The 135,525-nt window shown below is 48.3% G+C and overlaps 2 protein-coding genes and 5 long non-coding RNA genes across 14 annotated transcripts; 3 read left to right on the forward strand and 4 right to left on the reverse strand.

The window, feature by feature from the left end:
- Positions 1-1,554: 1,554 nt before the first annotated feature.
- LOC122374043 lies at positions 1,555-41,310 on the reverse strand. The gene is made up of 3 exons (XR_006255145.1): positions 41,024-41,310; positions 26,014-26,426; positions 1,555-1,639 (listed from the first exon to the last, which is right to left on the reverse strand). It is a non-coding gene; the product is annotated as an uncharacterized LOC122374043 (long non-coding RNA).
- A 3,485-nt stretch (positions 41,311-44,795) lies between these two features.
- On the forward strand, positions 44,796-51,952 carry LOC122374038. Its single transcript, XR_006255142.1, has 3 exons — positions 44,796-44,856; positions 45,912-46,438; positions 51,680-51,952. It is a non-coding gene; the product is annotated as an uncharacterized LOC122374038 (long non-coding RNA).
- A 13,874-nt stretch (positions 51,953-65,826) lies between these two features.
- Positions 65,827-105,360, reverse strand: LOC122374039 (actin-related protein 2/3 complex subunit 1A-like). 8 transcript variants are annotated; one of them, XM_043352549.1, is made up of 9 exons: positions 105,323-105,360; positions 87,144-87,219; positions 86,677-86,833; positions 85,328-85,431; positions 81,743-81,915; positions 77,817-78,043; positions 74,493-74,669; positions 70,992-71,172; positions 65,827-66,157 (listed from the first exon to the last, which is right to left on the reverse strand). In XM_043352549.1, exons 2-9 carry the CDS (start codon positions 87,214-87,216, stop codon positions 66,119-66,121), a joined length of 1,131 nt encoding a protein of 376 aa, XP_043208484.1. In that variant the 5' UTR covers positions 87,217-87,219; positions 105,323-105,360; the 3' UTR covers positions 65,827-66,118. The 8 variants fall into 8 exon arrangements, with proteins under 8 accessions (XP_043208484.1, XP_043208481.1, XP_043208483.1 ...); XM_043352546.1 differs by lacking the exon at positions 105,323-105,360 and adding an exon at positions 88,583-88,695; XM_043352548.1 differs by lacking the exon at positions 105,323-105,360 and adding an exon at positions 88,550-88,650.
- On the forward strand, positions 90,569-96,352 carry LOC122374041. Its single transcript, XR_006255143.1, has 2 exons — positions 90,569-90,779; positions 95,568-96,352. It is a non-coding gene; the product is annotated as an uncharacterized LOC122374041 (long non-coding RNA).
- LOC122374040 lies at positions 97,051-105,074 on the reverse strand. Its single transcript, XM_043352550.1, has 4 exons — positions 105,000-105,074; positions 98,875-99,584; positions 97,552-97,699; positions 97,051-97,374 (listed from the first exon to the last, which is right to left on the reverse strand). Exons 2-4 carry the CDS (start codon positions 99,391-99,393, stop codon positions 97,271-97,273), a joined length of 771 nt encoding a protein of 256 aa, XP_043208485.1. The 5' UTR covers positions 99,394-99,584; positions 105,000-105,074; the 3' UTR covers positions 97,051-97,270.
- On the forward strand, positions 105,172-114,450 carry LOC122374042. The gene is made up of 3 exons (XR_006255144.1): positions 105,172-106,818; positions 108,853-109,234; positions 114,042-114,450. It is a non-coding gene; the product is annotated as an uncharacterized LOC122374042 (long non-coding RNA).
- A 5,384-nt stretch (positions 114,451-119,834) lies between these two features.
- LOC122374044 lies at positions 119,835-126,566 on the reverse strand. Its single transcript, XR_006255146.1, has 2 exons — positions 126,247-126,566; positions 119,835-120,916 (listed from the first exon to the last, which is right to left on the reverse strand). It is a non-coding gene; the product is annotated as an uncharacterized LOC122374044 (long non-coding RNA).
- Between the last annotated feature and the right edge of the window lie 8,959 nt (positions 126,567-135,525).

The raw sequence follows: 135,525 nt of genomic DNA on the forward strand, positions 1-135,525 counted from the left end.
CTCACCGCACCGTGTCCTCGCTCGGTGGGAGGGGGGGGGGTGCTACGCGTCATCGACCCAGTGTTAGCGAGTCTGGCACAGCGGTCTCGTTGTGTACTCGTGCGGCGACGTTACATATACACGGTTACATACACGGCGCTATTTTACAAACGGTGGAGGAAATCCGGTCATGGCCGACAGAGGCTGGAGCTTTGGAGATGCAGCCTCGAATGCTTGTGCCATGATTTGGGCGTGTCCATTGTTTAATGCTATGGTTAAATTACATCGCAGTTCTTCGCAAATATATCTAAGCTGAACAACAATTATCCACGGCAAGTTGCAACTATCCTTTGTTCATCCAAGTCCATACATCTCTTACTGAAAATAAATTTAAGAAACCAGCATCGCACTATTGAATAAAAAACATGAAGGCCAAACACTCCGATGAACGAAATACGAATCAAATTTTTAGGCTTTTGAACAAAGATTTTACAAGGTATTGCATTCGGGACCTACTGTTGGAATTAAGTCGACATCATTGGGACAAACCAATTTCAATTCGGCATTTCTCGGAAAGGCAAACAAAGGCATTCCATTTCAGGCGTATGACTGCTGTGAAGGTTGGATGTCACCATAAGAAACACACATGTCACATTTCATACGTGCCCCGAGCCGATTATTGCAGTAACCCATTTGCGAGTGACGCATGAGACGTCAGCGGCTCGTAAACTTAATTCTAGAAATCACAGTTGGCGCCATTAAAAAAAAATGAATTTAGTCCGAACCTTTTGAATGGGATGATTCACAAGGACAGAACCCCCGCTAAGCGTAGCTTGTTGCGGTGACCCTGCATTCTATACCCTCCGATCGCGCAATACCGGTTCCAAAGTTTAACGTGCGCACATAGCCGCGCACGGCCGGTCCCCTCACTGACTTCACCTGGCTATTGCCTGCCACCAACCACAACCATACCTGTCAGGAGGCCCATAAATGTCAAGCGCCCGTCGCGGTTCGAACCCGGACTATAACAACCGGGAACGCGTGCTCTCAGTTCTCACCACGCAGAGTCCAACGCTGAGCTACGGGACCGGCAACATGATGAACCTATTTAATGAACCTATTGATGAACCAGCATGTTTCCTGAAAACATGGAGTATTTGTAAAAGTATTTTTGCCAGTCTACGGCATTCCCACCATCCTTTGTACGATGCAAGGCGTTGAGGAGGCCAACCAGGTAAGATAACCGGGTAAGACTCGTCATATTAAAGGATATCCTTCTTTTAAACGCCATTCTAAACGGTAAGTAGATGGGATGGGGCGCTTGGGGATAGCTTACTCATGAAACAGGTGGGCATGCAACCAAAAGACAGTTCTCAGGAGCCATCGTATCGAGCCACGATAAACAGATGCATAAACATCTACTTGCCCTGGATACGTTAACAGACCGACAAACGAGCCCCAGGGGCATACAGCCCGTATCACCCAAGGCTCACAACGCCCATCGTTCATATCATCCAGCACAGAAAACAGACTAGATTGCCGGAAACACCTCCCAACGGCCCGGATGCAGATGGTGTACTCACCTAGTCGCTGGTTGAATATCTTGTCGAAAGTGACTTCGCCCATCTTCTCCATGTATTTGTGCATTACGCTCCGCACGCTGCAAATGGAAAAGAGATGTCAGCGACGACAACGGACGCCTACGCGATAGCAAATAGCTTTATAAATCTTGCTTAACTTGAATTCGGGGTATATGCTAATGGAATGAGACTGCATATCGTTTCCTGTATATGCTGGAAGAGGGTCAAAGGATAGCATGGATAAAAAAAACGATCCTGCTGGCAAAAATAAAAACGATTTTTTTCATTTTCGGGTCCAGTTTCGTCCGAACTCCCCCATAATCAGGTAATCTGCAAGTATCTTTTTCTAATAGGATGACAGCTAATCATGAACACATTGTATTCAAATAGCCTGCGTGGATAATCGTCTTAACCCATCAGCTCCCTCAGACACCCATCCAAGGCAGACCGCGGCTCCTCAATTTCAGTCCGAGTCTCGGTAGTGTGCGGAGCAGCCCCGTCCGTGATCCCATCAAGCCGCTTCCATCTGGCCGTTCATTTAGCGCATGTGCCGGCGAAATCCGGTACCGATGGTCGACTGAGCTGGTGAGGGGCGTGGCGCGAGCCCGCTGCCATGGGCCGACCGTGTGGCCGGGATGGCCGGCGAAATTGAGCTGCCACCAGCAATCAGTGGCCGCCATCGAGCATAAAGTCGTGCCTTTCAACACCCTCCGAGCCAAGTGCGGGTGAGCTAGTTGGTGCAACAGCCCGTCACTTTCGGAAACGCAGGGGAAGTTGTGGAATATGAGTAATATGTATCAGCTTCATGTTTGTCATCGAATTATTTTTTATCCGTCTTCTATGTTTTTAACTGATAATGTTCCGTCTGTGAATATTTCATTAGTGTATACCAAGCTAGTCTCAAAAATGTATCTTATCCGTGCCATTCACAACTTATAACGCAAGGTGATCATAACTTAGCATGTGTATCTTTGATCATCGCTTCTCGTGCTGATGGTAGAAACAGATACAACTGTTTCTCACATCAGCGCAAGTGGTTATGATGACCGTGACGAGGCTAAGCGAAGAACGTAGGTAGTTGATCAGGCAGTCATATGCCATCGTTATAAACTTAGTTCCGACAACGATGTCCTTACTGTTAAGACCACGGGCCGAGGAACACGAGACGACAGAACGATAGGACTAGGTACTAACGGTGCCCGACTGTTGTATCTGTTTGTTGACTGACAGATATGCTGGATATCAATGTATGTAACGTAACTAGCACGACACGTTTCTGAAAACGGCGAATGCCTGGGTGATGACAGATTCTAGACTGATAGCCAGACATGATGTAATGTGATTTCAGCTCGTCCCGGTACTCCGTGATTTAAACATCCTGGGTCCTTTTCGTCTAGACAGATGGTATCAGAACATAGCGAAACTGGACGAGCTTACTAGAAAAGGGCGAAATGCCTTCACCAGCGAAGGTAATAGTGAAACGCCTACACTTGTGAACATTGCTTGCCATTCGCCCGCAATATAAGGCAAATAAATCGCGATGTGCAATGTTCGTGCCGATGACTGTCTAACTATGACGAAATTGATTTACGAGTCCGTTGCTGTGTTTGACTGCGTGTGCTTCAAACTCACGCAGAGATAAAGATCTGCACGCCAAAGCGGATCTGGGCGTAATCCGGTCGGCCCGACGGCTCTAGGCGGCGATTAGAGAGATAACACTAGTTCGCACTGTCGATAGTTCAAACAGTAGACGGTCCTCAGACACCCGTGTGAAAAAACACTTCACACAAGACATGTTAGCGCGGTCGTGGATATCAGGTTTCTTACGCGACATTCCCGAGCCGCAGAGCGCGAGACAGATGTATTGATATGTAGATGAATGCTAAGCTAGTACGGGTCAAGTGTTTCATTGAAGCTAGCGCCTAGCTGGCACCGAATGTGTAATAGCATAGCATCAGGTACGGCTTAGCGACAGACAGGTACAGTTACAGACGCTGCAAAAACAATTACAAACGCCAGCCAGGAGCTCTAGCTTTTATTGCCACTGGCGGACACGCAACTGTATTTGATTACTCTGGCTTCTTGTTTACTGTATTTGATTACTCTGACTTCTTGTTTACTGCGTACGCCTACCAAACTTCTTTTTTCATCAGCTAAAAGGCAGCATCAATCGCCAAACTTCGCCCCTAATTCAGCTAATACTCCGTTGTTGTCTCAGAAGCGGTGTGTATCAGTGGCCGGTAGGGGAGCAGAAGCATCTCCGGGATGCGCCGCCCGCCGGGGAAGTAGGCGGCCGTCCACGCAACAATCTCATCCGCGAGTCGCGTGATGGCAGTGCATCGGACAGCGATCTTGGCACCCACTTCCCCCGAAATGGATGGCCTCCCCGCGGCTTCCCACAAACACAAGCGCAGCTGCACGGCTCCGGCTCCGTGCGCAGACGGCTCCGGTATGGCCTCTGTTTCAAGGCACGACGCTACAGTGTGCTACGCTACGTTATGGTATTGGTGCGGAGTTTGAGACGGATTCGCCTCAACAAACTCGGACGCTCCCGCGTTGCGACTTGCGAGCGTCCGAGTTTGTTGATGTTTCCATTGAACCCCAATACACCGATACGCGTAGCGCGCTGTAGCGTCGTGCCGCGAAACAGGACCATGAAGGGCTGTACTCGGTCAAACACCGTGCCCAGCTCACACCTCAGACGAGCTCCAGCCCCGCAGAATTAGCGATCTGTCGAAACATTAATGGCGTCTGGCAGACAGCGGCCGCGGCTCGTATCTGACTCGCTGCCCGTGGTGACATAAACAAATTATACTCGTGGACCGTTACCGACGAAACAAGCACAGCCAGCCCACAGCTCAGGAGCGAGCAACCGCGGGAAAATGACGAAATCCTCTCAGTCCGGCGGGAGTTTTCAGAAATTTTCGACCCAGGGGCGTGAAAAGCAAACCATATAGGGTATAAATCTGGTTTAGGTTTCCGAGTAGTACCGTTCATTCAAGAGCCCCTGTTTGATTGAAACATCGATGAGACATAGTCACGTGTATACCGAGTGATGCAAGTTAAGTAAACATCTAGTTACCACGAGCCATCAATCAACTGCCTTTACTAGACTTGACCATTGAAGAAACTTCTAACATATACCTACCCCATGTCATTAACAGTTCCAACCAGCACACAAAATAGCCAACGTCACTAGAAATTCAACAAGCCCCATCCACCGTGCTGTCTCCCACAGTCCCAGGGCGTCTCTCCCTCCCTCTCCATAGCCACAGAGCCCCCATATCACGGACAAGGGGGGACAGTACCAGCAGCGGCAACATCAGCGGTAGCAGTGACGACATATATGATCAATATCTCCCCGCACCATCATTATGGGCAGCAAGTGGTCGCCTACGAGCACTCACCGGTGGCTCGTTACATAGGCCGACACGGGAAATTAAAGACGATCGCCGAGCGCACAACGGAGAGACGGTCGATAGTCATAGCGCGTGGGACGGAGGGCAGAGGGGAGGGGTGTGGTGCGTGGGATGCAAGAGAGCTTCAAAGGTCCGCGGCGAAACGCCAGGCACAGTGGTGATGGGGAGACAAGGGAGAAGTGTGAGCCACGCGAGCAAAAGGCCAAAGGCGACACAAAAGGGGAGAGACGAGAACGAAAAAAAACAGCGGTGGAACGAGCTGTGAAACAGAGAAAAGGACGATAAAAAATAGACGTCGAAGTAAAAAGTTGCCACCGTGGATAAATTATCTATTGGACATGAACATAAATCGGCGATGAGCAGCACGAGCTCCAAGACCTGCTGTCAGGAGCTGGGAAAGTAGAAACGTCAGACCGAGAACTTAGCCGCCAATCTCAATTAGGCCAAAACACTTCATCAGCTCTCCCAGCTACAATAAGCAAGCCAACAATGCCACATCACAGGCTCACCGAAACCGTGATGATCATATCATCTTCAGCATCCTCCTCGATAAGACAGTATCTCGACGACCATAGCACACGTGAATTCAGAAATGTGACCGTTAATTTGGAGTCCTTGGCGTGTTGGCATCATCGCGTATCACGTGCAGCGAAACATTGTATAACCCAGCCTACAGAAAAACATGCACGTCTGATGCCACTACCAGGAAAGCTCAGCTCGGCGAAGCAGCTAATGAAAGACAAGGAGGGAAAGGTCACGGGACTGCCTTGTCTGCTTTGTGGTCACAGGCGGGTCATTTGGGTTCGTGGAGCTCAGAGCAGCTTCCGTCATATGATGCCTCTGAAATTGCAAAAGCATCTCATCTGCAAGCGGTTAATGGCTAAGTGATGGGATAAACATAGTCTCTAATGAAAATTGACCGGGGGTTCAGCGTCAACAGACAGAGGAAATGATACGGCTGGTATAATCGAAATGCCACCGGAAGTATAATCGTTATGAAAGTACCGGACCAACCGGGTCTGAAGAGAAAACTCCAAAGGTAATGATCAAATGTTTAATTATTCCTGTTACTGACATAGCAATAAATTCGACGCTTGACAATTGGGTCCTCAGAAAGCGTCATAGCCTTCCCTCCCCCTCCTGCCGACAGCAGTGTAACCCTGCACACAACAGGTACTCAAGCTAATTATCAGTTGTATCTATGCGATCACTCACAATGCGTGGCATGAAGACACGTAGGTTACTATTTCTTCGGGCGTTTAAGTAATCATGCATGTATGTATGTTACCCCATGCCCTTGATGCATTATGCATTCATAATTTGAGTAGGTGTATGTAGTTTGTTTTCGATGTGTTGCGCCTTTGAACAGCATTGACTGACAGCGCGCTGCTGCATGGGCCTTGCTTTGTTGCGGTAGCCGTGCATTGTTCCGTGCAGTAGCCCAATGGCGGACGTGAGCACAAACCGGATCAGACGGGAATCGCGGGGATTTCTGACGATGACGTCATATCAAACAGCTGAGCGAGTCTGCACTTTAAATCACTCACACAAACAAACATTGTGCTGGCGCCAATCAGCGCAGTTCATCGTTGCATGAAAATACATGAGTTTTCGCTTCGATAGTAGCTCCCTAATGGGATTCCGTCGTAATCAGTGTAAAATTCGGCACGCTTTGCATTTTGCCGGGAAGAGACGGAGCACATCACAGACAAGGAGACGCCATATCAGCTCCTCCTACGGAAGGCGAGGGCTGAGGCTGAAGACAAGACGCGCGGGAGATACCTACAACTAGCGCAAAAACAAAACACCCACGGAGGTGGCAAAAGGCGTCAGAGGGTCATAAACAAACAAAAAGGCATCTACTGTCTGTCTGGTGAAGATAAACCAGAAGCCAGATAGAGAAGGCAGCCAGCCGCACGGCCAGAGGTGGAAGGGACCCGTGCAACTGTTCAAACACGGGAGCGGCACGAGCGCACGCGGCGCACAAATACCGGCTGGCCTTTGTTGACCTGACCATTACCGGCGTTTGCTGACAGCGGTCTGGCGTGCCACGGACAGTGGTTTGCCGTGTCGTGTCAGCCGAGACGGCCGACGAACCCGACGCCCCCTGAAGCTGCACCCGTCAGCGCACGACCATCTACCGCCCCGAGCCCCCCGAGCTACCTCAACAGCCGCGCCAGCACGCCGTGAGTAAACGCGCAGAGCACCGTCAGTAAACGCAGAGCGCACCGGAGCACGTCCCCAGTACACCGCGCAGACGGCGTGAGACAACACGCATTCCTGAATGATGCGAGCGTCTGCGGGTTGATGTAACATGCTCCACTCAGGGCGCGTCTGTCTCCGTTCACGTCAGGCGATGAAGGAACGCGGAACTGGCTCATGCCCAAACACACATGGATCTGTGAATTTTCCAGGTTGGGTGAGTCAGCTCTGGAAAACACCGGCGTCTGGAGCTGATCGTCTGATACGGGCAGCAGCTCGAGCCGTCCGATCGGAGCACGCCGCAGGCGGTGCGCCGCCACCGGCACGCCCCTCGCCCCGTAACATGTAGGAGGTAGGAGGAAGGCCGTCGCGGCCACAACCAGCGGGAGGGCGCTCCCAGGCCCAGCAGACCCGGCTGGCAGCGTGAGCGGCGCGTTAAACATTTACGTTTGTCCGCGCCCGTGTTGACGGGGGTTCGGCGGCGCCCAGCGTGGCGACGGCGGGCCACGCGTAGCGAACGCCCGACCAGGTCGACAGCAGGGTACTGCTAGGATGGATAAGAAGACCGAACATTGACATTTGACAACTACTTCATTAACAAGCTGCTAAATACAAAACCGTCCAGCCACTGATTCCTGAGGTTGTGAGGTACAGACTCTCCAGACTTTTCGAAAATCATAAAAAACGAAGGCAGCCAACGACATTATCCATAGTTTTTCTTTGTGCTAAAAGCCAGCCTTTTAAGCTCTCGTGTTTTGCAGACACGAGCTAAGATGCACGTCAGACAGTATCGATTTTCGCTATTGACAGCCCACTGAAGCAAAAAACTGCATAAAACAATAAAGTACCGAGATGCAAAACGACGTAAAGTGAAAGACCGTGCTTCTCAGAAGACTAGTCTGAGCCGGATATCACGAACGTGCCCTGGGTTCCCCCGCGGCCGAAGTGCTACAACAATCGGCCTTCATCCTATCTCGGTATCTGGGATCGGTATCTCGAAGCCGTTTCTGTGCTCGTGACCATCTCGGCACCGGCGGCCGGTGAGCGGCGTCCGACACTCGGTCGTGAGCACATCTCCCACCTCGGACGCTCACCGTCCGCCGTATCGCGGCGATCGCCACTCTCCGTAATTACGAGTTGCAGATCGTTCAGTGCCCGTGCAGGCAGGCAAAATGTTCCGTAAATTAGTGCCGACCAGCTGCTAACAGCGTGGCGAGCCAACAGCTCAGCGCTTATGTCAATTCACGTTGCGGCGTGGCGCTCTTTATCACGTGGGACTGAGATACGATCTGACACCAGGATGCCCCGACACGGGACGGCTCCGCAGCACGAGATACAACCAGCGGCGCGCCGCAGAAATTATCAACATCCTTGCAGTGCTGGCCACCTTGACATATATGTCGCACATATCTCATGAAAATGGCCTATTTGTGTTGCCAGCTGTGCTGATGGCCAGCGCAATCGGCGAGTTATTGGCCATTCTGGCCCCCATCTCCCAACGGACGGAGATCGCCGCTGATCTTCCAATGGGAGGTGATTCAGCACCGCTGATCATGAGGTCAGACAGGTCTCTAAAAATGTTGGAACACAGGCATCTTCCGTCTAGCCTCGAGATGCTGGTTACTGTCGTTATGACTACCACCTAGAGGGTATATAACAGCACGAGAGGCCAGTATGCAGTCGGATGCACCGTAAAAACAGACATGCAGCGACAATCAAGAATACTAGTTATACGGCTTCCGTGCTGAGCAGGTTTTCAGCACGATTTGAAACCAGTTACCGCCGTACCGAATAAGGTATCGTCCACATGATACCACGTCGGTGGGCAGTTTTCTTACGTAACGACGCATCATGCAAATCGGGCTTTCAGCACATTGACTCTGGATGCCATATCATGTAATGCAGGCAGCGAATCACTGGGCTACGAAACAGGATAGGTATTCCCAGGGACCGAAAAGGACAGTGGAAATCGCATCCGGTACAAATGAAGTGATATGGTTTGGCAGCAACCATCTTTCTCTTCTAACGTAGCTACCATTTGATACAAGTCCTAGCTCATCTCCGCTTCACTCCCATTCTTCCCATTTCCTTTCTTCTTTCTGCTCTGCATATCTCCTCACTTTACTTCATCTATCCACCAACCTCTTTCCTTATCCTCCCTCTCCTCTCCAAACTCCTCTGCTCTGCTCTCCTCTCCTCTCCTCTCCTCTCCTCCCCTCCCCTCCCCTCCCCTCTCCTCTCCTCTCCTCTCCTCTCCTCTCCTCTCCTCCCCTCCCCTCCCCTCCCCTCCCCTCCCCTCTCCTCCCCTCCACTCCCACCCGGCAGCAGCCGCGCGGCGCGCGATAAGCTCCGACGCGATGAGCCGATGTCTCCGGTCTGTACCGCAGTCCTGCCGAGCGGCGCGCACCGCAGATCCGGCCTCACCAGATAGCGGCCGTGACGGCGGCTGTGGAGCCCCTCGCGGCCCAGCTGACCGTGACGGTAGCCGTGGGGAGGCAGGCGACCGCGCCAGAGGACGACCGAGGCTGGGAGAGATAGATGCGGTGTGTGCATGGCGCATGCAATATGCGTATTGCGTATGTGGTGCGATGTGAGACCGTGAAGGTTTTTAAATGTAGAGGGAATGAAACAGCACGAATGCCGGTATTTAGTGATGGAAATAGCATCGACACATTTGGTCGGGATGTGTCATGTGCGTTGAGCGATGAAGGTCAGGTGGCGAGTCGTTTCGCGTGCGGCTTTATGACAGTCACAACTATAGGCATACGCAGACACAGATACAGCACGGACGAAGGAAGTAACAGATACGGACGCACACGCTCTGATAAGAGCCGGATGTACTCAGACTTGAACATATCAGCCTGAGGACAGTCAGTCAGTCATATGCTCACATTCACACCCATACCCATACAGAGCGACGACAAACAGCTGTGGTAGCACCTGGGGAACGCGGATGCACCGGTCACGCCGCGGTATGAACAGGTGACGGCGCAGCCACTCATCCTAGAGGAATGTCGGCACAACCCACAAACCTTCCACGAAGAGCAGCGGGCCGCTCTATACAGTTACCTCACGTCTTTACTGAGGTCGAGAAACCACTCAGGAGAAGTTTCATCTTACTCAGAAACGCAGCAAGCAGGCGAGTCAAGCAACTTCCCGTACCCTTAAGCAGACTGCGACGACTATAGAATGTCGTCCTCATCCTGCCGCCTGACTCGGCGCGGCGGCGTCGCCTTTCGTGCCGACCATCTACCGGTGAATATTCCCCTCCCACTGACGTCACTAGACAGGCTGCTACCGTGAACACTGCCGTCCGAGCCGGCGACCGCACGCAGCGCACGGAGGGATGTACCACTACCTGGAACGGCCGACCGGCCCGACCACTGCCCGGCGCACCGCTGTTGTCCATTTGGGCAGCTCTGACGTCACACCTACAGACACTCTGACGTCACACCCACAGATACCGGCGTCTGAGACGATAGCAGCACCAGTGGCGTGGAAAAATGGACGATTCTTATGGCGTCATTACCGCACCGCTGGGTTGGTGATATCGGCAGCGGCTCGTGAGGGTTTGCGACAGGTCTGACGACGGATTTACGGACAAGCTGACTGAATCTTTCGATAATGTCTCCGTCATGCGACCGCTATGGTTTATGGTAGCTGGAAAATGCCGTTGACACCTAAAATCAGCCATGACCTTTTGAAGAAAAAAAAAACGTGGGGAGATAAGACAATGATTGTGATAAATTTGAATAAAAACTTGCCCATCACTTAGGGAAACCAAAAAGAGGTAAGATAATAGCCAAAAAGATTGTAAAGTACCTAATTTGAACACAACGTCGAGTCGAGTTACAAATTGTCCACGGCTACATAATTCGAGACGCCACGAAAATCCGCGCCCGCAAGGGCAGACCGAAATCCGGTCGTCAGGTAACTGAGCTGGAGTGACAATCAGGCGGGTACCAGCGAGATTGGATCGCAACTGACTGAAGTAGATGCCGTGAGACATCCTTAGGGGTCATTGGGTGAAAGGGCGCACCAACACGCTGGATGCCTAGCTAGCCGACACTGAGTTCCGTAGAGACGACCCTTCCTCACATAATCTTACGAGGATCAAATTAGTACAAAGATAGATATGGATGCATATTGGCATGTTTATGCACTACCGATAAGATTGCAACAAAAGTGACGCAGTAACCGTATTTGCAAAGTTTCGCCTAACGTGTTGAATGATACCGACACATTTCCCATCCCATCGAGATGCAATGCAACGTCCCGTCATCCCACGAGCGTCAGACAGTCCCAGCCCCACATACAAACGTCATTGTTCTGAGCAGCCCGGGACAGGGTAATGAGCACCCCTCAAACCGAGTCACATAGGACAACGCCGTACTGCAGCAACAAAGTGCACGCGATGTCTGAATGACATTTGTATGGTAGCTGAAATCAGCTGCACGGCACATTGATTGGTGTTCTAGCGGATGCAGGGGTGGGGGGGGGGGGATTCAGGGTCATGTCTCCTAAACTTCAGCATTTGCGACCCTCCCGAGACATTTGCTTAGATTCAGGGTAGATCTCTCTTTAACATCCTTTCTAGCATGGGCGGCGCCACCGGGGGGGACGGGGGGGACAGGTCCCCCGCTATCGAAAGTTAGGGGGGTACAGTACCCCCCTATCGGCGAGGCCCGTGCAATAGTTGATAATAATGCATTGTAGAGTTATCCGTCGCATTCAATGCATCGTTGGTTAATCAAGGCAGGTTCTGAATAAAGATTGCTGAATAAAGATTGCTGCTCGCAGGGGGTCATGGCCATCTGCAAAAGGTGTGGAGCTGTGATGCCTGTAGTTATAAGGTGATCGGCAGGGCCTCGGGGATCGTGCCCCCCCCCTTTTTGGGGCGCCAGGCAGGGCTATTACCTCCCCACCCCACTGCCAGACCCCATTGCCGACAAAACCAAGTTTACTGAAATTCCATAGATTTCCGTTACTATATGGATATTTTCCATTCCTAATTAGTCAAATTCAAGCATGGCACTTCTACCACAGGAACCATTTGAAATCTATGCCATTTAACCCCAGCACTTGTGGGGAGAAGTGTTCGGATAGATCACAGGCAGGGCCAAAAAAGCACGCAGTAGCCCAAGACCTTATAATTGGGTAGCATCGGCTCCCTCTCGTCAAGGGGTTCGATAGCACTCGTTTTTTTCTGCAAAACTAAGTTCGATCGGCGGCCGAACGGCTGGGGGTCTAATCGAGCCCCCCTCCCCTTCTTACGTCAGCGGCTGTGAAAATGCCATTACCAGCTGTTGAAACATGGCAGTTGCTTTTGCATGGGTGCACGAAAGGGTTTTAGGTACGTGATACGTGAAAGGTTCTACATGAAAATTGAGATACACCAGCTTATCAAATTGTGCTCACTGTGGTGCGCTCCGTTTTACCTTGACTAGTCTTTGAATTCTGGGGTGAAACAGACCAGTCAGGAAGCCTGTTCCATAAGGAGAGCCACTAATGCTAAAGAGATGAGGGATGAGGTTTCCAGATACCTTCATTACCTCCCAAAGGGTTGCCCCGCCATTTGCCAATCCCTGCTGTAAGTTGTTACGATTGGAGGGTGAATATGAGAACGACTGCAGGTCGTGCCAGCTCGATCATGATGAACACAATGGTGCCGACATCACAGCTCTACTGCCATTTTTGACGAAGTTAATCAACAAGGACCGGAATCCTACCCTGGGCATTTCACCTGCAGAGGTCGCCGGACCTGAGACCCTTTCACTCATATTTTTCAACGGTGCATGCGCTCGTTTTTCCCGTGAAGCTCTTGGTAAGTAAAATCCATTAGAAAGTGTGATCAAATAACGGCTGGTGACCTTCCATGACCTAGCATGACATTTTGAGTGACCACTGACCACCGATGACATGACCGCTGACGGCTAGCCATTAGCTGCACCCTGCCCGTTGCATATGGATCAGATGATGATGTCATGATTCTGAAATTATATTGCAGTTTTGGCGCACTTTTCAGAGCAGAAGACATTCCCACTTTTCCTCCATGACTATATGATGGTGAAGCCATGAAGCTGACCAGACGTAAGATCGAAAATTTGAAAGTACGAAACGCAAGAATAGTTGGCACTGCTACTCATACCTAAGCAGTTCGCAGCTTGTAGGAAACCAGCTTTGAGTTGGCAAGACTGCAAATTTTGATTTATAGGCAAGGATGCTTGAAAAAGTGATCGATCTTAGGTGTCCTAGGATAAGTTTGGAAACGGGATGCACCATTCGATGTGTTTTGGGTTTTGCCAAGTTTTGCGGCGTTACGTGCCTCGTTTTTTTTTTTTTTTTTTTTTGCATACACGATCAGTATCTACTTTTGGGATTTTCGCTCAGGCAAGCCCCCGTCCCCGTCCCCCCCTATCGAAAACCCGTGGCGCCGCCCCTGCAGTTTCTAGTTAGCTGGTTGACCACTGTCGGCCAACTCACTGACCACTGACCAGTAACCACTCTCCTAAAAAACCATGCCTACAAAATAAAACAGCATGTCTGCATCCGCCAGCGGACTGCGGATGATCGCACAGAGCCTTCGTCAAACCAACAAAATGACATTCTGTTGGTTTGACAAAGGCTTGTAGCCGAAAGCTCACCGCATGAAAAATAACTTTTGGCATTGTTTTTACTTCTTCGAGGAAAAGTTCAATGATTCTTCACGCATTTATTAAGACGAAATAAAGTTTCAGTTTCAAGTTTCAGCGAACTAAACACGAATCCTTTCCAAACGATCTTCGCATAGCATACCTTAGCCATCCGCATATAGTCTGAAAACGGTCTTTCTAACCATATACGCCCCAACAATATTAATGAAACAGCACTATCTGTCAGATATAATAGAAATAAAATACACAAGACAATCATAAAAAGCAATCACGCAGATTGCAGCCGAAGTTGGACAACGCAGATGTTATCTAGTTTTATTGCGCCATTTGTGCCTCGTGATTTCAGTAACGATAGAATGAATGAGTATGAGGCAGTAAAATGTCCATAAAGTCGGCTTTCGGTCTCAATTTCAAACCATCAGGATCGCCACGATGCCCCGTCCGTCCCGGAATCACCGGCGACTAGCGCTAGTTCCACGGTCAGCCAGAAGATGTCTCTGCTAGCAGCAACAACAGCACGGATTTTGTGGTCTTCTATCCCTAAACAAATTTTCTTGCAATCTATCGTGCGTGTCTGCACTGCAGTCTAGATATTTGTCTTCATTGATAACTAGGGATAACTAGGAGGAAGGCAGGTAATTAGGCATTAGCATTGATTCGAGGTCAACGTCATGCAAGGTCACGTCTACATGGTTATTTCAGGGATTACTCAGTTCAATTTAGTCGATGATAATCATTTCAATTTAGTTAAATTTTCCGTGCAGCTGAGCCAACGTTTAGGTTAAAAAAAAGACAGAAAAGCCAAGGATGTCCCTAGCCTTTACTCATGCTAGGGCCAACCTATCGCACACTGCTTCAATGTCGTCAATCACTCAGCGAGCACCCAGGTGACCTGGTGCTCAGCTGCCATGGCAATAAGGGTAAGGTGCTGAATGATGTGCGTCAGACCAGACTTCCTCTTTTAAACGTCATCTTTTATCCAAACCCAGCAGCCCTGGCCCTCCCGGAGTGGCAACCAGTGGACAACCGGCCGCCTTTCAGTGTGCGCATTGCACACTGCACAGGTATTTGATTATTGGATCAAGAAGCCCCTGTCTAGTATGGTCATGAATGTGATCCAGTCAGAACCAGATATACGGCTCTATGAGGAACTGAAGCGGAGTTAATACGATATCCAAGGAAGGTAATACTTGCGTACGTGTTTATAGCTGGGAATAGCGGCACAGTCATGGGACAAAAGGCGACAGGAGTAAACTACATCAAGCAATGGAGAAGCAGAGAATGAGAAGGGGGATAAAAACGGAGAACAGGAGCGAAGTAATAGAGGTGGGAAAGTGGAGACACATAGTTAACATTCATGCGTAAAAATATGGGCCAATCGCACAGCGTTGTCGATAAATAAGGATGAAATACACGAGGTAACATACAATCGGGACGCAGCGACGGGCAGCTATGGTAATACCTTATATTAGCGACAAATGGGTGGCGTTTCAAATATTCAAGACCACCAGCGCCGCCCACCTACCGCGTAACTTCAAAGAACACTCTCCAGAACGCTTTGGTCGACTCGGAAATCCCGGTGTATTGGATCCGTTTATGCACAGTCGCGTTCCGAATATCCACGTCATTTGCATGTGGCTAATGGTTTGCCAGCCCAAGCAGCTGCCCACACGGCGTCACGACGGTGCCACCAATGCGGTCAGTGTAAATCGACACATGATCCGGGTCGATTTACCCATGATCCGGGTTATTTACCCATGATCCGGGTTACCCTACACATAACCAAGGGCCATGAGAGATGATCGCGCCAAGTCCGGTATGTGCAAATTTGAAATACAAAGGGCAGCGGTAATCCCAGGACCAACAAACATCCTTCTGTATTGAACATGAGTGCGCTGCAGAGAAGCGTTTAATCCTCCATTGCAGCTACCAAACACATACATAGTGACGTCAGAGTGGTTAAGTATCGTAAGCCGACGACAAATCGACCACACTTTTCCAAAGAGACTGTCAACATGATTGATCGATACGGCTCCAAATCGCTAACCAGCTGGCAGTCCGAAAAAAAACGACCGTTCATAATCCGCACCAAGAAACGCGGTAGCCGAGCGCTAAAAGCCCTTCAGCGGCGCCGGCCATTGGTCGGGTCTGATGTATCGCGGCGCCGTTCCGCCAGCCGCCGCCACTCTCTGCGGAGCACGGCCGCCGGGTGGCTCGTGGTCCGCGGACGGCGCCTTCTCTCCCCGTCTCGGGAGCGGAACAAAGGCGGGCTGTGGCGAGCTGGCACGGCCGGGCCGCGCTCAGAGCCGGTCGACTGGAGACGATGCATCAGTCCGCGACAGTCGGACGCGCCCACCGCCGGACCGGCGGCCGATAGACGAGTGCCCGGCGGTCCTCTCGTCTCCGCGGCTCCCCCGTCGGCCGCCGCGGCCGACGGAGACAAGGTTGTGACAAAGGTGGCGGTGAAGGGAAGAGTGTCCGTCCCGGTATGGTACTCGCGGTGGAACTGACTGTTAGGGAGACAGCGGTGGATATTAGAGGTGGCAAAAGATGAAAATTTTGGGAACCAGACTCGAACCAGACCCGGCTGGACATTTCTGGAACCAGTCGGACACGGTCGTAGTTGGAACCGGAACCAGTTAGACCCGTTCCCCAAAAGTCAATTAATACCAACTACTTGTAGGTATCGTTAGTTGTATCATGTAAAACAGCCTATTTCCCACTGGGAATACTCATGCGCTACTGTGTGCAAAGAAACATTCACTTAATTCACTTCATATTTTGCAATAATGTCTAGTGTGCAAGATGTATAGTTTATGGTAGGACCCGGTTGGACCCGTCAGAAAATTTCCAGGAACCGGTCTGGACCCATATGGGTCCAGACTGGTTCTTTGGACCGGGTCCTCGGGTTCACATTTTGCCACCTCTAGTGGATATGATGGTCCGTTATCGGTGCAATGGTGGCCGCAGTCGTGGTGACATGGTGGTCGATACCGACGCCGACCTCGATGCAAGCGTTGATTACGTAGTTCCACTGCCGCTACCGGGACCGCTCGACATGCCGGTTCCGACAACGGCCATGCTAATAGTTCACGGTACCATGAATATATCCCAGTTATCACTTCCGAGAACTGAGCAGCACATACACTTCCGCAACACAGTCATGAAAACTCATGGGCGCGAGTCAAGCGCAACATCAAAGGGGTGGATTCCTGAGCGTCTTGACAGGTCGAAAAGAAGACTAATGGTCCCCGTCAGTTCAACACAACCACAAACCCCACAGTATAGCGTGGCCCCGTGGCGTTCCAGCCCCGAACCCAGCCACTGATCCGAGCTGGAAGCGATCGTCGATCCGAGCTGAAAGCGAACTCTGGCATGCGACCTACAGCATCTGACATTACGGCGACGATCCGAGGCGATCCGGAGTCGGAGCCAGCGCCATTCGGTTGGTGGTGACGAGCATCGCCATGCCTGACATGTAGCAGCCCACAAATCGACACAATTATTGCTCTGAAGAGCGGGCCAATCACGCTGAGACGGGGATTGGTTAGCGCAGCCATTGTTCGCCTACAGCGGATCACTCTCGCTCATGGGAACACCAATCAGTTAGAGCGTTTATCTCACACTTCCGCCGCTGACGAGGCGTTACCAGAGCTAACAACCATGGGCCTCTGCTGAAGACAAAGGGTCAACTACTCGCTATTAGCGTCTGGCGGCCGCAAATATTTCCGGCGCGGTGGGGATCGAACCCGCATCACAGTGAGTTTCCCGTTCTTCTGTTCGACACAGCCCGCAGGCGCCGACCGGCAGCCTCCACGGCGAGGCTATTTTGGTCTCAGCTCTGATCGGCTTCCACTAGATGCGACGGTGGCTGCGGCGGAGCCACAGAGGGCAGGACCGGTTTCGACCGATCACGGCGCGCTCCTCACGACCGGGAGTCGGCACTGTTCACGGCCCAGCCGTCGAACACGACCAATTACAACGGCTGCCACTCGCGGCAGGCGAAACGATCGAACACCCGCTGAGTGATGAAAAACGCCCCGTCAGCGGGAGACTCCCGACTCATGGGAAAGTTACCAGTGCCCGTGAAAAAAAAAAAACGTTTGCAATTGCGATCGAAAAAAAAAAAAACAATTGCAATTGCAGAGCATCCATTAGGCATGAAAAGCAAGACTTAAAAGTTTTTTTTTCTTGAAACGTTGCCACAGCGGTTCTCAGTCTCAAAACCAACCGAGATGTTTACTTTTCAAAAACATTTCCTCTTTCCAGCCGTTCATTTTATATTCATGTGCTGACCAGAGGAGCATTCCTCAGCCAATATTAACGACTAAGCCTTTGTTGACATAACGCTTGAGATGCCATACCTAATAAGAGCATGAATTCTTATCTTTGTGAGCATTTATGATGTTCGGTTGCCTCTCACGTGAACGGTTGGAAGGGCGAGGAAAAGAAATACTGTATGGAACCGCCTCAAAGCTAAGGGTTTGGCGCCAGCCAGCAGCGCGTCATGGGATAAATAAATTTTATGGTAAATCCGAGCATGAACAAACCTCAAAGGAGCGCCTGAACCCCAAACCACCCGTAACCCCACCAGCACACACGGCAGTGCATTCATCCCCAGCACTGAAGGAGCCCTGTTTGATCAATGAATGTCGCCTGGGGCCACCAGCACGGCCCACCATAATTGCACCGTTCATCAGCCATTCACTAGCGGTAAACGGACTGGGTAATGCCGCCCGTCCACAATACCGAAGCTCCAGCACATCACTACGTTCGGCGGCCCCCCAATGGCCACCGCGAGTGGCGAGTGCGGTAACTACCCCGACAATACAACGCCCAATGGCGCCCGTGCATGCATAATATAACAGGCGGACACTGAATATACATCAAAGCTGGCCAACTGGCGGGGCAACTTCAAATAATCGGCACAAGTGACACAATCGTAGCTATTGGCTCGGTGTATAGCAAACTATTCGATCACCATACTTGTCATGTGACGAGAACAGAGCCCGAAGTGTAGTGGTTTGACCAGCATCTTCCCTTATCAAGAATGACAGTCCACATGCCAGCAAGCTGGCTGAACAGGCGAACTAATGGCGAAGTGAGACAAACGACGGCACAGGAAAATAGACACAGATACTGCGCTGAGTCATTCGTATGTCCCCTCATAGTTGTCTCCATAAAGACATTCACTGGCGTATGGAGTGCAAGTGAATTACTTCGCCACCAAAAGAAGTCAAGGACGTCTACGTTCATGCTTGACAATGTATGAAACATAGGCGGCGGAACGGGGGGGGGGGGGGCACCGTGCCCCCTGATTTTGCCATTTTAACATTAGCCCTATGGGCGTTGCATGGAAAGAATGGGACCAAAAGTCGGCAGTGCCCCCCCCCCCCTTAATTGAAGGTGTTCGGCCGCTACTGATATGATATAAAACAGCCAGCAGTTTATCCATGCATTCTCTTTTGAAAATCATCCGAGATGTGATTTTGAAAGTCTCATGTCCGAGCGACGATCTAGAGACAACATGCCACGAAATATACTTGATTAATTTCTTCCCCTGCACTTAGCTTTTATTTTCACAGAAAATCGCTACAATCAGCTTCCCAACACATCAAACCAAGCAGCACCACATTCCGTAACTGCACAGCTGATCGAATAGACACAAAAGCCAGCCGCCCTTCACGGCTTTCCTGAGTTCCGTTCCGTTCGAAGAAACCACCGGTGGTCCGTCCTCGTCACCACTCGACCTCAACACCTGGCAACGAAGGCAATGGAGCTCCTGAGGCGCCGCCTCGCCCGGACTAATTGATATTCAAACTGGGCCGCCGGTAATGAGTGCGATCGAACGCCACCGGCGCAGCTGGCCGCGGGCAGCATCATACACCAGCGCCGCCGGGACTGTTTCGATTACCGCGCCGGTTGGTCGGTGGGCCCGTCCGGCTGCGAGTCCGTGTTGCGGCGCTGCGCACTCAGCCGCCGAGGTCACCAGCCGGACCACACAAAGGTCAGGATCCGGGTCCGAGCTGCGCCGCGCGCACACCGCCAGCCCCGAGGGCCGGCTCTAAAACGCAGCACAGACAGGATGTGAACACATCACATAAATGTGGATGAAATGGATCACTTCCAATGAAGAGTCTGAGCGGCCGATAATGCCACTATTCTTCATTGCAAGCCAGAGCTCGCGATAGTTCAGTCAGGCTGCAGGCGCCCTTGTCGCCTCCTTCAGACCTACCCACCCCGCGCCTGCGCCCTCTCAGCCCCTGTACCCCTTCCCGGGTGCACCGCAGTGCCGGCAGCACCGGAAAGACAGGCAGCACTCAGGCCAAGGTCAGGCGGCCCCGGGACCGGCCGGGGACAAACCTGCCCCGGCCGGGACGGGCCCACCGCCACCGCCGCCGCCGCCGCTGCACGTGCCACAACCATTCAGCGCGGCTCAGACAGCCGCCGTGACGTCATCGCACAGCGCGTGACGTCACGCAGCCGTCGGTCAACACCGGTTTGGGGAGAGTTGGTGACGTCATCCAGCGGGTGCAATGACGTCATCTCCACAAGGCCGCCCGGTGCAAGACGGGAGAGGAAGGATGCAGCCGCCGCCGCTGCCGCCGCCCATCGCGCCGGGCCGGGCGGCGGGCGGTCCCGTCGGCACTGACCGTCCTCTAGGGCGTCTCCCTGAGAACCAGGTGATGACACGGCGGAATGGCCGCATAACCAGGCAGGACAGCAAGTCATGCTGAGCCATGGCGCTCAGCATAGGAACGACCCTAGCGCTGCAGGATGTCTCCATAATCTAAAACACGACACTAATATCATTACAGCCTGCTCTCCACCACCGGAAATCCAAGTCACCGTGCAGTAAAACATGCACCTATCATCCTCACACGTACTACAAACCGCCACCATGGATGAAGGAATACTTTTCTCTCTTTCATCCATGTTCTTTCATCCATGCTGCCACGATCGCTCACCAAACTACGCCCAACCTTCGCGCCCTCCCCCATGTCCCTTCCGTCGCCCCCGGCCGTTGGCGCGGTGGGCGATCCGCGGCGGCGCGCCCGAGCCCGTGACGACCTACTTCTCACCGTAATGGACCTGACCGTGACCTGACGGACGCGACGGCGGCACCGCGCCATCGACCACAGCCGCCGGTGGTCTTCGGGCTTCCCGCCCCGTCATCCGGCCTTCTAATTGACTGTGAGAATGGCCAGTCCGGCGCCTCGGGCAGTGAGACGGGTTGGTCCCGGCCTCCCCCGCCGAGCGGTGCAAAGGTAGGTGGAACTGAGGGATGAAGACACGCATCCGCGTTCCGAGAGCAGAGACAAAATCAGATGGTGATTTCCAAGACGAATCATCTGTGATCGAATTCCGCCTCGCTGAGGTGAAGCCCCTGGCCGTCCATTTCGGGGAGCTCATCAACCAACCAGGATACATCATGCCTGGTCGGAGCTACCCCGGACACGGCGCCACGACGGCAGTGAGCGCTTCTTGACGATGCATCATCAGGGAAACACCGTACGCATCGTCCAATGCTGTTGCTCGCTCGAAGAAATGGTTCAACAATCAGCGAATCGATCGGTCGCGGTCAGTATAGACGGACTACAAACAAGACAAACAAGACAACTGAAGACAAACAAGCAAACCGCCAGTGGGCAGTCGCCACCGTACGCTATCGGTAGCCGCTTGACAGCTCGCCTCGTAACCAATGATCCGGGCGGTCAATGATGTAAGAACGAGGTAAAAGGGGTCACTCGAAGTCAAGTAGCTACCAGACATCCTTAGAGGTAGGTGTTGTCAATGAATAATTTGATCACGCCACGTTATGTGATGTCGTTACAAACAGCAAACAGTGAACAGCTCGGTCCCGCCGATCTCTACCTTCCGGGTCTTTCCCGACAATGCACATTGCATTTACACCTGCACCGACCCATGTTATGCCGAAATACCTGTACCAAGTACCTGCAGAGCCCCGACAATCCACCCGATAACCCCGAGGGCACTGCGCCCGCCAGGGGAACCACCGCACTCAGCCCAGCCACTCGAGTCCGCACCAGGTACAGTCCCGGTCAACTCGTGTGCCCCCACCGGCACGAAGGACCCGCAGCAGCACGCACTGCGCTTTACCCACCTACTCAGCCGACGGGAGCTAATTAAAAGCCCTAACGAAGGCCTGTCGAGGCTCTACTCTGAGCTATTCCCCGTCTCAGAAATGGTTCGATCCGTCGCTCGCACACAGACGCACAGACAAGCGCCGGTGCAAACAGCGGCCGCGCAGGTCGGCAGGGGGACATCACGGAAATTGGACCGTATTGACCGGCGGGCAGATCGAGCGCCTCTAGCCTCGGGCCGAGCCGGTGCGAAATGGCTCCAATCGGAGCCGGGCGGACGTCGTGATCCGGCGGACGCCAATAGATCGACTGATCCCGGGCCGTGGGTAGCAGTCGAGGGCACCTCCGCAGAGCTGTGTCTGAGGATGGATAAGATGAGACTACAGCGGCGTCTTGTAGCGCTCGAGTTTCAGAGTGATCCCCTAATAACCTCAGCTGGTAAGGATAGTGCCATCATGCATTAGTTGTGGCTTTCCGAGCGACAGTTCAACCATTCGCTCATTTTCTTCTCGTTTGGCAATTGAGCAACTCACTTCCATAATTCATAATTTCCGACGAAATTCTTCCACAATGAATCAGTTCAGTTAAGACCAATCAAAAATCTTATTTAATGAACAATAATCCAGGCGACGGCCTTATTTGAGTTCAATCAAATCAGCCAATTCCAGGCCCAGGGTATTGATTGAATTGAGTTCACTAACCGCCAGTCACATTTCTTGCACGGGCTGGGCTGGAATACCGCTGGAGGATAAATGAAAAAGCACACAAATAACAAAAACACAGCATATATAGGATGTTATGACAGGTCTCACCATTCACAAGCGGCAAAGTCAATGAAGAAGTAACACAAAGGCACTGATTGAAATCAGACGTTTGAAAGCAGAGCAAGTTGCTTCAAGCAGCAATGCATTAATTACTTCATTCAAGCGAAACGATTCAATCAGTGCATCGATAAGACTGAGCAGCTTTTCGTGATTTGCACTTTAAAAAGTTGATCGACAAACGCCATTTAATTCTGCTCTTTGTTCAACTGTCAAGCAGTCAAAGCTGTAGCTGTAACATCACACACCCATCTCCAAAGCTCTTCCATCAGATTCCACCAATGTTCGCTATCAATGTCTGCCCAGCAACGTTCCAAGTCGGAATGCTCCGGCAAGCAGTGACCGTTCCTTGCGTCCACTTCCTTCTAGCAGCAGACATTCCTTGCTGCTTTCGGTCCGGGCAATCCCGGCAGTTCCTTGTCGCTCTTGTTCCAGGCAATTCCGGCTACTCCTTGCGCTCTATGTAGTTCCGGATCGGGTCATCCCAGCTGTTCGCTGCTCCCTTAGCTTCCGGTGATCCCGAGTATTCCTCGCTGGTTTGTTCCGGGCAATTTCGGTTGTTCAGTATCGCCTGCGTTGAGTTCTGACCAGCAGCGGTTTTAGCTTTGTTGTGAGCTGCAGTGTTTTCTCGGGGTCCCACCGGGCCGGGCCCCTACCACCCCAGAAGCCGCCGGGCTCGGGGTCAGCCGTCCCACAGTGTGACGTGACACTGTGTTCAATAAGTTCTGGGGAGTGAAACGAGCGACGTCGGCCAGCGTCGCAGCGTCTGACGCGCGCGCGGCCGGCGGCCGACGGAGCGGCGCGATCGGCCATCGGTCCCAATCGGAGCCGCCGTCACCGCTGTGACGGCTGCCCGACGGGTCAGCGGCGCGTGTCGCTGGCGACGCGGCCACCCTCCCCCTCCCCCTCCCACCAAGGCCGCCGCCACCGCCAGCCGGCGACGGTATAAATAGACGACAAGCTGACAAGTACCGAAACGTTCCACTTATTTCGCTCATGGACAGATGCCGACCGCGCGCCGCCGGTTTCCCGCGCGCCACGGGAAAAATGCACCGCTATCCGCAATGGAAAGGAAGGTCCGGCCGTAATTCGTGATTTGCGGCCATGGCTGGGGTGGCGGAGACACCCCTCCCCTCCCGCGGACCGCCGCCACCGGGCCAGCAGCCCAATCGCCTCTCACCAGCCTCCACAGCAGCTGTGATGGCCGCCCCTGCTGGCTCCCTGCATACCCGCATAGGCGACATGACCGAGCTCATTACGCCAGGAAACCTACCTCATAACGCGGCCCGCGTGACCTTTAATACAGCGCAGGAAGAAAATAGCTGCTAGTTAAATAATAACGATCCCTATCAGCCGCACAAAGGAAGTATGCTGCAGGCAAACGGAACGTAGCGCTAACACATTCAGTGTTGTGTCCACAGTCCGTACACAATCATCCGACAACAAGACCATCCCGGTATCTGGGCATTCATTCTGTATGACGGGCCCGCCGCCCGCCGATAGCCGCCGGTGCCGCCATTACCGACCAGCGGCCAGCCACGATAACACGCCGTCTAAAACCAGACAAAGATCAATAAACTATCTCGACGGACGACGCAGCGCCAGCAAACGAGCCACGACGACGCCCGTCCAGCGCGGACGCACTGTCGGGGAAAAACGCGCACAAGCAAATAGCGAGCCCCGGCCAAACAGCTGATGCGGGCTGGCGCTGCGCGTCGCGAGAGGTTCGTCCTGGTGGGCTGGCATGGCTAGTAGCGTCGGGCGCCCAGTAGTGCCACGGATTCGGGGTGTGAAGAGCTTGTGGTGGTTTGAAGTCAACACCAGTGACTAGCATTGACGATAGGGAGATACGAAGGCGGAGGGTATACACATTTGGGTCCGAGAGACGCGCTAGCCTAGCGTACAGCGCTGAAGCGCCGCTGTATGGCAAAGCCGACTCGTACCGACAAACCGTGACTGGAAATGAATCACAGCTGTACCACGCTACCTTCTGAATGACGCTCGGGTATTAGACCACCAGGAAAACGGACCACTTAAGGCAAAACAGCGTCTACGTTACCGCAAGGAGCGTCCGATTATATTCCAACAATCGCGAAACAGCTGGTTATCCCACAACCTGGTGACGCTCATGACACAGCAAGGCTTCATTTTACGTGATTGAAGACACATACATATGCGAGGTCAACGCAGCCAATTTCCAATGCAACCTTGAAGCTTACTGAAGTACATTTCGCTGGCATCGGACATCATGCTACTGAATCAAGAAGCATTCTCAGGAAGCGGGTTTGTTGCGGATGCAATGCGCCGAACAGCAGGTCGATATCAGTTCAGGTCGCCGCGGGGCGGACCGTGCAGGCGCGAGCCAAAGTTCATTTTGTCGCCAGTAACCTTAATCTGGCCGGACAAGGCGGCGATAGCGCAAATCCTTGGGCCAATATAGCGACACGCACGACACCGGGCCGCCACCAGAAACCCGCGTCACTCGCGCAGATAAGGAAAGGCACGTCAAGTGCCCGGATATTAAGCTGCCGTAAGTCGGCAGACGTGGCCTCATGGCGGACACATAACGGTAAGTTGAGGGTTCCTTGTTGCGTAGCCAGTTAACTTGTTAAATTTGGTCATTACAAATGTAGCTTCCTTATCCTCAGTTTGCGGCATAGTATGTGGTGCATTTTTATTTGCGGGTAAGGGGGAAGAAAGAGTTATTGGTTAATTCCAAAGGAGTCACGAAGAAGTAGTGACTAAACAAATATACATATGTGTCAAGTGGGTTGATAGATGCCCTCAACAGTCGCACCAAAAGAGGGCAGGTAACGTGCACCAAAACCCACGCCAAGTCCTCAAGTACTGTGCGCGGCTTATCAAATATGCGTCATAAATCTTCCGCTCGACGCGAGATAACGAACCGTCGCACATAAATAATGTTCGTCCGATGGGCGCAGCCTGGCCAGTCCTAGTCACACCTCATGGCTGACGTCCCACGGGCATAATTCACAGAGCATGACCAACTAAAGCCGAGCACACGACGCGGGGATATATGCCAGCTGACCGTTCCAGATAATCGATCTATCCGAGCGGTACATGACTACCGACTTCATAGCGGGGTCTATGTAAGTACAACTCAAGCACGACCCCAATGACTTCACAGACCGACGGAACCAGTGTGGGCTTAGGATGACCCTGATATTACCTCACCATGACCTTGTGAACTCAGCGTGACCCAGTGCGACTACCCAGACCCCCTCCGAACTGACCTGGGGTCGGGCAGGACGATCTTCTTGCTGGCCCGCGCTGCCGGCGTCGACTTGGACTTCTCCATGGCCATGAGGTAGCTGACGTCCGCCAGCACCGCCTCGAGGTCCGCCATGGTGCTGACTGGGGTGCAGGTGGCTGCTGCTGCGGTCGGTCAGGTCACTCACTCCCCAGCCCGTCCCGACGGGCCCGCAGCGTCCCGACGGCCGCGGTTCGGCGCCGCGCAGGCAGGACACTCGGAGAAGTTCCCGTGGATCGCCAGCTATCTCAGGTGTGCGGAAGGCCACTCCACGGTCGGTGTCACGGGTCGATCGAAGGACGCCAGCTGGTGCGGCAGGTCACCAGTAGGGCAGCCGCAGGTCAGCCGTACGACCACGATCAGAGAGGACCCGGTCCGGCCCCGGCGCTAGCGCTTCTGTGGAAGAAGAGACGATACATCAGCCACTCGAGTGGTAAAAGCCGAACGCAAAAACTCGGCAAATCAAGACAGATGACTGGACATAAGCCAGACAGAAATGGAGGCGATCAAACTACCGGCCTCAGTATCCGCTGCAGTATGGACCGGAAATCTCACCAATACGAAGCGAGCTGCTTCCTGAACACTGAAAGCTTGCGTGATACATATAGCTTCCGTCTGAAAGCAACGACGCATAATAAAGCCACGGTCTGTATGCACTGTTATCCGTTGCCACGCAACTCAGCAAACACAGCGAATAGGAAGAAGCCTCAGACCGTGCGTAACTAGCGTGCGCGTGAGGAAACAATGTTCACTCTAACGCGTGAACAATACAGACATAAATCAATACCCTAAACGCTGTGCTGGGGCCGCGTTGCGCTCCGTTTCACTAATTAACTCCATAATTCACTCAGAGCTAACGAACTTGCCACCAGTTGCCCCGATACGAAAACGAGCAACTTCTGTTATGGCGTCATAAACTGAGTCTGGCCGCTGTCTTCGCTGGGCGCCAGAGCGGAAGTCTGTGCCTTTAGAGGCTGGCCACGTTTCGTGATGGCAAATAGACAGGTCGGGCTGCGGAACTATTTGTGAGGCGCACAGAAACAGCTCAGGGAGAAAAACTGGGGTACAATCTCAATGGTCAAAGTAAGAACTTTGTTTAGTAAAGAGAGGCTACACATCTGTCCAAAAGAGTCAAACTTACCAAATGTTGAAAATCGCACGCATTATAAATAGCGCGTAGGTACTGCTTTTGCTAAGAGCATTATAACCCTAGAACGCCTAGGGGGGGGGGGGTTGTATCAACCCCCCCCCTCCCCTGAGGTTTTTTCGAAGTGCACGCTAAACGGCTTGTCGTAGCGGGCTGAAATTTTCAAAACCCTCTGGGGCAACCTTTGCGCATCTTTTGCCGAAAAAAAAAATTGATCGGGTCATGTCAGGTCACGGAGTTATGACGTCATAAGAGGTACAGCCTCCGGCCGACAGTTACCAAACGTGTGCGCCGAATCCCTAGGTTTTCTGCCGGTGATACCCACATTGTTTGATGGATCATGATGAAACTTCCCATGCATGTTGGGGCAAGCATTGGCTATCGTGTGGTGCAAGAAAATTGACCGGGTCAGGTCAGGTCACGGAGCTATGACGTCACAAGAGGAACAGCGTCCGGTACTATTTTTGAAAAGCGCCCGAACCACTATTTTGCTAATTCTTGTCACCTCAATGGGAATATGCAGCAATATTAGCTTCTATAGGGAGCAAATGGACCTCCCAAATCCAAAAATACAATCAGATTTCAAAAATTTAAATTTTGATTTTTCGAATTTCTGCCGCCGACTGTGACCTTGCCGACTTCCGGCGCTCCCAACGCGCCATTTTTAGAGCTAGGGAAACGAAATACATACCAAACGATAGAGAATTGATCAAGGAACACGATAGTGAAGGTTTCAAGTCGATATCTTCCACCGTTTTGCCGCAATCGCCGCGGAAAGTTGAAAAAGTTTGATTTTTTCGGAAAATTTGACCTTTGACCGGTCATAAGTAGGTCAAATGTTGACCTAGGACCAAAAAATATACCACCAATCGCGAGATCTCGTTGAGAGCAATCCGTTGGTTTTTTCCGCTAAGCTCTACGACCTTCCGTTTCGAAACGCCAGGGGGGGTCGTAACAACCCCCCCCCCCCTGGTCGTTCGTGTTATGAGAAATGGCCTGGTCGTGCGAGGGATAAATACCTACTTTTAATCGTACCTAATGCCGGTACATAAGGAATCCCAAAACGCGCAATTAGGTATCACAAATAGACCATAAAAGTGTTTTAATTACCTACACTTTTTACTTTCGAAAAAGTTCACTGGCAGTCAGACGCGGTAAGTTGTTAACTGGTAGCAAACTACCTTTGACCGCCTCACCGCAGTCTGAGAGTAAGCGACGCACAGAAGAGTTGAATTCTCCACCCAAAGAGGTAGTCCCCGTAGTGGAACTCGGCGGATTCAGCACAACTGTGTAACCAACTTTCACAGCTGTCAATTTCAGGCCGAGTCCTGCCATTCACAGCCAGGTTCAAAATTAGCTGCAAAATGTTTCCAGTTTTTGGGAATCACCGTAAGCTTACACAGCACTCTGTCTGAGAGCTTACACAGTTCCTTCTCCACTCTGTCGCACAAGTACTACTCACTCTACCTCTCGAACGATAAGGGTTCTGCCAGTTTGAGATGCGAGTGCAAGATTAGATGAAGTGCAGAGCTTCCCAAGCCACCAACATCTGCTTTGTTGGTAAATTGCGAGCTCCCACAGCTCCCAAGAAGCCATACCTATCTCACAAACACAAACCTATCATGACTGTTCCCACCGCAGCCTATTTCGCAGCTGTTCTCACCCGAAAGTTACATTCCACTGCTCCCGTTCACCCCGAATAATCCCGCGGCTCTCCCCGCCATGAACTGCCCAGGAGCTCTCCCGTACCTTCCCGTGCTGTCAGAGCTCTCACGTGTCTGTACCAGCCACCGGATGAGCTCTCGCTGCTCTCTGACCGCAGAGTTTCGACTCCCAGCCCACAACTCCTCATGAAAAATCTGCCCGTCACTAAGGCGAATGCACCGCCACCCTGTGGGGAATAGATGCAACCCAACAGCTTGCAAATACCAATCGTAACGCCCAATAAGTTTGATGTGTGATCCCAGCATCATATGTAGGACCGTTTGTTACATTGAGTTCTTTGAGGGTTCAAATGAAGGAAGGGGTCAGTCGACCACAGCACAGGTTTACCAAAGAATTTGACACCACATAAAGGGTCCCTAACGAACAAGGCAAGCATCCTGACTCTACGTCGAAGTATCAGTTCTGGGTATGTAGCCGACCAAAGCAGCAGAATAGCGAGATGGGATCGCCCCCGGAGGAGTCCGCCCGGCCCGCTCGCAGCTTCTCCAGGGGACCCGGGGTCACGGAGCTACCCGTCGGGGTCACAGGGGTCATACGAATGGTCATCGGGATCGACCAAATTCAGCGCTGACTGAGTTCATCCAGAACCTCAGAACGAAAAGCTTTGTGTGGAATTGGGGGATCAGCAGACGGCAGGGATAAGAAATCGGACGATATGAGCCGGAACAGCGACCAGATGATATGAGCCGGAACAGAGATCAGCGCCTGAACGACAGCCAACGACGTAAAACCTTCCAACGACCGACATAAGAACTGATGACAAAACACGTAAATGTGGGTATTAGAGGGACATCTAAATGTTTCTTATAAATATATTACGTAAGAATTATTGATGAAGTCAATCCTTAGCCCCAAAAACATCCTTAATGCATCAATCACGCCCTTAGCAGACCCCCAACAATACACCCAGTCCTCACATGCGCACACAGGACGAAGTGCCGTTATTTCTGCCCCCTGCCCCAATCTACGCTCCGGTCAAAAAGTAAACACCCACAGCGGACCGAGCGCTGACGAGTCATTTGGCAGGGCCCGCAGTGCGCATACGGGAGTGCGTGTAATTGATTTATGCATCAGTCAATCAAGGAAGCAATCAGTGGGCATCGATGGAGCGAAACGGCTGAGGGCGTCTCGCTTCATTGCGATGACCGGCCGTGGCCCCTTCAGCGTCTAAAAAGGAATGGATCTGCAACGGTAATCACACTGATGAGAGGTTGGCGAGGGGAAGGGAGGTAAGGCGAAGCAAATGCTGATAGCTAAAAGCAAGTTGTAACGCAACAGCATTGCATTGCCGATAATCACCAGTTGCAGAGATATTTTCAACAGCTTCGAGACCAGGGATTGCCCATCAACGCCTTGATAAAATGCATTCCATCTATCATGCATATAAGAAGTTACAACTTCCATTTTTTTAGCATATATCTAAGCCTCAAAGTCCCTCAGCAGACCGCTCGACCGATATATCAAAATGTATAATCTCTTATTCGTTAGTCGTTCGGCTAGGAACCCGATACGTAACATCCAATCAGACTTCGAGCCGGCGCCGGCAGCACATCCCGCACTTCCCATCCTTGCTTTGTTGCTCACCGCTCAACTTTTCTACAAGGGGACAATCTATACCTCACCGCCTGGTAATAACACACAGCTTGTCACAGAGAAAGAATGTCGGAAAGACAGGATGGGATGTCGCACGACACGATTTTGCCGACGAGACAGCTCACTATGCCAGCTCTCGTTCAGGGCAGTTCGCAGTCCATTAGCAGCTAAATCACTGTCGGTTCGCCCAGCGCCGTCAATATTTATCCGCGGCTGGCCATCCGCCGTCCCTGCGGTTTCCCGTGGAAGCCACTCCTTCGATGGTCGTCCAGTCGTCAGCCAGTCGGTCCATCTGATAACCGGATTTACCAGCAACGTTAGCAACTAATGAAGGAGCAAACGAGTCGAAGGAAAATGCGACTGACAGATATACTACTACCAATTTGTCAGGGACGTCGGCGTGACCAACCTTCCACGTCGTACGAAACGTCGCCTTTAGTCCATCTTCATTTTTCGTCCTGCGTTTTCATTCACGCAAGACCGATTCCATCGCCGGTTACCGGCTGTCAGTGATTCGATGCTCTGGTGACCAATAGCCCAGTTATTCGATGAACGACGACCTGGTGATCCAGTGAAGCGGCTCGGTGACGGAGCGGTGCACCTGTTACAACAGTCGGCGTCACTGACCCGATGAGCAATGCTCAGGTGATCAGTGACGGGCCATCCGTTCTAGCGGCGGCGCGGTCGGTTATGACAGCTCACAGAAGCAAATGGGATGGCCGCCAGCCAATACTCAAACCCGGAAAGGTCGCCGAGAACGCCCCTCCCTCCGAGCCCGCCGGCGGGCGATACGGAACCGACGGCAGCGGCCGACGCGACTGTACAGACAGTCTGCGAGCTCAGCGAGTCTGACGCGCATTACACTTCTCAGAGCCGCGGCCCGAGCTACGTTGACGAGGCGGCGTCATCGCCGTCGGCTGCAGGTGGCGGCGTCGGTCTGCCTCTCTCCGCGGCACCGTCTCTGCCCGCGGCGGAGCGATCGATGGGAGCCGCCGCCCTAGCCGCCCGGTCTCGGCCGCTCTCCCCCAGTCGAGAACTCCGGAGAGGCGACTCACTCAGCCTGCCACACTGTGGAGGGCCAGGTAGTGCCGCTGTCAGGCTCTGAAGAGCCAGCGGGAGACGAGATCAGCTCATGTAAGACAGACAACCAAAGTGCGCTCGGACAGCCAGACGAGAGTCTATCCCTCTTGTCCACAGTGGATGTCATCCACGACGCCACGACTGTCGCGAGCGCGCCGAGCCAGACCGCCGCGTCGGTCAGCTTAACCCAGCCGCGAATAGCGCAGTTATCCTTGGTTGAGGTTAGTAATCGGTCGTCGCGGATCAGTCGCTGACGTCATAGGTCCCATCGATGACGTCATCGGTGGACGGGGCCGGCACGCCTGCGGAGTGCGCTCGCCGGTCTGGGGCGGTAAATGTCCCCCGGGACAGGCTTAGTTCACCTGTTGATGCAGGATGCATTCAAGGCCTATAGTGTGTCTCGTTCGTTCACATCCGACCGCTATTGGTGGCAGTCAATCTAACAGGGACTGGGACATTGAAACATGTCTGGTAGCTAGACGTCCGAGGACAGAATCAGATAAATGTCCTTTTGAAGTAAAACTCTAGAAGTATTGAATGGTCGGTTTTGCCATGATCAAATAATTAAATATGGTGATGAAATTGACCAATAACATGGCAGTGAGATGTATTTTTATATAACAAAATAAGGCCGAAAATATAGAACGAGCTTTCGTCTTACGACATCATCGGGTTCTGGTCTAGCCGAGGCAATCACATTTGAAAAATTGAAACGGAACCAAATATTCATACGTGCACATTGGCCCAGATGGCTTTTGGAGGTCCTGTAGCAACGCGCATTGCGCAATTGAGGCGTACACTTAACAAAACTAATACAAATATAGGTACAAATAGATACAATATTTAAACAAGAGCAGACCGCAGCACGCTCGCCGTCACCAGAACCGGCTAGACCAGAACCCGATGATGTCGTAAGACGAAAGCTCGTTCTATATTTTCGGCCTTATTTTGTTAAATAAAAATACATCTCACTGCCATGTTATTGGTCAATTTCATCACCATATTTAAAACTCTAGAAGATGGAGACAGGATAATAGTTTAAATAAAATACCTAACAGAGATCTTTCACAAACAGTAGCAACAGCAAGGTGGGTGGGGGACGGGCGGAGACTTTCACGAAAATGGAGTGAATTTGAAAAGATAACATAGTTATTGCGAAGGCATATTTGCTAACAGTCGTAAAAACAAAGCTTTCAAAGCTAGGGACAGCACCTAAATATATCTCTTTTGAGCATGCTCTGGCTTTGACTCTGAGAATAGAAACTGTGGGGTGTTCTTTCAGTCGTGGTTTCATAGGTTTGTCGGTTTCGAGAAAATTGGCGTTAATCGTAAGATTTACGAGTTTTCTTTAATTATTCCTGAGTATTTTAGTGATCATATAGCCGCAAAGAACCGGTCACTGTCAGAGATGCATTCAAATCGCAAACCAGTGCTGAAAAGTTGCTATTTCGGCTCACCGCCCACCGTTCCTTGGGCCGGCACCTACATCAATTCAGCATTAGCAGCCATGTTGAGCCTCACAGGGCCGTCCATCTTTCATCTGGGGACGGTGCGGGATCGGACACACTAAGTCGCGGTTTTTGTTATGGCTGTTGACTGTCATCCCGTTAGGCGAGGCCACCAATTAATGACATCAGCGTGGCTGGAAATGACACCGGTGATCCCTGCTCACTCGTAAAGGGTCCCGCGGGTGAGAGACGGCACTGCCGTCGAGGGAGAACTCAAGCACTCAGAATTACTCCCACAAACAGCAAAATGGTTGGTCTGTTGCAACTTGCAACCATAAAGGGAATGCATAAACTTCCAGGCGTAGAAGACAGACATTCAGAATTCGCGATAGCCCCCCAATTGAGTATTTCAAGATAGGTAGAAGTACCAGGTACTCACGCAGGAAGTCAGGTTTCCCCGTAGGACCCAAAGAGGAAGGGAACAAACACACACTTCGGCTCCACCATTATTACCGACCTCTCCTCACTGCAACAAAAGAAACGACTGGAACTTTGGGCAGTTCTGGAAGATTAAGACTGGACTTTGTCTCGCAAAACACAGCCAGGCTGCAACGAAAAACAACACAATTACCAGTGAAAGTTGGTAAAGCAGGTGCTTATAAGAAATCCCAGCTCCAAAAAACGCACTCCTCCAGACATTTCTCACCGCTCAATCCTGAGCTTTCGACATAAGAAAATATGTGCAATAATGTCCTGACAAAAGCGAAGGTCAAGAATCACAATGTGTGAATGTGGGTAAGAAACATGAGAAAAAATTCTTCTCCAAATTTAACAGAACATAGTTTAAGCGCTTCCCAACTCCCTTCCCAATCAATCCAACAGACCCTTTTGATTAAAAAAACAACGGTTGCTTGGTCGATGGCTTCCAAAAGCACGACGAAGAAAGCAAGCCATTCGAATTCGGCTGCTGTCACCCATTTACCATTGGAAGGCAGGGCTGTATGCCGGGACAGAAGAGATCAGGGTCACACTGGTCGTTGGTTCGTAGAAGATATTGAACTGACAGAATGCTAGATCGAAAGTTAAATGTATGGCGACACTCAGCACAAAAAAAAAATCAGCCAGTTAGCCATGACCATCGGGATAGTCGTTAAAATGATTAAAAAAAAAAAAAATCAGAGAGTGATGGAACAAAACATCGACGAACCTTGCTTTACAAAAGAGCAAGAGCATCTGCGACTTGACTACAAAGTACAATCCCATCCGGCGACAGGTGTATTCCGAGGGAAGGAATGCATGCCGTGACATTGAAGGCAGCAAGACATTCCGCTCCACCGGGCGACGGATACCAATCAGCCCATTTGCATCCAGTAGTTCCACCTTGTACCGCGTGCCTCTAGCCCGCGCCACCAGCGCCGTTCCAGCGAAAATGGGGGCTCGCCTGACGCGCTCTCGTGCAGTCGATTCGTGACGGACGAACCACGACCGGTCGGGGGAGCTGAGGAGTCTTCGCCACGGCGCCGAGAGGGCCGTTCGTCTCTCCGAGCGATCGTGGGCGGGACAGACCGGCTGCCGGACCGGACCGGACCCGCCGCGCCGACCGCAGCTATTCGGACAGGGGTAAGGTGCGGCCGCCGGTGACAGGTGTCAGCCTCTCCGGCGGTACTGGAATTGGAGAATAACGACACCGGCGTCGGCTGGCGACCACAGGCACTGCGACACGGAGCCCCGGAGACGGGTCTCCTCGCTGCGGCGGAGGGACTCCCGCTCAGAAAGCCTTTCTTCCTACCTCCAGGTTCCTGGAAAACGCATACCAGAACGCCGGCGATCGATGATAGCCGTTGCCTGGAGAGTATCTAGACAGCATACCAGACACGCAGTGGACACTCGATAGTCCAAAACTTGATGGCAGGTGGGTCATCACTCATCTTCCCAAGGAAGACTGACCAGTTGTTATCCCCTACTGCTATCTCCATAGATCGACTATTGTTTGCATATTCGATCGCTGGCTGAAAAACACGCTTCGAAACTCAATCCGAGTGTAGCATCAGGCTAAAAAATACACATATGCGTACTTCTCAATTTTAGAAATGTGCAATGGAAGAAATCGTAAGTTCCCCCATTAGATTTGCTCACACACACTAAGGATAGGCTCCCACGTTGCTATTGCTTCCGGGTTCACATAAACCGGCTTAACGTAAAACTTTGTTCCTGGCCAAAATTGCCAGATGTAATGACCCCCGGCTCCAGACTGGCTTTAGGCTGGCGGAGCAAAAAAAAAAAAATCGCAAAAGGCTACGACACAGAATGGCCAACTCTCTTGCATATAAACCCACAAATGCCAGCAGAACAGGACGCCGGCCGCCGTGCGGGTAAGGCCCGCCACCAGCGGCTCTCAGAGGCGCGAGACGCGTCCGTATATCGCGCCCCGGCAGGATGTTCCGTCCGATTCCAGACCGGCACCGGATGGGACGGCGATGCTGCCGCGTTCTCACACGTCCAGTGCAGTGTTTCGACTTGGCACAGATATTGCGGAATTCAAACTGATCAAAGAGCGATTCGTTTGCCTGATGGTTACAGCTACAAAAGAAGCTGAAGTTGGGGAATGAATTTAGTCTCGATATGCGAAGATAAAAATTATCTTGTGGCCTCTAATAATTTAATCCAATCACAGCTTTGTGTTTTTTTTTTAGAAATTAACACCTTTTTGAAGAAGCTGTCATCATCTGTATCATCATCGTCCTTAATCCCATCAATAAACAACTAAGGAAATACAAAATTATACAAAATCCAACAAAACACAAAAAGGGCTTCACAGTTCTTCACATTTTTGACCAAAATAACCACAAGGTGAAGGATAATGAGATTAGAATATATGAGGACCTGAAAAAAGGACCTGAAAATATTTTAAAACCAGGGATGCGGAGCCGGAGCCGGAGTCGGAGCCGGAGCCGCCGGAGCCGGCATATTTTGCCCGGAGCCGGAGCCGGAGCCGGAGCCGTGAAACAATATAGCCCGGAGCCGGAGCCGGAGCCGGAGCCGCCAAAAAAGGGGGCGACTCCGGCTCCTTTTTATTTTTTGAAGAGGAAAAAAAATAATTGACCTAGTTCGGTTTGACAGTACAAGGCAAAACATATGGTACTTACGTCATGGGCCATCAAATGAATGAAAAAATCCGAATATCCCCAGTATCCCACAGTACGCAAACAACTTCCTGTTTGCTCTCCCCCCCCCACGTCTACTGCATCCCCAGAACATGAGGACCAGTCATCAGGTGACGGCCATTGTTTTCAAACCAGTGCAGTGGACTGCGACTCCCAGCACTAGAGGTGGCAAAAGATGAAAATTTTGGGAACCAGACTCGAACCAGACCCGACTGGACATTTCTGGAACCAGTCGGACCCGGTCTTAGTTGGAATCGGAACCAGTTGGACCCGTTCCCCATGCAAACTACTTGTAGGTATCATCAGTTGGATCATATAAAACAGCCTATTTCCCACTGGGAATATTCGTGAGCTACTGTGTGCAAAGAAACATTCACTTAATTCACTTCATATTTTGCAATAATGTGTAGTGTGCATTGTGCAAGATGTAGTATAGTTTATGGTAGGACCCGGTTGGACCCGTCATAAAATTTCCAGGAACCGGTCTGGACCCATATGGGTCCAGACTGGTTCTTTGGACCGGGTCCTCGGGTCCACATTTTGCCACCTCTACCCAGCACCGTCTCATCCCACACACCCCCCACCCCTCACCCCCCAATGCAGCCGAGACGGGTGTCAGCTTACGATGGTTCACTGAACTCCGATTCGCGGCGACTGCGTTTCCAATGCCATCGCTTCCTAGCCCTTTGTTCTGCCAGTTCTCTCCGAGGTGCGTTTGCGCGGGGACGCGGTGAGCCGGTCATGGCAAAGAGTAACGCGTATAACCAATCCAATTTTTCTTCCACCCGTATTTAATTGATTGCGTAGGGGATGTACTGAGTCGGAGCCGGAGCCGCCGGAGCCGGAGCCGCCGGAGCCGGACCATTTTACTCGGAGCCGGAGCCGGAGCCGGAGCCGCCATAACATTTCACCCGGAGCCGGAGCCGGAGCCGGAGCCGATTTTTTTCTCCGGAGCCGGAGCCGGAGCCGGAGCCGTCTGAAATTTCCACGGCTCCGCATCCCTGTTTAAAACACATAATAAAATAATTAAACACACAGGCAAGAAATATCACATAGCTACATGAAAGATATATAATGATACATTACAAAAAACATCTCAAATAAGGCAGGGTCTTGGTATGAAGTTACAGATATATTATGCTAAGTATTGTGTGTAAATACACGTATTTCCCAATAAACACATATACTGGACTGTTAAGCTATTACACACTGGGTGAGCACTGAGCTTTGTCATCAAATAATGAGTTGAAGCCTTGAATCAGCAGTAAATTAATCCATGTCAATAAGATGACGCTCTGTTATTTGGTGATTCAGGATATGACCATGAGTGATTACCAAAGTGTTGGCATCAGAAATCATGGCCCACTTCATAATCAGACTAGCAAGTGCTGAGGCCCCTACAAGCCACTATGTGCTTATCCTGATTCCTTAGGTATTTTAATATGAACTTCTCATCAATTAACTAGGTAGCCCAAATTCTACTTAAGATATGCTTTGAAAAAGACCAAGTAGCTTCATTAAGCTCACTTTTCTTCAAGCTTCAGACTCATAAGCATCATATAATAATACCTGACGCTATTCATGTTACATAGGTAGGTCCGGTAGCCACTTACCACCACTGATGCCAGCTTATGCACCAGTACAGGTATTAGTAGAGCAGACGTCACACGAAGGTTTTCCAAGAAGGTTTTCCAACCAAAGAGAGGCGCCATAACCGTACGTATTTCTTTCTAGGAAAACCTTAACAAACCTAACCTAACCTAACCTGACCTGACCTAACCTAACCTACAACCTACAAACCTACAAACCCACCCTACAACCTACAAACCTACAGCACCTCTCCTCGGTTGGAAAAACTTCATGTGATGTCTGCTCTACTAATGCCCCAGTACCTTCAATGGTATTGAAATCTCCTATTGATTAATGTTTTAACCGCAGGCTGTTTGAAAAGACAAACACTATTCGTTAGAATTGTGCTTTTCTGTTATGATTCAAACATTAAAAAAGCCAAAATCATCTTATCTCATGTCTTATATTGCCTTTACTTGCAAATAACTACTCATATGCTAGATTCTACATGATTCTATTCAAAGTTCCGAATCCACCTCCCGAAATTCTCCCTTTTTTACTTGCTTCGACAAAAATACACAAATCACGAGAATGCAAATCCTCGCGCTTATTCCGGCAGGGAGCTGTCGTTCGCAACGACATTTTCTATTGAAAAACAACTGGAGCAGTTTGTGGTTCAGTAATGATAATAGCAGTGTGATAATGAGGACTGAGGATATTGACATGAAGTCCCCCAAAAAAGTTCACATGACACCAACAAACACTATTCGCACCTTCACCTATCAGTCTTCCTGCAACAGCTGCAAGGTGTCATTCATAGCACATCAAGATGGGTACTGTTGCCCAAGTAAAGTGCATGTTTCTGGACAATTTCTGGGTATCTACCTATTTGGTTTTCCATTATAATTGCCAGTAACTTTCAAGGCAAACCCTGAAGTAATTCTGTAACCAGCGGCGTATTTAGAAAATCGCGAAGGGGGGGGCCAAGGGTTTGGAGGGCGCCACCTCACCCAAGGAGGGCGCCATACGGTCGCGAGATAAAAAATCACTCAACGGGGGGGGGGGGGGGGGGGTTGGGAGGCGTTTTTTACCATGCCACCAGTTTTTTTTTTTGCGTAACCTCGTATAGGTCGTGCTGCATTGATTTTGCATCGTGTGTATTCTTTATACTCCAGGTCACAAAAGGTCAAGTGGTCTTGAAATGCTGCGCCGAAGGCGCGCGAAATTTTTGAAAACAACCTTTTCCTCCGCTTTTTAGGCACGCCTTTTATACGATCAGTGTTCAAAGCTCCTCTCGCTCTTTTACCAAATTTGAAGGTATAAAAAATACCTAAGGTTTGGTCGGGCCGCTGCCACACAAACTGTATAGAAAGCTTGGCTCATGGGTGTCGATGTATAAAAGTTTATTGGCGGTGGCATATCTACGCACCAGATCACCGTATCGGATTGATACCGGAGCGCGAGATGCGTAAACATCATCCAAATTACCTCAGACCAGCCTTCATAGCCTTCTCACAGGTGCATACAGTGTACCCACATAACCAGTTTCAATCACCGAAACTTCAGATGCCTGCTGTTGCGGCCGAACCTGTTGACAATACTTAATCGTAATACATATAGATGCCATGATGCACGTAAAGTAGGATCAATCCGTTAAGACCAAAGACGTGTTTTATGCATCGTAGAGCGTAGATAGTTTTGGTAGGTATAGGTACTTCATTCATTGTGCTGAATGCACGTTCATTTGTGGCAGTTTTCACAGGCAAGACATCAACTATGTGCAATAGAACGACTAAGTTGAAGAACATGCCAAAGGAGTAAATAAATGATAGGAGGGCAGCGATCAACGGATGTTGCCAATAGGTAGAAGGGCTGCGATCCACAGGAGGGCGCTAATAGGTAGAAGAGCCCCGATCAACATCCCGAGTTTCGACAGTAGGGCACCGATAGGTAGGAAGTTGGCGAGCAGCAGGAGGGCGCCAATGGATAGAAGGGCAGCGATCAACAGGAGGGCACCAATAGGTAGGAGGGCCCCGATCAACAATCAACAGGAGGGCGCCACCAGGTAAGAGGGTGGCGAGGAACAGGAGAGCACCAATAGGAGGGTGGCGATCAACAAGAGGTCGCCAATAGGTGGGAGGGCGGTCATCAACTGCAAGTCGCCAATGAGCGGAAGGGTGACGATTAAAATGGGGGTGGCAATGGTGAGGAGGGCGCCTTTGCTCAAGAGGATGACACGAACAGGACGGCGTCTGTGCGGAGGGCGCTGGTCAACAGGAAGGTGCCAGTAGATAGGAGGGCGGTGATCAACAGGAGGGTGCCAGTGGTTAGGAGGGCGGCGATCAACACGAGGGCGCCAATAGGAGAAGGGCCCCGATTAGCATTCAACAGGAAGGACTAGGGAACCAATAGGTAGGAGGGCGGCACTGAACAAGAGGGTGCCAAAAGGGAGAAAGGCGGCCTTCAAAATTTCACATGAGGGCGCAATAGGTAGAAGAGCGCCAATAATTATGAGGACGCCGATCAGCAGAAGGGCGGCAATGTGTAGCAGGGTGGCGACCTACAGGAGGGCGCCTTCGGGTGAGAGGGCGCTTATTTACAGGACAGCGGCTTACATAGGCGACCACCGTTACGCTTAGAGAGCTACAGCCTACAAATGTGGTTGGAGGGCGCCCGAGGGAGCCCTCCAACCGTATTTGGAGGGCGTATTTAGAATGGGCGTCCTCCGAGGGCGCCCTCCATCCGTATTTTCCCTGTAAACACATTCGCGATTGGAGGGCGCCCTCCAGTCGCGATTGTTTTTCGATTCGATTATATCACAATTGCATTTGCGATTGGAGGGCGCCTTCGGCGCCCTCCAATCGCAAAGGGCGCCTTCGGCGCCCAAGGGGGGGGGCCATGGCCCAGTGGCCCCCCCCCTGCCTACGCCCCTGTCTGTAACGTGTGCCTACCTACGTAACTGAGGAATATGGCCTCCAAGACAACTGATGGATGCCAAATTGCCAACTATTTGATGTCCTAAGATAATCTGTTCCAAGAAAGGTACCTATATGTTTAAAAAGTATAAAAAAGATGCTATTATTCATTTATTTAACTACCAAACATCCTACAGAAAAATTGCGTAACTCCAGTGAAAAATTGCGTCGGTTTCGAAACACATGCGCCATGGTTGTAACAAAAAAAGAAGACTATCCAAATTACAAGAAAATCGACAATCAAACAAAAATTATCGGACAGCATGTTAAAATCCATTCGTGATTGACTTACCAAATCTGCTTTAAATCAATGGTTAATGCCGGGCGAAAGGAATAAATGTGTGTCAAGCACCCCACCCTCACGCACAGCACTTCACTCGCTCACTTCTCAACCACTTTATCAGTCCCGCTGCTATGAAAAATGATCATAGCTTCATCGCACCACATATGACATAGTCACTCACATAACTAGGATGCTTCACTGCCCCCTTCCCGATAAATTTGTATCGAGCCCTAGCCGATCCCCAAGCCAAGCGGCGGCCCCAGACACCTCACACCGCGACAGCCAATCGCAGACTGAAGAGGCCGACCGACGGGCATGTGCAGAACGGCGGGCCGGGGTGCGCCGACGGTACTGACTGGGACTCATAATATCAAGTAGGTAAGTGCACTTTTCCAAAAACCATTTGAATGTACATTCTCAGCAACTATATAATAGTCATCATGCTTAGTGAACTAATCCTATCGAGATCATTTCGTTGACAGCATTTGATAATTGATTAGCTCGTATTCAACTCGCACCGGCTGTCCGGAGCCTTTATGCAGACAATCTGCCTTGCTTAACAACTGCTTTCAGCTTGAATCTTTCTCCTCCGCAGATGTTTCAATGAATAATGTGAAGATTATATGATAAATCGATCAGGTTCACACATAAAAGGGTGTCTTGCTGCAGAGGGCAGGGCCGTCTAGGAAAGAATTCGATGACGGCGACATCTATTCAACGTTTTTACTGCCCTCTATTGCCCTTGCATGTGTGCGACGACGGAAGGGCTTGTTTGTTCGCTTGTTTGCCTGTTTGTTCGTTAGGACTCGGGAGTAGGCTCTTAAACAAGAATATTGAAGATTTAGGAAACGATAGGGTAGGATAAAAACATTGGATTGAGTGGACCGCCGAAGGCTATCATGCAGTGTGCAGCCGGCAGCGACATCCTGTAGATATCTCGGTGGGATGGGAGTGTCCCGTTGGATTAGCCCGCCCTGCCACTCAAACGGTCACCATCATCCGTCCTCGCCATTCTTGGGATAACCCCATCCGCATCCCCCTCACGCTCCCTTTACGGGCTGGCGGTCACCCCACCTGGCAATCGGTGGATGAGGTCGGGTCCACACCAGGATCCGTTAAAATTCTCTCCGGGGTTACCGTTTGCGGGAGGCAGGCGGACTGTCCCAACGAGGCAATCCCATCCCACCGAGACTGCCTCGCCTCCGCGGCTCGCTGTCGGTGTCCCGCACAGCTCAATGTCTACGACCTACCCTGTCATCCCATAGCTCTGCAATGGTCTTCTTAGGCCGAAAGAGCTTGCTCACCCCCCCCCCCCCCCCTTCCCCCCCAAGAAAAAGACAGTGACGCCAGAGATGGTATAGAATTACATTAATACTCAAATTAATGAGAAGCCTTCATAATCCGTCCTTACTTTTCAGTCAAGACCAGCCTAGATCTGCATTCTCTCACAGCACGAAATCCGGGCAGACGGTGACCCCCCACCAGACAACCGATGGTGAGGGCAAATCCGTCATTGGGAGACATCCTCTCCGGGGTGACCATTTTAGCAGCACTGATGGGCTGTTCTGTTCTTACCGGACCTTTCCATCTCAACAGAGCGGTATTCTGCTACTGCGCCGCACCGTCGGCGGCCCGCTCAGTCCAAACTCCAAAGTTTCCAGTCCATTCTAGCCTCTCAATCCTTGGCTCTGAGATAGCCTTTCCAGACCGAAAGAGCAAAACAAAAACAAAAACGCAGATATTGGTTGGTGAAAAGGTAAACTTACTGTTGAAATTGCCAACGGCAAACCGCGTTTTCAAAACCGCGTTTTCGTTTTCAAACCGCGTGGGCCTCGCCCTCTTCGAACAAATTATTTTTAAAAAGTTCATGTGCTATTTCTTCGGTGTAAGGTAAGAATGAGGGTCGAAATCCCATTTCTTGATCAGATGATCCGACTCCTTGTGACTAGACAGACTTTCGCATATCCAGAAACAGCCCTGTAATGTTCCTTCATCCGTCGCTAGATGGCAGCATAATCGAACGCCTGTACTTAGGCTGACCCGCATGGCTTTACCCTGGCCGGCCGAGGGGGACGGTTGCTGCCCCGGGCCTCCCATAGGGGTTTTCGTGATAGCTCCGAACACGCCGGTGATAGAGAGCTAAAACTTGGCAAACCTGACCTTTGATCCAAGCCACATCTTGTGACGCCAACTGATTTTTTAGGTCAGGTCAGGTCACTGACCTATGACGTCATAAGTGAACCTCTGCACGGTCCTCAGATGTCGCAACTTCGCAGCGCCCTCAGTGCCAGAGGAACTTTCGCAGGGAGTTGAAACTTACAGGATGTAGTATACTCCAGAGGTGTCACAACTTGTATATCTCGGATTTTCCTAAAGGTCACATGAGGTTAGGTCGGTCACGTGACTTCACCATTATATCAGTCAATGGGGAAAAAAATGAAAACTCCTATTTTGGCGCCGGGGACGATCTCAAACTATCTCAACCACACGGAATCGTAATTTGTTGCACTCCTTGCACGTTCCGACGCTTCACTTTTGCATTGTTGACCTTGCGTGACGTCATTTATGACGTCACTTGGACCATAAGAGTTTTTCGTCAATAACTCCCGATCAAATTAAGCTAGCGAGTCGGGAAAGCCACCATAGGACCCAGAAAGACCTGCCGAATCGAATGCTATGCGACATGACCTCCTTTGACCAACTTCGTAACCTGGTGGGGCGCTCACCTGACCTTGACCCGAGGTCAATTCTCAAGTTGACCTGACCCGAACAAAAAGTATACCATTTGACGCGCCTGAGCAAGGCGAACATGATGATGCCAATTGCCAAAATCGCGGCTCTGTGACCGTTTTAATGAAAAACTGAACCTGTGCCTTGGGTCACTTGGCCTGACCTCATGGGTCATCGGTTGACCTGAGACCTTCAAATCGGGCACCAGTCGGCAGTCTCTGCGTCTCGTAACGGCGCACACGCTCTTTTTTTCCACGACGCTCTAGCTTCATCAAAAGCGAAACGGCGAGGGGGTCGTACCCCCCCCCCCCCTGTCGGCCGGCGCGTATGTAGAAAACCAATAGGTCCGGCGACGGCGAGAGTTAAGGTCATTCCTCACTTCTCTAACTAGCCGAGAATCATCGCAGTCTGATCTTAGACGATTTTGGGCTCGAGCTGTAAGTAATACATGACCTTCAGACTTCAATCGTAACTATCAAGACTACAGGAAAAAGACATCCCTGCTCTCTGCAGCTGTATTGGTGTATTGCCCAATGCCCAAGTATGCCAGCCGAGAACGTAGGTAGGTATATGGGCAGGGGTCCTTTGGATTCCCTCGTCGTTCGGCCCTGATTGAGCTAGAGCTTTGCGGAAAAAGCGAACGTGTTGCCCGTGACGAGAGGAAGCTGTTGATACCCGATTTTAATTTCCTGGGTCACTGGATGACCTTCCAGATTAGGTTAATGACCCAAAAGTCGAGAACATCGGGACCTGCTAAAACTTCGCTAAGTGTGGTTGTTGGGGCTTTCGGGGTGCTGATCACGAGTTTCATGTCACTTTTGATCACAGATGATGTCTTCATGCATTCAGGCCAGGTTGGGTCAGGTCAGGTCAAGTCAACCAGTAGGCGGTCTGCCGGCTATCCATATAAGTTCGTGTCAACAACCACTGACAGCTTCGTAAAATGTTACGAAGGCACCAAAACTACTTCTAAATGTGCAAATGGGTGCTTAATTCGAAATAACCTCCAAAAATTACCCGAGTTGCCGGGTTCACACCGGATTCCGGACCGGCAAAATTCCGTCTGCCGGGCCGGAAAAATGGCCAATTCCGTGCCGGAAAATTGAAAACTGGTGTGAACCGGCAAATCTGGCAACTTCTTTTGACCGGTCCGGCAGGCCGGAGAGCCTGATTTTCCGGTCCGGCAAAAAGTTGAAATCATCTCAACTTTTGCCGGGCCGGATAGCCACCGTTTGTGATATGAAATTAAGGCACGAGGGAAATAATGTTATGTTTCAGCGCTACATGACCAATTTACGCCGGGTTCACACCGGATTCCGGACCGGCAAAATTCCGTCTGCCGGGCCGGAAAAATGGCCAATTCCGTGCCGGAAAATTGAAAACTGAGGCCTGTTTCACTAAAAACTTGTATTTACAAGTGTTTGTAGTTTACAATTCATAAGTATTTTTACCAAATACGTAAAAACCGATTTCACTAAGCTTCATCGCCAGTGGCACCTCCGATAAGAAAATGTTTGCAAATAAACTTGTAAACAATAAAAATGTTTTTAATCAAGAACTATAGCATGTTAAAGATATTGCTTCTTTGTATCAAATATTGTATAGTATTTATGTCAAAAGCTGCCTAATTAAATTAAAATAATGATGCTGTTGGAAAAAGATATAAATGATAATTCACATTGTCCTATTATTGAAAGAAAATAACACGCAAAACATTTGACAGCAGAAGACTGTTGAATGCAATTATGGCGCGCGAATGACAAAACATGACGATATTTTAATACCGATTATTTTGCTTGTTAGGGTGTGTGATAAGTAAAAATATAGCATGAAACGACTCAGCAAAGCATAGTTGTTCTAAATTTATGACTGTTTTGCACTATTGCACAAAAAGTATCAAAATTCCGAACGTCAGGACCACTGGAATTTCAGGTTTGTAATTACGATGTTTTCTTTCAAGTTTCTGGTCTTCGTGAAACAGAAAGTTTGCGATTCCCATGTTTTCTAGCAAACTTTTTCTTGTAAAAAAGTTTGCAAATTTTAAACTCAAAATTCATGTTCAAAGGTTTCGTGAAATCCAAATCTCAAATGTTGGTAATTATTTCTTGTAAACTCAAGCTTTTTCTTTGTAAATACAAGTTTTATTTGTTAGTGAAACAGGCCTCAGGTGTGAACCGGCAAATCTGGCAACTTCTTTTGACCGGTCCGGCAGGCCGGAGAGCCAGATTTTCCGGTCCGGCAAAAAGTTGAAATCATCTCAACTTTTGCCTTGCCGGATAGCCACCGTTTGTGATATGAAATTAAGGCAGGAGGGAAATAATGTTATGTTTCAGCGCTACAGGACCAATTTAACCAACGGTGCCCTAATAGTCTCGCGATTTTTCACGAGAATATAAAATTCAAGCGTAAATTTGACGGCGTTTCATTTTTATTTCAAAACATTTGCATCTCAAACGGAGTGATAGCTACATTTCTGTTTTTGTATTTCACATGACTCATGGCCTTTTCAAATTATAAATTAATTTCATTGGTTGGAAAATATTCATGACTTTATAATAAAAAAGATAAATATTATAAGGAAGCGGTGAAAAGGGCGAATTTGTGGAACAACATTGCGGACGCGCTGGTTGTAGAAGGAGCGGAGCCAGTATCTGCAGAAGAGATTATCAAGCGCTGGAGCCGGCCGCAGGACAGGTAGCACAATGTACAGTGTGTCTAAAAAGAATGTACCGTCGCCACTACGTGGCGCTGGTGTCGCGAGCCGGTAGTTGGCTGAATCCGCACCAGACCACACATTCCCAGGCGCTAGGTGACAGCTGCGCAGCGGCCGGTAGTAGCGTAAGCCCGAACCTTCGTGACACGACCCCGGGGGGGGGGGGGGGGAGGGAGGGGAGCGGGCGGGGCAGCGCGTGTAGGGAGGGGTGCTCCAGCAAGCTGGCAGTTGTCGCGACCAAAGGTCAAGGGGTCACACACCAAGCGAACGGACGCTGATGTGGGTTCGTGGGGATCATGAACTTGTGTGTGGTAGGTGCGTCTTGCGATGCACGGATGATACGCCAGGTCTAAACCAAAGGATTCAGGGGAGAGCTGAAGAAAACACCTGGTCAACTACGGCGAATAATAGTGCTGAAAAATGGAAAGTATGGGTCAATGCAAGCCTTCATGACTATAAACAACTTTCTGAGGACGCAAAGGCCAGCATTGAATAACGATATCCGGATCGAAATTAGCAATGATTTATAATGAAATGCCGAACTAATAGCGCTGCAAAACCCTCCTAGTAAATTGTCAAGGCGGATTATACCCACTTGAATTAAACTATCCTAAATAAAATTGTTAATTAACTTTCTAACACTGACGTTCTTTATCATACGATAAGTATGGGGTTAACCAAGATTCAGCATCTTCCGCGTTCAAACAATCACCTGTAAGGCTGGAACATTAATGGCCAGGTAAAAACATGGTCGGGATTTGATTAACCGGATTATAAGTCGATTTTTTTAGCCGGGATTTGATAAGTCAGATTTTTTTACGCCAACCGCATTTTTAAGTCAAGTCAGGTCACTGATCTATGACGTCATAAATGAGCAGTCCTAAAATCAACTGTGTGAAACTGTCCTAAACTGTTCTCAACATTTTAGGACTGTGTGCACACTCCTAAAATGTTCAACTTCGCTACACCCTCAGTGCAGAGCTTTCATAGGGAGATGAAACTTACAGGATCTTATAGTACGATCGAGGGTCTCGCAACTTGTATAAATGTATATCTCGGATTTTCTGAAGGGTCGCCTGAGATCAGGTCAGTCTCTGACCATTAAAAGTCAGGGGAATATGGAAATTGCTAGTTTGGTCCGGAAATGATATACAACTATCTCAAATTCTGAAGCATACGGAATCGTGATTTCATGCGCTCCTTGCAAGGTCTGATGCTTTAATTTTGCTTTGTTGATCTTGCGTGACGTCATTTATCACGTAACCAAGGGTATCAGTTTTTCGTCAATAACTCCCGATCAACTAAAGCTACCGAGTCGATAAAGCCACTAATGGACATGAAAAGACCTGCCGAATCGATTGATATGCAATATGACCTCCTTTGACCAGCTTCGTGACCTGACGGGCTGTGACCTGACCTTGACCCGAGGTTAACACCTTAACTCTCGCCCATATTGGTGTTTTTCCAGCCGCAAACGTATTAGGGGGGGGGGGGTCCGTTGGACCCTCCCTTGCCGTTTCGCCCCTGATCGAGCTAGAGCTTCGCGGAAAAAACGAGCGTGTTGGCCGTGACGAGAGGAAGTCGATGATACCCAATTTTAAGGTCCTAGGTCATCGGTTGACTTTCCAGGTAAGGTCAATGACCCAAAAGTCGGGAAAATCGGGCCTGTTAGAAAGTCGTAAAGCGTGGCTGCTATGGGGTTTTCGGGGTGCTGATCACGAATATCATGTTAGTTTTGATCACAGATGATGTCTTCATGCATCTTCATGCATTTAGGCCAGGTCGGGTCAGGTCAGGTCAGGTCAACCAGTAAGGGTATTCGTAGTAGGTGGCAACCGCCTCTGACAGCTTCGCAACATGTTACGATGGCACCAAAACTACTTCGTAAATGTTCATATGGCTGCTAAATTCGAATTCAGCTCCTAAAACTGGCCTAGAAACATGTAAAGCTCGAAAAAGTGAGCCGAGGTCATCAAAGGTCAATGACCTGACCTGACTTTCCGGTGACCTTGACACCCACCCTAATGCATGGAAGCAACATCATATCCCATGTTTGAACGCTTAAAACCACGAAAAGACTGCAAACGCGCCGCTAATGCGAGCCGACATACGCCGAATCGCGATTCCGGCCAAACATGGTCTCGAAAAGTAGGTCGCAGGTCAAAGGTCATTAAGGTCAGGGTCATGACAATTTCAGGGTGGGTGTAAAATTGATTAACGCGAGGGTAACGAAAGTTTCGTCGCGATCGGCCGCTTTTTACGCGAGTTATTAGCGAAAAACAGAGGGAGGGGGTCCGTTCGACCCCCCCCCCCCCTCTATACGGGCGAGGGTTAAGTTGATCTCACCCGAAGAAAAAGCATACCATTCGACACGCCTGAGCTAGACAAACACGATGCTGCTAAAATCGCGGATCTGCGATCATTTTTAGCTAAGTTATTTACCAAAAACCGAACCTGTGCCTTGGGCCACTTGACCTGACCTCCGAAGTCATCGGCTGACTCTGGTGCTTAAATCGGAGACCAATCGCTGCATTTCGTAACGACGCACACGATCGTTTCTTTCGTGAGGCTCTAGCTCAATTAGGGGCGAATCGGCGAAGGGGGTTGTTTCCTCACTTCCAACCCCCAACGTCCCTCGGTATTCAGAAAACCTGAAGGTCCGGTGAAGGTTAAAACGTTTCTCCTGAACGAGGAAGAAATGTAAAAGTCAAAGCTCTATAGACGTCCTGTAAAAGTGGCCATAATAATAAATTCGTTAGAAAGATGCTTTTTAAACGACTTCCTCATATAAAATCGGGTGCTGGGACCAATCTTATAAACGCTTTAGAATGGACAGGGCGTCACTGGCTAAAGTTTGGGTGCAGAAAACGGCTATTACCTAAATGCAAAATGGTTTTCATGCATTTCAGTCAATTGTATATTGTCGGTCCCAGTGGCCCAGCTAAAAAAAAATCGGTAGTGTTTTGCATCTTTACGCCCTGAGAAACTACACCATCTATCGAAGTGGGCGGGCTTATTTGAATGGGAGGGCGCATTATGCACGAATCGAGTGCTTTCGTTTATTTTGGACTGTATTTTACCACATCCACTGCTGGTATCACTATTAATATTATCTAATGCCGTGAATACGACAGCATTCCATTTATAAGATTGGGCCAATGGAGTCGCGCCCCGCGAGCTCGGTTTTCCGCTGGGCCGCTACACGCCAGGAAGTCGGTCTTCGCCTGAGGGCAGGACAAAGGTCAGCGAGGGAGCGCGGGGTCAGCCAGGTATCGCCAAGTGCCGAGCGGATGCCGCTCCCTCCCCTCTCTTCCCCTCTTCTCCCCTCCCCACCTCGGTATAGATGGGGAGGGACCGAACTGCCAATGACATGCGAGCGGTCAAGGCCGCTCGCGCGGCAGCGACCCTGGCGGCCGGATGCCGCAACTGGGATTCAGCCAAGTTACCGATTCGCCTCCTGTGGGAGAGCCAAACCAGGGGACATACTTTTTAGATATACTGTACGTACCTATTGCTAACTTCCGTCGTCTACGAAGTGGAGCCAGCCGAGCAGATTCTGAAATCTACATTCTACAAGACGCGCTGACAACACTTCTCTGCCCTCGATGCCCTCCTACACAAGCACATAGCAGCTCGGGAGGGTGGAGGCAGTTTTGCCATTCAATCGCAAGTAGAAGATTCAGGAAATACGATGGTACTGAATGCCAAGGATATTATCCCGCGCCCTGCTGGGGGTGGGGGTGGGGGGATATTTGAACCCTCCCTGTGGTTTTTCGCGAACATCTAAAAAACGGCGGCTGTTTTTGGCACACCTTATCATGCATCTTTTCTGCACATGTAAAAATTGTAGACCAAGGTCACTTAAGGTCAGGTCACCAGGTCACTTCAAGTGACCTCACCTCATACAAAGTTTCAACGTCTTCCATATGCTACATCGAGCGACCGACCTCTTTGAAACTCTCAGCGATTGATAAGGGCAACAATATGTACACAATTTAAATAAATAACTATCTCGGAATTTTGATATCGGTGACCTAAGGTCAGGTCAATTTTGTGACCGCCCCCCTATTATAAGTCAATGGGAGAAAATTGATGCCAAGTTATGCGTTGGCTTGTTGTAAATCGTCGACATTCGACCTGAAAATCGGTGAAATTCGGCTTTCCATTACCTCTGGTGACCTGACCTTTGATTTGACCAAAAAAAGTGACCGAATTAATTTCGTCATTAATTTTGACACTCTTTCGAACGCCGCCTTCCCCGTATCGCTACGTGGCCCAGGAGCCGAGTTAAAAGGGGGGGATGTTAAACACCTCCACCAGCAAGGCGTGGAAATTTAGGACCCCCAGCGGGGCGCGGGTTATGGCAGTAGAGTTCAGTGACAGTCAGATGACCGATTTTGAGACCCAGCCATCTACATCAGCAAGCGTAATATCAAGCTCGCCGTCTCTAATGCGCCCTGCCCAGCCCTCAATTCCTCTTTGTTCGCAAGTGTTTTTAAACCAACAACAGCCAAAGCGCGATTGAAATTTATTAGTGTCTTTTTGTCGATACCCAGCCCGCATGCTGTAAATGTTAAATTGTATTAATCTTGCTAATATACCTACCAGTGAAGTATGGATGATTTTCGGTTGGGTGGAACTGCATCAGGGACTTGTAAAGCCGTCACACAAGTATGTTCGATTTCAAAATAATTCGCGAGATTGCTTGGTACCTACTCATCGTACTTGATGGTTGATGATTATGATATTTCCGGCTCGACTTTCCGGTTTTCCGGTTCTAGCGACTTTTTTTGACATCTAGCGACAATTTCAACATTTTGGTGCCGGCCCGGCAGACGGAATTTTTCCGGACCGGAAAACCGGTGTGAACCCGGCTTTAACCAACGGTGCCCTAATAGTCTCGCGATTTTTCACGAGAATATAAAATTCAAGCGTTAATTTGACGGCATTTCATTTTTATTTCAAAACATTTGCATCTCAAACAGAGTGATAGCTACATTTCTGTTTTTGTATTTCACATGACTCATGGCCTTTTCAAATTATAAATTAATTTCATTGGTTGGAAAATAGCCATGACTTTATAATAAAAAAGATAAATATTATAAGGAAGCGGTGAAAAGGGCGAATTTGTGGAACAACATTGCGGACGCGCTGGTTGTAGAAGGAGCGGAGCCAGTATCTGCAGGAGAGATTAGCAAGCGCTGGAGCTGGCCGCAGGACAGGTAGCACAATGTACGTATTGCTAACTTCCGTCGTCTACGAAGTGGAGCCAGCCGAGCAGATTCTGAAATCTACATTCTACAAGACGCGCTGACAACACTTGTCTGCCCTCGATGCCCTCCTACACAAGCACAAGGCAGCTCGGGAGGGTGGAGGCAGTTTTGCCATTCAATCGCAAGTAGAAGATTCAGCAAATACGATGGTACTGAATGCCAAGGATATTATCCCGCGCCCTGCTGGGGGTGGGTATTTGAACCTTCCCTGTGGTTTTTCGCAACCATCTAAAAAACGGCGGCTGTTTTTGGCACACCTTATCATGCATCTTTTCTGCACATGTTGTAAAAATTGTAGACCAAGGTCACTTAAGGTCAGGTCACCAGGTCACTTCAAGTGACCTCTCCTCATACAAAGTTTCAACGTCTTCCATAGCTACATCGAGCGACCGACCTCTTTGAAACTCTCAGCGATTGATAAGGACAACAATATGTACACAATTTAAATAAATAACTATCTCGGAATTTTGATACCGGTGACCTAAGGTCAGGTCAATTTTGTGACCCCCCCCCCCCCATTATAAGTCAATGGGAGAAAATCGATTCCAAGTAATGCGTAGGCTTGTTGTAAATCGTCGACATTCGACCTAAAAATCGGTGAAATTCGGCTTTCCATGACCTCTGGTGACCTGACCTTTGATTTGAACAAAAAAGTGACCGAATTAATTTCGTCATTAATTTTGACACTCTTTCGAACGCCGCCTTCCCCGTATCGCTACGTGGCCCAGGAGCCGAGTTAGAAGGGGGGGGGGATGTTAAACACCCCCCAGCAAGGCGTGGAATTTTAGGACCCCCAGCGGGGCGCGGGTTATGGCAGTGGAGTTCAGTGACAGTCAGATGACCGATTTTGAGACCCAGCCATCTACATCAGCAAGCGTAATATCAAGCTCGCCGTCTCTAATGCGCCCTGCCCAGCCCTCAATTCCTCTTTGTTCACAAGTGCTTTTAAACCAACAACAGCCAAAGCGCGATTGAAATTTATGAGTGTCTTTTTGTCGATACCCAGCCCGCATGCTGTAAATGTTAAATTGTATTAATGTTGCTAATATACCTACCAGTGAAGGATGGATGATTTTCGGTTGCATGGAACTGCTGCATCAGGGACTTGTAAAGCCGTCACACAAGTATGTTCGATTTCAAAATAATTCGCGAGATTGCTTGGTACCTATTTATCGTACTTGATGGTTGATGATTATGACATTTCCGGCTCGACTTTCCGGTTTTCCGGTTCTAGCGACTTTTTTGACATCTAGCGACAATTTCAACATTTTGGTGCCGGCCCGGCAGACGGAATTTTTCCGGACCGGAAAACCGGTGTGAACCCGGCTTTTTGTAAAACTCAAAAAGTGAACCAAGATTATCAAAGGTCAATGACATCGACCTGACCTAAACGTAACCTTGTTACCCACCATAATGCATGGGATGTACAATGTACGGCTCTCCAGTAAAAGTCTTGTTGGTTTTGCTTTTTCGGACATATCTGGTCCTATATAATGTTTAAATGCATAAGTATCAACCCGGATTATGTGTATGCACATTTACCACGAGACTGTGAAATTTCATCGTTGTATGCCAAATACTTTCCGAGATATCCACCAAAAACCTCATTTTCTGCCGTTTGGGGTATTCTGGCCGCAATCTTCCTGGGATCGCCTATGACATCCATGGTGCCACCTAGCGAGAGGGACGCGGAAACACAGAATCATGAATGAATCGAGCGCGTAGTAAACGGTGTATGGAAGGGAGACTCGGCAGAGGCTATCCGGGTGGCCGGCGCGCGGCGCGCCCTTAGGCATCGGCCGACCCTTCGGACCGCGTGGGGTCAGAGGTCGCGCTCGGGAAGTCTCGGCTCTGGGTTTTAGCGCTGTGCAGTCAGGAAGGGAGGGGAGGATAGCGCTAGCCCGACTGACTAGTATCTCGGCTGATTCGTGTGGGGTGGAACGGATCACAGAACGGGATGGTGGCTAGTGGTAGATGATGGGATGGTGGTTAGGTTAGTGCGTACTGCGTAGAACGTAGTTGAACATGCTTTTTTCATGGCAAACAACATGCAGCATAATGTGCGGGATTATGCCAGAACTCATACAAAAAGGAACTAATATTTCAGCCGAGGGAGTGGATGAGTGCCGTGACAAAGCATGACGATGCTGCCAAAATCGGGATGCTTGTTTGCTCCCATTTTTTTATTATTAAGTTTTAACCCTAACATGCAGCGCTTGATCCAAACTTAGAGGTCCCCGACTGACCTTGGACCTTAACCCTATTCCTGGCGGGGGGGGGCCTCAGGAGCCCCCCCTGAGGTTTTTTGGTTATATCTCCCAAACGCGTTGAGCTAGGAAGCTCAAATTTTCTGACTTTTCCTAAAAGGCTTCTACGCAACATGTCTGAAAATTTTGAGTTGATCTGACCTCAGGTCAGGTCACCAGAGGCGGTTTGGTGACGCTACCTCAGAAAAGTTTGCAATCACGCCAGAGCTAGAGTTTTTGACCCATCAATTTCTTCTCTTCAGGGTTTAGTTAGGGTACCAGTATGTGCAATTTGTATATCTCGGAATTTTGATATCGGTGACCTAAGGTCAGGTCAATTTCGCGACCTCCCCATTATAAGTCAATGGGGGAAAAATCAACTCCCTGTTTTTACCACTAAAACGGGTCGGAATGGCCCCATATAACATACATGACTTCATATACGATCAACCTTCACTACCTTGAGGTCTGTTTTGCTGTTGGGCAGCTGTGAGGTCATGTGACGTCATCAAAGGTCACCAAAGGTTTTTGGCCAATAACTCCGTACAGGAACAAGATACAGACGCGTGGATGGTCTCATTGTGTTCAGCTCGTCAAGACGCATCGAATGATATACATGATGACCTCGAGGTCACGTGACCTGAGGTCAACCTTTGACCTTGACCTTTCGAGGTCAACATATATATCATTCGATGCGGATTGACGAGAGGATCACGAAGATGCCCTTAGTTTGTTCCTATCTTGACTAATTCGAAAGTTATTCGAGAAAAACTCTCTCCATATCTAGTGCCGCCATTTTGACTTTTTCGACCCCTGTGACGTCATCTTTGACCTGACCTGAAAATGACCTTAGTAAAAATTGTAGATCTTGGCCGTGCGTATCCGATGCCGTTTACCGCTTGTCGCTATCTTGCTTCGTTCTCGAGATCTCAGGGGGGGGGGCCGAATCGGCCCCCCCCCCCCCGCCAGTTTCTTGTCCCGGCGGAGCCCGCCAGGAATAGGGTTAAAATCGCACCCGTCCGGTGCGCCACCTTTTCTTCAGGGGCGCTCTTCTTGGTTGTATCTGTTCTTACCAATAACTAAAGCAAATCGAATGTATAATAAAAAGGGCATACCTCAAACACAGTTTAATTCACATCCGCTCGTGTGCATACTTGTTTTTACCTATACCTACCTTCTCGCATCATAATATATCACTTCAGTGCTTAACCTTCAACGGAATTTTGGGTTTTCTGCATATACCCCGGCCGAGGGGGGGGGGGGCGATTACGACCCCTCTCCGTCTTTTTGCCCCTAATTGAGCTAGCGCCTTGCGGATAACGTGCGTCGTTTGAGATGCAGCAACTGGTACCCAAGTTGAATGTCTCAGGTCCACCGATAAACTCTGAGGTCAGTATAAATGCTCCAAGTCGCGGGATCGGTTTTTGGTAAACAACTTCACCTTAAGTGGTTACTGGTTACAGAGCCAAGAGTTTTGCATGCTCAAACGCGTCGAATAGTTTACGCTTTGTTTTTTGTTGAGGTCAATTTAAGGTGTTTACCTCAGGTCATGTCAGGGCAGAGCCACTCAGGCCACGAGGCTGACTCAAGGAGGTCATATCGCTTCTTCGATGCGGTAGGTCCTTACAAGTCCACTGGTGGCTTCCCGACTCGCTAGCTCAAATTGATCGGGACCTTTTGGTGAAATCTCCTGTGACCTTAGTGACGTCATAAATAAAGTCGCCTAACTTTAAGAATGGAAAAGTGAATGCTGGGGCTTGCAAAAATTGTATAAAATCGCGAATTCATGCGCTTGAGACAACTTTAGATGGCTCCCGGCGCCAAAATAACAGTTTTCATATGTCCCTATTGATTAATAATCGTGAGGTTGCGTGACCGACCTGACTTCAGGTGACTCTTAAGAAAAATACGAGATAGCTACATACAAGTTGTGAGGCCTCTGGGAGATAGTACTAGATCATATAAGCTTCATTCCCCGTTGAAAAGTCCCTGGCACGAAGGGTGCTGCGACGTCGCGACATTTTGGGGCCTTACAGAGGTTCACTTTTGACGCCATTGGTCAACGGCCTGACCTTAACCTTCGCACTTGTAAGAGGGTGTCGAACAGACCTCCTACCCTCAGTTTTTCGCAAATAACTCGCGCAAAAAGCGGCTGATTGCGGCGAAACTTTCAGTACCCTCGAGGTATTTAATATTACGCCTACCCTATAATTTGCATGACCCTGACTCAAAAGACCTTTGACTTGTGACCTGTTTTCCGAGACCATGTTTGGCCGGAATCGCGTTTTGGCGTATTTCGAGTAGAACGCGTTTTATTGTCTTTTTGTGCCTTTAAGCGATCAAACATGTGAAAGGATGTTGATCGCATGGATTCTAGTGGGTATCAAGGTCACGTGAAGATCAGTCAGGTCACTGACCTTTGATGACCTTTGTTCACTCTTTCGAGTTCTAAATGTTTCTAGGGTAGATTTTGGAATTGATTTCGCATTTAGAAACCGTTTGAACATTTAAGAAGTAGTTTTGGTTCACTCGTAACATGTGACCTGACCTGACCTGACCCGACCTGGCCTAAATGCACGAAAACATCATCTGTGATCAAAACTAACTTGAATTTCGTGATCAGCACCCCGCAAAACCCTATAATAGCTTCACTTTACGAAGCTCTAACAGGTCCCGATTCCCCGACTTTTGAGTTATATTGACCTGTCAACCAATGACCTATGACCTTCTCTCGCCGGCACAGGCCATTTTGCGTCCTTCGACGGCACAAGGGGGTTTGGTACGACCCCCCTCGCGTTTGGCCCCAGATCGAGCTAGAGCTTCGCGGAAAAAACGAGCGTGTTGCCCGTCACGAGAGGAAGCCGATGATACCCAATTTTAAGGTCCTAGGTCATCGGGTGACCTTCCAGGTCAGGTCAATGACCCAAAAACCGGGAAAATCGGGACCTGTTAGAAAGTCGTAAAGTGTGGCTGCTATGTGGTTTTCCGGGGTGCTGATCACGAATATCGTATTAGTTTTGATCAGAGATGATGTCTTTAAGCATTTAGACCAGGTTGGGTCAGGTCAGGTCAGGTCAACCGGTAGGGGTTGTGACGGGTATTCGTAATACGTGTCAACCGCCTCTGACAGCTTCGTAACATGTTACGAAGGCACCAAAACTACTTCGTAATTGTTCAAATGGTTGCTAAATTCGAATTCAGCTCCAAAAACTAGCCTAGCAGCATGTAAAACTCGAAAAAGTGAACCGAGGTCACCCGAGGTCACCAAAGGTCAATGACCTGACCTGACCTTCAGCTGACCTTGAAACCCACCCTAATGTATGGGAGCAACATCAAATCACATGTTTGAACGTTTGAAACCACGAAAAGCTTGCAAACGCGCGGCTAATGCGAGCCGACATACGCCGAATCGCGATTCCGGCCAAACATGGTCTCGGAAAAGAGGTCACAGGTCAAAGGTCATTTGGGTCAGGGTCAAAAGAATTTTAAGGTAGGTGTAAAATTGATCAATGCAAGGGTACTAAAAGTTTCGTTGCTATCGGCCGCTTTTTACGCGAGTTATTCGCGAAAAAACCTTAGGGGGGGTTGCATCAACCCCCTGTGCCGGCGAGCAGACTGGTTTTTGATTCACCTTTTTTGGATCGATTCAATCATTGATTCATTTGATTTTTATTTGATTCAATCACCGTTTGATTCCTTCAAAAAATTTGGTGAATCGATTCCTTTTGATTCAGAGAGTCAAAAAACAATAAAAGGAATGATTCACGTTTGATTCAGCCAATTTTTTTTGAATTATTCTTTTTTTTGATTCAATTAAAAAATAAAATCTACAAAATATCAGGGATAGTATTGCATTTGTTGTGTTCTTTTTGTTGTCATGTAATGACAGTAGTGTTAATATTTGTTGATAATGAACTATGTTCGTTCACTTCAATTTTTTTAAAGCTCATGAATCATTAATTTTTTTTTTATTCAATCAACCCTGATTCCCAATGCGTTTGATTCAATCATGGCTTGTGAATCAAACAATCCTGACGGTGAATCAAACCTTTTTGATTCAACAATTTTTTTTTGATTCAATCCAATCGATTCAATCACAGATGAATCAAACACCAGTCTGCCGGCGAGGGTTAAAATTGGGTATCATCGGCCTCCTCTTGTCACGGGCAACACGCTCTTTTTCCGCGAAGCTCTAGCTCGATTAGGGGCTGAACGGCAAAGGGGTCCAACGGACCCTCCTCCCCCTCTTTACGATAGACGCTGGCAAAACACCAATATGGGCGAGGGTGAAAATACAGCTGCTGTCATAAAAATTCAGCTTGAACCAAAGGTCAGGCTTGCCAAATTTCAGCTCTCGCAGCTATCAACAAAAATAAACATGTGGAGGCGGCACCCGCCTCCCCCCCCCCCCTCCTCTCGGCCACTGCCAGCGAGGTTGCGTATCACATGTTACAAAGCATCATATCAAGATGACACACCCCAGCAGCCTGAACAAAAACTTATTACCCACGTTAGTCTATCGGCACCATAGCACATGATCGAGACTGTCGTCAGCCACGGACGCGCACTCGACCAACCCTCTGAGCCCGTTGACTGCGGGTGACCTTGACATGTCAAGCCTGATCGGCGGCCGGCCGCTGTCGTGCGGTCGTTACACGCGGAGGGGAGAGAGACACAAAGTTCTACGTTATAGCTGACCTCTGACCTTTCCCTGCGCCCTGGTCACCGACCCCGCTCCATGTCGCTGGGCGGTGGCATGGCGGTGGAAACCGGTTCTAGCCTCTACACATGCCACCATTCTAACCCTCCCCTCCCCACGCTACTACGCGGCGTGGAGTACGCTCGTGCGTAACTGGGCGGAGCAAGGGGTCACGCGATACAGGGGCGGAACTGGTTGCCCTCCCGCTCGCCGAGCGACCAACGACTAATACCCTGGAGAACCGTACATACTTATACATTGCACAATGTAGGTACCTACATTGTTTCACATGTTTGTACGATTCCAACAAAAAAAAAAAACTGGAAATGATAATGCGGATAATGTGAGCCGACGTAGGTACGCCGAATCCCGATTCCGGCCAATGATCTCGAGAAACAGGTCAAAGCTCATTCGGGTCAGGGTCAAGAAAATTTCAGGGTAGGTGTAAAATTGATAAACTCGAGGGTGCTGAAAGTTTTGTGGCGATCGGCCGCTTTTTGCGCGAGTTTTTTGCGAAGAACCGGGGGGGGGGGGTGTCCGTTCGACCCCCTATAAGTGCGAGGGTTATTCCTCCCCGATCAATGAAATGGTCAATAATAGCCGTTTTCACGACGTGTTTTCTGCCAAATGCACTAAACTTGACCAAATCTAACCAAATCTCTTTTACAGCAAATATCTTGAGAACATGAATTAAACTCAAAGTTTTGATGTACATAAAAGATTGTATGGTACTTAAGTAAATGAGGTATAAAAGCATGATAGCTCTGCTACTAAAAGTCAAAACTAAAGAAAGAAAAAACTAGAGCTGTTTTTCGGTTGAACCCAGCCTGGAGCTGATCTTGATCTGGGTTATGAGCTGCTTTAGCTCAAGGCTAGTGTACATACCTAGATGTCAGGCGCGTCGTGCCGCTCAGACGACGGGCTGGAGAGGTCGCTGTTGACTGCCGACACCCCTCGCCGAGACTTCTTTGTTTCAGGGGCCATGCCTCCACTCAACATAAGTATATTTTGGGAGGCCCACCGGATCACAAGAACCAGCCGTTTTGGGACAGGACGGTTTAACCCGTCCCGGTTAAGACGGTCCTTGAAGGGGCTGCGGGACCTGAGACGGTCCTTGAAGGGGCTGCGGGGACTGAGACGCACACCATTGGTACATACCCTCTACCTAAGTAGCCCGGGCCAGACAAGACGCCCGAGGCCGTTTTAATCCAGTGCAGGTGAGGAGGTTTTGTTAAAGGGACTATCCCACCTTTAACATGGGGTTTGAGTTGAGATAGCCAAGTTTGCGGCGAGGTTCAGAAACCACTATCTATCTAGGTTGGAACCCCCGCGGCCTCTTGGTGTTGAAGAAATTCGTTCCCTTCATTTGAAAATGGGCCTTGTACAAGGCCCTATCTTCAACATGGAGCGACCGTTAGTGTGACGTCACCTCGTTTAGTCATTCTGATTTAAATGGGTTTGTCCGTTGAAAAATCGCTTAAAACTTGGTCTGAACTTTGTTATGGTGCCTACAGAGTAAAAAGAATCAGCTTTATGACAGTAATGTGGCCTGGGGAAGGAGGTAATTTTGGGCTGTGACGTCACATATTTGAAAGTTTGTGCTTGGAATATGGGAAGCCTAAGATGTTTAATGAAAAATAAGTGCCAGAACCGTGTTCCTGGTCATCCAATCTATAAAGTCGGGCACAATTTAACTGGTTTTAACAACATTTTAGAAGGTGGGATAGTCCCTTTAACCATCACTCATTGGATTTTTTTTTTTTTAGTAGCTGGTTATCGCCACTGAAAGTTTCGCTTCATTGTGCAATCGGCTCAAAACTAACCAGTTTCGAAAACCAGCTCCAAAAATGTCATTTAAGTCATAAAACTAAAAAGGAAACCGAGGTTATCAAAGGCCAATGACCTTGACCTGACCTTCACTTTACCTTGACACCCACAACAATCAATGGGACAAACTCTATGTTATATGTTGGCACAATCAGGTATAACACTCGAAAAACTGATTGGTCGGCCTTTTCACTTTTGAGTTGAAATGCAACAAAAGGAGAGCAAATAAGTGAAATTATTTGCAATTTTGTGGGAAAATGTATGTAATAACATACATATTTCTAACAAAAATTGACAATGCAATACCTTCAACGCTTATAATATCACTCTTACATTGAAGCCTCAAAGTTCGAGACGTTTTTTTTTGGGGGGGGAGGAGCGCCCGGTTTGTAGTGGCACCGACTTTTGGTAAAAAAATGATTATAATATCATTTGAATCGTTCGTAACCATGTGATGTGCCAGCAGCCATTTCCGAGCAACTTGATGTATTACCTTTCCTTAGAACGCGTCTTATTGAAAAGATGATCACCAACGTTTCACTTACTTTCATCGCTTATAGGAACATGATTATTTGTCTGAGCCACATATTCGGAAGGGATTAATTGGACCTTCGATTCTCAGGTTTGGTTATTGCTTGTTGCGGTCGTGCCAAGGATGACAGCACATCACATAGTCGACTCTACGCCGAAACACAGCGTGATCGCTTCTCACGTTCTAGTTCACCGGAGACACGTGCCGATCAGTCCACGTGCCACGTGTCTCTGAAATATGAACCAGCCAAAGGTGGACGTGTAACAAACAGCTCCTGGCTGAGTGGTAATGATACCAGTTCTGCCGAGAAATTATCCAGGCGAATCATCGTTAGGCATAACATACAGAACGGAATGCGGACCTGGGGTGAGATATTTCTCACTATTTTGATTTTATTCGGTCATGCAGATCATCGCATTCAGACTGCAGCTAACAAAACAGATGGGCTAGAAAACGCTTATTGGAGATGTTTCTCGACTTCGGCTAGTTACGAGCGAGCGAGCGCAGCGAGCGAAGCGAAGTCTTTTCAATATAACGGAAAAATCTCAGTATGAGCGGCCCGGCCCGGCCCAGCCCGGCCCGGCCCGGCCTGTAACGCTTTTGAGAGGCTTATATCTCAGCAACCGCTGGACCGATTGGCCTGCGGTCTTTTTTGCTGGGTAGCCCCATCCCTTCTACCCCGTAATTGACTACTTTTGATACATCTCAGTGACCGTCGTGGCACGTGCCACGTGAAAAGTCAAGGGTGTTCAAGCAGTTTTGCAAAAGTAATGATTTTGAGAGGCCCATATCTCAGCAGCGGCTTGAGCGATTGTCTTGCGGTAATTTTTATAGGGTAGCTGCATCCCTTCTACCAAAGGTCGGATACTCTTGATCTATGTGAGTGACCCCCACTGCACGTGCAAAATACAAAAAGAAGAGGTGCCAAATTTGTTCCCATTTCAGTAACTCGGTAATTACTGGGGCGATTTCGCTGAAACTTGGCATACAGGTAGGCACCCACCAGGCAATGCATTCCCATGTGTTGCGGTTAGGGTGCTACTGCACGTGCGCACGTGCAGGGGGCGTTTCCAGATCTCGAGAACGGCTGGACCGATTGCGCTCAAATTTGGTACACGGTTGGGGACCGGTAAGTAGGGTGCAAAAGTCATTTTGGACCCCGTTTGCACGTGCGCACGTGCAGAATGCCGCTTCCAGATCTCAGGAACGGCTGGGCCGATTGCGTTCAAATTTGGCACACCGCTAGCGACCGGTCAGAAGGGTGCTTTGCACAAGCCCGTTGGAAGTACCCTCTCGCCCTTCCGCACGTGCAGGGCTCACTATCTCGCTCGCTCGTTCTTCGCCCAAAAGGCGTTTTACTGGTATTAGTACGTGAATTGATTCTTGGTCAATCTCGCGCGAGTGGAGTCTCATCCACACGAGTTCACCGGCATTTCATTCGGTCGGGTCGGCAAAACGGCCGATGTTATCCCGATCAAAATAATGACACTCGCGCTCGGGCGAAGATGTGACGAATTGACACCGTATGAGTGGAGCCGTCATGCAGCACTTGACCTTTGGAACACGGTCTCTGGGTCGTGCTTAATGAACGGAACAATATTGAACAGAGACCGTAGGATTTGTGTAGCCGTGGAGACAAGCTGGGCTTCACAGAATTGGGCGCTTGTCTCGACAAAAGGTGTTTTCGGCCAAAGGTCAATAGAGGTGAACATGCTCCGTCCCACGTATGACACCAACTAAGCTTTATTACAGGCTGAAAAAGAAAAGGAGCGGGATCAGATGAGAACTGCAAAATTGAATCACAAGTACATAGTTATAAATATATAGGAAATGGGAAACAACGCATATAAATGAGGATAGAAGGTGATCATAAATAGAACGCTACATAAGGATTGTATAGGACGCAAATGCCTGATAATTATCATACAGCAAGCCACATAGTTATAGCCCTTTTTATTTGACCTTGAGCTTGCCTATAGGTCAAGCTCAAGTCAAAGGTGAAAATGTTAAATTATTTGTAATTCACGATCTTGGGGGCCTCGTTTCATAAAGCGAGTCCGTAATTTACGGCGGTTTTTGGTCCTGTATTGCAAGTGCATGTGACACGATGACGTTAGTTTGAATAGTTGAATTTATTTATCTTGCAAGCAAGAACAGAAAGGAGAAGGGGAAATTAATTTATCGTTTCACGTGCACTTGCAATACAAAACCAAAAACCGCCGTAAGCTACGGATTCGCTTTATGAAACGAGGCGTCATAATTGCCGTAATTGACTCGTGATCCAATTTTAAGGCAGAGTTTATCGCTTCTGGGCGCCATCTTTGCAGCTGATCAGTGGCACTGGCTGCAGTGCAGCTGAGGTAGCGCTAGATGTCCCTCTATAACAAGCCACGAATCAACGAAAACGGCAGTCTCAATTTACAACACAGTTCATGCATCCACTTCACGCAGTTAAAACACGGCAGGCCGAAACTGCTGGGTTTACTGCATTATTTACATTGAGACGTTTTACTGGCATCAGTAAAATATTGCATATTGCAATGCAATACGAGTTCGTCTTTCTGCTTTGCCAGCGCTCGCCCAACCGTGTTACCGATAATTAATTACCGAATGGCTCTGCCGTAATTGCATATGTCCGACGTTCTGACTTCCGATTACCTGCGAGCGTTCTTAGTTCTTACCCCAAGTCAATATTGGTCCAGAAGACTGGCGTATTACGTAAGACGTAACCGACTTGAGATGCGTGAACGAATGCGCACAAGTTACATGCATGATGCAACCGAAAGCAAACAACGGATTAAAAGTTCAGGCTTGCTAAAAGCACCTCAACTGACTTGGTCGCGATTAACCATGTAGTTTTTAGATCCCAGTAAACATGCCCACGTCGGGCCGAGGCTCGGCCCAACGTCGGTCAAACCTCGGCCCGACATCGGCTGGACATCGGGTACGTCCGTGTATACCGACGTCCAGCCGACGTCGGGCCGAGCTCGTGTGCCGAGAGGTTGAGCCGAGATGACGTCTGGCCGACGTCGGCCCGACATCTTCCCGCTGTCAACCCGACACTCAGCCGACATTCATCCGACATCCAACCGACGTCCCCCTACGTGTCAAAAATTTCGGCCGGCGGCGGGATTCGAGCCCTAGTCATTGGAACACGAGGCGAGGGCCCAAAAGGGATGTTTACCGGGCCGACGTCGGCATGTTTACTGGGATGGTGGGAGGGTTGAGAGCCGTAATATATGTACATTGTACATTTGACTAAAACAAAGCCAATTACGCAACTATTACATGCAAGTTAACCTAAACATTGGCAGAGACAGAAAGCGAGAGAGAGGGAGAGAGAGAGAGAGAGAGAGAGGGGGGGGCTCAGAAAAACGCCGAATTGTCTATGGTATTGGTAAAGTGAAATTATTTCATGAAACCTCGGGGTTAGAGTCCTAGTTATTAGCTGCTAGATCACAAATATCGGAAGAGAAGAATCTTGGTTCAGTGGATTGGACGGGGTAACCATTTAGGTACTGCTTTCTTAAATATATGTCACTTAATGCGACCTTGTGTCCTGTCCTTCAGTAACCTGGGCCTAAAATTTTTACTTGTGCGTAAAATATGCAGCACAAGGTGTACCCATGTGGAAGCGAAGGGGTCGCATAACCATCCCTCTGTCATCGCACATGTCAAAAGTTACTCCATTCTATCATGCCGCGGTAGATCCTCCACCATTTGCATATCCTGTCTATGCTCTCAAAGTTATGCCGACTCACCTAAGTCCATATTCATACTAGACCCAACCTGCGCAGTATAAGCCATCCATATGGTGAGCGGTGAGCCAACAGTTTGAAACTCCCAACTTGGAGCGCTCCCCCGTGGCGGTCTGGGCCAGACGCGCAGGCGGCTGCTTCCTGAGCCGCCGGCCGGGAAGCGTTAACGTTCCCCGGGATCACTGGCTGCATGTTGGTGCAGCTGGTGAAGCGTGGCCGTGTGTTGGTGCAGCTGGTGTAGTGCGCACCGTCTGCTGGTTCCTTACGCTCCACCGGCACACGAGTCGGTGGATATTCGTAAGTGTCTGGTTCATGCATAGAGAGGAATCTGAACTAACTTCATAGATGCCTCCCAGACTACCGCAATTGGCATTGCATCATGAACATTTGACTTAATCAACGAAGTTCTATAACGCAAATTCAAAATGAAAGAAACTTCATTGGTCTGTGCTCGATGAAATGCTTTAACTTTTTAAAAGGATCTATCGGCATGCCTCCGGCTGCGGCCGTATCCTAAAGCAGTTTCTTTCAAGGTGTGGTACATCGGCCCACTTATTTAGTTTATCCGCTGGCATGAATGAATTTCAATGAGTCGACACGAACAAGTGACTCGCTAAGTCGCTAGTAGCGAGAACACATACACAGTCGGTAGCTCCAACAGCCCAATAGTATGATCTGCTACTCGTATGTGATTGTGCAATTGTGCATGATGATGCGTAAGACGTTGTTTTGCGATTCGCACACCTTGCACATGGCATTACGGATTCGGTTCGTTCCCGCTCGGTTCGCATTCCGACTGTTTCAGGGTTTACTGCGTTATGTTGTTATGAACAAAAGATAATTGATTCGGCCTGTTTTGAAATACCGTTCTACTTCGCAATCGCTAACGCGTCATTGAAGAATCGTTATTTCGATGCACTGCTGATGCTTAATATTGCGATTATCAGGCATTCGACAGTGTTTTGCAGTAAAAAGTTAGCTATACCATCATAACAACGCAAAATAGAACAAGCATGTTACGGATGAAAAACAAATTTCACAAGGCAAATATATTTCACAAGTCAGCTTGTACCGAGAAAAGCAGCGAATTAACCTAGACAGCTCATAAGCTGTCTGCACTTGTCAAGCAAGATTGCTTTAATCATCGTATAACACAAGGCGCATATGCCATTTTCCGACCTTAAGCATTGATACAAAAGTCTGGATTATGATTAGAAAAAGGCTCAAATCGGGTATGGTGGAGCTTCATTTGGCGCTGGCTCCGGTGGAATGTTGGACCGTCACCGCTGGTCGGATACGCAGTGACGGCCGCACTTATTTGTTCCCTTATTTGATCTTCAGTCCGGCCATCGACGACTGCAGAGACTGAAACAGACCACCAGTCACAGTCAGTCACAGTCAGCCGACCCACAACAGCGACGGATATCACACACCAATAACTCGCCGCAATCACCCCCAGTCCCGCAGCGCAATACCAAACAACCCACCATCGCCACACCATATCAATTCTACGCATCAGCGATCTGTCACTGCACATCTATAACTGGTAATTCCTCGTCGTTACGTCACGCCCGGCTGTGACGCACGTCTGAGGACCCCCGCGGCGGCGTGACGCTGACCTCTGCGCCGCTCCCGTCCCGGCTCACCGACCCGCCCGCCACTGGGGAGCGCCTTATTTGCCTCTATTCCAAATGTCAAACATTCTTGGAGCAAGTTATGACTACCGATCTATGAATAGTGAATACGCCATACTTTGCCCGACGTACACCAAACCACAGACGGCCTCCCGTTCATTCCCCCAATAGCCCAATAATATCTCCCAATGAAACGCCAATGAGCAACATGAGCGCCCATTGCCCAAGACCGTCCCGCAGTGCCAAACGTTTCTAACCACAGTCAACAGCTGATGGGGACTGGTCCCGTTTTATGGAAAACTGTGATTCCGGATGTGCCTTGCTCCTAATTTACTTGTTAATTATTGCATACCAAGAGACATTTTTATAATTACTCAAAAGCCTAACGAAACAGAACGTTGTTTTTGGGAGGGCGAAACAAGCTCTAGCAGCTCTAGCGGATCACAGACCGAGTTTCTGAGTTATGTTATTCACCGTTCACCGACATTGTATCATTCCCTTCACCCCTGCTGCCGCTGTCCTACCACTAACCTGAACGTCCCATATAAACATCAGGCCGTCCCCTCGCTAAACTGAACGTCCTATATAACTACCAGTCCGTCCTGCCACTAACCTTAACCCGGCAGGCGGTGGGCCTACCAGCCACCTTCCGCGCGGTGGGGGGGGGGGCACTTTTTTGCCCCCCCCCCCGTATCTCCGAAACTACTGGACGGATCCGGAAAATTCAAACGGCGTTCGATAGCCCTGTCAAATTTGTCGAGGGAAACCAAATTTAATTGACCTCGGGGTCACCGATGACGTCACAGGTCAGGTCAAAGATAAAATGTTTCACCGTTCACGGGGCTTCTAGGGAAAGCGCTATAACACCGAGTAAAACGCATTTTGTCGAAAATCAGCGATAAGGCGCCAGTTGTCTAGTACATATGTTGCTATTAGAAGTCACTGGTCATACCAGGTCAGGTCACAGGTCAGGTCACCAAAGGTCACCAAGGGTCACCACATGAGCCCAACTTTACTAAGGTTATGCGATGCATGTTTTATGGCCAGTTTTTCATTTCCAACTCAATGGTGTTGGTTATAAGACCATCAGGTACGGTTTAGGTCACTTTCTGGTGGAGGTCAGGTCAAGGTCAGGTCAAAAAAGGTCAAATTTCAAAGTTGATATTTTTGCATAAAATGGGTATCGATTCGATGCAGCTCGTCACGGGGAGTCTAATGGTGGTCTTTGTTTTGCGCTACGAGGTCTAGAATTGCTAAAAATTGAGTTTGAAAATTTGACGTCATCAATTTTGAACAGTTTTTTCGCTATAACTTGGCCAAAAAAAGAGGTATCGATCTCAAATTTGGTATGTAGATAGAAGGCGGTAGGGGCTATCACATATATTCCGTTTTTTTCGAAATTCAAAAAACTTTTTGGATTTTTTGGCTATTATATTCAAAAAAACTATTTTTTGATTTTTGGGGGTCAAAATCCAAAAAATTCGGAAAACCGAAATAGCAGTTTTGTAGCTCTTTTAATTCCACACCTTTTATGTCTAAAACATTTTTCTGTATCTCTAAAGCTGTAGGCCTGACAGCTCTTCCCGCGAAACCTTTTTTTGGGTCGAAAATGGCAAAAATGACGTCACTCTGACGTCATTAGCGGCCAACCTATCGTAGCCTTTGGAAAAATTTTTGGTCACCATGTGCGCTAGCTGCTCCCGGGAGGGTACTGAAAGTTTGGTGACGATCGGCGCAGCGGTTCTCGAGATATATCGAAAAAACTAAAGGGGGGAGGGCAAAAAATTGCCCCCCCCCCCCACCGCCTGGAAGGTTAATATCACCATGGATGAGATAATAATGGATTGGTGTCTTCGCAGTTTTTGGCGACATTGAGCTCAGGCCTGCCATCTAGCGGGAGAATTGTCGTAAGTTAGGAGCAAGCCGAGTGAACGCCGCTGATTAGCATTGTGACACACGGGAGTGTGGTGTAGTAGCAGGCTTGTTGTGCAATTTTTCAACAGGTTATGTCTTTATATGTCAGTAAAGGCGAAGAAATTAATAGATTTATGTGCAGGGTCAGTAATAAGATAAGCAGTTCCATGTTATTTCCTCATTAATTCGTGAAACAGGGAGTTATTGGAGACTTCGCCAGCACGTGTCGTTTTCGCTATTTTTCATATGAGACTTTACTTGGCCTAAATCAAACAAATTGTCCGGATCAAAGAACAAAACGAACGTGAATACCTACTATCTATAAGTATAATGAAAAAGTTAAACGGAATTGCTAACGTCATTGCCGCTCAATATGTAATTCAAGACGCTCTATGAAAAGGACCCAACCAGTGCTGCGTAGTCGATGAAATTTCAGTGACTTTGGCTCCAACTCCGATTCCGGTATTCAAATATCGACTCCGACTCCTCCGGGCAGAACTATCGATTCACACAGACTCCGACTCTGACTCCGACTCTGCAGCCCTGGTAAGTCTGTGGAGTCGATGACTTTTCGGTGACGTTCGACTCATACTCAGACTACAGCTTTTAAAAATCAACCGACTCCGAGTCGGAACAGAACCGCTGGCTCTGACTTCAACTCCGCAGCCCTGGCCCAAGATAGCCGCCTAAAACAACTTTGATGTGTGATCTTCTTCGTACATTGTTATGTTATTTTAAACAAGGAATGGAAAAGGGAGACGAAGCCTTCACAAACAGGGATCTCCTGTTGCGGATCAATCAGCTGCTGGAACAGAAAGACATAACACCACGCATCTCATTTCATCGTTTTCCTAATGACTCTGCACCAACGTAAGCACTGATCAATGCAGTGCGAGCATCGATGTGACATTTGTGTACCAAGTTTGAGTGTTATCCGCCCAGCCGTTCTTGAGATATGGAAGCGGCGCTGCGGCACCCCGCACGTGCGCACGTGCTGTAGCACCCCCCATAGTGACACATGGAAATGCATTGGCCACTGGGTGCCTAACTATTGGCGAAGTTTTACTGTAATGGGCCCAGCCATTGCGGAGTTACTTTATGTGGAACAATTTCGACACCCCTAAGTTGGCCCGTGGCCCGTGTCGTAGCCCAGCCAGCCTTCTCAAGTGGGGCCCACATGGGTCCCAAGTGGACTCCAAACTGGGACCCATCTGGGCTGCCCACCTTGGACCCAGATGGGAATGTCATGGGCGTCCAACTGGGTCCCATCTGGGCACCCCAGACGGGGCCCATGTGGGACCCATCTGGGGCCCGTATTGAGCCCGCATATGGGCTTTCCCAGTTGGGACCCACATGGGCAGCCCAAGTGGGGCCCATATGGGACCCAGCTGGGATATATGCATATATATGGGTCCCACACGGGCTTTCCCAGTTGGGACTCAGACGGACACATGCAAAAAGCGCACATGGAATTTAATTGGGATTTGGTACCTAGCTTATGTCGTCCACTATTTCCGCGTGAATCCCAAAAAGCAATGTGTTCACACGTGGGAGAACCGCGTACCCTTTGCCTCTCACTAGATCCCCAGAGATTCGAACTTAAGACCTATGGAACATGATGCGGGGACCCTAACCACTACACTACAGTACCACTGCAGGTTGGCGGCAGGCGGCTGGTAGAGAACGGAAGCGTGGATGCGTACCTATTGTGAAAAAGGGGAAGAGTTTGTAACGATAGTGTAGAGGCCCGACCGGTCCGTCAGCGCCGTATTGCGTCTATTTATAGTCATCAACTGCAACGAACGCCGGCGACACAGTATCAGCGACCGACCTCGCAGGGACGCGGGCAGGGGTGTGCCCAGGCGGCTGTCAGATCAGGAGTCTGGCAGGGTAGCGGCACAGATCAGGCAGGTTAGCGGCACAGTGGAGGCGCTGGCCAAGTCCAGCACGTAAAGTTAGCACATCTAGCCCATCTGGGACCCAGTTGGACGCCCATGACATACCCAGATGTAGCCCAGCCCACATTCGCCCAGATGCCCCACTTCTAGCCCATGTGGGCCCCATTTGGGATGGCTGGCTGGGAGCATTAACTAAGATTAAGAAAATCGGGCGAAATTCGGAGAAGAATGAATAAGCCTAACAAATATGTATGACATATTGTCAAACTGCTGTACCCTTATGAGTAAATGACCACATAAAAGGTCGTACAAGCCGATCGGACTGGGCGTTTCAATACACACCGTCTTACGCATTTTATTTTCGTTATTACCTAAAGGCTGCTTGACGTTTTTGGCTTTCAAGCATTTAAGACATTTTTTGTCGTCTCAGGTCAAGTAAGATTACCTCCAACTCGTGGGAATATGCACTTCAAGCCAACTAACACACCACACCCACGTGTGTCATAATGCTGAGAGATGGCGTTCACTCGGCTTGCTCCTAACTTACGATAATTCTCTCGCTAGATGGCAGGCCTGATCCCAATGTCGCGGATCCCAATGTTAATTTCCACGAGACACCAATCCAGTGTTATATCATCCATGATATCACCATCCGGCCGAGCTGCCAAAAACCTGAACGTCCCAGATAACTAGCAGGCCGTCTTCCCACTAGCCTGGACATAACTAGCAGTCGCAGACCGTCTTGCCACTAACCTGAACGTCCCAGATGACCAGCAGGCCGTCCGTGCCGCTGGTGCTGATCCGACGAGCGCTGCTGCGGTCTCCCTCGAACACACGCGTCACGCAGATCGAGTTCTGGTGCAGCGTGGCCAGTGAAGTATCGTCCGCGTCCGAGCGCGACTGCTTGTCCAGCGACTGGAACTTGCGCATGGCGCTGCGGGGAGAGAGGTGAGTGTGGTGAGAGAGCGGGCGGTGGTCACGTCAGGAGAGGCTGATACTTGATACTTGATAGTGAGAACGCCCGGGCGAGGGAGGTGGGGAGAAAGAGAAAAGAGAGAATAGACAGAGCCAGCGAGGTAAAGTAATCTTGGAGCCAGAGACGTGGGAGAGAGAAAGAAAAAACAGAGGTAGGGAAGGAGAACTTCTCGTTGCGTTTACAGCGAAAGTATGGCACCGCAATACCAAGCTCATAAGCCATAAACGACATATTATGTAACAGTTTTAAGTCAGTTTTATCGTCATTAACTAAGGTTGACGACACAGCTCAACTTCAACAATTTTTGCATCCGTACTACCTTCCCTGCGGGTACGAGTGAGCAAGTTCTTTGAAGGGGCCTGGCCACTAAATCTGACGCTGCCTCGTACTTAAACATTTAAAAGAATCTCAGAACTCAAGAGATAAAACAAAGAACAGCTTACGAAACATTCACGGGGACACGCGGTTGCTGAGCGAGATGCTTCAAAGTTGGCAGCCAAAAAATGATAGTTTAATAAGTTGTAATGTGAGGACTCTCCCAGCTTGTGGACCTAGGGCAATATCTCGCCTATTTGCATTCTCTAAAAACTTTGTTTGTCCTAATAAATCAGCTCGTGAAAGAGCGCTTGAGCACAACTACCCAGCTATTTCGCATTAGCAATATTGCCTGACGAAACTAAACCGGCATTTATTGCTGACGGAAAATCGGAGTCGCTGTCACAAACAATAAGGAATTCAGAAAAAGGCAAATATAAATACGATTAATGCTGTTGTTGAGCGCCCATCTGTTAAAACATCAAATCAACATTCATAACCGAAGGTTTGTTGTTAATAGTTAAAACACTATTCTTTAGAATTGTGTTTTTCTATTGAAAAACAAATCTGAGTTCCCTGACAATTTGGCAAAAGCTGCCTGAGATCAGTACAACTTGATGCTCTTGAAAACGGCTGGTCCAAATATTCTGATTTTTTTCAGGATTTCTAGTGGGCCAGGTGATCTACGTTCTGGTATGGGTCTCCCCTCCGCGGACCATCTGGTGCACGTGCCACGTGACTTTAAAATTCCCGTGTTAAGCCAATGGGGAAAATGAAAAAATGCGTTCCACGGCAGATTGCTCGAAAACGATCCAAACGACCCCCCATTTTCTTACATGCAGATCAACCACCATTCGGTGCACTACCCATGGGTATGTCGCAAAGTGGCCGGAAAAGTCCAGAACCACGTGCCACGTGCCGTTGAAAATGACCCTGCACACCGGAAATTGGGACTTTTGGTCATTTCGGCGCACCCATGATGCATACTATGGCGTGGGTGACCAAACAATGGGTGTCATCCGGTCGGCAACTGTTTAAGGTGTCGTCCAGTGGGCCAAAGTGGTAGTTTCAAACTTTTGGGATCCACCACTCTGGGGATTCTTTTTGACAATATACTTACGTTTCTTGGCGCAATGTTCATTCCACCCAGCCGGTCGTCAATGCGTTAGATGACCCAAATGACGATTGACCTGAAGGAAGTTGGGGGCGAGGAACACGCACGTGCCATCCGTTTTTTACTCGGGCGCTTTCATCTAGGAGATTTTTGCAGATACGTCAATGCGTTAGATGACCCAAATGACGATTGACCTGAAGGAAGTTGGGGGCGAGGAACACGCACGTGCCATCCGTTTTTTAATCGGGCGCTTTCATCTAGGAGATTTTTGCAGATATCTTTTTGATTTGTGAAAATGACCAGCCTAGCGGTATGCCAGCCGCTGATAAATTATTATCTTGCTGCGGCCGGGCGCTTATTTGCGGTGTTTGCGTTTGGCGGCTGGCGGGCGACTTTTAGTCGTTTTCGGTTAGCAGTTAGCGTCGGTGCGGTGCGGGCGGTTTTATTTTTTTCGGCGTTTCGGCGTTTTTTTCTGTGTGGTTTGCGGCGGTCGGGTGATTTTTTGCCGTTTGCGTTGGCTTTTCGGGCGTGCGTTTTACACGTTTTGCGGTGTTTACGTTTTGCGGCGGGCGGGCGTTTTGTGTTTTTTTGCGGTGTTTGTCTTTGGCGGCGGGCGGGCGGGCGGGCGGGCGATGCGGGCGGTTTTCTTCTTTTTTTTGCGTCGTTTGCGGTGTTAAATTTGTTTGCGGTTGGCGGGCGGTTTTATTGTTTTGCGGCGTTTTTGCGTTTTTTATTTGCGGTTTGCGGCGGGCGGGCGTTTGTTTATTTTTTGCGACGTTTGCGTTGGCGTTTCGGGCGTGCGTTTTGCGCGTTTTGCGGTGTTTGCGTTTTCCGGCGGGCGGGCGTTTTTCACAATTCAAAGTCCAAACCTTCGGGCCACAGCGCTCCTCGAAAAGCGCTGCCCTCGAGTAAGATAAGGCCGTGGAGCCCGAAATATATAAGCATGCTCTGCGCTGCTGCCGTTAATATTGTGAATCTGTGACGTCATCGAAGGCAATGACCAGTCCACCGTGACAAGTTTATGTTATGTCCAGCGTTCACGCTTCAACGAAAATCAAACGGATGGACATTGGATAGTCTTCTGCCCCATCTATTCCCAAAAGCAATATCCAGCTGCGTTCGAATCCGCCTCCGTCGGGCTGTCTGATCCGATCTCAGTGGCGTTGTGTAGGATTCTGCTTGGCCAATGTCAGACGCATATCAGAATCCCCACAGAATCCCCACCCGACGCTTATCACGTGTTTTCGGGTAGGTAAACACTTATCAAAAACAAGCACGCACATCACGTGTTCCACATTCAATAAAACCTCCCGTGTGTGGTGTCTCAAGTTGTTTTTGTTCTCCGGGCCCCAGAAGTGCTCCCAAGCCGACAATCTCATCTTGCCCCACAAATTCGCGGGCATTAAAAGGTAACATTCCAACATTTCAGCATATTCTACGTGACGGTCTGGTGTCCTCATGGTAATGCTACGATCTGTTTAGAAAACATTGTTTTCAAGCGTTTACAGCTTGCATTTTCAGCAGTTCATAAACATACCACCAGTGAAGCATGCAGATGGATAAAAATGCACGAATTCTGAAACGAATGCTCATTTGTCCAGACCGCACACTGTAACTCAGTTCAAAATGACAGCTAATACAGATTCGCAATGAACTTGCGAATATGCTCGCAATGAACTTGGCCGTTACCCAAGGCTCCACAGCCTATACCCCAGGCTCCACAGCCAGCAGTATCGACGGCCCCGCGGCCTACCCCAGACAAACAAGAACCATGTCTATCGCCGTCCCGTCCCCAGCCTCCATCGCGGTCCGTCCCCAGTCTCTCACCAGCCCGTCCCCAGGCTCTCACCTGACCCCACCGCCCTCCTTCTTCTGCGCCTGATCCAGCTTGGCGGCCAGCTTGATGGCGTCACCCTCGATGACGTACAGCATGGGGCAGCAGCTGTAGCCGGCGGCCACCAGGGCGTTGGCGCCCACCCAGCTGATGCTGCGGTATGGCAGCTGGTCCGTGCGCAGCGTAATCACCCTGTGGGAGAGAGGAGGGGGAGAGGTAAGTACTGCTGAGCTGCTACGGTTACAGTTAAACACAGCCGACAGTGATGTTAGGTTGGGCAGAGGGTGATGTGAGGTCATCTGAGTCAAACCACTAAAGGCCGCCCCACACTGGACCTCGCATGCGGGTTGCGAGTTTGCGGGTTTTGAGTTTGCGGGCATAATATTAATTCATAGAGTGATTAGACCGTTCTTTATGGCAACTTCATGAATGCAGTGAAGCCGGTACACCTTCAGAAAATTACACATAGTCGCAATACCAGCGCAACGAACCAAAATTCGGCTCTAACGAAAAACCCGCAAACCTCGCAGAACTCGCACACCTCGCAGCGAGTAAAATCGAAAGTTGACTAAAAATCAACTATTGGAATGCGATGCAAGGTCGCTCGCAAGCTAAAAACATGCAGACTCGCCTGTTAGATGGTAGTGTGGGTCACTCAGCTTAGATTGTATGATTTGAACTTAAATAAACCCGAAAACGCAAAAACTCGCAACCCGCATGCGAGTTCCAGTGTGGGGCGGCCTTAAGTCTGTTGGTGTTGATTGAATGTAGCGGAGCCTCAATGGGACGCTACTTAGGTCAGACTGTTTTGGTGTTAATTACGCCAGTCCTGGGGGTAGGGGCACTAACTGCGCCAGACTGTTTAGGTGTTCCATAGTCAATCCTGGGGGTTCGGACGCTACCTGGACCAGACTGCTTTGACGTTGTATCAGAAACCCTGGGACGCTACTTGGTATAGGCTGTTTTGGTGTCCGCTGAGTCAGATATTCCTAGGACGCTCGCTGAGTCCAAGTAGGTACTTTGATGCCTGCCGATTTACAGGCTCCTGAATAGTCGATACCGTCAGACGGTACCGATAAACCACACGTTGGCGGAACAGCGGGCACGCCTGACGAATGGCGCATCGATCATGCGTAACTTATTAATCATACGTGATTAATGGCCAAACGTGTCATGGTACGTATGACATCAAATGTGAGTCTTATGTAAGGAATCGAACAGTTCCAAGTATCCAGCTCCTTGCCGCGTTTGGTGAAATACGGCTAATTTCCTCACATGGCATATAATATGCATCAGCAATGAATAAGGAATTCAGCAATGCCAAATAATTAGGGCACTTGACAAGGTTCCAGCCGAAGAAAAAAAACTAGCTGACATACAGCTGACATACAGTGGATGAGTACAGCACACTGACGGTAGGTAATATCAACAACCAGTTGGCGCAGAGGCTATTCGGTACCTGCCAGCGCACAGGTGCAAACTTTCGAGCCGGGATTGGAGTTCGCTCACGGTCGCGAGGTTCAATTTAACGCCGCTTCAAATGTGTCAGATTCTTTAGTCAATAACAGGACGACTGGATCTGATGCCCCGGATGTTATTCCGCTGATGTTGCCGTTTTAAACAGCTTCAAGCAACACAGCAAGACACCCGAGATATGACGATCATGACAAAGTAGATTGCCCAGTCTGAAACAGTAGCGCAATATGTCCACGAAAGGTATGGTGGTTCTACATACCTATTGGGGCTCCCAATGTTCCACTGTACGGTAGACCAAGCGTTCAAATCAACAACGAAATTCAAATTACCACCCTATTGCATGGAACGAGAAGTCAATCAGCTGTGAACTGCAATTCACATCCTTCAACTTCACGCTGCTGCGACGCAGAACAGTATTTCCCCAGATAGTTGTCAGTTGAATAAGACGCCCAGCAAGCACTCGGCAAACACGCCAAACTGAGTGCGTTTTCGCGGCACCGGGGTGCTGTCTGCGAGTGTCACAATACCGCTGAGAAGTGCCAATCACCAGAAGCTGTACCTGCAGTCGGGCGAGCCCCGAGTACGTCGCACTTTTCCAATAGGTTGTTAGCGAGCGAGTGAAGAACGGTCGGGAGTCTGTTGGTAATAAGGCAGACGGAAACGCTGCCGTCAGCGGCAGCGACAAGGGCCAGCGGTGCCAAGAACCGGCGGCCCCGGGTAACAGACGGCCTTCTCGAGTAGCCAGCGGCCGAGTTATATAAGGCCGGGAGATTTTTAAGAAGTTGGACAATGTACATGGCTGGTTTCTTAACATTAAATAGATTATTTTCTGTGATTTACTAAAAGGTGCGGGAAGGAGCAATAGCAATCAGGAACGGCATGGACTGGGAAGTGGGCACCTTGTCATAAGAGACGAATACATTGAAATTCCACCGCAATTCTGTCGTTGAAACTAGCTTAACGAACTGCTCACTGAATTTCAAATAACAATTACGCTTATGACTTGTAGTGCATTCAGTGCTTGGATTCTCAAGCGACAAGAGCGAAGCATATTTCTCAGAGCAATTAACTGCAAGGGCCTCCCGCTTTCTTCGTAAGCATTACTATGCTAGAAAGGTTCTTCACAACTAATGCTTCAGTCGCGGAACGAATGTGTATCCAGCATTAAAATAACAAGACAGCCCGCTGAAAGAGCTTCAACTTCATATTAATGTACGAACTTCCCTAGCTCTCAAAACACGGGGATACGGCTGGAGCATCTCTTCGGTAGTCACATTCGCAGACATTTCGGAGAATCCATGTGACCTCCCGCCCACATCCTGTCTCCTAATTCAGTATTCACTCCCCCTCTCAACCCATAACATGGACCGGTTCGCCCCAATTTAGACCACAACACCGTCACTTACAACCGCCACCGCACCGCTCTGCACTCTGCTCCGTCCTCCCTGCTCTTCCCCAGTCAAAACGCGTCAAACAAAACGCATACCTCACAATTTCCTCAGTCCAGTTATTCCACTATCGCCCCTCCTCTACCTCCCCGACCAACTTTTTCCGATCACTGTTTCATTTCCTTCCCTGCTTATCAGCCTAACCCTGATCTTTCAACCCCGTTTCCCTTCATCCCTCCCTACATTCCATTCTCTTCTTCTTCACTCCCTTCTCCTCCTTCCCTCCTCCTCTCTCTCTCCCTCTCCCTCTCCTCTCTCTCTCTCTCTCTCTCTCTCTCTCTCTCTCTCTCTCTCTCTCTCTCTCTCTCTCTCTCTCTCTCTCTCTCTCTCTCTCTCTCTCTCTCTCTCTCTCTCTCTCTCTCTCTCTCTCTCTCTCTCTCTCTCTCTCTCTCTCTCTCTCCCTCCCCTCACTCACTTGTTTCCATCGGCAGCATCCAGCACACTAACTGACGAGTCGTGGGCGCACCAGGCCAGTTGCTGACCACTCGCCGAGAATTGGACATCGTGCACCCAGCCGCCTCCTCCGGCGGCCGCCGACCCGCTCACCTCCGCCATCAGCTGGCCCAGCGGCATCTTGGTGCCCCAGCACGTGGCGCTCGGCTTACCCTCGATGTCCTTGATGTAGGCCGAGAACACACGCACCTGAGGGGGTGGGGGGGGGATGGGGAGGCGTGAGTCAACAGAGGGGTTCGGGTGGGAAGGGATGACTGGCGAGACTATTGCAGGGGTTGGGATGGGGAGAGGTGACTGGTGTACTGCTGCGGGGTTCGAGCGAGTGACGTGGGGAGGGTCGCAACATTGATTATATTGAGTGCTCGATGGTAGCTCATAAGCAGTGCTAGCAGCTTCCTAAAGCCATGCCTCTACCACTATCTTACAGCAACTCTTTCTAACATCCTCTCGATCTAACACACAGCTTTCGACAAATGGAGCGGTAGAATTGTTTGATTTATATGTACAAACAACATACTCACTCAAAGACCTACGCAATGGACGTACGAAGAACACTAGCCTTTTATTTATATTGGCATGAAGGATAAATTCTAAGGAGCTACGGTCGAGGAACACGACCGTACGACATCGACCATAACAAACGGTCAGTCTATATACAGCTATATCTGCACGCATCGGTGATCACTATAGATAAGTTTGCTGATGCGTAAAACAAAGCACTGTATCCTGGTTTGTCGAAATATGACGTCTTCCAGCTTCCAGACAAGTGCAGCACAAGAGCACTTCTTGCCTCAGTTGTATTTGTTTTTTTTTTGCGGTTCAACACCGTACCAAAATAAAGTAAACCAATACAACAAAGCGATAGAGGTAATGCATTTGGTCTGTCAACTCGAACCGGGTATCGAATTGAGCATAACATTCGTTTCAACAAGCTCGTTGTTGCCGAACCGGGAATTTAAACAGTAAATATCCGACGCCCAGCCAGACCACTGGTCGAGCTCTATTTTCAGTGGTAATGACACCTGCAACACTACACGGAAAACGAGAAGTTAGCAGTGGATCATACGATGCCGGTGATCTATCAGACGCCACACACGCAGCCAGCGTTGCAGGGGTCATTTTGTTTTAGCGAGTGACGCGATCGCGGTCTCGGCAGAAATGCTGGTCTCATCATTATCTTAATTAGAATGAGACCCTAAGTTTAAACAAGGATCCCTTTTTATCTTTTTTAGTTCAGAGCTGTCGTCTTCCGTAAATTATCAAATGGCTGATATCAAAGGTGGTCAAATAGTGTGCGCTTTCCTGGATTTAAAATCAATGTAAGGCACAGAATACCTACGGATGCCTAGCCTTGAAGAATAGTAGAAAACTGTAAGCGCTGATGCCACGCAGCACAAAGTACCAAATCTGTTAACATTACTTTGTCAATAAGATCAGAGATTACACATTGGACAGTGAGCATGTTGCAAGAAGGAAATATACCAAATACGAATTCAATCCAGGTGTTTATCCTAAAGTAAACATGACATCCAGAATATGGAAAAATCTCCAGCGTGCACATCGCGATGATGCTCGCAGTGGCGGATCCAGGGGGGGGGGGCAAAATGGGCATTTGCCCCCCCCCCCAAACGGCATAATTTTAACATTACGCCTATAGACGATGCATGGAAAGAATCGATAAATTGTTATGGTTTGCCCCCCCCCCCCTAAAAAACTCTGAGCTGGATCCGCCTCTGGATGCTCGTTCACATTCAGGCGAACAAATCGCTAGACGGTTAGATAAGCGCTTATGTCTAAATAGTCGAAATCAATCAATGCTCATCAAACATTTTTTCGAAAACATTTTTTCAAAGCATTCTTCGTTATAACAATCACGACTGAAGCGGAATGGTGGTGTTATCAGCACTTATCGCCTCCCATTATCTCCGTGAACTTTTGCCGATAAAATTTCGGTGACATCATTTCATTAGCGACTGTCAAACGAACGGAAAGTGGTTTGGGTTGATCTGATATCAACGAAGGGATGCACAAAAATTATACCTACGAGGTCAGCTAGCAAGAGACCACTAATAAGGACTCCGCTATCATACGGGATTCCAGCTCGGTTGGTGCAATAGCCGCAAGCATCAAATATCAAAAATTAATCGAGAAAAGTGTTATTGCAGCAGCAAAAATAGATCGGGCTTCTACAAATTCTGACTAGTTAATAATGCTCATATTTCAGTTGCCATAAATAAAAAGAAAGACACTGTTTCGCTGATGCTATTTGCAAATATTAATCATATTAAATCATATTAAAGTTGCATCGGCGGTAAAAAAGTTTCTATCATTTTGAGACCTCATCAAATATGCTATATTTGAGCGGAAATGCAGCATTATAAAAAATATAGGGAAAAAAATTATAGGATAGGAAGGAAAATTATAGGAAAATTATAGGAAAAATTATAGGAATTAGACCTGAGATTCTCGTCATCATTCAGCGCATCGGTAGGCGCCAAAATGATTGCAGATCCATGAGTCACCCACTTATCTCACACATCCAGCCCAATTTACGTTCACATCCGAACACCAGAAACGATACACTGAGGTAATCTGTCAGTCCAACGAGACACCAACAAAAACTCTGCCCGACATCCGGCTGTTCGCCATTAACCGTGACGTCACACGACCCTGGAGGTGACCGTTGCTACGGGCGCGGAACGGTCACAGTTGGTCAGCTCGGCTCAGAACCGGTGCCGGGCGACTGGGATCCGCTTTGTCGGCTTTATAACAGCTAACAACGCCGCCTCCTACGCACAGTTACTGCGACAAATGCACACAAAAGGTTCAGCAGAACATTTACGTTAGTAACAGTCATGGAAAGCAACGTCTGCTCAGAAAGACTGGCTAATTGGTATTACAATCAGCGAACTGATATTGAACAGTGATATAGTCTGGTAGGCATATTGGCTAGGCAATAAGCGATATCTATAACAGGTTCATAACAAATCCATCAAATGAGACATTTCTTAATCACACATCCACAGCACATATCAAAATGGACATTTGGACATTGGTGATTCTTAACGGCATTGTGCAGACCGTTTGCCAAACACGACATGATCAAAAAATGTCTGTAAAGAAATTATCAGATACCTTCTTTTGCGATGTCCGGACAATTTAAAGAATCACCAGGCCATTTATCGAGGACAATCATCAGAGTTGGGTACGGTTGACTTCCATGACGTACGATAGCATTACCTTTGGCTCAACATAGATAAGTCTGTGGCTCAACTTAAAAGTAATCGAGGTACTTTCGGAATCGTCTAGGAGCTTTCGAGTACGACTTTCCTATTGTTGCTATGTAGTTCAGGAGGCAGGTTAAAGGAATAGCGGTGCAAGAAGGTCAGCCTGTTACTATTTTGCGTGGAGCACCGTTCCGGCGTGGGCAAGTTATAATTGTGAGGCAGGTTCATTTGAGCAAAAACGGACTCCTGCTTTATGCTTGGTAACTGAATGATTGGTGCGGTTCTGCTGAATCAATTTAGCCATACGACTAGCAAGCCATTACATTTTCTTCACTAATGACGTGGTAACCAATAACGAGCCTTAATTGATGGTTTGGGTGTAAGGACGCCTCGGCAACAAAGGCCATTTGGCAATCAGCCTTCATTATATACAGAAAGTTCTTAACCAGCCACCGAAGGCTGGAAAGTTCTTAACCAGGGTGCCGAAGTTTCTAACGGGACACGAAGCTGCACGCATTAAAAATACAGAAGAATCACCGTGGAAATAGTACATAAATCTAAGTCTACAACACATTGCCGAGTAGTAATCGTCGTCCAGAAATAAATGTACTCAAAATGAAGAAGAAAAAAATACATTCGTCAGCTCGTTGTGCCAACCAACCTTGAAGTCGGTGCTGCCTGCGGCCAGCAGCACATTGTTGGGGTGCCAGTCGAGGCTGGTGATGGTCGAGCGAATCGGCTTCTTGATGTGCTTGCTCACCCACCAGTCGTTCTCCTGCTCGAAGTAGCACACGGAGATGAGGCGCGCGCCGGAGCCCACGGCAAACTTGTTCTCTGAAACGGAGACGGCCCGTGAGTCCAACGTCACCTGGGCGGTAGGCTCATCAGATAGTTGGAATCCTTTTGGTCGTTTTTTTTTTGTAATTTGAACGAAGAAATCAAGGTGGATGCTTACTGCTGTGTGCAGTTAAGTTTAAGGTACAGCGCAAAAAGCTCACACAGCAAGACTGCTTCACTTGTATTAATTAAGAGTGTAATCAAATTGATGAGAATTTGACGCTCCCGAGGTGATACTTAGACACCGAAGGACGATCGTATTGGTTGTTTAAGATGCAGCTACTGCGTCAGCTCTAAATGTCAAAATATCCAGGAAAACTAGCACCGCGCTGTAGGCAGCACAGGGGTTTGAAGCGTAAAATCGTATGTGTAATTAGCTGTACTTCTAAATGATTGTAGAATGAGGATATGAACCTGATTGCAATTGACTGTGTTGTCATTTTGAAGGAACGTAAAAGAACAGTAGACTGTACTGTGAGATGAAAAAAGCTGAAAAAATTAATGAAATACAAAAATAATTAACGATGAAAGAGCAGAAAAAATAACATATCATATCATCAAGCACAACGTTACGAAACGGATACACAAACGTCATCCAAAAGTCAATTACAAACTTACATGAAACTCCCATGTAAACATCTTCAACGAGACTAAACTTTGCCAGTTACATTCTATCCTAGGCATCGTCAACGCTCTTAGGGACCCGACAGAGCTCACGTTGATTAATCCTCGGGACTCGGCATCAGTTGCGGAGGGATGCGCCTCGCAACACCCCACTTGGAATGAAGACCATTGGGAAACTTTCAAGCACCAGCGTATGAGAGCCGATGTTGCGCGAATCGACCGAGACGCGCTTGTTAACTTTCAATTGGAGAGCGACGATTTCTACGTGATTAAAAATGTATCAAAGGGTTATCAGAGAAGAAGGGATATTACCCGGATCCCAAGAAGATTATGTAACATTTGGCCGACAAGCCTTTTTGATGTGTACCTATTGATTACTGCAATACGCATCTGACATCGTTTTGAATAGGCTAAAAGCAGCGGCAAGTACCAGACGTATGCCTCTATTGACCCATAGACCTCCGCCTGTAGCCAAGAGTATATATGAATACCAAAAAAAGCTTATGAGGCATTCCGCCGAAAATAGCGACGGCAATAAGCATACATATCAACTATTTCATACGGGGTCGTTGCAATTGCTGCTGCAACGCTTTGATATATGTTTCGGCTAGCGACAGACATGTAACTATAGGTAACCTATGCACTTAGGTACAATGCCCTACCAAGTGACATTTTATAAAAAGATGTAATTATAATCTATGAAGATTTCAAAAAGGCATGTTGATCGCGTAAACAGCCCACTCTTTTAATGAGCCACTCGTTAATGCATTATCTTAGAAAACAGGCACGGACGTGAGCAATGAAGCAACAGCCAGATGTATTCAAGGCCATATATGGGGATGTATTGGCCGTGAAAAAATAACTGCAGTCATGATAAAAAAAACGCGTAATGCATCCGCTCACTTCGAAACGCGACAAATATAAGACAAAATGTGTGAACAGATTTGTACAGCTCGTGAGAATTTATAGCGCTTACATAAGGCACATTGCCGCCTGCATACATTAGGGATATCCCGCCGAACGAATGCATTTAGTCTGCAATTAGCGTCACCGACTCTGAGCAGCTGTTTCGCAATTACAGCTCTGAAGGTAGACCTCGCGTGCACACAACGTGCTATCGTTGGCAGCCTGTCCTTCACCTGTGGCATTCTGGTATGCCGCGGCCGAGCAGGCTGATCAAACGCCACAAACAAAACAACTGCTAATGAAGCCCACCGATTATATGTGAGCGAGGAAGCGAACAAACAATTAGTAGGCTTGGTAGCATTAGCATATCACGATTTTAATCCGCATCGAAAAGATAAAAGGGTGACTGGAGTCTGGACTTTACGAATGCATTGTTGCTGTGATAAATTTCTTGCATTGTACAATGTAAATTGCATTAAATTCAACGTTATGTAATTCACGAGGCTCATTTTTTGTAGTTTCCTATTTTTCCCCACTGGATCATCAACTAAGGCAGCATTTGACCGAAACAAGACGTGAATGGGCGTTGTGTTAGGTACGCCGATATCAGCGACCCCTTCTTCCGGAGGCCACGGCAACAAACAGGAAGCCATTAGACCTCATCTACGTCGGTTCATCTTTTTGCTGGACCATATTTTGACGCAGAAGTTTTCTACACGCTACGAATGACCAAAACCACTGGTAATGCTGACGTTTAGCTTACAGTTTTTTTCGCACAATTCACCGTCATTCAACATGACGCATTTAATTCAAAAATATTCATGGAATAAACAAATATAGTTCAATATATCGGTATCTTCTCGGAGTGTTAAGGAAACATGAATAAGGTCACGGAACACAAAAACATTAATCAGCCGTTATCAGGTAGGTACACTCAGGGGCAGATTGATGTTCCACCACTCCCTACCTATCGGGCTTCCATGGCTCAGCACTGACTGCTGCCAGTGGCAGCACTGGCAGCGCTGGCACTGGCAGGCAGTGCTGACCAGTGCTGATGGCAGGCAACACTGGCAGCAGCCAGTGCTGAGCCATGGGAGCCCGATGGGTAGGGAGTGGTGGAACATCAATCTGCCCCCGAGTGTACCAAACATTCATAAATCAGCCGTAAGCTCGCAAAAAAGGAACGAACCACACAGCAAAATACTTCGGTGTTTTTAGGGCAGTGAAGTGATTGTAACAGTCCTCGCCCCTCGACCCATCAAAAGTAATATAAGAAATAGGCTGCTTTCTGCTACTAGAAGAACGGTTCTGGAAGAGAGGTTAAAACTTAAAACAACTTTAAGGTTACGGCTGGGTGCTTTCTGTATGTTTGCGTGATAAGAGTCACTTATCCTTTGACATCACATTTGTAGCGTGACGTTTCACATATCATGCATATTACCTTCAGTAACGTCTTGAATACCAGACACGTGAACACTGAACAGTCCCCTTGCGCAATGTATAACGGATGACAATGAAGCACGCATTTCGAGAGACTATTTAGTACAGGATTTCCGGGTAGCCATTGTACACAGGACTCGCCTTCGGTTCATTGGTCTCATAGATCATGTTCAGGAAACCATTAATTATTAGACGGATCTTACTTCCTGGTAGCCATCTGATCGACAACTAACCTTCTGACGTTTGACGCAAAACTCACATCTGATCACTAGTTAATGCAAAACTCGGCTGTGGGAAACCATCCTACGAAGAGCTTAGCTTCGGAAGATCACAGAACGCAGAGTTGAGCTTTGAGGGGCAATCAGAAGCAGATCTCACCTCCGGGAGACCATTTGACGCAGGATTTTCGGGTGGCCATAGCGCATAGTCCTTTTCTTACCTTCGGGAGACCATTTGACGCAGGTGGCAGCGCGGTTGATGCGTAGCAGGACGAGTGTCGGACGCCACTTGCCGCCGGCCTCCTGAGTCCACACGTATGCATTCCTGTGGATATACGACCCGTGATTATGGTAGACCGACAGTCGAAACACAACATAACAGAAACATCTAACAACAGGGTCGGATGTACCACGTGTGAAGATGAGCTGCACTGCATACTGACGACGATACTGTGATGCCCAGCGCGGCCTCATAGTCATGTCTTTGTGTTTCTGCAACACACAGATATTGAATACCTGTTGCAATTATTACCAAAGCGTTGTTCTATGAAGAACGCTAACAGGAATAGTCATCTGATATTACACAACTCAATATGTCATCACCATCATCCCTCAAACATCCTTCTCATCTAACCCTGCTCAGAGCACATATGACGCGACTGAGTCAGCCCGGTCGGCGCCACAAACGTCCCACAATAGCATCCCTCGCAGTTCTCTGACACTCAAAGTCTCATTCCGATCGGATACCAACTCGGCTATCACCAATGCCTGCGTTGGCCAACCGCATACCGTGCCGCCCACGGCAGCGCAAGCACGCACGACTCGTAGGCCGACGGGTAGTGACTAGCGACCGTCAAACTATCGACCGAGTCGCCGCAATTCGCGAGCGTCGGAAACAGCTGATATACCTACCGAGAAGTTCTCGGCGAGAACGTTTAACATTTGGTGCCCAATAAGGTCTTGCGGCTGGGAACACAGAGAACTTGCCTCTATTTTTCAGTAATTTGCCTCTGAGCATATAGACTTATCCATGCATATTCATTTACCGATTATGGATGCAGCGATGTTCACGGGACGTTGAACGATTAAAAAAAAAAAAACATCTTATCATAGTTCCTGCGTTTTGAAGCTAGTTCTCAAGCAAGTCAAGTACAGTCAGTCTTAAAAGTGCCGCGCAAAGTACCGATGGATCCATCAAGCCCGACCGAGGAAAGGCCTGCTATGATTTGAAAGTCACCGAACCAATTGACCTGGGGAATGTACGAGGATGTCCATTGATTTGGTAACTCAAATTTAGCAGTCCTTCCGCGGTCGGACTTGATGGATCCCCCGCACTGTTACGCGGTACTTTTAAGACTGACTGTATAAGAGGTGTCTTTGCTGGGATATGCTAACGGATGCAAACTTATCACAAACTCGAGAACCACGCCCCAGCCAATTCCCTAATAAGATCATGTTCCTCTCTGCACCCTGACGTGGGTTATCGGTGGCACTCCGACCACCTCAGCTATACCTCTCAGCCACCAGCTCTGCCCAAGGCTATAGAACTCCGCCCTGACCGTCCACCCACCTGTCTGCGGCGCAGGTGACGATGCGGTTCGACTTGGGCGCCCAGTCGATGCCTGTCACGCGCAGGTCGTGCTGGTCCAGCTGGTCGACCCGGCGCCAGTCGCCGCCGCTCCGCTCGTAGATCGCCACGTCCTTGCTGTTGAGGGACAGCGCCACCTCTGGTGAAGAACAGGGGGAGGGAGGGTTAATGATGGCAGGATGAGGGGGGGGGGAGAGAGAGAGAGAGAGAGAGAGAGAGAGAGAGAGAGAGAGAGAGAGAGAGAGAGAGAGAGAGAGAGAGAGAGAGAGAGTGTGTGTGTAAAAGAAATTGTGAAAGAAAGAAAGAAAGAAAGAGAAAGGGAGGGAGGGCAAAAGAGAGAAAGAGGAGAAAGCAAATTAGAGCATAATGGAAAAATTAACATTTAATTGATACAAATATCAGTATATTAAAAAAATGAACACATCTACATCCACACAACCCACACTTACTATTCCTTGTTGAGTTCCAGGCATGAGTGGTGATGGGCTCAAGGCCAAAACTGTGCTTTTCTGCCACAGCCATTACCTGAGAGAAAGAAAATGGGCTGGTCATGAGAGTGGTTAAGTTACCATATGTGTGGAAATGATTTCCACATTTTTATGTTATAGTGGCCCTTAGAGATCTTTGAAATGGTTAAGCTAAGAATTGAAAACTGCTTTAGAGTACTGATCTAACTGTATATCAAGAAGCGTTGAATTGATAAATTAGTGCCTTAACTAGTATGACTGCATGAAAAGCTTAGTGTTTTGTAGCCCATGCAGCCTATCCCACATGGTTATTGGTGTGTGCATCAAGAAAACACATTGGCAAGAAGGAATGCCAAAACCAATACAAAGTGATAAGGATGAGTACAGGAACAGACAAGATGAACTGGAAATATGAATGAGGTAGGAAGTCTTATTACAAGTCATCAAAATAATTCAGAACAAGTCTCAATATATGGATTTCCCTTGCAGTCCTGACCTGTTCATTCACTGACTGCTTAAAGTTCCTAAACATTCTTAACAGATTCATTATGGTAGCACAAGGCTACCACTAGCAAGGCATGAAAAGTATAGGCATTTATAACAGTTTGGACCTTGGATGAGCCTTATTTCACTATCAAGGTATGACAGCATTGAATATTGATCATCATATTGAATTTCATTCTTGCTAATAACTCACAAATTGGAATATAAGTACCTATTCTTTGTTTACATGCCACCTTCCTTGCGAGGTTGGGTGCTGCTTGCGAGGTGCTCAGTAGGTCTAAGGTTAAGTTATGGTAAGGTTTGGTACATAAGGTGAGGCCTGTGCCCGATGAAGTATTCTAAGAGTATAAACTAAAAAGTAGGAATTATTCCTACTGGGGAAAGGTTAGTGAAAGATTAGCAAATTATATCTTTTGTACCAATTGTATAACACAAACCAGATTTTCTAGAAACAGTTTCATATTTAGGCACATTGAACACTCCGTGGAGGTCTGATTTTGGAGGATGCAGGGTCAAAGTTATACATATTGTATTATTATAATATAATTTTATTATTATATTATATATTAGTTACATTGTTAAGCCAACATATCAAGAGCATACAGAAAAAAAACATACACTCAAGGAGACAAGGCAGAACTTGCACACAATGGTAACAGCACCTAGCAGTGCTCGAGAAAAATGGCTGGAGCCTGGAATTCATGCAAATTCATGGCTGGAATCATGAGACACAGATATTTCCCAACTATAACCCTCTGAATGGATTTAAACACCTTAACTGAAATATTAGCTATTAGTCACACTGTGAATCTTAAGTAAATAAATACCATACAAATAGCCTCATATCCACACAATTACTTAATATTAAAGGTAAACATAGGTACACAAAATATGCTCAACCCTGCTCTTGAACTTACTCTTACGGACTCTGGTCAGTCTACGTAAGAAGCTGCGATCCAAGGAATGCGATCACATCGGCGAGTCCAGGGGGGTACGCTCCGGCTGTTTAGCATTACGAAAAGTGGTGACAGACGTTTGTGGAGGATTGTCGACGAACTCTTGTTCCGCGAGCAGCACTCACGCGCTAGCGGAAAATCCACCAATCAGCGCTCGGCAGTGCTCGACGCTGATTGGCCCGACGCTCGTGACGAAATTGCGGGGGACCGCAGTTATTCTCTATGGACCCGAATAGGCTTTTGGATTTCGGAGTGGTTTCTTTAAGATTATATGCTGTTTCGAGCTGTTTTCGAGTTGAAATATATTTCTTATGACTGTTAGCTATATAATGGCACCATAAAATCATGATTTTAATTAATATTACCGATGTAATATCGGCCGAAAAGACATGCTGTCTTGGCACGGACTGCCCTGCGGCTGATGTGGGGCCTCTAGTGCCAGCGTATGGTAATAATGGGCTGAAGAAGGGTTATTGGAGACTTTTAGAGCCCCACCAGGATTCAGTATAGGGTCATCAGAGGCCGGGAACGTCCATCAGGGGTCTGAGTAGGCCTGCCATAGGGGCATACATGACACATCATGGAACATGGGTCAATCTAGATCCATTAGGGGCCGTTGAAGGGCCATCATTGTTCAGCGTGGGCCCGCAATTACCTCTGATGGGCATGCCGTGCCCCGATGGACTAACGCTGGCCTCCGATAAACCATCACCAGCCCCTGATAGGTCTACAAAGCCCCCTGCTGGGTCTAAATTGGTCACTGATATGCCCAAATGGGTCACTGAGAAACCCGTACAACATCCCCTGACTGCACCTGATGGACCAATGCCGTCCCCTCATGGGCCCACCACGGCTCTTAAATGGCCTCTTCAAGTCCCTGAAGCGCCTTTATTGGCCTAAATGGACCCCTGATTGGCTTATGTGGTCCCTAATGGTCCTATATGGCCCCCATGAGCCCTCAATTCGTCCCGAGACAGCCTTACATTATATGCCACCGGCCCCTGGTAGGCATGCACTGGACCCACTGGGCCTATTATACCGACCCATAAAGGGCCCATGTCGAGCCCTCATGGGCCTCCGATGACCACACGCCGGCATGTGTGGCCCCATCAGCAGTGGTCCGTCTATCCCATGTACTTACGGTCTTTTTGGCCGATGTGACACCGGTAGTATATAGAAATGTCATGATTAAATGTCGTTATTATATAGTCAAAGGTCACGGAAAGAATATCCAAGCTCAAAAATTGCCTCAAACCCAACAAAAACTGAAACAAATCCCCTTCAAAAGTCATAAGTCAATGAAACGCCATAGGGGAGTAGCTGCAGTCCCCCGCAATTTCGTCACGAGCAACGGGCCAATCAGCGTTGAGTATTGCCGAACGCCGATTGGTCGATTTCCGCTAGCTTGTAAATGCTGCTTGCGGATATAGTCTTGAACAAGTGAGGGTCGCGGCAACTAAATATCGCTTGTCACCACTTTTTCTTCGGGAGCGTTCTACCTGGTTTATATAGCCTTGGGCGAGTCAATGGCGCTGAATCAGAGGGCTGTTCGGCTGCGCAGCAAAAATGAAATATGCTGCAGCACGCATGCGCAGTGAGGACTTCGTCGCCTGTTAGTCCCGCCCACACCACTGCGTCACCGCCTGTGTGACGTCACCTACTGAAGCATGCTTCGTTTTCCTGCAGCACGGAATTTGGTGCTGCAGGAGGCGAAAGTGGCGCGGATTTAAGTTTACTGTCCAATATTTCTTATTGTAAGTGGTTTGTATGCTGTTTTTTGGACGTTCATAAAGTTGGCTTCAAATTCGGATTCGGATTCCAGCACCACATTCGTGGAAAAAATGACAAAAACGGACCCCTCAGAATCGATTTAAACTAACAGGATAGATAGAGCAGGACATGCTTATTATGAAAATAAATCACCTAGGCTTGGCACCCCCTAACAACTGAGGAATCTTAGGTCAAAGTTCAAGGTCATTCTCGGCGGACCCTTTGGATTCTCGTAAAAATTGGTACAACTATAGTCCATGAAGAGCTGATTTCAAAAATATCAGTTTCTTACTTTGGCAAGCAGCACGAACTGATATATAGTAGGTCAAAGGTCAGAATCAAGGTCACGTATGTGTAATACAGGAAGTGGAAGTGACCACGTGGTCAGGTGAGAAAGGAGGACCCCTTAGATTTCAATAATTTTTTGCTCAATGATGCAACCAATGTTGTAGATGCTACTGCTGGTTTTTCTTGTTTTGGCAAGGTCAAACTACGGAGAAATGACGGGTCAAAGGTCAAGGTCATTTTTAGCGGACCCTTTCGATTCACATATAAATTTTTATCCCAATACAATTTTTATTTCTGGTTATTATTCTGCGTATTGTTAGGCTTGGCAGGTCTTAAATTATTTTAGAATATTTAAATAATTTAACCTTTAATTCACCTATCCCAACATGCCTACCGTGCGAGCACCTATCAAAACCTTGATGAAAATAACAAACCGAAAATCCATTTGACCTTGGACGTGCCCCGTGCCGGTGCACTGGCCTTAGGGGTGCTGAAGGACTTGATTTGGTAGGTATAATGTGTTTTGGTGTGGGTTATTGTAATTTTAATGCATTGCACATTGCCTGATTTGCGACACAACTTACAAAATTGAAATAGCAGTCGTAAGTAGTGTCAGTGTCGCAAGTTGACCTTGCCTTGTGGTATACCGAATAGGTCACAGGTCATTCCGGTCATTGCCTCGAAATTTACGTGGTACCTACGTGTAAAATTGTTTGAACTTGAGATCCTGAAAATTTTGTTGCAATCCGTTGATGCTAATGCAAGTTATAGAGCTTGAACTGACAGGTCGTCTATGCGGCCTCCATCCTGTCCATCCATGCCAGCGAGGCAGTGAGAGTGTTAAAAATGGTCCATAATATGCTATTTCACATTTATTGGGGTATTCAGGGATTGGAAGTAGCCTAGCACCATTCCAGCAACTACTGGCGAATCCAGAAAGGTGGTCTAAGGTCTTGGATGTTGCAAGGGTCATCCCCCAAAATTATCCCTCCCCCCAAATTCTCCTGATTCCAAAAACGTGTCCCAGATGACCCCCATGACCTCCAATGAGCTCTGTGATGACCCCCAAGTTGACCTTTTTGACCTGACGTGTCCCAGATGACCTCCGTGACCTCCAATTTAGCTCTGATAACTCGAAGCTGACCTCTGTGACCTGGCATGTCCCAGATGACCTCCATTTGAGCTCTGTGATGACCCCAACTTGACCTCTGGGACCTCATGTGTCCCATATGACCTCTGTAACCTCTAAGTGATCTCTCTGATGACCCCAAGCTGAACTCTATGACCTGACATGTCCGAGAAGATCCCCAGTTGAGCTCTGTGATGACCATAAGTTGACCACTGTGACCTGACGTGCCCCCAAGTTGCCCTTTGTGACCGACGTGTCTCAGCTGCCTCAGTAGTCAGTGGTCTCCAATTGAGCTCTGTGATGACCCCAAGTTGACATCTGTGACCTGATGTGTCTCATATGACCTCTGTAACCTCTATGTGACCTCTATGATGACCATAAGTTGACCTATGTGAGCTGATGTGTCCCAGATGACCCCCTTGATCTCCAACAGAGCTCTGTGATGACCCCAAGTTGACCTCTGTTACCTGATGTGTCTGAGATGACCTCCTTAACCTCCCCTTGAGCTCTCTGATGACTCCAATCTGACCTCTGTGACCTTAGGTGTCCCAGATGACCACCAATTGAGCTCTCTGATAACCCCAAGTTGACCTCTGTGACCTGACATGTCCCATATGACCTCTGTGACCTCTAAGTGACCTCTCTGATGACTCCAAGTTGACCTCTGTGACCTGACGTGTCCAAGATGACCCCCATGACCTTCAATCGAGCTCTATGATGACCCCAAGCTGACCTTTTTGACCTGACGTGTCCCAGATGACCTCCGTGACCTCCAGTTTAACTCTGATAACTCCAAGCTGACCTCTGTGACGTGACGTGTCCCATATGACCTCTGTGACCTCTAAGTGACTTCTCTGATGACCCGAAGCTGACCTCTGTGACCTGACGTGTCCCAGATGACCCCCATGACCTTCAATCGAGCTCTGTGATGACCCAAGTTGACCTCTGTGACTTGATGTGTCCGAGATAACCTCCTTAACCTCCAATTGAGCTCTGTGATGATCCTAAGCTGACCTCTGTGACCGGACGTGTCCCAGATGACCCTCAATTGAGCTCTGTGATGACCCCAAGGCCCAGGTTGACCTCTGTGAGTTGACGTGTCCCATATGACCTCTGTGACCTCAAGTGACCTCTCTGGATATTCCAAGCTGATCTCTGTGACATGACATGTCCCAGATGACCTCCAATTGAGCTCTCTGATAACCCCAAGTTGACCTCTGTGACCTGACATGTCCCATATGACCTCTGTGATCTCTAAGTGACCTCTCTCATGACCCCAAGCTGACCTGTGTGACCTGACGTGTCCCAGATGACCTCTGTGACCTCCAATTGAGCTCTGATGACTCCAAGCTGACCTCTTTGACCTGATATGTCCCAGATGACCTCCAATTGAGCTCACTGATGACCCCAAGTTGACCTCTGTGTCCTGACGTGTCCCATATGACCTCTGCGACCTCTAAGTGACCTCTCTGATGACCCCAAGCTGACCTCTGTGACCTGACGTGTCCAAAATGACCCCCATGACCTTCAATCGAGCTCTATGATGACCCAAGTTGACCTCTGTGACTTGATTTGTCCGAGATGACCTCCGTAACCTCCAATTGAGCTCTTTAATGATCCTAAGCTGACCTCTGTGGCCTGACGTGTCCCAGATGACCCTCAATTGAGCTCTGTGATGACCCCAAGTTGACCTCTGTGACTTAACGTGTCCCATATGACCTCTGTGACCTCAAGCGACCTCTCTGATGACTCCAAGCTGACCTGTGTGACCTGACGTGTCCCAGATGACCTCCGTGACCTCCAAATGAGCTTTGATGACTCCCAGCTGGCCTCTGTGACCTGATATGTCCCAGATGACCTTCAATTGAGCTCACTGATGACCTCTGTGACCTGACGTGTCCCATATGACCTCTGCGACCTCTAAGTGACCTCTCTGACTACCCCAAGCTGACCTCTGTGACCTGACGTGTCCGAGATAACCCCCATGACCTTCAATCGAGCTCTATGATGACCCAAGTTGACCTCTGTGACTTGACTTGTCCGAGATGACCTCCGTAACCTCCAATTGAGCTCTTTGATGATCCTAAGCTGACCTCTGTGACCTGACGTGTCCCAGATGACCCTCAATTGAGCTCTGTGATGACCCCAAGTTGACCTCTGTGACTTGACGTGTCCCATATGACCTCTGTGACCTCAAGTGACCTCTCTGATGACTCCAAGCTGATCTATGTGACCTCACATGTCCCAGATGACCTCCAATTGAGCTCTCTGATAACCCCAAGTTGACCTCTGTGACCTGATATTTCCCATATGACCTCTGTGACCTCTAAGTGACCTCCCTCATGACCCTAAGCTGACCTGTGTGACCTGACGTGTCCCAGATGACCTCTGTGACCTCCAATTGAGCTCTGACGACTCCAAGCTGACCTCTGTGACCTGATATGTCCCAGAAGACCTCCAATTGAGCTCACTGATGACCCCAAGTTGACCTCTGTGACCTGACGTGTCCCATATGACCTCTGCGACCTCTAAGTGACCTCTCTGATGACCCCAAGCTGACCTCTGTGACCTGACATGACCCATATGACCTCTGTGACATCTAAGTGACCTCCCTCATGACCCCAAGTTGACCTGTGTGACCTGACGTGTCCCAGATGACCTAAGTGACCTCTCTCATGACCCCAAGCTGACCTGTGTGACCTGACGTGTCCCAGATGTCATCCGTGACCTCCAATTGAGCTCTGATGACTCCAAGCTGACCTCTGTGACCTGATATGTCCCAGATGACCTCCAATTGAGCTCACTGATGTCCCCAAGTTGACCTCTATGACCTGACGTGTCCCATATGACCTATGCGACCTCTAAGTGAACTCTCTGATGACCCCAAGCTGACCTCTGTGACCTGACGTGTCCAAAATGACCCCCATGACCTTCAATCGAGCTCTGTGATGAACGAAGTTGACCTCTGTGACTTGACATGTCCCAGATGACCCCCATGATCTCCAACAGAGCTCTGTGATAACCCCAAGTTGACCTCTGTTACCTAATGTGTCCCAGATGACCTCAGTGACCTCCAATTGAGCTCTCTGATGACTCCAATCTGACCTCTGTGACCTTAGGTGTCCCAGATGACCTCCAATTGAGCTCTCTGATAACCCCAAGTTGACCTCTGTGACCTGAAATGTCCCATATGACCTCCACGACCTCTAAGTGACCTCTCTGATGACCCCAAGCTGACCTGTGTGACCTGACGTGTCCCAGATGACCTCCGTGACCTCCAATTGAGCTCTGATGACTCCAAGCAGACCTCTGTGACCTGATATGTCCCAGATGACCTCTAATTGAGCTCACTGATGACCCCAAGTTGACCTCTGTGACCTGCCGTGTCCCAGATGACCCTCAATTGAGCTCTGTGATGACCCTAAGTTGACCTCTGTGACCTGACGTGCCCCCAAGTTGCCCTTTGTGACCGACTTGTCTCAGATTGCCTCCGTGGTCTCCAATTGAGTTCTGTGATGACCCCAAGTTGACCTCTGTGACTTGGCGTGTCCCATATGACCTCTGTGACCTCTATGTGACCTCTCTGATGACTCCAAGTTGACCTCTGTGACCTGACGTGTCCCAGATGACCCCCATGTCTCTCTCTCTTTCTCTCTCTTTCTCTTCACGTGCCGGTGTCGCGGATCCTATAGGCAAATTTTGTACATACCAGTGTTGATCCCCAGTCTCTGACCGGACATGTATTTTCCCTTCCCTTAGGATGCCGGCGGCGGCGACGACAGTGCGCCGGCGCACATCTCTATGGAGGTGGACACGGCGACCCGTGGGCGACCGCCGCTGCCGCGGTTTGCTACAGGTGGCGATGGCCACTAATCTGTTGGAGGAGGCGCCCCCGGCACAGGTCCCAACCGCCGGAGACGCGGCAGAGACCGGGCAGTGGGCTGGCTTCCAGTCGCGATACAACGCGGTCGTGACAGCGTCTCAGTGCACAGGAGCCGCGGCTGTGAACGATTGTTGAGAGACGGCGCGGGGCACCGATAGAAGCTTGTCTGCTAGAGATCAAATCCTGTCTGCTGGTGGTATATAATGCCGCGTAGGCGCTAATGCCGCACTTCTCGCTCTCGATCACCTCCAGCAGTCGCGCGGCGTACCTACGCTCGCTGCTCCTCGAGTAGATGGGGCGGCAGCGGCGCGGGCGGAGCCTGTGGAGGTGGTGGCGAGGGCGACACAACTCTGAAGCTTTGGAAAAAAGCTGATAATACATACTATATAATAATAATACATACTATATAAAAAAATGCTGATAATGCATACTACATACTAAAGCTGATAATACAATATATACGAGCGGAAGCGGCGCGCGCACAGCGCCAGCACCGTGTCGAGATCCTCCGGCGGCCTGCGCTCGTCGCTGAGCGTATGTAGACTACTTGTGTCTTGTAGACAGTAGAGCTCGTCTTGACGGCGAAATGTCATTGTCCAATTTTTCACTGTCCGGCGACCGCGGGATGACATTAACACTGTATGTCACGCCGTGCACATTATGAGCTGACCTTTCCGTGACCTCTCACTGGTAGCCCGGCCCCGCTACATAGCCATGAGGGGTGGTTGTGTCTGTCGTTAGGCGTCCCGGCCGGTCCGCCGGTCCGCCGGCTGTCTGGGTGACGAACGGCGTCCGTGGCGACCCCGCGCGGGACGCACCAGCCGCTGGCTCTCCAGCAAACGGTGCACGACCTGGGTGTTACCCGTTGCCATTATCCATTATCCATTAGCAATCCACATGTGCCTATGTCTGTTTTCGTTGTGAATAAATGTTTGCCTTGACAAGCGAGCTGAAACATCTTTCAATCGCCCAGTGTCATACGATGCAATGCCCGATCACGTGCCGTCGAAAAGGTTATATCTCACTCCACGCTGGGGATCCTAGATTTTCGCGCCTGGTGGGGGAGGGGCTGAACCGTGAACCTCCCAGTGAAGGGGCTGAACAGCCCCCCATCCCCTCGATTTCAACTCAGCTCCTTGACTAGATGTGTTGGTAGTATTAGAACGAGTATTAGAACTCTACCTGAGACGAGGCCACTTGAAGTACCTGGTGCCCTCACCCTGCTGACCTTGAAAGACACGAGCCTAAACTTTTATTAGTGTAGCACAGATGCATGCTAAGGCGTGCCAAAGAACGGCGGCGCTACCGTCTGATCGCTTTCAAAATGACCTCACTCTATTTCTCGTCAAAAGCTGTAGCTTGATCACCAGGGTTCTATATTTACTTTGAAACTGAACACGCCCAGCGCTGGTACACACGCGGAGCGGCTTCACATGCGTATACACTCGGTCATCACATGTGGGCATTACACGAGGCCCGGCCGAACAGAACTTGGTGCCGCTAGCGGCCTGGTAGTGCACGGTCAGGCACGGCTCGAAGCCGACGCCATTGACGACGGCGAAGCGCTCCATGTCCTTGACTAGCTGTGCGGGACCGATGCGGTCCACGAAGCGAAAAGGTCCGCCGGTGAGTGGCGGGAAGCCGAGACCCAACACGCTGGCTCCGAGGTCGCCACGTCGAGACCTGTCAAAATGCGGTGCACTTAAGGCCTACAACTGAGGCAACCACAATCACGAGTCAGGAGTCAGGTTAATGGTGGCAATACGATTAATATAAATAGATTAAGCTAAATAAATCAGGCTATGAACTGAATAATTTGAGTCACATCCACCTTCTCAGCTAGCAATGTGAATCTCTCACCGACGTCGGGCTCGTCTTCCATAGCCTGTTCGGTGAGCCCCAGAAGCCGGGCGCCATCCACAGAGCGGGCGACGAACGCGTCGGCGTACTGGGCCAGACCGAGAGAGCGCAGCCAGCCGCCCACCGGAACGCAGCTCCATTCAGAGACCTGACAAAGAACGGAACGGTCACTCTACCTGTACCATAGCATTGCAATATTTTCACTGTCCACGTAGCCATCGGGAGTCGGTGTGCCGAACCCTACCTGTGTGGTAGCAGCGCGAAGCGGAGCGCTGGGCGTCGGGTCCACCACGACCGGCGCCGGCACTCCCACCGGCCACTGCATCACGGCTCAGTCTTAACAGCCTAATATCAGCAAACATCCGTCTCTAGAAAACCAGCAGCACGTGACGTACCGCTAGTAGCCCTGTGGTGCTCGCAGCAGCGTCAAGCTCTCCTGGCGACCGACGAACAATGGACGGTCAAAGAAAGTGAGGGCAGGAACATGGTCAGGGTGGGATCAGATATACAACTTACGGGAGCTGACAGGAGCTGCCAGGAGCCTACGGCAGCTGTCATGAGCTATCGTGAGCTGCCAGGAGCTGAAAGGAACTTACGGGAGCTGAAAGAAGATTACGGGAGCTGCAAGGAGCTTACGGGAGCTGACAGAAGCTGACAGGAGCGAGGTTACAGCTAGGCGAGGTCACAAAAGTCGGTATAGGTCACAGGAAAACAAACGAATGTCACAAGTAGTCACACGAAGACGACGGGTCCTACGAGGTCACAGGAAGTCAGGCGAGGGTGGGAGAAGCCACTCAAAGTTCAGCGAGATAAAAGGAGGTTGAGGAAAGCTCACGTGGTCATGCGAAGTCTCTAGAGGTCATATGAGATCACAAAGAATCAGTAGAGGTCAGATGAGCTATAATAAGTCTGACGACGCCCCACAAACTCAAACAAGTTTTTTTTCTCGTCGTGAATGACGTGTGACGTCGTGAGTGTGTGAGGGAGAGGTGCCATGAAATAAGCAAATAAGCTGAAAAGCTTTTGCACAGATCCCGGACTGTAGTGTATGATGTCTACACATGTGAAAACATTCAATAAAACCGAGCAAAAAAAAAAAAAAAACAAGATCACGCATTGTCCTACGGTCGGGGAGGTCACACGAAAGTTAGGTGAGGTCACATGAGGTCATCGCAATCAAGCGGTTTCACTTGCATACTCATGTTACTTCCCCTTACTTTGCGTGACCTCGTGGGTCATCACCCGACAACTGCCCTCCTAAGTGCTCAGATACCTATCCATCTCGCCCCACCTGCGGACGAGTATTGGCGCCGCAGGACCCACCTGGTGAGGGAGGCTCCGTTCGGAACTGGCTCCGTGTCCGTCTCGATCCGGGCTCGCGGCGGTGACCAGCGCGTCCTCTGGCGCGTCACCAGTCGCAGCAGACCCGACGTCAGACGACGCAGCTCTGGCAACGCGGTCTGCATGCGGCTCCAGGTGGCGCGCTGCCGAGAGCGCAGACGGCGTCACGTGGCTCCCGCAGCTGCCACCCGCCACCAGGGGGCAGGCGCCGTCCAGGGCCACCACCAGCTGCTGCAGCTGGGTCCTCCCGGCGCGGCCGGCGCAGGGTCGGCGGACGCAGCGACAGCGCGCCGTCAGCCAGCGGCTACAGCCGGGTCTGCGCCGGCCGGTCCTCGGGCGGCAGCTCGCGGCGCACAGTCTCCTCGGCGGCGGCACTGACATCGCGCACGGCGCGCTGGAGCACTGAGAACTGGTGGAACGACGGGTGGTACCAGTCCCGCGCACGACCGGCACACAGCGCAACGAACTCGCCCGGAAAACGCACACTGTCACACGGTGCATCTCCGTCACTTGATTCGACGGGCGCGTCCTCACATCCGAGAACCGACTGGCGTTCACTGTCAGAAGTTCGTGACAGATTAGTGGCCATCGCCACCTGTAGCAAACCGCGGCAGCGGCGGTCGCCCACGGGTCGCCGTGTCCACCTCCATAGAGATGTGCGCCGGCGCACTGTCGTCGCCGGCGCCGGCATCCTGCGGGAAGTAAAAATACATGTCCGGTCAGAGACTGAGGATCAACACTGGTATGTACAAAATTTGCCTATAGGATCCGCGACACCGGCACGTGAAGAGAATGAGAGAGAGAGAGAGAGAGAGAGAGAGAGAGAGAGAGAGAGAGAGAGAGAGAGAGAGAGAGAGAGAGAGAGGAGAGAGAGAGAGAGAGAGAGAGAGAGAGAGAGAGAGAGAGAGAGAGACATGGGGGTCATCTGGGACACGTCAGGTCACAGAGGTCAACTTGGAGTCATCAGAGAGGTCACTTAGAGGTCACAGAGGTCATATGGGACACGCCAAGTCACAGAGGTCAACTTGGGGTCATCACAGAACTCAATTGGAGACCACGGAGGCAATCTGAGACACGTCGGTCACAAAGGGCAACTTTGGGGCACGTCAGGTCACAGAGGTCAACTTAGGGTCATCACAGAGCTCAATTGAGGGTCATCTGGGACACGTCAGGTCACAGAGGTCAACTTGAGGGTAGCAGAGAGCTCAATTGGAGTTCATCTGGGACATGTCAGGCCACAGAGGTCAGCTTGGAGTCATCAGAGCTCAAATAAAGGTCACGGAGGTCATCAGGGACACGTCAGGTAACAGAGGTCAACTTGGGGTCATCACAGAGCTCTGTTGGAGATCATAGGGGTCATCTGGGACACGTCAGCTCAAAGAGGTTAGCTTGGGAGTGATCAGAAAGGTCACGTAGAGGTTACAGAGGTCATATGGGACACGTCAGGTCACAGATGTCAAGTTGGGGTCATCATAGAGCTGAATTGGAGACCACGGAGGCAATCTGAGACATGTCGGTCACAAAGGGCAAGTTGGGGGGCACGTCAGGTCACAGAGGTCAATTTATGGTCATCAGAGCTCAATTGGGGGTCTTCTGGGACACGTCAGGTCACAGAGGTCAGCTTGGGATCATCAAAGAGCTCAATTGGAGGTTACAGAAGTCATCTGGGACACGTCAAGTCGCAGAGGTCAACTTGGGTCATCACATAGCTCGATTGAAGGTCATGGGGGTCATCTGGGACACGTTAGGTCACGGAGGTCAGCTTGGGGTCATCAGAGAGGTCATTTAAAGGTCACAGAGGTCATATGGAACACGTCAGGTCACAAAGGTCAACTTAATGGTCATCGCAGAGCTCAATTGGGGGTCTTCTGGGACACGTCTGGTCACAGAGGTCAGCTTGATGTCATCAAATAGCCCAATTGGAGGTTACGGAGGTCATCTGGGACATATCAAGTCACAGAGGTCAACTTGGGTCATCACAGAGCTCGATTGAAGGTCATGGGGGTCATCTTGGACACGTCAGGTCACAGAGGTCAGCTTGGGGTCATCAGAGAGGTCACTTAGAGGTCGCAGAGGTCATATGGGACACGTCAGGTCACAGAGGTCAACTTGGTGTCATCAGTGAGCTCAATTGGAGGTCATCTGGGACATATCAGGTCACAGAGGTCAGCTTGAGGACATCAGAGCTGAATTGGAGGTCACGGAGGTCATCTGGGAGACGTCAGGTCACAGAGGTCGGCTTAAGGTCATCAGAGAGGTCACTTAGAGGTCGCAGAGGTCATACGGGACACGTCAGGTCACAGAGGTCAACTTGGGGTCATCACAGAGCTCAATTGGAGGTCACGGAGGTCATCTGGGACACGTCAGGTCAAACAGGTCAACTTGGGGTCATTACAGAGCTCGATTGAAGGTCATGGGGGGTCATCTTGGACACGTCAGGCCACATGTCAGCTTGGGGTCATCATAGAGGTCACTTAGAGGTCGTGGAGGTCATATGGGACATGTCAGGTCACAAAGATTAACTTGGGGTCATCAGTGAGCTCAATTGGAGGTCATCTGGGACATATCAGGTCACAGAGTGAGAGGTCAGCTTGGAGTCATTAGAGCTCAATTGGAGGTCACGGAGGTCATCTGGGACACGTCAGGTCACAGAGGTCAGCTTAAGGTCAACAGAGAGGTCACTTAGAGGTCGCAGAGGTCATATGGGACACGTCAGGTCACAGAGGTCAACCTGGGGTTATCAGTGAGCTCAATTAGAGGTCATCTGGGACATATCAGGTCACAGAGGTCAGCTTGGAGTCATCAGAGCTCAATTAGAGGTCACGGAGATCATCTGGGACACGTCAGGTCATACAGGTCAGCTTGGGGTCATGAGAGAGGTCACTTAAAGGTCACAGAGGTCATATGGGACATGTCAGGTCACAGAGGTCAACTTGGGGTTATCAGAGAGCTCAATTGGAGGTCATCTGGGACATGTCAGGTCACAGATCAGCTTGGAGTCATCAGAGAGGTCACTTGAGGTCACAGAGGTCATATGGGACACGTCAGGTCACAGAGGTCAGCTTGGGGTCATCAGAAAAGTCACTTAGACGTCACAGAGGTCATATGGGACACGTCAGGTCACAGATGTCAGCTTGGAGTTATTAGAGCTAAACTGGAGGTCACGGAGGTCATCTGGGACACGTCAGGTCAAAAAGGTCAACTTGGGGTCATCACAGAGCTCGATTGAAGGTCATGGGGCTCATCTTGGACACGTCAGGTCACATGTCAGCTTGGGGTCATCAGAGAGGTCACTTAGAGGTCGTGGAGGTCATATGGGACATGTCAGGTCACAGAGGTCAACTTGGGGTTATCAGAGCTCAATTGGAGGTCATCTGGGACACCTAAGGTCAGAGAGGTCAGCTTAGGATCATCAAAGAGCTCAATTGGAGGTCATCTGGGACATATCAGGTCACAGAGGTCAGCTTGGAGTCATCAGAGCTCAATTGGAGGTCACGGAGGTCATCTGGGACACGTCAGGTCACAGAGGTCAGCTTAAGGTCATCAGAGAGGTCACTTAGAGGTCGCAGAGGTCATATGGGACACGTCAGGTCACAGAGATCAACTTGGGGGTCATCAGTGAACTCAATTGGAGGTCAGCTGGGACATATCAGGTCACAGAGATCAGCTTGGAGTCATCAGAGCTCAATTGGAGGTCACGGAGGTCATCTGGGACACGTCAGGTCACACAGGTCAACTTGGGGTCATGAGGGAGGTCACTTAAAGATCACAGAGGTCATATGGGACATGTCAGGTCACAGAGGTCAGCTTGGGGTTACCAGAGAGCTCAATTGGAGGTCATCTGGAACATGTCAGGTCACAGAGATCAGCTTGGAGCCATCAGAGAGGTCACTTGATGTCACAGAGGTCATATGGGACACATCAAGTCAAAGAGGTCAACTTGGGGTCATCACGGAGCTCAATTGAGGGTCATCTGGAATACGTCAGGTCACAGAGGTCAGCTTGGGGTCATCAAAGAGCCCAATTGGAGGTTACGGAGGTCATCTGGGACATGTCAACTCACAGAGGTCAACCTGGGTCATCACAGAGCTTGATTGAAGGTCATGGGGGTCATCTTGGACACGTCAGGTCACAGAGGTCAGCTTGGGGTAATCAGAGAGATCACTTAGAGGTCGCAGAGGTCATATGGGACACGTCATGTCACACAGGTCAACTTGGGGTCATGAGGGAGGTCACTTAGAGGTCACAGAGGTCATATGGGACATGTCAGGTCACAGAGGTCAGCTTGGGGTTATCAGAGACCTCAATTGGAGGTCATATGAGACACGTCAGGTCACAGATGTCAACTTGGGGTCATCACAGAGCTCAATTGGAGACCACTGATGCAGCTGAGACACGTCGGTCACAAAGGGCAACTTGGAGGCACATCAGGTCACAGAGGTCAACTTATGGTCATCACAGAGCTCAACTGGGGGTCTTCTGGGACATGTCAGGTCACAGAGTTCAGCTTGGGGTCATCAGAGAGATCACTTAGAGGTTACAGAGGTCATATGGGACACGTGAGGTCCCAGAGGTCAAGTTGGGGTCATCACAGAGCTCAAATGGAGGTCATCTGGGACATGCCAGGTCACAGAGGTCAGCTTAGTTATCAAAGCTAAACTGGAGGTCACAGAGGTCATCTGGGACACGTCAGGTCAAAAAGGTCAACTTGGGGTCATCGCAGAGCTCGTTGGAGGTCATGGGGGTCATCTAGGACACTTTTTGGAATCGGGAGAATTTTGGGGGGATGACCCTTGCAGCGTCCAAGACCGCCTTTCTGGATTCGCCAGTAGTTGTTGGAATGGTGTTAGGCTACTTCCAATTCCTGAATACCCCAATAAATGTGAAATAGCATATTATGGACCATTTTCAACACTCTTGCTGCCTCGCTGGCATGGATGGAGGCCTCATAGACAACCTGTCAGTTCAAGCTCTATAACTTGCATTAGCATCAATGGATTGCAACAAAATTTTCAGGATCTCAAGTTCAAACAATTTTACACGTACCACGTAAATTTCGAGGCAATGACCGGAATGACCTGTGACCTATTCGGTATACCACAAGGCAAGGTCAACTTGCGAAACTGACACTACTTACGACTGCTATTTCAATTTTGTAAGTTGTGTCGCAAATCAGGCAATGTGCAATGCATTAAAATTACAATAACCCACACCAAAACACATTATACCTACCAAATCAAGTCCTTCAGCACCCCTAAGGCCAGTGCACCAGCACGGGGCACGTCCAAGGTCAAATGGATTTTCGGTTTGTTATTTTCATCAAGGTTTTGATAGGTGCTCGCACGGTAGCCATGTTGGGATAGGTGAATTAAAGGTTAAATTATTTAAATATTTTAAAATAATTTAAGACCTGCCAAGCCTAACATTACGGAGAATAATAACCAGAATTAAAAATTGTATTGGGATAAAAATTTATATGTGAATCGAAAGGGTCCGCTAAAAATGACCTTGACCTTTGACCCGTCATTTCTCCGTAGTTTGACCTTGCCAAAACAAGAAAAACCAGCAGTAGCATCTACAACATTGGTTGCATCATTGAGCAAAAAATTATTGAAATCTAAGGGGTCCTCCTTTCTCACCTGACCACGTGGTCACTTCCACTTCCTGTATTACACATACGTGACCTTGATTCTGACCTTTGACCTACTATATATCAGTTCGTGCTGCTTGCCAAAGTAAGAAACTGATATTTTTGAAATCAGCTCTTCATGGACTATAGTTGTACCAATTTTTACGAGAATCCAAAGGGTCCGCCGAGAATGACCTTGAACTTTGACCTAAGATTCCTCAGTTCTTAGGGGGTGCCAAGCCTAGGTGATTTATTTTCGTAATAAGCATGTCCTGCTCTATCTATCCTGTTAATTTGAATCGATTCTGAGGGGTCCGTTTTTGTCATTTTTTCCACGAATGTGGTGCTGGAATCCGAATCCGAATTTGAAGCCAACTTTGTGAACGTGTTTTTTGGGTATCATTATCACTCTTTTCGGTGGCACATTGCTAATAACCACATTTGAACGCAAATTAATCGTTATTTGAGCGACAATCACCAGTCCACCCGCGCAACGGTTCGCCGCGTTTGAAATAGGCTGCGGCGACGCTCGGCCGCGGCGTGCCGGCGGAGAGTGGGCGGAGCCAGGCGGTTGACGTCACCCAAGTATGACGCACGCAGCACAGATCTATGCTGCAGGGACCCGAACAGCCCTCAGAATGAGAATTGATGAGAACCGCAGTGAGTTTCCTCAAGTGGGACACGCCCTTTCCTGTCATCAACGTTGTTATCTACAATTCAGCGCAAAGCTCATAAGCAAGCTTCTAGATAATTGTAGGTTTTGGCGGCTTCTAGATAATAAATTTTTTCTGTTTATTTTACATTTATTTGTAAAACAATTCGAAAAAAGATCGAGAAAATGCTACAAGTTTTGTCATCAAAGCGCAGGTTTTGGCCAAGTTTTGACTACGTGTATTTACTGCCAAATCCCTTCAAAGTAAAACAAATTTACTTCTGGCAATTCAGCGAGTAGTAAAGTAATCTTGAATTCAGCAGCAACGAATATCAGCCTCACAGCAGCATATTTCGGGGTGTTTCAATTTCAGTGGCGGCGCCACGAATTTTCGCCAGTGGGGGCAAGCTTGAGGTGACCAGACTGTTGTCTGATACCTCGATCTGCAAAATCCATGAGCACCTTTCTTGCCCCTAGATTCTGCCATTCAAAATTATTTTGGTTTCAGGTGTCATGCATACACTGTAAAAAATGTTAGCACAGTTTGAGTTTTCTGACTCACTTTAACGATGTGTTCAAACAACTAACTTGCTAATGAATCCGTATTTATCGAGTAATTTAAACCTTATTGCAAAGCAAAACACGGTTAGTCCAAATCAGGATGAACTAGCTCGGAATCCCCGTGTACAATGACACTGTTCGAGTAATCGCCATGTATTCATACCCGCAATTGGCGGACACCAAGGCCCTATATACCAGGTAGGGTCGTCCGGCGATTCTACCTGATCGTGACGTCAGCTCGTGACGTCATCTGGGGGCAAGTCTTGAAGTCCCGTTTAAGTCCTATGCAAATGGGCGATTTTTGAAGCGCTGTAGAACAAACTCTGCTAAAGCTAGCACAAAGCTAAGTGCATCATCGGAAAGCCGAGACATTTTTCTTCGAATTATCTAAGAATCGTTTTTCACTAAACCCATTAGTTTTTCCGAAAATGCGTAAAAAAGCCCCCATGCCTCGGCAGCCTCCCTTCCGCCGGCCGCCGCGCCGCCGCGGTAGTGTAGTGGTTAGGATGCTTGCGCCGTAATCCAAAGATCGTGCGTTCGAATCTAGGCGCGGGTCGTACTTAAATAGAAATTGCAAGCAAAATATGCGTTTTTTCTTGGTAAATCACTTATATTACAGCTAACCGTTCATAAAACTATCGATAACAATTGACTGAAACCCAATTTGTAGAATACATTATAATAAAACAAATTCAAATATGGCGGCCGTTGCGCCAGGCTCCGCCCCCGACTCCGCCCCTTCGTGTGACGTCATCTGTGCACCTGGACACACAGGGAGATAGGGGACGACATGGGCCTGGCGGACACTGTGTTCCGAAACACGAATACGATTTTGTGGAAGCATTTTTGCGCACGGTTCTACCGTGTTGAATGACACGTTGCCGTGTTTTACCCCTCTGCGTCGAGTTTAAAAACCCGAATGGGATTATTTGGGCCGCGATCTTGAGGGACATTAACACCAATTAACACTGTGGGTACTATACTCGGTTCAGTTTCGCGCCAAATGCAGCGCCGCGTGGGCCTCAGTCGCCATCTTTGTGCGATCCAGGGAGGTCGTGTCTGTGCTGCGTGTGACGTCTTGTTGGTAAGTACAAGTGATGCTTGCTCCAAATTTTTCTTAGCAATAACATCAGTGATATTAAATGCCTTTTAGGCGTGGTTACATAAATATTATCCGTGTAGTGACTAGTGTGGCGTTATCAGTAGGCGGAACTATGGTCATGAGTACCCAAATATAGGAACGTCCCCATTTTTGGGAACGGAGTTCCCAAATATGGGAACGGGCGTTCCCATTTATGAGAACGGAAGGCAATTTTTCGGCCGTTCGCCCACTAAAACTCAAAAGTGCATCACGTCTCAAAAAAGTGCACGCTGATTTAAGTATCTACTAAATCTCCATAAAGTTATCTTTAATCTGACCGTGGAACAAGGAAATTGACCGTGGAATGATATTTTTAATGATTTTTTTAAAAATGACAGAATGGTGGAAATATGGGTTATACGACATTTAACATGCAATTTTAAGGAAAATGAAGCATTTTTTACATTTTGAGGTCAAGTTCAATAATTTTCGCCTGGTTATGAAGTTTCATTCTAGCGACACCAGATGCTGACATATGCAAGCGAACACGCGGACAGTCCCGAGGTAATATTGTTGACTTTTGGTGTCGGGGCGATCGACCGCGTGGAACGTCAGTGATTTTACCGAACTACTGTTGTAAACTCAGTTTCAGTGGTTTAAAATCATTCAGCTGTATTTTATCAGCCCTGAAAGACATATTTTATTTGGATGCTAGCTGTTTAGCGTTGTTTTATAAGCAGCGTCATGAGCGTGGTTTTTGTCTTCGGCGTTTCTAAGCATGATCGTTTGGGGGGATTTTCTCTGATATAGGTCGCTCTGTGTGGCTTATTTATAATTTTCATGATGATTTCGATCATACCTCGTGCCCATCCTACCAGGCCTTTTGCCACTTAAACTCATTAAGAAAGGAAAAAAACTAGATTTTCATTGGGACTAGGTGTTTTGAGGGTGTAACATATTCAGCGTTCCCATTTTTGGATACTTCTTGTGCTCGTCAACTCTCGGTGATTAGCAGACAGGTGCTTGACATGTCTCCACCCTCGGCGCGGACGGTGGATATAGGTATGGAAGACCTTGTTGAACATCGCTGAGCGTTGTGGATTACGTAATCCTGCAGAGGGGGGCGTGCCCGCTGCGAGATCGACGGGAATAAAAGCGCAGAAGACCGGGCGAAACATGCAACGGTCTTGCCGGAAAGGTCATCTGATGATTGTTGCGTTAACAATAATTTGCGGCGTTGGACGTGATGCTTGTTAATGAAAAGAGCCCCTGAAAGGCGTCGGTGAAATCGTTCCCAATTTTGGGTACGCCGTTCCCATAATAAGGAACGCTTGCAGCGCCAGTGTACGAGAGCGTTCCCAAATTTGGGCTCGCGGCCCGGGTGATGGACTGCTTTAGAAATAGGGTAACGATTTGAAACTACGATGGGCCTTACAATATCAAACTCTTTCCCAACAATATTGAGACAACTATCAGGCGGTTCACGATCGTTTTATATTTTTTGGACGTCATTTAACAGTTCTTTTTCTTGTTTAAAATAATGCCTACATGGCGTTCCCATATTTGGGTTTATCGTTCCCAAACATGGGAACGAAAATGCGTTCCCGAAAATGGGTACGCTTGACCATAGTTCCGCCTACTGTTATGGATGGAAAGGAGGAGCCCTCGGCCCTGATTCTCATTCTGCCACTCCACCACTGATGGCTATGTGTGCGTTTGTAAACATGCTACTTACATGAATAATTTTGACTGCACCTTTTCAACTTTTGCCATGTATCTACCAGCTAGTTATAATTAGTCTGCCTGGTTTCTCTCTTGCCCTCTCTCTCTCTCTCTCTCTCTCTCTCTCTCTCTCTCTCTCTCTCTCTCTCTCTCTCTCTCTCTCTCTCTCTCTCTCTCTCTCTCTCTCTCTCTCTCTCTCTCTCTCTCTCTCTCTCTCTTTTCCATGGTATCTCCCTCTGCTTTTCTATTTGTCTGTGGATAAGAAGTAGGTAGACATCTGTTTGGCTGCGAACTGACACAATTTATTTATTTCAGAATACGGCTCAAGATGAGCCGAACATAGGCGCGGGAGCCGGGGGGGCAGTGGGGGCAGCTTGCCCCCCCAACTCTAGGGCCGTGGGGGCGGTGCCCCCACAACTTTGAGACGAAATACTGCACTTTTTTTGCAAGTGTTTTTCTTTTTTTGTTGAAAAAGCCAAGGGATGAAAAATAAGTGGCCGAAAACCGGTGAGAAAACTAGATTTGGGGGTACCCTAGGTTCATCTCCATTATGGTGTGCCCCCCAGTCTGAAAGTAGTTCCCGCGCCTATGGAGCCGAATGAAGGTGAATCTCCAAGTCCCACAGTCAGAGCTCAAGACCGTGAGGCAGGACTTCATTCCTTGATGAATGCGGCTCAACTGCTAACAGGATAAGAAGGTATTATCCTATTTCTGCCGATTTATTATTTCACATATCACAAATCACAATTAGTGTCTGCATGGGACTCTGTTGTATTTTAGTAGACTAGGGTTTTGCCTTCTATAATATGAAGCCGATATTGAAAATTAAAATCACATGTTTAACATATTTATTATCGTCAAAAGCATAACCGATTACCCAAATCCGACGAGAGCCCGGGCGCCCCGGCGCCCCGCTCTACCCCTGCGCTCTCCCTCTCTCGCCTCTCTCGTCCCGCTCCCGTGGTCAGCTGTCCCGCTGTCCAAGCGCCAGGCCGTTGCCATAGCGACGGCTGACGGCCTCCTCCGGCGGACGGATCCGGACGCCTAAACTCAGCCTGAGCCGTCTGTATTTTGATGGTTCTTATAGGTATCTTGTTAGTTGTTTTGATGTGCATTGGCTATTGGGTTGATCAGGGTTGATGTTGGACGTAACCGATAATAGGTATAAACTATAGAGTCGATGGTGAACTTACCTAATCGCCAAGTATGTGTTAGTTTATAAACGTTGGCCTTTCGTGTAGAGTATAATGGCAGGGAATGGCCATTTAGAGGTCAAGGGACGGTCACTTCAGTAAAGGGTGCGAGCTTAACCCGCGACGCCCGCGACCCGCTGGGGAGTGGGAGGCACCCCTGTTGTTTTACGCTGATAACTCAAAAACGGCCGCGATTTTTAACTCGCCGATTCTAGTACTCCTCCGGACATCAATTTCACTCAACTCCTGAAAAATGCGTCCTAGGTCACCTCGGGTCATGAGTTATGGGGGTCAAACTGAGGTCATGTTCGGACATTTTCCGTCTAAAAAATAAAAAAGTCGTTCACGGGAATAAATCACAAAATAGATTTTCAATCAAAAGACTCAAAAATCGCACATTAGGTACAAAATGCATGGCAAAGGAAACTGCTACCACAAAATTTCCGAAAAAGAAATATCAATATTTTGATATTTCTACACTCAAAACTCCTCCAGTTTTTTTTTTTTTAATTTAGGGAAGTTAAAAACGGAGCATATGTCGGAGAGATCCTTACCTATTCCTTATTGGCTATTGCCTTTACAGGGTGTCTCAAAAAAGTGTCACGGTTTTAAACATCTCCCGTTTCGTAACCATACACATCCTAAAAATTAACAAAATATGTGTCTGTAAAACTGCCAGTGATATAGTTATTTGAAAGACTAAAAAATAAAAAGCGACTGTTCTTGTGACGTCCGATTTTTTTTTCAGCACTTGTTAGGTACTGAAAGTAGCCTAGAGTAATATCTACGAAACTTGCCCCTCTCTTCCTGACTAAATAGGTATCAACGTAACGTTGATTTCCGAAAACGAAAACGTTGACAACGTTTTGTCGTCTCTTTTAAATGATAAGTCACTTTAATAAAATGTTTGTCATTATAAACTGCTACAATTTAACCTTGCTTGCCGTCCTGTGATGTCATAGGTCAAAGAAAAATGACATCGGGGAGACGCGTCGAATAACCTATATAAGCTGACCCGAAAAGGTCAACTTAAAAATTTGACCTCAGGTCAAGGTCACGGAAAAGGTCATGTTGCAAGTCATTCGATTCGTATTGTTAACCCGCGCCGGGCCGGTGCTCTGAGATTCCGCGCCGGGCCGGGGGGTGTCTGAACACCCCCCCCCCTTCTAACTCGGCTCCTGGGCCACGTAGCGACACGCGGTAAGCGGCAATCGAAAGAACGTCCAAAATAAGGACGAAAACACTTCGATCATTTTTTGGGTCAGGTCAAAGGTCAGGTCACCAGAGGTCGCCAAAGGTCAAATGTCCACTATTTCAACATTTTGGAAACTGCCAACGGCTATCTCGGGAACCGATAGAGCTACAGCGCCGCGGAAAAGCGCATTCGATAGCCCTTTTACAGACCTTTCTGAGTAATGTTCTCAGATTTGACCTCAGGTCAACGGTTTAGCCTCCAGGGGGCAAAAACTCCAAAAATAGTCGTTTTTACGAAAAACGTTTTTTCGGCAATAACTTTTGACTCAAAAGAGTCATGACATTACTTTTGCCACCATCGTGTTCCTCTCGTCGAGACGCGTCGAATGAACTATAATTTGACCTTAAAAGGTCAACTTGAAAATTTGACCTCAGGTCAAGGTCATGACCTGACCGGAAAAGGTCATGTTGCATATCAGTCGATCCGCAACGTCGAGCCGAACACATCTAAGGCGTTTTCAGCGCTCTAGCACGTCTCTATCAGAAGTTATTAGCGAAAAACTGTTAGATTCTGTTCGTGACCTGAGATGACCTCGGGGACATAACGAGGGGTCACAGTTGCCATTTTCCGGTTCAGTGAGTCCATTTTACCTACATCTCGATGTTTGAGAGTGTCTAGAATAACGTTCGTGCAAAACAGACGCTTTTCAATTTTCTCCCATTGACTTAAAATGGAGAGGTCGCAAAATTGACCTGACCTTAGGTCACCGATATCAAAATTCCGAGATATACATTTTATAGATAATGTTGCTCTAATCAATCGCTGAAAGTTTCAAGGCAATCGATCAATCGGTATAGCTATGACGAGCATTCTTATTTTTTCTGAGGTGAGGTCACTTGGCGTGACCTGGTGACCTGACCTAAGGTGACCTGGGTCTGAAATTTTCACAACATGTGCGGAAAAGATGCACAAACAGGTGTGCCAAAAACGGCGGCGCTCCGCGCCGCCGTTTTTGAGATATCTGCGAAAAACCGCAGGGGGGGGGGGTGTTCAAACACCCCCCCCCGGCCCGGCGCGGGTTAAAGGGACCCTCCCACCTTCAAAAAGTTTATGAATTGGCATGAAAGTGATGTCACTCGGTTCAGAAAGAGCGAAAACGAATATCTACCAAATTTCACCGAAAAATATTCACCGGTTTTCAAGATAAGACTTTTACTTTTGTTTACTTTTTTGGGATCTCCGCTGTTTCTAGCGACTTTATTTTAGAAGTGCGGCGTTTGCGGCAGATGTTGCGCGCAAATAGCATATAGGGGAGACCGGGGAGGTATGGGCCCCCTGGAGGTATGGGCCATCGCAGTTTTGAAGAAGTGTTGCGTATCTTTACACATTTGACCGCGTAAACTGGTAGCAGCCATTCCGTTATACAACCCACGTGATTTTCAAAATCTTCCTCAGTCTTCTTTGGCAATGAGCGGTGATAGGTAAGCGTTTTTGCCCTCTTCGAGTAAAATACTGCACATACAGAAAATTCGTGATAAATTTGAACCAGGCTCGTTTTATGATGTCAGACCAATGCTAACATAAAGTTTAAAGCATGCAAATTAAGACTGGATAGACAATTTGAAGCTTTCTTGCAGGATTATGAGCTGAGATGCTACGCAAATTCTGGCGTCATAACCGGGAGTTTCGGGCCACCCACCCCCGTTGATCTTAAATCAATAAAAAGATGCTTTCAATGAGTGTCATCTTCAATAAGTTTTATTTTTGTCGCGCAAGGTTGAAAATTTAACTTCAAATTTCATTCGAACCGAAAAATATTATTTATTTCATTTCATGGTGCATGATTGAGTTTACCAAAATACATATGTGCCCAAGTGACCTCCATGAAATAAGCTGTTGGCCGCTTATGCGGTTCCTGGGCTCTAAGAGAGATCAAGGTAGATACCAGCTACGAGTATTGTTCTCATTGTCGAGAAAAGAATATGAAACATGGCACCGGCCCATACCTACCTCCCGAGCCATGGCCCATACCTCCCGGTGTATTTTGATAGATCAAAAAAGCGCATTATTTATTTAAAGTTATCTCAAGACAAAATAGCTGATCCCAGATGTCTAATATCAGGCACACTTTGCAGGCGAAAGGCAATTTCACGTGCACAGAGTGAAAAACCGGGTTTAGCCACTGCTCACTGGAAGAAAATTGCCTTTTCACAAAACCGGCCCATACCTCCCGGGTCTCCCCTACCACCGCGTGCTACAAAACGTTTTAGTCAACATTTAAAAATCGTTAGATATCTGCGCTGACGTCACACATTCAGAGGGGTATTCCTCAGCATTAGCCCCTCTGAATCAAAATGCTGCAATTTTGAAATTCAATATTTCCGATTTAAGGCATTTCTCGATGTTGTGAGTGCCGAAACCGGTAATTGTGAGCCAGGGACCCCATTTTGGCTATCTCAACTCAAATCTAATGTTAAGGTGGGAGGGTCCCTTTAAGCTGAACACATTCCTGGTGTTTTCAGAAACTATTTGAAACGTTTCGTGACCTGAAATGACCTCAGAGGCATTAAAGGGGGTCACAGGTGCAATTTTCCGGTTCATTGTGCCATGTTCATCTGTGTCCCGATGTTTGAGGGTATTTACGGCCAAAAGAAGCGGATTTAAATGTTCTTCCATTGACTAAAAGTCAATAGAGGGGTCACAAAATCGACCTGACCTTACGTCGCAGATATCAAAATTCCGAGAAATGCAAATTGTTCATACTGACAAGCTCATGCAATAGCATGAGTTTCAAACTTCTGGGATGTACGAATATACTTTAGAAATGACTGAATCACAAAGTTTAAAGAGGCATGATCACTTAACTTGGACTGTGACCTGACCTTATGTGACCCGGGATCGAAAATATTACTCACGATGTGAAATTGATGTATTATAAGCTAAACCAAGTTTCGCAGCGCTGCTCGCCGATTTTTTTACACTCGCAAAAAACTGGCAGCTGTGGCCAACGCTCCCCCCCCCCGACCCCCCACCGTGCGAAGCTTAGAGTATGTATCATTATGCCGTTCATTCATGCACTTCGTCATTTACTGACATGATTTTTTTTCTTATTTCAGACACGAACCAGAAGTTGGACGCTTTTTAGAATTTCCTCTCGTACCGCTATAGTGTCATGGGTGGAGGGGAGCGAGGCTGCCATCTCCGAAGACAACACGCCTCTGAGTGTGCGCCTCCTAGTTTGTGCGGCAATGTTCCCCGTGTTCAATGAGAAAATTCAATGCCCCAGCGGTCAGAACTCCCAGCTAGTATTGACGCAATAGCTCTCCCAAATGTCGACCGGAAAGTCGTTAAAAAAATCGTTGCGACGATCGGCTCGACAAGCTGAAGACCGCGCCAGTGAATGCATGTGAAACGGCACCTCTACTCTCCCATCGCCAGGCCCAAAGACGTGTTGTTCATAGGTGTCTTTCACAATACTAGTGTTGCTGATCGCGGAGGACCACTGTCCACTGCTCGTCCGCCGTGGTGTTAATCAATGAAATATTATGATATTATGATATTATGAGCACAAGGTCAATATTACCATTTTTATTGATTACAATCATGCTCAAAGAAACGTTGTACCATATAAAGCCGTGGTGTTACTTCTGATGAGGCTCAGAGCGCATGTGTATTGTTTACTGTGAACAATCTGTTGAAATATATAATGAGTAGATCTGTACTCTGAGACTTAATGAACTTGGCTAACGAGGATGTGTGTTAAAGCAAAACGAACTGTGTTACACGCCTCAATAATTATGTGGAATGAGTTGTATAAATGTATACTTCATGTCGATTTATTGCGGTTGAAGACGTTACCTCTGTTTAAACGCGGCTGGGCCTGTTACAGCCCCGTTTGCATCAAAGAAGGTACGCCTTTCATCGCAATAAGTCCACATGAATTATATATTCATATATTCATTCAACGTGATCATTGAATCGTGTAATGCAGCTCATTTGGCGTTAATATACATTCTAAAAGGAGGTACTGGACGGGAAGTATATGAACACGAACCGAGCTACGAAACACGTTACACGTTTATGGCGAGTTTACTAACATCTAATTTCCGGATATGTTAACACAAATAAGTTTATGTAGCCGATAATTATCCGAGCCCAGAAACACCAGTGGTGTTATTGGACACTTAACATCTTTAATGCGAGCTATTTTACACGTTATTCGATACGCTAGAAACATGTTGGCGAGTTATCGAACTCGGTAACACGTCTTTATCGAGTTACGGAATACCACTTTTTGGAAAGTCAAAACTCATACCGAGTTATGTAGCACGGATTTACCGTGTATGAGAAAACACGGTGGCGTGTTATGAGATACGGCTGTACCGAGTCGTTTTTGTCCATATAACACAAAACGTGCTATCATTTTTTACAGTGTACGTATTGAGCTTAACCACTAACCCTCGAGGGCCCGGAAGGGGGCGGGGGGCGTTTTTCGCCTCCCCTTAGGCGAATATTTGCGATACCTCATGAACGCTTAGGGATAGAAAGAGGAAACTTGCTGTTAGAAATGCTGATAAAAAAGGACCTAGCCTTCTTGATAACATCTCAGGGCCGATTTTTCAAAACTCCTGCACGGCAAACTTCGGTGTCACAGACGTGAACTTCCACCAGCTGCCAAAAATAGAGTTTTAGAGATAAGACAAATTACGAGCACGGTTGTGTAGCATTTGACCTAGGAAAAAATACTTAAGTAACTTTGGTGACCTGAGGTCAGAGGTCAGGTCAACGACCTTAAGCTGGGGCTTAAATTTTTTTCGCAAATAACTTCAACAAAAATGGTCCTAGAGCTACGGCAGCGGTACTTTCGCATTCGTCTCGTCGAGACATGTCGAATGACATGTATATTGTTTGGAAAAGGTCAAGTTTTATGTTGACCTCATGTGACCTCGAATGACCTTTGACACATAAAAGGTCGTTTGTGATGATTTAGTAGCCGCTGATCACGATTATGGCATTCATTTTGCTCTAAGCATTAATTTAGAGCCTCAGGATAGGATGGCAAAACATGTCTAATTATGAGGTATTCCTGACTTGAATAAGTGAAATAGCCTAGTCTAGCAAGGATCTCTTGTGACTTTGACCTTGTAGCAGCATTGTATGGTAAGCTAAAGCACAAATAGGGGCCCGCTAAGCTTCAAAACATTTCAAAACATCTCGGAATTTAGTATACAAGATATAAGAAAAAGTGCAAAGTTTGTGGTCAATTTTGATCATGACCATGACCTTGAATTTGAATGTTATGCACATCATCGGAATCCTCAGACTCTCGTCTTTCATTTAAAATCCATTTTAGCCGGTCTTATGCACCATGCCGTCCCCTGGAACACGCACTTTGAGACCACTACAAAAGTGCCGGTTTTTGCCTTTGACCTTGACTTTTAACCTTGAAAACTGACCTGAGGTCAAAAATTTTAGCTGCTTTAGAATCTTCGCGTAGATACCTTTCGTTTGGTACCATTTTTGTTTCCGTAGCTGCCTTATTTACGGAGTTAGACAAGGGGGGGGGTACCCCCGGGCTGCGATGGTTGGGATTACCCCCGGGCCCGGGCGGGCTAAGGTCGCGAGCAAATAAAACTATAAAATTAGATTGCGAGACACAAACCTGTGAAAACGTTATGTTGTTCGTTGAGATGTAAAATGGTGTATTTCTCAAAACAATAATCAGTACCTAGTTCTCTTTTTCCCGTAGTGCGTACCTATATGTGCGATTCTCTCGCACACGATTGATATGCCAGAATAAGCTCAATTAGGGCGATCCAATACATTTCCAGATAACTCGGACACACATATCTATCACATTTTGCCATACCTATGTGAGCTCAGTCTCAGTCTAAGGGTTCCTAAAAGAGGGTGATCTCTTCTCTGGCCGATTTTGACAACCTGCCTCTCAACCTCCTCGAGGTCAAGCTCGAGGGCAGCATCCTGGTGAATGAAAATGAGTAGGAGAATGAGTGGGAGTAGGAGATATGCGACAGACGGTCCGAGAACGAACGTTCTGCTGATATACTTGATACGGGGACCGTCAAAAACAGGCGTGCTATTAGGTATAACCGCCTATCATGAATGTTGCACCGGTCTTCTGTTTCCATTTCAACATCAGCCAAATTTTGTGGGGGCAAAAACATAGTCTTGCCCCCACGGCCTCCTGCCAGTGGGGGCAGTGTGCCCCCACTGCCCCCACGGTGGCGCCGCCCTTGTTCAATTTAGCTCAAAATTGGCATACAGAGCCTCCTCGATGCGCTGATTCCGAAAATGTCCATTTTTGGGGGGCGGGGGTATTTTGCACCGTTAACAAGTTTACGGCCAGGGGTGAAAAATTGTATCGTTTTCTCGTTGTCGACGACAACCGAGAAGACGATCTTATGGCGACCACGCGCAGCGCCTGAACTGATTAACTCCTTCCGCTTAGTGCGGTTAGAAGCGCACAATCCATCCGCCTCTGCCCAAGCAACCCAATCAACTCTGCCCACGGCAAACCATTCTCTGTCCCTCCCCATGGGGAGCATTCATTCTGGCCAGGGTTCATAATGTCCAGGGCACGCTATGCCCAGTGTCAAAATGGCCAGTGCCTTGAATGGGCCAGAGTTCATAATGTCCAGGGATTGCATGGTCCAAATGTGGCCAACTGGCTGCAGATAGGGTATATTCAAAGAGGCCAGGGTTCATAATGTCCAGGGCACGATGTGTCCAGTGTTCAAAATGGCCAGGGTTCATAATGTCCAGGGCACGATGTGTCCAGTATTGGAAATGGCCAGGGTTCATAATGTCCAGGGCACGATGTGTCCAGTGTTCAAAATGGCCAGTGCCTTGAATGGGCCAGAGTTCATAATGTCCAGGGATTACATAGTCACTGAAAGTGACGTCATTATGTAAAAAACACGGAATCAGCTCAATGCAAAGCAGTGCAGTGCCGAAGGCAATGCCTTAGGAGAGATTACAGGCAATAGTAAATCAAATATTTTTAGGTTAAGTGGTTATGTATCTGGCTTCAGGCCGAAGGCCTGAAGCCTGATGCATAACCACTTAACCTAAAAATATTTGATTTACTATTGCTTGCAATCTATTCATGCGAGACACTATTTCCTTATCCCTGGTAGGCAAACATCATTACCTTAGGTTAGCTTAGGTTAGGTTAGGTTAGGTTAGGTTAGGTTAGGTTAGGTTAGGTTAGGTTTGGTTGGGTTGGGTTGACTATGTAATCCCTGGACACTATGAACTCTGGCCCATTCAAGGCACTGGCCATTTTGAACACTGGACACATCGTGCCCTGGACATTATGAACCCTGGCCATTTCGAACACTGGACACATCGTGCCCTGGACATTATGAACCCTGGCCATTTTGAACACTGGACACATCGTGCCCTGGACATTATGAACCCTGGCCTCTTTGAATTTACCCAGCTGCAGCCAGTTGGCCACTTTTGGACCATGTAATCCCTGGACAATGTGAACACTGGCCAATTCAAGGCACTGGCCAATTCGAGCACTGGGCACATTGTGCCCTGGACATTATGAACCCTGGCCTAAATAATACGCACCCCTCCCCATCACATCGCCTCGCAGTTCGAGTCCGTTACCTCCCGTACGCGGCGGTATCCCAGTGGAAAATTTCTTGGTAGCTACAGACATATTCCAACTCCCCGTAGCTATTTAGCATATACTGCGTCGTTCGACCATCGTTCGGACGGCCGATCGGCGACCCTCATAAAGACGACCAATGGCATACCAAGTGGTCGCCGTGGTTGTCCGCTGGCAACACGTGTCTGGCAAATCTAGTACATTCCAGGACTCGGCCGGCCCCTGCCCGCACCCTTCAGCGCCGCCCCCGGCCGGCGCGGCGGCCAGTTAGCGTCCCCTCCAATCCGCCGGGGCTCCTTTTGTGACGTCAAAACCCACCCCGGTGGCGCCTGGGGGTAGGTCCGCGGCGGGACATCTTGAGTGGGACCGTGTCAGTGCCGGTGATGTTTTGATGAGGCCGAGGGGAGGGCACGCCATGTCATACCCACGAGGATATGGTGGCTCAGGACTTCCGAGGTCGAGGAACACGGACCGTCGGACAATTGAGCCTGACGGCTGAGCGCCCTGCGCTATCAAAAAGGAGCGGAATTATAATATATTCGCATGCAGGGTCCGTGGCGTCTGCACGACTGAAGTGTACCAACTTGAGCACGTTTTGTTCAAAGGTGAGTGGAAGTCGACCAGTGGCACCGTCGAAGGGTCACCGAAAGGGTCAAAAGGGCTATCTAATCTTTTCCGCGGCGCTGTACCTACAGCTCTACATAATTGGTTCCCGAGTTGTGCGCCGGTGTTAAAAAGAAATATTGGAAGGCAATATCTTTCATTTAATGACCTCTGGTGACCTGACCTTTGACTTAGCCTATAAAACGAATGTCATATTTTCGCTTTTATTTTGGACGTTCTTTCGAATGCCGTTTACTGCTTGTCACTACGTGACCGGGGCGGGGTGTTTGACCCCCCCCCCCCCTCCCGAGCAGGGCGTGGAAATCAAGGACCCTCAGCGGGGCGCGGGTTAGACATCTCGAGTTGACAACCAAATAAGCCCGTTTTCCTTTGGACGACAACCACCGAAACACTTTTTCCAGCCCTGTTTACGGCCAATTAACGTTTTAACGGGAAACGGCGGGGTCTTTCGATTAGGCTGAAAATCGGTATGCATACAGATTACAGGGCCTCCAGTCCTCGATGTGCTGATTTCGAAAATGTACTCCTTAGAGGTGGTATTTTGTACTGTTAACGAGTTAACGCCAACGGCCTATTGTGGGCCGGCCATTTCGGCCGCCCTCGTCGGAGCCGGGGTCCGCGGATGGTGTTGGCGTCACAGTCGGTAGAGGAGGAGTGAGAGCGTGTATTTAGAGAACATAGGTTTTATGGTGGGTGTCGGGACGCAAGCACGTGACCGGACGGGCAGCCGGCCAGCCAGCCGGCGGTCCCGTGTCGCTATGCGCCCCAGACACCCAGACAAATACAAAAAATAGGGGTCCGACATTTGGGGCCTCCATCGGGAGTGGGAGGCCATGATTTCCTTCTCCACATATCTTTCCTCCCCCAACAAGCTGACAAGAGGAGGCGACCAATAAGCAATCACGACCCTAACTGCATAGATCCACGTATGACACCGCGCATGGAAAGCCAGGTACGACTGCTGCTGCTGCTGCAGGTACGGCTGCTGCTGCTACTGGTACTGGTACGCCTGTTGTTGCTACTACTGCTGCTGCTGTTGTCGCTGCTCTCCGATTCGGTTTTGTCGTCATCGCTAGTCGTCGTCGTTATCGTTGTCGCCATGTTTTGTCGTTGTCGATGTTATGCGCCAGGCACCTCTGCGGGTAGATGATGTCCGAGTTGATCGTGAGGGGCAGCGGCCAGGGTGCGCCGTGACAGTGTGGCCACACCTGTCAACGGAGCGTTGGCTGCCGCCGCACAGCACCGATACCGGAGACGTCAGCGTACCGGAAGCTGGTGGAACTGGCGAGGGTGTTGGTGACCCCTTTGATCGACAGCGCCTTGATGGCGGCGATAGTGCGCTCAGCCATGTTGATGGCGGCTGGCACGGGCGACGAGAGTGACGGACGAACGGACGGAGAACAGCGAAGCACGATGAGCAGATGAGGTAGCAGCGACGGCAGGCGGCCATGTGGGTCAGCCAGGCGTTGGCTTTGGACCTAGGCCACCTGCTGGTTGCAGTTGCAGCCGTTGCAGTCGGTGATGGCGTCCGCAGTTGCAGTGTGTGATTCGTGGACCAGATGCAGAGCGACTGAGACAGCCAGACGGATCGGCGATGAGCTTCCGACCCCATCATGTCTATCATCAGCCAGCTTTTGCAGACCGTGATGCGTATCGGCGTTTCTCCGTAGTCGATGCTCGGGGAGTCAGATAGTGGCCACTCCCAGATGGGTAACAGAAACTCAAGGACTGTAATAGAAAAAGAACCGAATTAAAATGTGCCGAAACAATGCCCCAACATATACATCATACAAAACAGTCATTCATATTTACAGCTGTACAGTACAACATTTGTACAAAAGGCACGTAGCACTGGGCGACACAAGTGTCGTAATGCTTCCCCAGGCGTGCCACGGAACCCATGGACTTTCAAAGGCCAAAACATTCGGGTCCGTAGGACATTCGAATTTGTTTCCGTGTCCAAGTATTCAAACATGCATCCACATACACTTTTTATTACAATGTTGTGCTATCGCTGTGCCGGTCAGTGATACATTTTCCCTGATGTGTGATAACAATTGTGTGATAAAACGGCAGTATGAACTTTGTGAAGGCTGAACATTCATTGGAAGACATCATTATATAAATGACACAGAAGACATGTTTTTGACACAGCGGGTAGCAAAACATTGAATGATTGTTAAAAACGGGCAGTACCGCCGGTCAGTCGATCGAGAGATCGTTTACGTCGCAAAGTGAGTAGTAAGGAGAAAAAAATGGGGCTAATGAGCCAATGACTAGCAAAAGACCGGTTTTAATAGTACTCCCAAGTGACTTACTTTAACGAATAAATTGAAGAGGCCAATGTTTTTAGTGGGTTAAAGTGTTATTGGAATATCTAACTATTTTTAGAACTTACTTGTTATTTAATAAAAAAAATATACGGTTGAAAAAAAAAGAAGTCCTTTTAAAGAGTGGCGTCTTCTGAACGAGTGCATCTGTGTATCACGTCATACCCGTGAAATCGTTTGGGAAGGCATGCAAACAGCAATACTTCTAATGTAGTTATATCGCTGTAAATTGTTGAATTGGCAAACTTTCTGTGGACAATTTTTTTATTGCCACTTATTACTTTCGCTGGTGTAAATTGTTCAGAATGGCCAAACGTTATTGGTCAATGTTATAGGAGTCGTTTTTTGTTCACCAGATGACCAAAATTAAAGCTAATCAGTAGTTAGTTCGATAAAGTATACTGTTAATTAATTGGGAATATCGAGAAGCATGCATGTCCTTTGGGTATTATTTGACGCTGCACTCGTTCCGCCACAAGAAGCACGAACCTGAAAAAGAAACAGGGCTAATGTGTCAGTATCAAGACATTTTTGACATTGCAACATATGTAAAGAAATGAAAGATGGCAACAGCAAGCGACAACATAGGTTTTGGCAATCATACAAATGAGAATCATTCACCTATCATACTAGCATATATATCTATATCGTGGATGCTTTATTTACAATGAATTGAGCTCAATGAAATTGCAATTGCTCTCTTCTGTTTACATTGAGTAAACCTTTTTGCTCAGCCTTTGGCTGGCGGTGTGCGCGAGGGACGTAATCATCAACCTTCGTTCGCATCACGTGAAATGGGATCTCTGTCACCATTTTTGGCCGTACGTCGGCTATTTACATGCGCGGGAGGGACCTCGTCAACCTCATTGTAACGCAGCATGTCTTCTGCAGGCAAATAATATATTTGAGCGCTAAATGGGCGCTATGTGAGCGCTATGTTCCTTCTTGACGGCCTGGGGGGCGTATGTTTTTGCGAGACCAGAGGTTATACCGCAGGTGATCAGCCTGACTAACCTCTCGGCCTGCTCGACAATTTCGCCAATCTTCCTCCAGCCGTGTAAGATCACTCTGGTCGATCCCATTCTCTTCAGAAGGAGTCACCAACGTCCCTGGCTTTGCCGGCAGTGTAACAGGTGAACGTGCACCGTTGTTGCTGCTCTGTAAGGCATTACCCACGGAACGAATGGCAGATTCGTTGCTGAGAGACTGTGAATCGACGCAGGTGTCGATTTGATCGTCTTCCAAGTTTTGAAGACGATCGATGTTAGGGTGCTCTTTTGTACTTGTGCACTGCCTTGGTGCACGTTTCCAAAATCTGTGAGCACTTTGGTTCATGTGAAAACGACAGGAGTCTACATACCTTTTGACATCGGAGTATATGTTCCTCCAGTAAAATTGAATGCGAATTTTGGAAAGAATGTTTCTGAATAACTTTTGTCCTGACGAAAAAGTGTCATGGACTTTCTCAAGCATCAGTTTTTTCCTTGAATTTGGAACTACAAGTTGTTTCATAAACTGACGAATCTTCGAATGTTGTTTGGCTACATGGTAAAGTAAGCCATCTGAACCTAAGAAAAAGTTGGAAAGAGATTCATTCAGCTTCAGATCAGGGCCTTTAGCTTTCGGTTTCACGAGGCGATCAATGATTGGCATCAAATCTGGGTCTTTTCGCTGTTCAGCTTTGATTTTCTCTTTTGTCCATCCTGCGGTTTCTGCAGAGACATGGCCAAGAAAGTCTGCTTTGTTTTGTGTATCTAATTCGGCACTAGACGAATGGTCAGTTGTAACATTCAAAATACCTGGTAGATAAGTGACATCAAAATCATACTCTGATAGTTTTACAAACCATTTCTTTAAACGACCGCTAAGATGAGTTGACTTTAAGATACATTTTAATGGTGAATGATCTGTCATGACATGAGTGACATGACCTAAAAGATAAGATCGCAAATGATCAAAAGACCATGAAATTGCGAGGCATTTCTTTTCTGAAGTAGAATAATTTCTTTCAGCTTTGCTAAGCTGTCGACTAATAAAAGCGATTGGGTGAAATTCATCACCATATTTTTGTTCAAGTACGCCACTAATGGCGAAATCACTTGTATGTGTAAATAGGTAGAAGTCTTTTCCGAAATTTGGAAATTTTAATAAAGCGCATTTTCGTACTGACCTTTTTATCGATGAGAATGCTTTTTCGCACTCTTTTGACCAAATAAAATCAACATTTTTCTTTGTCAAATGAATTAACGGAGCAGTAAGCTCAGCCAGTTTTGGAATGTGTCTGCGATAATAGTTCGCAAACCGAAGAAAAATACGAACATCTTTCGCTGTTTCTGGTACAGGAAAATCTTGTACCGCTTGTAATTTGGATGCATCTGGACGAATTCCATGTTTGTCAAGTATGAAACCCAGATACTTTACCTGAGATTTCATAAATTCACACTTTGCGGGGTTGATCACAAGATGAATTTCTTCTAAACGAGAACATATATTGTCGAGTTTTTCTAAATGCTCGTCGTATGTTTTGCTACCGATAAGAATATTGTCAACATATAGAAATGCATCTATGCCTTGAAGACTACTGAGTGCAATTTGCAACCCTCTGTTGAGAACGGAGGAACTTGAACGAAGACCCATTGGTTTATCGTTCATATGATATTTGTCGTCATGATTTGCAAAATCCGTAGAATGATTTGAAGATTCATTCAAAGAAATTTGGTGGAATGTACTAGGGAAATCCAAGGTAGAGAAAACTTCACAGTCAGAAAGTTGATCTTTGACCTGTGATGTAAATGAACGAGAAAACTTGTCATCCTTGATTTTGGAGTTGAGAAGTCGCAAATCTGAAACGAGGCGATATTGACCATTTGATTTCTTGATAAGAATGATTGGAGAGTTATATGGTGAAACTAATGGTTTGATAACTCTGGCTGTTACCATGCGTTTAATATTTTCCTTAGTTATCTCCCGATGAGCAAATGGGAGACTTGTTCGTTGATCAGCCGGAGTGTGGTCTGTGAATCCATTGTGATTTTTGTAAACATCTGTCTGTTGTATGTCAGAAATATCATTTCCAAAGACATGTCGATGTTTGTCTAAGAGTTCACGGAGTTTAAAACGAAAGTGTACTGGGATGTGTTTCAAATCAATGTCACTGACAGACCTGTGCCCTGACGTCCTCGGGATAGAAGTCGTCGGTCTGTTTACGTCTGTCATGCGTCCGCTGTCTGACGCAGCCAAATCCGGCCCAGCGACCGTTTTTTGTTGTGGCGAGACGCTGGCGGAATTGGGAACAGACGGCGCTGTTTGACAGTTGGCACTGACTGACCCATGGTACTGAGCAAGGTCAGCGTTCTGTCTGGTGGGATGGGGTCGGTCTGTGACCTGACTGAAGGGGTACTTTTTGGTCGGATGGGCTTGTGCGATTCTCTGATTTTTTCTCAAAATGACTGGGCTACTTGAAGCATTAATCACGCGTACAAGCGTGCCTGAATTTTCCAAGAAATTTATAGAACGGGCAACTTGAATGTCTCGAATACTTTGATCACAATGCGTTTGAATTAGGTATGGAAAATCATTTGGTTGTAGAAAATGTGGTAATTTTACGCGTACAAATTTTTCGCTGTAACCAGAAATTTCTACTGTTTGTTTCACGAATAATGGATATGACTTTTCGTCATCAATAGTTAATGCATGTTTTTCTGCAGTTGTGAACATGTCTACCGTTTTATCAGGATAAACGATTTGATCGACACATTTTTCGTTGTCCTTTGTTGATAAAAGAAAACGTACTCTTTTACGTCTTTTGGGACTCAGACGTTTTGAGCGTCTTTCGACTACATTGGAAGAAAGAATTGGTTTTAGAAAGTTCACCGTACGACTCGATGGATTGTAAATCAATTTGTGAGCAATGATAAAATCGATTCCGAGAATGATATCGCATTTGAATGGCAAACTTTTTGCTGTAATGAAAAATTTGTGTTGAACTGTTTGACCAAGAATGCTAATGTTCAGATTGACTTCACCTACAACGTCAATAGGGTTTCCAGTAACATCAAGAATAGAGACACTGGGAGGTTGGTAAGGTATTTTTAAGCCAGATTTTTGCACACATTTTTCTGAAACTAAAGAGACACTACTTCCACTATCATAAAGAGCTGAACAAGTTTGACCCGAAATTTTGACGTCACGTAAAACCGGGGGATGTGCTGAACGGTCCCTGTCATCTGAAGCGACGCTCACGCACTCATCCCCTAGTGCAGTGAGCGGAACCCGTTTGGGCTCAGAGAACGACAGTTTCGACGCGGTGAAAAGTTTCGGTGAGAGCTAGAAAATTCATGGTGATAAGAATTTGAACAGCAATGACTTCTTTCTTGACAGCAATGACGCGAAGAGTGGAGTGATTTTGAGCGAACAGGTCGATAACGGCATTTTTGCTGACGAGATTGACGATCACGTCCTCGGCTCTGAGATTTTGATAGATTTTGATCTTGTTGAGCAATAAGCTCTTCTGCTACAGCTAATTCTAAATGAGCAATTCGCCTTAAAATATCTTTCATTTGGGTGCTGTACTCAATACTAAAATTTCTGGTAGCATCTTCCATGGTAAGCCTAGCAAATAATAAAAAATCACATGTAGATAAACGAATGGAACTAAATATCAAATCTCAAATATCAAATTTCAAACATTACAAATAGCAAATAAAATTAATTTAAAAGAGAACTCACCTGAAGCCAAAAGTCCTCCACCGACAACCAACCACCACCGCTGGCACCAATTGTGGGCCGGCCATTTCGGCCGCCCTCGTCGGAGCCGGGGTCCGCGGATGGTGTTGGCGTCACAGTCGGTAGAGGAGGAGTGAGAGCGTGTATTTAGAGAACATAGGTTTTATGGTGGGTGTCGGGACGCAAGCACGTGACCGGACGGGCAGCCGGCCAGCCAGCCGGCGGTCCCGTGTCGCTATGCGCCCCAGACACCCAGACAAATACAAAAAATAGGGGTCCGACATTTGGGGCCTCCATCGGGAGTGGGAGGCCATGATTTCCTTCTCCACACTATTAACATTTTGACGGGAAACGGCGGGGTCTTTCGATTTGGCTGAAAATCGGTATACACTATACGAGTAGGTGCCTCCACGATGCGCAACGATTTAACCCTCGCCGGACCTATTGGTTTTCTACATACGCGCCGGCCGGGGGGGTGGGTGGGTACGACCCCCCTCGCCATTTCGCCCCGGCCCTGGTGGAGTTAGCGCGTCGCGAAAAAACGAGCGTGTGCGCCGCTACGAGACGCAGAGATTGGTACCCGATTTTAAGGTCCTAGGTCAACCGGTGACCTATGAGGTCAGGTCAAGTGCCCCAAGGTAGGTATAGTTCAGTTTTTGGTGAATAACTTCGCAAAAACGGCCGCAGAGCCGCGATTTGGGCATCATCGTGTTCCCCTCGCTCAGGCGCGTCGAATGATATACTTTTTGTTTGGGTCAGGTCAACTTAGGGTGTTGACCTCAGATCACGGTCAGGTCAGCGCCCCAGGTCACGAAGTTGGTCGAAAGAGGTCATGTCGCATATCATTCGATTCGGCAGGTCTTCCTGAGTCCATTCCTGGCTTTCCCGACTCGCTAGCTCAATTTGATCGGGAGTTATTGACGAAAAACTAATATGACCTTGATGACGTCATAAATGACGTCACGCAAGGTCAACATTGCAAAAGTGACGCATCAATCGTGATTTGATGCAAGAAGTGCATCAAATCACGATTCTGTATGCTTGAGATAGTTGGAGATCGTTCCCGGCGCCAGAATAGCAGCTTTCATTTTTCCCCATTGACTTATAATGGTGGTGAGGTCAGCAAATTTTTGACCCGAACACAAATGCATAGGGTAAGATGCAGGGTGACAAAAACAGCAAGGCAGTTAGTGATTTATGTGAGACTGAGATGTCATGTGTCAACACTAGATCGGCTGAATGACTAAATCGACACATCCAAAGTGTTTTCACCGCTCTAGCATATCTCTAATATGTACAGCGTATTGTCGAAAAGCTGCCGGTTATCTTTCATGACCCCAGAAAAGATGGCCCCAGGGGTCTTTTAGGGTGGGCTGGGGTCACGGTCGCAAAATTCCGATTAAGTATTCAATTGATTTATCTGTAGCACATTTTTTTCATACTTAAAGTATGACTTCCATTGAAAAGAAGCTTCAACTTTCTCTGATTGACCTTCAATGGTTGCAAAACGGCCCTAAAGCCAGTTTTGTCCGCTTTACCGAAAAAAAAATCGCCGACCGGTTTTTTTTACGGAGCGAGCGAAGCGAGCGTAGTCTTTTCTTAGATTAACGGAAATTTCTGAGTATGAGCGGCCGGCCGTGGTCACGCTTTTGCGAGGCTTATATCTCAGCAACCACTCGACCGATTTACACGGGGTAATTTTTGTAGGGTAGCTTCATTCCTTCTACCAAGTATTGGACTATTCCCGATGCATGTGGGTGACCCCTTATGCACGTGCCACGTGCAAAACGAAGAGGTGTCCGTTTTGTAATTGCTGCAATATCTCGGTAACTACTTGACCGATGGCGCTGAAAGTTGGCATGTAGGTAGGCACCCACTAGGCACTGCATATCCATGTGCCAGAGTTGGGGCGCTGCTGCACGTGCGCACGTGCAGGGGTCGTTTCCATATCTCGAGAACGGCTGGACCGATGGCGCTCAAATTTGGTACATGGTTAGGGACCGGTTAGTAGGGTGCCGTGCAAAAGTCAGTTGGGACCCATTTTGCACGTGCGCACGTGCAGGATGCCGTTTCCAGATCTCGAGAACGGCTGGGCCGATTGTGCTCAAATTTGGCACATCGCTAGAGACCGGTTAGTAGGGTGCCGTGCACAAGTCAGCTGGAGGTACCCCCTCGAAATTTCGCACGTGCAAGGCTCACCCTCTCGCTCGCTCCGTTAGTCGCCCCAAAAGGCGTTATACTGGTTTTAAAGAGTTTAGACTCCCCGAATACCGCCAGAAGCGCAAAAAGTAATTGCTGCAGTGAAATGTGATATCAGCGTGCCTGACAGTCAGAATGTTTTCGAAGTTCACATTACCGTTTTTTTCACGTGGAGGAGTATTACCTATGTATGTACTATTTGCGGGATATTTCAGAATTGAAGAAATAGAATTACGGGTGGCTAGCATTTTTCTGGATTGATCGAAAACTGGTCTCTGGCCTTTGTTCACCGGATTCGAAAAACCGAGACAAACGACTAAGACTTGCTCATCAACTTTGACCCTGTCATCCTTATCAATCGCTGAACGTTTCAAAGCAAAGCGCTTAGCCGATGCAGCCGAGGTGATCCGCTCGCCAGGGCGGCGCGGCTGATTTGCATGTTTTATTTTTTAGGTTAGGTCTTTGGCGCGACCTGATGGCCTGACCTCAAATGACCTGGGTGGGTCTGAAATTTTCAACAACTTGTGAGGAAAAGACGTTCTTACTAATAATAGCTGCTCAAGCGCAGGTCAAATATTAACCCTCGCCGGACCTATTGGTTTTCTACATATGCGCCGGCCGAGGGGGAGGGGGGAACGACCCCCCTCGCCGTTTCGCCCCTGGTAGAGCTAGCGAGTCGCGGAAAAAAACGAGCGTGTGCGCCGTTACGAGACGCAGAGATTGGTACCCGATTTTAAGGTCCTAGGTCAACCGGTGACCTCTGAGGTCAGGTCAAGTGCCCCAGGGTACGGTTCAGTTTTTGGTGAATAACTTCACAAAAAACGGCCGCAGAGCCGCGATTTTGGCAGCATCGTGTTCGCCTCGCTCAGACGCGTCGAATGATATACTTTTTGTCCGGGTCAGGTCAGCTTAGGGTGTTGACCTCAGGTCAAGGTCAGGTCAGCACCCCCAGGTCACGAAGTTGGTCGAAAGAGGTCATGTCGCATATTATTCGATTCGGCAGGTCTTCCTAAGTCCATTGGTGGCTTTTCCGACTCGCTAGCTTAATTTGATCAAGAGTTATTGACGAAAAACTAATATGACCTTGATGACGTCATAAATGACGTTACGCAAGGTCAACATTGCAAAAGTGACGCATCTAACCTTGCAAGGAGTGCATCAAATCACGATTCTGTATGCTTGAGATAGTTGGAGATCGTTCCCTGCGCCAGAATAGCAGTTTTCATTTTTCCCCATTGACTTATAATGGTGAGGTCACGAAAATGACCTGACCTCATATGACCTTTAGAAAAAATCCGAGATATACAAGCTGTGAGACTCATAATGGATACTAGATCCTGCAAGTTTCATTTCCCTGTGACATCACCTCTGGCAGTGAGGGCGTTGCGAAGTTGCGACATCTGAAGACCGTGCAGAGGTTCACTTATGACGTCATAGGTCAGTGACCTGACCTGACCCGAAAATGCGGTTGGTGTCAAAAGATCCGGCTTGAATCAAAAGTGAGGTATGCCAGGTTTCAGCTCTCTATCGCCAGCGTGTTCGGAGCTATCGCGAAAAAAACCCTATGGGGGTGCGGCACCCGACCCCCCCCCCCCTCGGCCGGAGAGGGTTAAGTACCCATTGAAAGGGGTCTCTTTGCTCGTTCGGTTAAGTCTGTCAAAATTGTGCTTTATAGCTACTTATTCCTAATCTGAACATCAAAAATACCTACCTACCTATCTACAGGTGTACGAGTTATGAGTACAGGCTGGATGTTCCCGTACACTCTATAAAAAACAATGCTGCGTCAATGGAAGTCAGATAGGTAACTACTAAAGGCCGCCCAACACTGGAACTCGCATGCGGGTTGCGAATTTTTGGGTTTTCGGGTTTATTCAAGTTCAAATCATACAATCTAAGCTAAGTGACCCACACTACCATCTAACAGGCGAGTCTGCATGTTTTTAGCTTGCGAGCGACCTTGCATCGCATTCCAATAGTTGATTTTGAGTCAACTTTCGATTTTCCTCGCTGCGAGGTCTGCGAGTTCTGCGAGGTTTGCGGGTTTTTCGTTGGAGCCGAATTTTGGTTCGTTGCGCTGGTATTGCGACTATGTGTAATTTTCTGAAGGTGTACCGGCCTCACTACATTCATAAAGTTACCATAAAGGAACGGTCTAATTACTATGAATTAGTATTATGCCCGCAAACTCAAAACCTGCAAACTCGCAACCCGCATGCGAGGTCCAGGGTGGGGCGGCCTTAAAGGAAAAGGGCCACCTTCGTGAAATATGAAGATATCGTTGTTTTTCATTTTGACATTATTATTTTTCATTTTCTTTTTAAAACTGGTGCCAGAAGTGCACAATTCGCGAAAAAGTATTTAAAACTATTTAACATATTGGTATATGATTGGTACTATGTTGATACTCTCTACGGCACCTACTGTATGATGGCATAGCGATGACGTCACACTCAAGCCAATCAGCGTTCAGAAGACAGACTCGTCGGATTGTGTCAGATAAGCTGATTGGTTAAAGCTGAGCTGGTTGGAGCTGATTGGTAAAAAACCAAAGCCTCGCCGCGGGTGGCTGTATTGTCGGATAAGAACGCATTCCTGGGATAAGGACGCATTCCTGGCGTATTTTCTTTTAAAATTGCCGATAACTACGAATGGAGGCCGAAATCGGCCGTAAGTAGGTATACAGGTAGGTTTTCGGACACGGGCTACAAGATGGCTATCTCAGTTTCAATCCCCATGTTAAAGGTGGCCCTTTTCCTTTAAGAAGTTACAACAAAAGTACCAGATGGGTATCAGGCAGATTCTGCAGAAAATCACCGACAGACTTTAGGGAAAGATGCCAGCTGAAATCACTGGCGGTTGTGATCAAGGTCGCAGCGGCTGCAGCACGACCTCCTGACGGCTCGCGCAGAGGCTCGGGGACCTCTACACGGAGTCTGCCGCTCCCGCACCGATCCGATCTGTCGGGGATGTCCAGCTAAGCTGCGGTGCTGCGGTCCGGCCTGAACCAGTGTAGGGCAGATAGACTCACTAGCCACTGCCCATGATGCCTTGGTGCGATTGAAGGTCGCTAAAGCTTAAAAAAAAATTCAGGAGCTGGGCCCTATTGGTCAGCCCGCGATTAGAGGTAGTCCTTCATTAGGGAGAAATGGGAATCCATATGATATGATGGTGCGAATCTAACAGCATGACTCTCGAAACGAGAATAACAGGTGATAAGTGACCTTTCTTATGCTTTACTTCTCCTTGGATCTTAAAATTGAAGGCTTCTTTCCCATGCCAATTGATACAAACCATTTTGGAAAACTCCGGTCCCATGTAGTGAACTTCCTAACGAAGTAGATAAATCCTAATTAGCGGAACAACACGCGTAACGGCAGGGCAGCTGAAGGAAGCGTGTTGACCAGGAGCGCGAGAGCCAGGGTGCGAGGAGCAGCTGCAGGGACTCGAACCCCGCGATGGAAGCTCCCAGCTTCATCATAAGTAGGAAATTTACAGGTGCAGGGGATTCTAGCCTCTGAACTGGAAATGTGGTTTGGTGAGACGTTTTGCAGGATTACGGCTTGAATCAAAGGTCAGATTCGTCATTTTTTAGCATTTTATCTCGCAACTTCTTGAGTAGGTGATAACGAAAAAAAACACGTCAAATGGGGTGGCACTGTCGCTTTCATGACAGAACATCGAAACCCGAAAATAACGATTATCTAACCAAGAAGCATCGTAAACGCAAAATATCTCTAAGTCAAGGCCTGGCTACACTATGCGTTTTCTGCGTGCGTTTTTTGCGAGTTTGCGTGATTTGCGGAATATCGTTCTAGAAAGAAACGACATAACGTTTTTGTTATATTTTTTATATAAACTTTTAATTAATATGAACGTTTTATCAACTTTTATATAAATATTAAAGAAGTTGAATTAATAATAACCTTTTTTCTAAAACGATATTACGCAAAACACGCAAACTCGCAAAAAAAAGGCACGCAGAAAACGCATAGTGTAGCCAGGCCTTCACATGTAATCGAAGTGGTAGGTACCTATACATAACCACCTAATATGCTGGAGCGATAAATTATCCATAAAATGACACAATGTCGAACACAGAATAGTTAGGTAGAGGATACATAATTAATTCTGAAAAACAAATATTCATGAGCAAATTTCAAGAACATACGTACCTACCATAGAAAGGGTTATATAAGGGTTATATAATATTTAATCGGAAATGTGTGCAGGAAGGAAATGATGACGTGTGACACTCGGCTTTTAGGCATGGCTGTTTACGAAATAAGGATGAAATAGATATTACACGATTACATCAGCGGTTGCGAGGTGAGACATTAGCATTGTGGTCACTCTTGTAACTTCATCCGCGGTAGCTCTCGGCGAAATCGGGAAAATCTCGTTGCGTTCTACCGCCGGACTGCGGTTTTAACCCGTTACCTCAGCTACCTTCTCTCTGGAAACGTCATGCTGACGTGTTCGTCACAGCTCAGGCGATACATGGCTCCCAGTCAGTTCACTGGAGCACGTGCCGAGCGCGAGAACACCTCACGGTCATCCAGCGGCTTTGAGACGAGAAAAAAATGCGCCGCGCCGGCCGCAGCGGCGGTCAGCGGCGCTGTAGATAGCCGGTCCATCTCTGCCCCGCAGCCTCCCCCGGCCAGCTCACACGGCTGGCCAGTAAGCCGCAGCAGCTGATCCGCGACCGGTCACTGCCGTGGCGATGAAAGTGCACGGAAGGTCATCTTCCCGCTGAACGTATAAAGCCGCTCTGGGCCCGCTGGCCGGCGTCAGTGGGTAGCATCTCTCTAGCCGATCACCATGTACAAGTTGGTGAGTACCTGCATCCGCGCGGTCCGGGAGACCTGTGTGACCTTGTGTGACCTTGCGTGACCTTGCGCGACATTGGGTGACCTTGTGCAAGATCACGTGGCCTCAGTGATAGTGGGTGACCTGACCTGATCAGGTGAATCGTGTGTGATTTGATCGTGCAGCCATTCAAAAGAAAATGATTGCGCAAACGATGGGCCATCATTCACAAGCATCGATTATGGTCGTTTAAAGTGTCAATATGCGATTAAATTCGACGCAATATCTAGGTTGCATTGAATTCTGCCTAACGTCATTTTCCCAAGCAGCAATAACGGTCACTCGCAGCATCAATGTATGTACCTACGGCTAAAATTCGACTCAAAAATTACGTAATATTCCATGTAAAATGACATCATGCTCTCTCCACAACAAGTAGGCAGTCGTCCATGTACCTACCTAAGGCTCAGATTTTATTACGTTTGTTACGTCTGTTCTAATTTCTGAAGCTCGTGGCTAGGGCTGGTTGTGCATTGCTATCGATAGTGGCTATTCATATTCCATCAAAGCATTTGCCCAATTTTTGCGCAGCTGTATACCTACTTACCGAACAGCTTTGGCTTCGGACATCACAGATATTGAACGTCTTACCAGAAATATTAAAGAGTCAGAAATTAAGACACATTTCAATTAATTTTTTTTTTCTGAAAAAGAACATGGTAGGCCAACAAGTGCTTACATATTTGCTCGTTTTTTTTGTATCGTTTTTACTGCACGAACGAATAAGGATTATACACAATAGGTACACTATTCGAACAAGCTTCATGCATTTGTAATGTTAAGTTCATTACGGCATTCAATGCAGTAAGCAGATTGTTAAGATGCAATTTTAATTAGCAGCAGTCGACCTGGACCATTCCTCATAAATGAGGAGCGATTTATGCCTGGGGGAGTGCTTCGCCACTCGCCAGTATTTAAGAAAGCCTTGGCTATTTGGGCTCATAACAGTTCCGCGTACTTGACAGCAGCGTAACAAATGGGTCCCTGAAGTGCGCTAACGTCTGGAAGTAGAACGTCAGCACTAGCGGAGCAAAACTTACACAGTGCCTCAGGCTCGCAGCTAAAATCCACGCTTGGACTCGCGACAATGTCAAAAATGGATCGCTCATTTAATAGTTTGCAATTACAAAGACTTCAGTCTTTTTGTTTTGCTTGAACTTAAAGGAAATAGTTCACTTTTAACATGGGGTTTTGAACTGGAATAGCAGTTCCGTAGCTTGAGCTGAGACAAGCACAAATCAGGAGCTTTTACGGCCCAACGATCACCCTAGGCAAAGACATTCCATTTCTCGTCCCGAAAAAGTGCCGAGGAATGTGTGCCTTGCAGGGGTCATTTCCTTCTTTTGCACTCTTTTAAAACTGAAGAATTCTTCCTATATTAAAATATAGAAAATAATATTTTTTTATAAAAGGGGCTTATTTTCTTTGCTGATCATTTAAAGCATAAAATATCATGAATCCATTGCAAAAAAAAAAAAAACTAATTTCGTGAAAGTGAACAAGAGTTCAAGGAATAATTTCAAAACGTTTTGTCTACATAGTACAAGGAACCTCCGAAAAACAATGTTCCTTTCCTTTCTATATCTTTTTTATCACTATTTTTCATTATTGCTACTGTTCCTTTTTATGAAGGTATTGAAAATTTTATGAAGGCTGATTTATTAAATCAGCGCACAGTGCACACGTTACGTAACCGTAAGCACTAAGCGTGCAAGGCTTAGCATCCGGTTTGCTCATCTAGAATATTACGGCAAACACTTCAAGGCAAACTATTTAGCGACGATTTCATTAGATAGGTAGTTATAGCGCTATTTGCATACCATGTTGACAGTTGCCATGCCTGGCATAAAATGCGACTTGAATGATGCATTATTCATACAGGGAAGACTGCAATAACGTCTTTCTAACTACCTGAAGGGGGAGGGCACAGTCCATCCAGCTATCGATTTCCTAGCGGAGCACTGATAAGTATGTCCAAGGCATTGCGCCACCACCATTACAGAAAATAAATGCCTATCATCTGACCGGAAACTGCGACCCATTAAGGTTAGCATAGCAAGGCATGAAAAGCAATAGATCATGGAATATGATCTTACAGATATAATGTGTCACTGCTTTAGTTTATTAAATTTATCTCAAGCAAATCATTGGAAATTTTGTGCAATTTATATTCTTTAGTCGGCAATAATCATTTTCGCGGCGGATATCTGGAAC

The sequence above is a fragment of the Amphibalanus amphitrite genome, unplaced genomic scaffold (assembly GCF_019059575.1).
Source record: "Amphibalanus amphitrite isolate SeventyFive unplaced genomic scaffold, NRLGWU_Aamphi_draft 001592F_arrow, whole genome shotgun sequence".
NCBI classification, from domain to species: domain Eukaryota; kingdom Metazoa; phylum Arthropoda; class Thecostraca; order Balanomorpha; family Balanidae; genus Amphibalanus; species Amphibalanus amphitrite.

Excerpts from the sequence above, each read along its gene's own strand:
- LOC122374039 (XM_043352549.1), bottom strand. The coding sequence starts at position 87,216 with ATGGCTGTGGCAGAAAAGCACAGTTTTGGCCTTGAGCCCATCACCACT. Across the intron at positions 85,432-86,676 it reads GTCACCTGCGCCGCAGACAG|GAATGCATACGTGTGGACTC; the intron begins GTGGGTGGACGG and ends GTATATCCACAG. Across the intron at positions 78,044-81,742 it reads CAGGCAGCACCGACTTCAAG|GTGCGTGTGTTCTCGGCCTA; the intron begins GTTGGTTGGCAC and ends CCACCCCCTCAG.
- LOC122374040 (XM_043352550.1), bottom strand. The coding sequence starts at position 99,393 with ATGCACCGTGTGACAGTGTGCGTTTTCCGGGCGAGTTCGTTGCGCTGT. Across the intron at positions 97,700-98,874 it reads AACGGAGCCTCCCTCACCAG|GTCTCTGAATGGAGCTGCGT; the intron begins GTGGGTCCTGCG and ends GTTCTTTGTCAG. Across the intron at positions 97,375-97,551 it reads GGAAGACGAGCCCGACGTCG|GTCTCGACGTGGCGACCTCG; the intron begins GTGAGAGATTCA and ends GCATTTTGACAG.